At 43.6% G+C, this 144,179-nt stretch overlaps 1 long non-coding RNA gene across 1 annotated transcript; it reads left to right on the top strand.

Annotated features, from left to right (window-relative positions):
• Window positions 1–52,574: 52,574 nt before the first annotated feature.
• LOC310844113 lies at window positions 52,575–101,470 on the top strand. Its single transcript, XR_014563949.1, has 5 exons — window positions 52,575–52,833; window positions 64,925–65,021; window positions 94,900–95,133; window positions 98,383–100,125; window positions 100,748–101,470. It is a non-coding gene; the product is annotated as an uncharacterized lncRNA (long non-coding RNA).
• The last annotated feature ends 42,709 nt before the right edge of the window (window positions 101,471–144,179 follow it).

Here is a 144,179-nt window from a genome sequence, read left to right as displayed (position 1 = left end):
AGGGCTGAGTGCATGTAGCCATTTTGGGCAGCTGTGATCCTGCCAGACAGCTGCGAAAAGTGGAAATAGTGGTCCTCTCCTGAACCAGCTGATTTACTGAAAGGGAAGGAAGAAAAACTTCTTTTTAAAAAATTGTTCTGTGCACAAGTTATGCTGCTGAATCACGTGCAGAACTGTCTCACACAACTCCCCATCCAGCATAACTAGGGTTGTGCGCATCAAAGCCTGTTTCCTCAGGTATATCAGATGCCTTATGGGACTGGAAGAGATTCCTTTAATTCTACCCAATGGAAGAGTGCCCTTTTCCTGAAGAGAAATCCAGAGGGGGGAAATGTTGACGCAGTACTGTTGTCACAGATCAAAGGAGAGGAGAAATATACTGGCTAAATATAATGACACGCCCACAGATGACCTTCCTCTTTACGGATAGCCATGAACAAAAAACTCTCGCAGACAAAACTCTGCAAAAGTCGACCGATACATCATTATAAAGTGAAAACACCCGGAAACTCCAGATGGTGTGGTGTGGGTTTTTTGTTTTTTGTTTAAAAAAATAATCCTCCGTGTTTGTAGCAGATGTAAATCCAGATAGCACTGCTACTGCCTCATGTTTAGAAATTGGAAATTCAGGTTTTAAATCCCAGTCCGGCTCAAATTATACAAATACTGGAGGTATGTGGTGTGTGAGGGAGGGGAGGGGGCGGAAGTCCCCCGAACTGTCGGCGTGCATCCAATTATGTGCAATATTAAGTGCTTTGATAATAGCCGTTTTAAGACAACAATGTTGGCAGCCTTGCAAAAGGACAGAGAGGAGAAGAGGACAAACGAGGTCTGACACGGAGATTGCCGGATGAATGTGACTTGAAATGAAATTTCAGCTTTAACGCGGTTGGAAGCCGACCCTTTGACCTCCTTTTCCCCGGTGCCGCACCACCACACCCACAGGCCTCCATTTCATCTTCCGCCCTAGACAGTCCCCAGGATACCACGGCTTCAGAACTCCCTCCCATTAGCTGCAGGAATCCAGGATATCCATGGCAACCAGTCTCGATTCTAACCCCAGGGAGGAGACAGCGGAATTGAAAAGCCCCAGCCTGCTTTTGCCTCTCCAACTCAGTAAATTGACAGTCTAGTTGTTGCCTCGGCTCCATTAGATTACGATGTACATTTCTATCTTTCTTTGTTCCTTTCTTTCCAGCCTCTGCAGCTCTCCCTCTTTCTCTCGCTGCCAGTGGGCGAGGCCTTTTCTCGAGGCAACTTGCTTACAGAGCTCTCTTGGCTTTAAGGTGGGTTTTTTTTGGGGGGGGGTTGAGGCAGGGTGGGGTTTTTTTGCTCCCTATTCCCAGAGCGCACTGAACAAATTAGTAAAAAGGTTCTGCCAGGTCCCTCTGAATACGCCAAGTCTGTCATAGGGCTGATCTCATAAACCAGACTGCTAGGATAATAAATAGGTTTTTATGATGCAGTTAAAATGAAAGATCAAATAACTGCGATCATTACAAAAGTGATTGTTTATGGCACAGATATTAAGATGAGATGCCTTCTCCCTCCTAGCTAATGCTATATGGACGCAGCTAATTTGTGCACTACAAACTTCTGGAATTTCAGTTTGGGAAAGTTAGGTGGTCTGTTAACACATCAGTCGCCTAACGATATTTTAGTAGGAACTTTTCTCAAGATTGTACTTTGCAGGTTATGTACACCTCAGAGCATTTAAGAGTGGTTTAAGCCAACATTACAATGGGTGTAGAAAACAGCAACTTGTAGGCATTGCCCATAGACTATAAAAACAGTGTCAACTGTCTCTTGTCTGTCATTCAAAGTAACGTTCACATATGCAGGTAGTTTAAATTAGTGATTTAAACGGACTCCAGTTCAATACCTGGGGATCTAATCCCACAAGGATATATCTATGTAATCCTCTTAATACATTACCTTCAGAAATAAGTAGGGTTCTTTTGATCAAACTTGCAACTATCTTGCCTTTGAAAGATAGCAGGGTGCACTCTGTAAAGAGTTTATTATTATTTTATCTACCAGTATCCCTCCGGAACATAATACAGACATGGTAGAAACTGATAGCAAAGTTCATATGGCAAAACCGGCAAGAATACCAACAATGTTTAAATGCTAGTTTGATGGAAAAACCAACCTTTGCAATGATCACAGGCTGTGTTATTATGCATCCAGAATAGCCAAGGTTACAGTGCTGGCAGAGGAAGGGGGTGTGGTGGGTCTCATCCCTGAGGGAGGGCTGACATTGCCGCCCCGCCCCCCCTGGGACGCTTGCCGTTCGCCCCGCCCCCAGGTGCCGGAGCAGCTAGCTCTGCCTCTGGGTTACAAAGAGCTTTATTTCAGATTTAAAAGGCTCCACTTCCATGCCCACGAAGGAGGGAACTTATTCCGGCAGGCAACAAGGCAGGGCCTTTTCCATGATGGCCCCATAGTTGTCCAGGATTGGTGTTATATACTCAAATCGTCTTGTCCCAGTGAGTAACCTGGCTGCTGCATTCTGCACCAGCTGAAGTATCCAAACATCTTCAGAGGCAGCACCATGTAGGACACATTGCAATAACCTAGAGATTACCATAGATGACAGAAGTTAGGCTATCCCTGTCCACATAGAGGTGCAGCTGATGGAAGGCACTCCACACCACAGGCCACCTGAGCTTCAAGCGACAGCAAAAGATCCAGGAGTATCCCCATGCTATGAACCTGCTCCTTCAGAGGAAGTATTATCCCATCAAGAGCTAGCAGCCTCCCAACCATCCGGTCCAGGGAACCACCCACTAACAGTGTCTCAGTCTTATCTGAACTGAGCTTCAGTTTATTGGCTCTCATCTGGTCCATAACCAATATAATGGTCCAACACACCCACTGCCTCACCTGCAGATGTAAAGAAGCAGAGCAGTCTCTCATCAGCATATTGCTGACAACACACTCCAAAACTGCAGCAATGGAGAATAAGAAGGTGAAGTTTATTGCCAGGCAATAAGGACCCAGTTTGGAATCTCTTCCAAAAGGAACTGGGACCCCGATTGAAAGACTGGGTCTTTCTACCTGAGCAGATCACAGCAAATCATAGATCATGAGACAACCATGAGGCAGTCATGATATTGTCAGCGAAAATTAGCCAATTAGCAAGCTTCTTGCCATGCTACCAGCTCCTGGTCAAGCACTGGTCAAGCACAGAGTTCTAGTTCTGCTTTCCGATGCTTGCAGTGACGCTCTCTAACCTCTCCCCTAGTTATGACAGGACAGGGAGCTTGGAGATTTTGTGGTTTTGCTCTTCCTGTTCTGTGGATTAATTTAGCCTGTATCTGAGGGGATTTTGTACCAGAATCTCTGATTCACGTCTTCCCCTTGTCCAGGGTACACGGATGTTTGCAGGGGAAAGGTCGGCTCCTAATTTTGCTGTTTCAAGCAGTATGCAGTTAGCTAAGGCACAGCTTCCATTTGATTCAAAAATGGATTATAAAATACCGTAAGCCCTGATTATGTGTGAGCATATATGAATATATTGATTTACGATAACTGATTATATGGATAGCATAGGGGTAGCCCTTCTTCCTTGCCTCAATCCCACTCAGTGGTTTAATGTAATGTTAAACAGCATGGGCGATAACATTGAACCCTGAGGAACCTCACACTGAAGGCTTCACAAGGTCAAAGAGCACTCTCCAAGCATCACCCTCCGGAAATGACCTTCTAAGTGGACTACCATCCTCAAATATTTCATCTGGAGAAGAACCTCCATATTTGCTTTCACCAAGTTCAAAACAAGCTCAGTTACCCTGGGCTTGACTTCTCATGAAATTCCCTTGCAATTTTTCACGTGAGGAGAACCCCACATGGGCATTCCAGCAGAATCTTGTCTCCTGTGGCTCTTAAAAATGACCAAATGATGGTTCTTCAGAAACCCGCAGGCTATCAACTCGCATGAATAAGCAAAGGCATTGCTTCCAAACAAGACATCAGTTCATGTTTAATTTTAACCATAACTTGGTTTTCTGCCACCTGCGCAAGAAAGGTAGAGCTCTGATAAAATGAATGCTCACATGCATAATTAAGCAGCAGTACAATATGACATAGCTTACTAATTTGTTGAACAAGACTCAGCATAGTTATAAAAAAGGGAATATCGAATGAGCAAAATCATAGCTCACTAGATGACAGAAGGAAGGCAGACCTGACACTATTCTTTGAGTATTATAACACTGTCCTGGAAGAAATTGCATACAAATTAGGCTTTTAGTAATTCCAGAGCTTGAAAACAAAAGGCAGAGGCTGCTCAATTCTGCAGCAAAAATGGCCTGTTTAAATATGTATGTCGCAGAAACTGAAAACTGAGGCAAAACAAATAAATCGGAGCATTGTTTAAACCCTTGGAAATGGATTGCAATAAGGAGAGGAAATGGATTCCTCTCCTTATTGCCTTGCAGCCTGGGTGGGGCATCTGTTCTGGGCTGGGTCCTGCAGCTAAGAGATCTTTGGCAGCCATTTATCTCTGTGTCAGCCACCCGTGTCATTGGCTCTGGGAAGGATGGAAAAGGGACTTCTGTTACTAGGCAACATACTGGCTTTCATCGTGCAATGATGGCCAGTTGCACTAGGGAAAGAACAGAAGAAATTACTCCCACAAACCCTGCTAAGGGATTGGCCACTTCAGGACTTCGGTGAGGCTGTCGTTCTGTGTGGTAAATGTCTCTCTGGTAAGGGCCTATATTGCACGTTGCAACCGGAATGCCGGGGTGACTTATGCCTGGCGCTGTGCTGGTCGTAAGGGCAAGGGAGGGAGCAACGAAAAACCACCCGTTATGTAAGAGGTTAGGGAAATGGTGGAGGTCTGAACTAAATTCCCCCATCCTAAAACAGGCAAATTGCTTTTCCACGCTCACTCGTTCCCTCTGGGCTCGAGGGAAAATGTTCATAAGACACAACAGCAAAGGCCCATTGCTACAACCATCTCAGCCCACAGAAGTTGTGGGGAGAAATGTCAGTTGCTTAGGTTATTGATGGCGTGCTACAAGTCACTATTAATTGGCTGGATCTTATGCATGCCAGAAGCTTTTCACAGCTACCTTGTCATTGGCTAACCTGACCTAGGGCTCATTTCAGGCATGATGCAGTGTGTTGCTCAAAACCCCTATGCTGCAAAGGTCCTTTTGCCCTGTGTACTGCAGTGCTTGCACCACAATCTGGATGCAGCTGAGACCCAAAGGTGCTAGCTTGCAAATGCTGTATTGGGGGAGGAACCTTTTAAAAGAGACACTGAACTAGGGGTGAAAGGTGTGGGACATATTATACAAATGACAGATTGGGAGAGGCTATGCAAAATAGATCTGAAATTTACGGCATGTTCTTTATTGAAAGAAAATTATATGAAAATGATGTACCAGTTGGCATTTGACTCCGGTAAAACTAGCAAAAATGTATGGAACAAGTACCAATATATGCTGGAAATGTAAAGAAAAAGAAGGTACTTTTATCATATGTGGTGAATCTGTAACATAACCAAAAAATTATGGGAAATGATTTATACTGAATTGAAAAAAATGTTCAAAATAACTTTTGTTAAAAAGCCAGAAGCTTTTTTATTAGGCATTATAGGCAATGCTTTTCCCCCCTAAAAAAAATGTTTAGGGGTACCCACATTTTCCTACTCATATTGAAATACTGCCCCTCAATGAGGCCAAACTTTCACAAAATGTTTAGGGGTATGCGTACCCCTGTGTCCCCCCAGAAAAAAAGCACTGATTATAGGGACTGAGATACCAAAGGACCAGAGAAAACTGTTTATGTATGCTACAACAGCTGCCTGGATGTTACTAACCCAGAGATGGAAGGAAGAGACAGCTCTGACCAGAGAAGACTGGCAAACCAAGTTGATGGACTATGCCCAAACAGCAAAACTATCTGGGAAGCTCAGGAATCAAGACAACAATAAATTTAAAGAATGGGAAATGTTTATAATGTATATACAAAATCATTGTAAACAGGTCAAAACATTGGCAGGATAATAAATACAGTGGTACCTCGCAAGACGAAATTAATCCGTTCCGTGATTTTCTTCGTCTAGCGGTTTTTTCGTCTTGTGAAGCAAGCCCATTGACAGCTTAGCGGATTAGCGCTATTAGTGGTCTAGCGGCTTTTAGCGATCAGCTGAGAAGCGGCTTATCAGCGGAACAGCTGATAAGCGGCTTAGCGCTTAGGGAAAGGGCGGAAAAAAGCAGAAAAAAACCGCGGGAACTCGCAAGATTTTTTCGTCTTGCGAAGCAACCCCATAGAGAAATTCGTTTAGCGAAGCGCCTCCAAAAACGGAAAACCCTTTCGTCTAGCGGGTTTTTTGTCTTGCGAGGCGTTCGTCTTGCGGGGCACCACTGTACACTTGTAATGTAACAACTTATAGATAATTTAGGAAGATGAAAAAAATGGAAAAGTATTGATATGCAGTTGAAAATAGAATCAAAAGGACCCCTGGAATGGATGGGGGGAAGTCAGGAGATTCAGAGTAATCTCGATATCTTGAATTGCTTTATGTTCTATGTTTATATATTTGAAAATTGATTAAAAAATTATTTTAAAAAGAGACACTGAAGTGGGAGGGGTGAAGGGAAGCAAACCTTTCTAATGACTGTAATAAAACTAAATGAGAGATTCCTGTCTGTGGGTCTTGAGTTCCCTGAGCGAGAGACGATCCAACGGAAGGAGGGGAACAAGGGGGACAAGAGAATCTTCCTCAGGACACAGCAACATTTTACGCTTCTGCGTGACCATCAGGTGACAACTTTTCAACAACTCTAGTCTATGTAATCAGCATGCTCATTCCAACACCATTGTGGATACTTGAAAATTACACGTGTGGCTTCATAATGGAGGTTGCAGGGGTTTCCACTCTTACCTCATACCTTGGTTTTCATGAACTTAAGATCACTGGAGCCTGATGTAGCTTTTCTTATGTAAGGCTTTATTTACGCTGTACATACACATTTAGGGTTGAGCGTAAGACAGATCGTTCACAGCTTTAGTGCTCTGTTCCCCCATCAGGTTTCTTGAACTGCGCTATAAGATTCTCCTAGAGAGCAATTCTGTGTGTTTCTTCTCTCAGCCTGGCAGCTTAGCTCAAACAATAATCCTCTGCCTGCCTGGCCTATTCACGGTGGTAGCAGCTGAGCCAACAACCACCAGTTAAGACAGAAAAATGTCCAGGTCCGGCCCTATCATTAGAAAAAGTGAGGCAGCTGCATCAGATGGCAGTGACAAAAGGATGGGGAGAAGCAGGGAGCGAGGTTTGGTGTGTGTCATTTGTCGCCAGCCTGCTGCTCTCAGGTAAAACGAAGGACCCTATGTTTCCAGCATTGAAGGAAAACTTCCTTTGCCAGCCTGCTCAGCTTTCTTAGGAGCTATCTTAGGACCTAGGCCTAGGACCCTTGTACCTACAGGACTGCCTCTCCTGGTATGCCCCGCAGAGGTCTCACCTCAACACGTGCCCTCTTTAAGGGAGGACCCAATATACAATACAATAAAAGCCTCTCTAAAACAGTTGTTGTTTAGTCGTTTAGTCGTGTCCGACTCTTCATGACTCCATGGACCAGAGCATGCCAGGCACTCCTGTCTTCCACGGCCTCCCGCAGTTTGGTCAAACTCATGCTGGTAGCTTTGAGAACACTGTCCAACCATCTCGTCCTCTGTCATTCCCTTCTCCTTCATCTTTCCCAACATCAGGGTCTTTTCCAGGGAGTCGTCTCTTCTCATGAGGTGGCCAAAGTATTGGAGCCTCAACTTCACGAGCACTCAGGGCTGATTTCTTTAAGAATGGATACGTTTGATCTTTTTGCAGTCCATGGGACTCTCAAGAGTCTCCTCCAGCACCATAATTCAAAAGCATCAATTCTTTTGCGATCAGCCTTCTTTATGGTCCAGCTCTCACTTCCATACATCACTACTGGGAAAACCATGGCTTTAACTATACGGACCTTTGTTGGCAAGGTGATGTCTCTGCTTTTGAAGATGAGATATCTAAAACAGTTAGATATCTCAAAATAGTTAAAAACAATTGCATCTATATAAGCAATTACAAAGATATATAAACCGTTTATATCAACAACTGCACATACATAAAATCAATTCACTTGTTCCCCAACATGCCTTGTTTTGGAAAGAGTGGATTGGAGAGCATCACCTTTACATGTGAACTGAATCAAATTTCCTCCCTCATCCCGAGGGAGAAGAGGGTTTTCCACTCCACAGCAAAGTCAGTATTTATGTATGGAGCCTCATGCGTCGCTGCACTTTACCACACCACACCCTAATGAAACAGGCAAACCTCTCCACATTTTCTATAGTATATGGTAAGCTGGTTGTCTAAATTCACATGGCAAATAAATAGCAATTGATTTAGCTTGGTGCAAAGATACAATTAAATCTTACTTCCTCCATATTAAAACAGTGAATGGAGAAGAATGCCCCTAAATTGTCACTATATTAGCAAGGTAGTATATCTACCAGTGTGTGTAATAAAGTGTGCAATCCTAAGTGTGCTTACTTGGGAATAAGTCCCATTAAATTTCAAGTGGTGGCTACTTCTGAGCAAAATGCACAGGGCTGGGCTGTAAGTGGCTGGGTGACCAGGTCTCTCCACACAGAAATTGCTCTGATCTAACTAAATCAGTTCTGTAATTGATTCCTGTCTTAATTTGGTGTAAGCCACCAATGCAGGCACACAGGGTTTAGAATAATTTTGTTAAACTGACACAAGCTATACTTAATCTGATTTAGCAGTTGACTGTATCTCACTTGAAGAAATTAATTTCATTAAATTGGGACAGTTTCTATGAGTAGGCAAGTCTTAAGTAAAAGTGCAACCGTATGGTTCCGTTTGCCCAGTACTTTCTTTTTAAACTTCACTTTCTCAGTGCTTTACCCTCTTTCTTGTGAGAGTATTATTATTTTGTATTAGATGGGAAAAGGTTGGCCTGTTTTTCAATAGTAAAAATATAAACAAGAAGTTTAATAGTATGAAATCTTATATAGGATTTCCCTCTGTCTTTCACTTCCTTCTGATAAGACTGTGCAAAAGGCAATGTATTATGGATGAAAGTAGAACAGAGTTTCTTGGACAAAATTCTCAGTCTTCAAGAAACAAGTTGCAGTGTCTCTGTGTGTTTAACACCAGGCCTTATTTTCACATCTTTTTTTTGGGGGGGGGGGTGTTACCATCTAACCACTTTAATTCACACCCCATTCTAAAGGATTCTTCTTTGTGTCCTGTTAATGTGATATCCATTCAGTCTGGCATAATACCACATTTGGCAAACAGCCGGTTTGCGGCAGCCCTCTTCCTAGAGCACCGGGCAGTTAGTTTTTATTAATCATCTAAAAGTATATGCTGTGTAGTAGAATCAGGCTCGCCTCATCATTTCACCTGTTGCCACCACTCAAGCTCGAATGGATGAACCTGTCTATTGCACTGTTGTATTAAAAATGATAGGTCTATAAACGCTGCAGTAAACATTGAAAAGCCGCCTCTTTATTTCCCGATCAACTTCGGTGTAGGCAAGGATTATGGGAGCTTACTGTGCTGCCAGGAGGCCCCAAGCGATAATGGAATAGACTTTGCCTGCCAGAAACGCAGTTGACACCGCACCAAATTATTTCATTTTCTGACGAAATCTAGATTTGGGCTCAGTTCAAGCAAGAAGAGACCAACAGTATCCCCCAGGTATGCGTCTCTCAGAAGGCGGCCAACGCGGGACGACACATTTGCCACTACCATATTATGCTTGAGTCCCCTGTGAACATCTTTTTATAGTTTTAACCGTTATGTGAGGTGGCAGGAAGAAAACGACACGGCAGCCTTTCATTTTAAGATTCCAAAGCAGCAAAGCTCGGAGAAAATAGAGATATTACAATTCTAATGCCTGGGATTAGTTTACCTCAGCAGAAAATCTATTACAATAATAACTTTTCGATGAAATGCAATTGACTTTTTCTTTGCCTTAAAGTCCTGCAATATTTCAATGGCAAGATTTCAGTTATCTATTACACCACTCCAAGGTTTTCTCTTATCAGCTGGACTCTGTGTTCCCGCTGATAACCAAGAGGTATACACATGCTTAGCGATAGCAACTAACCCGGAATTGTAAAGAGTTATTTGTAAAAGCTCCTTCTCTCTGTGTGTATGTGTGTTTGTTTTTAATTTTTTTAATCTGCAGATGACATTAACAATAAGAATATTCCATCAATCCTAATTTAAGTGTATGAAGCAATATAAGCACTTCATATGTCCAGACAGTTATCTAAACCAAGACTGACGATTATGTGCTAAAATATAGAAAAGGCAGTGAGATGTTCAGACCACTGAGTCATGGATGGTGGGTATCTGTCCTTCCAGCAAGGCCAAGAGTGAGGCCTTGTCATCTGGGGAGCCTAGGACCTCATACACAATGCCCAGGCTTGTGCCCTGGGGAGGTCGTATCATAGAATCATAGAAATAATAGAATCATAGAGTTGGAAGAGACCACAAGGGCCATCGAGTCCAACCCCCTGCCAAGCAGGAAACACCATCAGAGCACTCCTGACATATGGTTGTCAAGCCTCTGCTTAAAGACCTCCAAAGAAGGAGACTCCACCACACTCCTTGGCAGCAAATTCCACTGTCGAACAGCTCTTACTGTCAGGAAGTTCTTCCTAATGTTTAGGTGGAATCTTTTTTCTTGTAGTTTGGATCCATTGCTCCATGTCCGCTTCTCTGGAGCAGCAGAAAACAACCTTTCTCCCTCCTCTATGTGACATCCTTTTATATATTTGAACATGGCTATCATATCACCCCTTAACCTCCTCTTCTCCAGGCTAAACATGCCCAGCTCCCTTAGCCGTTCCTCATAAGGCATCGTTTCCAGGCCTTTGACCATTTTGGTTGCCCTCCTCTGGGCACGTTCCAGTTTGTCAGTGTCCTTCTTGAACTGTGGTGCCCAGAACTGGACACAGTACTCCAGGTGAGGTCTGACCAGAGCAGAATACAGTGGCACTATTACTTCCCTTGATCTAGATGCTATACTCCTATTGATGCAGCCCAGAATTGCATTGGCTTTTTTAGCTGCCGCGTATCAGTGCTGCTAATGCTGCAGTTTTACCTCACAGAGGCCCACTCCGTGGTCTCTCAAGACAAATACCAACAACAACAAAGAAATGCAATATAGGTCTCTCTTGCCACCAAAAGGGCCAACAGAATCCACTTTTGCTGTTCATTTGTTGGTCCCCACACCACAGGACTGCAATCTAAGAGTCCATGAACATCCACAAATAGCAAGGATTTATCCGAAACACAGTTAATGCAAGCAATAATTTACAACCAGGAGGAGGACACCACTGGGTGCCAGGTGTAGGTCAGCAATAAATCACACTGCTTCAGTGAAAACTCTTTATTCAAGGAAACAAGGTTGACTCACGAGGCCAGGGCTAGTGAGCACAGCAACTCTTCCTGGTAGAAATTCCCCTATGAGGCGGTTGTGGAGACTGAAGCTCCCACAGCTCCCTAAGGCTCCTCCTCCCCGGTTTCTTCCCAAGGAATCTGAGGCTGCATTGTTCTGTCCTTGCTCCACCCACTTCATATCTCTTCTGGTCCTGGGAGACCAGGGGAGAGGGGAGCGGGTTGCAGAAGGAGGGGGAGACCTCCTGGCTTCTTCAGCAGCCTGCATGATCTCTGCCCCTTGCCCATCCTCCTCTCCAGCCTCCTCTTCTGCCTCTAGTTCTGGAATGCTCTCTGGCACAGCCTCTTTCTGCTCACTAAACCCTGTTGCCTCTTCAGCTCCTCCTCTGAGTCTGCTCTGTCTTATCCATCGGACCACTCATCACCGTCCCATCACCAATCCCCTGACTCTGAGCATCTTTTTGGTGGGTTCCATTGGTGCCCAGCATTGTCACTAGCGTCTATTTGAACTAGCCAATCGGTTCGTATAGAGGTGTTGCAGAGTCCCAAGATACCAGGAACATCCATTTTTTGTTCAATCAATCTCAATTTTAAATCTAAAGAAACACTACAAACAGACTGAGCTGAATGGAACTCTCTGTCCTACTACATTCCAAAAAATGTTTATAAGCGACTAATACAGGGTTAGCTTTCTGCAAATAACTAATTATGTCCTGCAGCAGAGATACTGAGGCCCTCAAAGCTGACACTAAATAGAAAACAGATCTTAAAAAGGTTCTGCAGTTGAAGATACTGCCATTCAACACTAGCAGGTAAGTGGTATTGAAGCCACGAGATTGAAAATGATGAGAGTTCTCCATCCCATCCTATTAACTGATCCAATGTATAAATCCCACTATCAACCCGCTTCTTCCATAAAAAAAAAGGACTGCATCTCTATTTTCAAATCTGGATTACCTCATAAAGTTATCTTAGCATGAGCATATGGGTCGAAGTGTACCTGACAAGGCACTATAAGCCACAGATCCCTCATGACTGAAATCACAAGTGGAAATTTCCCCAACGACATCCATTTGTAGAGAGGTGCCGAATACGTCATCTCCAAGACTACGCAGGCAGGATTATTTGCAAAAAAAGGCAGACTTGCCAATCAATTCTGTGTGCTAAAAGGCATGGCCTATGATATAGTCAGAGATCTGTAAAATTAAACCCTCTTTCCAATACTGACAACTGCATCTTTTAAAGTAAAAAAACACACCAAAGTTTAGAGCAGGCATAGGCAAACCCGGCTCTCCAGATGTTTTGGAACTACCATTCCCATCATCCCTGACACTGGTCCTGTTAGCTAGGGATGATGGGAGTTGTAGTCCCAAAACATCTGGAGGGCAGAGTTTGCCTATGCCTGGTTTAGAGGTTCTGCCAAAAAACTTCCAAAATGCTGCATTAAATCTTTGAAAACACACAGGAAATATATAAAGGAATACCACAAGCGCATAAATTATATGTGGAAAGATATTTCTCTTATGTGTATTGTTGGCATCCATCTGTCTTGAAAAAGCATGGAGTGCGTCTCCGGGTGTGAAGTCAAACCGCTGCATTAGCGGCACCAAAGTAACCACCCCGAGGCGCAAGCCTGGCTAGTGTGTATGGAGGTCCTGGGCTGCTCAGATGGAAAGACCCCCCTCTCAGCTTCAATGATTTGGCCTAAAGGAAAGCAGAGCAGTATGTTTGGCACCAGCTTGGCCGCAGGAGTTGCTGGAAGGAGGCAGACAACAGGCCATCCAACCATCTTAGGGACTCCACTGTGAATTTGTGCAGGGTTTATTCCTTAGCCCAGGCATAGACAAACTCAGCCCTCCAGATGTTTTGGGACTACAACGCCCATCATCCCTAGCTAACAGGACCAGTGGTCAGGGATGATGGGAATTGTAGTCCCAAAACATCTAGAGAGCAGAGTTTGCCTATGCCTGCCGTAGCCTTTTCTTTTCTCAAAGATGTTCTGCAAGGCAGTGGAGGTTAAGAATCAGACTTTTTCTTCTCCCAGATGGCCTATGTACCGTTCAGGTTGATGAATCACATTTGCCCCTCACTTCCCTCTACACCACATGCAGAAACCTTCTTAATTGCTGAACCCACGATTGGTCTTGTCCCCTCAATCTGCCACAGCCTGTCTTTTCATGCAGGGGAAGTCCCTAACTCACAGAGCTTTTGAGACCCATCAGCTACCCTCACCTGGTTTAGCCAGCCAGTTGAAGCCGTCTCCTGGTGTGTGGCCACTGTCGCATGCAGAGTTTCCAGGAGTCACAGGTGAGCATTGAGTGAAGGGTGGGGACCAAAGGTGGACAAACTACCCCAGAAGGAGCACAACATGTCTCCCACAAGAGGTACTGCCATAGTCCTGTGCTGCACACCCACGAGCACAGCCCAGTGGAGTGAGAGGCCAGCCAACCAGTAGAGTTACAGAGGGGTACTTGCTTCGAAACAGAGTCCATAAGCAAAACCAGGTCCAGTCCTAAGGTTGGGTGTATAGCAGTTCACGTGGTCAGATGGTCCAGGGGTCAGGGAATCTGCTGGTCTTGGGGTCAAGGGCACAGACAAGCAGGAAGGTCAGGCCAGGAGCTACAAGTGTTGCCAGCATCTGACTGCTGCTGGAAGCTCTGCTTAGGAAGGCTGGAGCCAGCTGGTTCTCATCAGTGCCTTCTCCTCTGTGTAACTGAAGGCTGATCAGCTCCAGGTGGAGTCACTCTACCTTCTCCCCCTTCAGGCTGCTGTTCAGCAGGTGAAGCTGACTCCTGGCCCATGACAGGTACTACTCTTCCCCTAACACTCCATGTGTCTTAACTTTGCCCCCACTACTAAGGGTTCTGTTTGCCCCACTCCTTTCCCCTGGGAAAACCCTATCTTAACCACTGAATTGGAGGAAACGTCAGCTGGGTTTTCTGCAGATTGACGTTTGCTCAGATTCAGTGCTAAAGAGCGGGTTTTCCTGGGGAAAATGGCAAGGCAAACAGAGAACCACTCAGACCTGTACTTTCAAGGCACAGAACAAGTTGAAGTGAGACAGAGCCCTTTCTGTTAGGAATGCCCATCTTTCTGAATCAATAGATACCTCTGTCACCAGTCTATTTAAGTTCAATTTAATCATTTGAGAAATGTGTCTAGAAACCAAAACACCTAAATATGTTCTAGCCTCTGGACTCCAACCAAACTGCCAATTAGACAACTTTACACTGCTCATTGGCATTAATTCAGGGTTTAACTAGAAATTGGACACGGGTGGTGTTGTGGGTTAAACCACAGAGCCTAGGACTTGCCAATCAGAAGGTCGGTGGTTCAAATCCCCGCGACAGGGTGAGCTCCTGTTGCTCGGTCCCTGCTCCTGCCAACCTAGCAGTTTGAAAGCACATCAAAGTGCAAGTAGATAAATAGGTACCGCTCCAGCAGGAAGGTAAATGGTGTTTCTGTGCACTGCTCTGGTTCGCCAGAAGTGGCTTAGTCATGCTGGCCACATGACCCGGAAGCTGTATGCCAGCTCCCTTGGCCAATAAAGCGAGATGAGCACCGCAACCCCAGAGTCAGCCACGACTGGACCTAATGGTCTTTATCTAACTAGAAATTGCACCAAAATTATAGCCAAAATTCAACAAAAATTTTCATCCATTTTATTAATTCTAATAGAAACAATTAGGGCCTACAAATAATAAATCCTCTGTGCATGTGGCTATTTCAAATTCCACCTGTTTATGTACGAACCCATGATTCTCTGTAATCTGCCTAATTGCACAAATCAATGGCACCAAACATAAATAATAAAAAACAGAGGAGAAGGAGGCCTCTCTCTCGTAATTGTCATAGAGATATATGTAAAAACTGTGTGCTTGCTGATGATCCTATTTATAAACGGTAGTGTGGCATGCCTGCAAAATTTGTGGCATCCCAAGGTGAACTTAGCTTCACCAGCCACAATTTTTTGCCTACTAGGTCAGCAGTTTCCCACCTATTTAGTCTGTTCCTTCCCACAGTTGTGGTCTGGGGAACAAACAGATTCTGTGAGGTAGCAGTGCAGTGCACACCAGATGATGTCAGTAAGAAACACCTTCCTTCACCTTCACCTATCTGAAGAAGTGTGCATGCACACGAAAGCTCATACCAAGAACTAACTTAGTTGGTCTTTAAGGTGCTACTGGAAGGAATTTTTTTTGTTTTGACTATGGCAGACCAACACGGCTACCTATCTGTAACTTCCCTCTTTGAAAGTGTCATTTGCCCTTTAAAAGCAAGTTCTGTCCTCTCTCTTTTTAATTTCATCCCCTCCACCCAAATACTATAACAACAGATAAACAGAAAAATGCATGAACATTCATGTTTCACCCTTAACAGTAAAAAAAGACAAGCAGCCCTCATGCAGATAGATGCCTGAGGCAGCATTTGTTTTGCTAATATGTAGATCTGTCGTTTATTGGTTTGCTTTTGTTCTTCTTCTATTATGCATTTTGTGTTCTCAAACTGTACTTTTATCTCGTGAGCTGCTCTGCGATCTTTGGATGAAATGTGGTATACAAAACAAACAAGCAAACAAATTTAAGTTACAAAGCAGATTCAACCTGTAGCTCAGAGACACACGCTGTCCTCCTTTTTTCTATTATGTCCTCCATCCTAAATAAACCAGGCCGTCACTGGAAGCAAATGAATCTTCCGACTAAGGCTATCCCCCTTCAGCGATCTCTGGGTAGTTTTGAATAATAAAAACGGATAGGTGAAGGCAAAAACATGTTACCTTTATGTCCAGAAAGCCATCAGGCATGAAATGGAGAATCACCATTACCCAAATGGCTATATGCTGTAGTCAAAATATCCTGTGCAGAGCCACCAATTTTCAAAGTAAACATCAAACGAAATTATACTACAGTTTAATTTCAAATGATGCCCTATATGTTTTCGACATTTATTGCAGATATTTTTGCGACCCCCTTTGACCGTAATGGATTTCACTAATAATTTTTACGGAAAGCCTCGATTTGCTTGATTTGTGATGGCAAAAGACTATTATTATCGGGAACCTTAGCCCCTCAGTCGCAGCTGAAGCTCTGATCAGGTCTAATATTTAGCTGTGTCTGGGAAGGCTGGGGAAATGAATGAGCTGGGAATATGAATGAGCAGAGATTCAAAAAAGATCCCAGGTCCCTGGCTACCTAGGTGCATAGACATTTCAACTGTTCCCCAGACGAGCATTAAAATATTGTGTACTCATACCAGCAATTTGATGCTGGCTGCCCATGTCATGCATTTTCCCATAGCTGTTAATGTATTCCATCATTGTGTCTTAGATTTTTGAGTCTGTACACTTGTAAACTCAGCTTCTCCTCTGAGCCACTTCCTTCACGCAGGCAGGAAAAGGCTTCTGGAAAGGGCGCATAAGTTGCTTTGCTCTACAGACTTACCTGCCAATAAGTCCCATGGAATTTTTTTTTAAAATAGTTTTTATTGGTTTTTACATTTTTATTTTAATCACAATGACATCATCTCAAATATAAAGCAAACCCAAGTACCCTTCTCTCCCCCCCCCCCCGCAACTTCCCTCAACCTCCTCTTCTGGTTTTGTTCCATAATAATTTCCCTGCTTTTTGGTTATACCTTAATACTGTATTCTCTAAATTAGGTCCTTTCTTTATTCTGTTTGATAATTATAAGTGTTTAGTCAAATCCTGCTAGTGAGTTCATTTCTTTGCAATATTTCTGTAAGCACATCGTAAATGGTTCCCACTTCTTTTTGAAGTCTTTATTGTCTTTATCTCTCAATCTCTCAGTCCGTTTAGCCATTTTGGCGTAGTCCATAAGTTTATCTTGCCATTCTTCTTTAGTTGGTATCTCGTCACTTTTCCATTTTGGGACCAGCAAGTATCCTAGCCGCCGTTGTAGCATACATGAATATTTTCTTCTTCTCTGTTGGCAGCTCTTGGCCTATAATGCCTAGTAAAAAGGCTTCTGGACTTTTGACAAAAGTTATCTTAAACACCATTTTCATTTCATTATATATCATTTCCCAATATTTCTTAATTGCTTTACAATCCCACCACATATGTACCCTCTTTTTGTTTATACTTCCAACATTTTTTAGAGCCTGTTCTATACATTTTTGCCATTTTCACAGGCGTAATATACCATCTATACATCATTGTCATATCATTCTCTGTTAACAATATATAATCCGTAAACTTTAAATTAAATTTCCATAATTTTTCCCAATCTTCCATTTGTTTGTTGTGTCCCAGGTCTTGTGCCCACTTTATCATCACACTTTTGACTTCCTCATCTTTAGTTTCTTACTCTAATACGGTGGAACCTCGAGTTGCAGACATAATCCATTCCAAGGCACATCCGCAACTCAAAGTGTTCATATCCAGAAGCGCCGTGTCTGTGCCCGCGCCCAGCACGATTTAGCACTTCTGCACATGCGCAAGTGGCGAAACCTGGAAGTAACTTTTCTGGTACTTTCAGGTTGCTGCGGGACGCAACTTGAAAAGACATAACCTGAAGCGGATGCAACATGAGGTATTACTGTAGAGGAGCCATTCATAGGACGGCATTTTTAAGTTTCAGAAACTTGTAACCAGGAATGGATCAATATGCCAGTTTTGTTTCTTTCATCTGCTTCTGCTTCCACCACCCCCTCATGAAAATTCGCTAGCATTTTAGTATGAATTTCTTCTGATGTGCACAATTTCCTCTAATAAAATGCACTATTGCAAAGCAATTTCCCCTAATTTAATGCATGCTTGTATGCTATTTTCAACAAAATATGCACTTATATGCATTCATTACCCCAATATATGCATTTTGTATATATTATTTGACTGGAGGACTGCATTGCAAAACTCAGAGAAGTGTGAATTTCGAAGGATGGATATGTTTTTGTTTGCATTTTGTTTGGTAAAGTGAGTTATGTAAATTCACTTTTAAATGAGAACTGAGTTGACATTCTCACCCACCCTTATTCTAGTCTGTTCTCAGGGAATATAATCCTGGTTCATATCCAACACTTTCCATGAGACCATATTTGGCTTTTTAAAGTACTTTAATAATGTTTTTAAATACGACTGAAGGTATCTTGGCATGGTAAGATGCTCTTTTAGCATGAATGTACATGGAACATTCCTACAAATGAAATGTCACAATTTTTTTGTTCTTTTCTAGTTGTGTTCTAATCAGTCCTATGTGCATGCTTTTCAAACTTTAGTAGAAAAAAACACCAAATAATTTATTTGGCAATGAATCTTTTCCTGGTTGTTATGGAAATATTCTATTTGCAACTGCTCTGCAACGGCATGCATATAAGTGAAACTCAGAATGCTTGCTGAGAAAACAACAATGGTTTGTTTAAAGAAATAACAATGATTTTCAAATGCTAGCCTCTTCTGACACCACATAGCATGACGGCCCAGATGTCTGTCTGGAATACCACACAGCCTAGAGGAAAGCAGCAAGAGAGAGGGAGAAATTGCAGTTGAAAAGTAGTAAGTGGAGAAACATTCCCATGCTACCATATTTTGCCTCCAGATTGCCTAAAAGGTGACCCCTGGCCATTAGGTCCAGTCGTGACTGACTCTGGGGTTGTGGTGCTCATCTCGATTTGTTGGCCAAGGGAGCCGGCATACAGCTTCTGGGTCATGACAAAGCCACTTCTGGTGAACGAGAGCAGCGCACAGAAACACCGTTTACCTTCCCGCTGGAGTGGTACCTATTTATCTACTTGCACTTTGATGTGCTTTCGAACTGCTAGGTTGGCAGTAGCAGGGACCAAGCAACGGGAGCTCACCCCGTCACGGGGATTCAAACCGCCGACCTTCTGATTGGCAAGTCCTAGGCTCTGTGGTTTAACCCACAGTGCCACCCGCATCCCCCAGGTTGCCTACCTCTTTAGAAAAGGCGGATGTGAGATCCTTCACTGGCCTGATGCCAACCTGATACATTGTTGGTAGGGTATACATTGATGACAGAGTGGGAATATACCTGGGTCTTCTTGGAACAACTGTTAGGGGCTGGACTGAGGAGGAATGGTGGGGACCGCCACCCCTTCCTGCACCTTCCCAAGAGGAGGAGGACAGTATAGATTTAGAACAGTGGTTTGCCAAAGGGCATAGTTCAGAGGCCGCAGAGAAGAGGAGCTGGGAAATATTGGAAGAGCAGCAGGAAGAAGAAGCACCAGGGGAGAGACAGCTAACAGACTCAGTGTCTCTTGAAAGCATTCCTGACCCCCCCCCCCCGCTCCGTGCCTTGAGAGTAATAGAAAACTCAAAGGCAGAAAGCACAGATCAGCCGGCGCAGGGGTGACCTAGAATAGGAGGGACTGAGGGGGGTGGGACTTTACTTGGAACAATGCCATTATCGAAGAGAGACCTCATTTCTTTGTCTCTCTCTGTGAATATTGAATAAACTACTTGGTAAGAACTCTTCTTGTTTTTTCTGCTTCTTGGCATGCCACCATGGGAAGGATGGGATTCCCTGAAGCCTTGGCAACAACCCTGCAATGTACATTGTGCCTGCAGAGAAAGTAAAACCTAACCTAACTCACTCTTGAGAGTCCCATGGACTGCAAGAAGATCAAACCTATCCATTCTTAGGGAAATCAGCCCTGAGTGCTCACTGGAAGGACAGATCCTGAAGCTGAGACTCCAATACTTTGGCCACTCTCTGGAAAAGACCCTGATGTTGGGAAAGATTGAGGGCACAAGGAGAAGGGGATGACAGAGGATGAGATGGTTGGACAGTGTTCTCAAAGCTACTAACATGAGTTGGACCAAACTGTGGGAGGTAGTAGAAGACAGGAGTGCCTGGCGTGCTCTGGTCCATGGGGTCATGAAGAGTAGGACACGACTAAATGACTAAACAACAGCAACAACTCACCTTCAGGGGTTCTGCACAACTGGGTCACCCCACTTTGAAATTCTCCAATATGCAATTCTTGCAGGAAGTTGGTCTGATGGTGGGTTTGGGACCAAATACCGTATTTTTCGCTCTATAAGATGCACCAGACCACAAGACGCACCTAGTTTTTGGAGGAGGAAAACAAGAAAAAAAATATTCTGAATCTCAGAGGCCAGAACAACAAGAGTGATCTCTGCGCAGTGAAAGCAGCAATCCCTCTTGCTGTTCTGGCTTCTGGAATAGCTGTGCAGCCTGCATTCGCTCCATAAGACGCACACACATTTCCCCTTACTTTTTAGGAGGGAAAAAGTGAGTCTTATAGAGCAAAAAATACGGTATATGGCTCCGCTTTGGAGATGCTGTTTGGCAAAAGCCATATATATATAGTGCTGTTCTTCATTTCTTTTTTCAAGTTATATATCTGCCATATATTTAAATGGACTTCAATACATTTTTCTTAGGGAACTGAAACAGGTTGAGGGAGAGAAGATTCTTCCTAGTTGCAACAGAAGCTCCACATTGTCATTGAGAAACCTGACATACTTAATGATTTCCCGCCAAACGTTATTTGGGATTTCAGAACGCAACAGGTTCACAATACAGTGAAACATAAAAAGTACCATATAAAATAAACGGCACCCTGTTGCCTTATAACTGTGTGTCCTGTAACCACTATAAAACGCCACTGTGATAAATCTTTAGATGTGGGGGTCAATAAAGCAATAGTACTTTACTGTGAAAACTGATCATTGAATGTAACAACTGATTCATTACACCATTAACATGTCCTCAGCTTTGTCTTAAAGGCAGTTTACTAAGCGAGTGCTCGTTAACTTCTGTAATGAATAGTTTCTTGGAGGGGAGAAAAGATATAAAATAGTCTCTCTGAATTTATCAACAACAGTGAGGGAAGTTTTCAGAACGCTGACGGCACAATTCTCCACTTGTCTACATGAATAAGTGAATTCCTTGGGGCTTACTCCCAAGTAGGAAGGTGTAGGATTGCTGCCTGAACCTTGTGACAAGAATGTGACGATATTAAGAGATGTTTAATCATGGCAGTGTTTCAAGACTTTGGATGGAGTGATAACAAACGGAACTGGGCACTGGAAAAAGCATTCTAGATTGTAATAAATTTTAGAGGACAGGTTCCTTTTTCATGTTCTCAAGAAAATGTATTTGCGTCTCTGTTTTATCCTGCTGTTCCTCCAAGGAGCCAGGGGGAAGTGGTTTCTTCCACCTCCTCTTTTACCCTTACAACAACCCAGTGAGGTAGGTCAGGCTGAGCAGACGTGACTGCCTCAAGGCCCCTAAGCAAGTTTTTCATTTTGTGGTTGGGTGGGGGCTTCAAACTTACTTGCCTTAATCCATATTTAAAGGATGGAGAGGCAACATGCATGCAGGGAAGCATGGAGCTACTAGAAAGGCCGAAGTATAAACTAAATTCAGCGAGCCTGAGTTTGTGCTGCTATTTATTTATTTAATTTTATTTATACCCCACCCTCCCCGGTCAAGACCAGGCTCAGGACGGCTAACATCAGGTATAAAAACAATTGATTAAAATACAACTTAAAAAGAAGATTAAAATACTACTTAAAATGCAGCCTCATTTCAGTGGAAGCCCAGATAAAAAAACTGTTTGGGGGGAGAAAACGTCAAATCTTCACCAAAGCCAACTATCCAGACTAGTCCTACATGGGCCAGAAAAGCCAGGGAAGTCCCCAAATAGGGGTTCCATCACAGAAGGAAAAGGAAAGAAGGGGAGAGGATCAGGCTGGTTCCAAGCCAAAGGCCAGGCAGAACAACTCTGTCTTACAGGCCCTGCGGAAAGAAATCAGATCCTGCAGGGCCCTGGTCTCATGAGACAGAGCGTTCCACCAGGCCGGGGCCAGTGTTGAAAAGGCCCTGGCTCTGGTGATACTTTATTCTCTCTGCATTTTCAACTCAGTGATCCTTGCATTCATTGAGGCCAGAAAGGCTAGTTTGCATAGGCTAAACCAGGAATGTCATGTTTGGCACACTTCTGGAGAACCGCTAAAGCTGTATTTCCCCTTCGGTATCCGAAATATTGACTAAATTCTACCATTTATTAATTTATAACACTAACAGTTATGGATGCCGTTGCACCTCTAAACTCCGTTACACCAGATCTGTAGCAATATTATTCATTCATTCATGAATCGCTGTTCCTCTTTAAACAATAAACACATAGTCCATCAGAGAATATGTGACGTTTTCATACAGCACTGTGGTTTTCATTCCCTCAACATCTTTTAAATCCTTTAATCCTTTAAATAAAGAACATATCCCAATTTTACAGCACCGAGCTTCTGGGAACCTGCAGGAATAAAAGATTTTGAATTTCTGTGGTAAAAGGATTATTCTGCATAAACTATTGCTTCGTAGGCATTACTGCAGATTCTAAATTCAAATGCCAGGAGGAAAAACAGCAGACTCTGATTGGGTAGAAGACTGAATGGACAGAAGTTAGCTTCATGGATTTTTTTTAAAAAAATGATTCGGATATTTTCAGATCTGATTTACATATAACTCAGTTTGCAACAATCTGGCCAAATTAGCACTTAGAAGCAAATGTATATTGTCCATGTGACTAAATTCAGACCCTGCAGAAGACAATCATTCCAATGAGTTTGCTTAAGATACACATGTGAATCATAATGATTTACCCCAATTTCTTCCATGCTGAAAGATGTAATATGGTTACTATGTTTTACTGACCCAGTTTCCTTCAGTGGCCATTGTTATTGTCTCTACAGCACTTGGTTGAGGAATATGGATGTTAATTTCTTTGATCTGTGCAGCAACATTCTTATGAATGAGGCCATTACTACAGATAGGAAAACTGAGTCTGAAGACATTATTTGCCCTCCAGGACCATCTAGTAAGCCTATTACTGAAACACCAATCAAAGCTACAACCACAGGGATATTCGCACTTTAAAATGACTCTATATGTAAAATGATATATCTGGCCTTTGGAAATATATGTAATTGATATGTGAGACATTGCAAAGAACATGTCAACATCCAAATATACACTAAGTTGCAATGTAGAAAAACCAGGCAAAAAATTGAATTTGTCTCTGGATTATGTCCAGCGTTTGAAATATACAGTAATTTAAATTTGGGCTAAGCCGGGAATGGGCTGAAGGACATATTCTGAAAATCTTCATCAGAACTAGAAAAACTTCTTCTTCAACAATTTTCCAAGTGCTGGAAATGTATCCCTTTACTTTCGACTGGGATGGTCACCCATCCCATGTGACTTACTCTGTTTCTAAATTGGCTTAACCTCCTTTGCATTTTGTGATGTCAGAAGCCAAATAATAATAATAATAATAATAATAATAATAATAATAATAATAAAATCTGAATGGTGGCAAAGCACCACAAGAAATGAAACAGCTATTTTGTGAATTCCTGCTCTTAATTATGTAATGATCATGGTCTGTCCTTTTCTTCATTTCAGCGATCTCTGACTTCACCATCTACAATGCAGCCGCCACAACCGCTGTGTGTACATACTTGAAACACAAGATAACACCGTATATCTGATGAAGTGAACCGCAGGCCACAAATGCTTATGCTGTAATAAATGTGCTAGCCTCTCAAGAGGCTGCTCTCTGTTCATAAAATAGCAACATGACTACACCCACAGAAGGTAAACAACTCTGGATTTACCTTTCTGTCCCCATAGCTTTAATTGTTATGTGTTGCTATGGAATTTAAAGCTGTCAAATCTCTTGTCAATCCAGGTGGCAAATTCCATTTCTCGAGAAATATCCTTGCTCTGTAGAAGAAAATCATCAGACTCACTGTGATTCTTGCGACAATAACTCTTGCAGCTCCCCTTGCTGCCGTCGCAGTCATTGAGCCCGTAGACTGACGCTGATTTATGTTACTAAAGTCTCCCAAGATGGTGGTGATGAGTGTCATTAAATCCTTATTTATAGGCCGCCTTTTAGGTGATGTCCCTCACAACGGGGCTTGCGTAAGAAAAAACAACACGAAAGAAACCAGAATAAAATCTTTCAATACATGGGTCAGTGTCAGGGCTGGTTCAGCTGCAGGTCAGCACAGAGACTTAGAGACGAGCAGTAAAGTTAATTCTTTATTCAAGGAAACAGAATACACAGAGAGAAACCTACGGGCAAGTCTAGATCGCAGTAAAGCAGTTGCCACAAGTGCCTCCCACTTCCACCTACGTTTCCTCCTTGGCTGGATGTTTTCCCAGCAGCCTTAAACTCCACTGGGTAAAGGGTCTCTGTGCTCTTTGTTCTGCTACATGAAAGGCTCTCTGTGCCCTTGGAGGAAAAGGAGGAGGGGAGTTGAATATAGTAGGACCAGCAGGTTCCTGTGAAGTTACTATATCCCCTGTCCCCTCCTCAGCAGCTGCTGGTCCTGTATCTGCAGTGCTTTCTGCCTCTGGTTCCTCTTTCTCACTCAAGCCTGTTGCTTGTTCGGCATCCATCCATTCTGCTCCCCCTTCATCCTCGGACCTGTATCCCACCAACACTCCCCTGGCTCTGATCCTTCCTCCTCTGAGATTTCCCTAGGGATTCTCTGGCTGCAGTTTTCCACCACTCCTTGTCCAGCCAGTCCCTGGCAGCCAGCTATTATTGTGTTTTTTTAATGAATAAAACAGTGCCCCGGAATATACTAGGAGTACTGTGACATTCTCAAAACAGTTCCACCAATAATTTAAAACATGCAGCATTGAGAGACCTTGTTTAAGAAAAGGCAGCTTGAAATAAATAGGTTTTGAAAACGTGCTTCAGGTTGGAACTTTGCTCCTTGAGAAACAAGTTCCATAACTTGGGGGCCACTGAGAAGACCCCTGTCTTTTGCTCCTGCCAGTCAAATCAGCCTTAGAGGCAGGACTGTGAGCAGGGCCTTTGATGCTGATCTGAATTAACAGGTAGGCTTATATTGGTATAGATGGCGCTTCAGGTTGTAGTCTCCCATTCTCTCACCAAATGATTGTGTTTCCTTAAGTGTGCACAATGATTTTATATTACTTTCTGGATCAACACCAACAGCTTATTCCCTTATAGCCCAAGCCTATATGTGAAAATTCAAACATTCGGTTTTCCCGTTGCACAGTGACTTGCTTGAGATTAGGACGGGACTATGCAAGATTTGTTAATTATAATTGGTTTAATTCACACTGAAAATGGGAATGCCTGTGTACTGGTGAAAGGGTTTAACAGGAACACTAAAGCTTTAGAAAAGCAAGACGAGCTGCCTCTGAACTTTAACTAGTTGATAATTAACAGATTGTTGTTCTCTACTAGATAACATGGGGGGAGGGTTGAACTGCAAATTTGTGGTTTTGAAGGGCATTGTTTTTAGTCCTTTGTCTCAAGACTCCATGGGGTGAAAATCTAAATGAAGCTCTCAAGGAAAACAGCTCCAGGTGAAATGGAAGCCGGTTAAAGAGAGAGAGACCTTTGCTTACAGTATAGGTCTGTTGGATGACTTTTTGTAAGATGCTGGACTACACAATCTATTGTATGGATTTTAAAAAATGTATTTTTGATGTTTCTGTGTTATTTTTGAGGAGTTCTGTAAGTAAACTTTGAATAATATTTTTATGGGTCTGGACAATGATTTCTTCCACAAGGAGGCAGTTCTTATGCTTTCAGCCACTTCAAACTGCTCAATATTAATATCTGCAATAAGATCTTGACCATAGCTGTCAACTTTCAGATTTGAAAATAAGAGATCAGCAGCCTCACCTGTCCCAGGGACAGTCTACAGGATATCTAACAAACAGGGATAGCAGTGGGAAACAGCACTGGAATAAGGGAATTTCCTGCAAAAAAAGGGAAGGTTGACAGCTATGAACTTGACCAGCTTTGCTACTCCTTGTTCTTCTGTGTACCTGTTCTGGATTATACATAAATTGGTGCCGGCCAGGTTTAAATGGTCCAGATATTTGAGAACTTAGCATACACAAGTCTCTAGATGCCGCATGCAAAAGAAAAAGAAGAGGCAAGAGCAACAGACTCCCAAAACTGCCCTGGAAGAGTGTTTCTCCCATTTCTTGAGCATAGGACCGTTTTCTGTATTCTGGGACATTTACCTCCCCACAAGCCATCTATTTTGTGGCTGTGTCAAGATTCTTGCAGTGCACACAGAAGCCTGATGGTTTGCTGTTGCGTGTGAAAATCCGTCGATCAAACCAAATAGGTTATTACAAATTATTTTAGTATAGATAACACACCTTTTCTATATCTCTATAAATCCTAACTCTCTCACTCTCATTATCTTGTCTTAATGAGACCTGCACAAACATGCAAATTCTTGGAGACATATTGCTCCTCACAGATCCCTTTTGCTGCTGTGTCCGCTATGCTGAAAGTAAGACAAGGTTTGGCTTAGCGTGTCTTTGTCTAATCCCTTTTTAAAGTCATCTAAGTGACTTGTAATTGACAGTATCATATGGCAGTGAGTTTCAGAAGCTAGATACCAGTTATGCGACTGTTTGTAACAGTATGAGCTAAGAAGGGAAGTAATTAATTAATATTATTATTTACTTAATTGGAATTACGACAGCAAAGTGTTTTTCCTGTTATACAGTTGTGTCATTCCACACACCCCTTTGTTTCATTCTAGCAGATTCTTAAATCAATGACAAGTCTCCTCAGAGACATGGGGAAAATATCCAGCAAAATGACATTTTCCATATGGATGCAATATTTGTAACCAAAAACACAATTCTTATGGGTTTTGTCAAACTTCTTGCTCGCCTCACCCTCACAGACTTTTGTTATCAGCCAATAAATCTGTCTTTGAAAAACTGCTACATTTGGATGTTATTGGATGAATTGTTAGGAATAAAAAAAAAGGGGGTGGGGGGAAACTGGAATTGTTGGGGCTTCCATCTTCCATCTCCTCTTTCCTGCCTGTAGCAAGCATATATATATATCTTATGCAGTGGTCCAGGGATTCTTGCTACATGATATAATAATTGGGACATGTCCCACTGCTATGCATAAGTGAAAAGATTACGGTACATCATTTTGTATAGCCTAATTGCTATCCAGTAGGCACAGGTGGCGCAGTGGGTTAAACCACAAAGCCTAGGACCTGCCGATCAGAAGGTAGGCGGTTCAAATCCCCACGACGGGGTGAGCTCTCGTTGCTCGGTCCCTGCTCCTGCCAACCTAGCAGTTCGAAAGCACGTCAAAGTACAAGTAGATAAATAGGTACTGCTCCGGCGGGAAGGTACACAGTGTTTCCGTGCACAGCTCTGGTTCACCAGAAGTGGCTCAGTCATGCTGGCCACATGACCCGGAAGCTGTACGCTGGCTCCCTCGGCCAATAAAGCGAGATGAGCGTCGCAACCCCAGAATCATCCACAACTTTACCTAATGGCACGGTTAGTATAAGTTTCTAGAAGGGCTGTGAACACCCCTTGATCCGACACTTCGAAGTGGCCTTTATGTGACCCAGGATGAACCAACCTGGATCTGGACCCTGAAGCAATTTGGGGGCCCTGCACAGTCATGTGCTTGGGAGAGGGGAGGAGATATGCATCTCTTCTGCCTCCCCACCATATCTTTAATTGGGGTTTAAACCCCTAATTAAACATGAAATCAGAAGGGGAACACACATCTCGTTCTTCCCTCCTGGGTGGGGAGATGCACACAGGCTGCCTACATGTGTCAGGGGCTGGACTGAGTAGGAATGGTGGAAATTGCCACCCCCTCTTTCTGCACCTTCCCAAGAAGAGGAGGACAGTATAGATTTAGAACAGTGGTTGGCAGAAAGCCATAGTTCAGAGGCTGCAGAGGGGAGAAGCTGGGAAATAATAATAATAATAATAATAATAATAATAATAATAATAATAATAATAATTTATTAATACCCCACCCATCTGGCTGGGTTTCCCCAGCCACTCTGGGCGGATCCCAATCGAATATTAAAAATACAATACAACATTAAACATTAAAAACTTCCCAAAACAGGGCTGCCTTCAGATGTCTTTTAAAAGTAGGATAGTTGCTTATTTCCTTGACATCTGATGGGAGGTCGTTCCACAGGGTAGGTGCCACTATCGAGAAGGCCCTCAGTATGGCTCCCTGTAGCTTCACTTCTCTGTGAGGGAACCACCAGAAGGCCCTCGGCACTGGACCTCAGTGTCCAGGCAGAACAACGGGGATGGAGACGCTCCTTCAGGTATACTGGGCTGAGGCCGTTTTGGGCTTTAAAGGTCAGCACCAACAATATTGGGAGAGCAGCAGGAAGAAGCAGCACCGGGGAGAGACAGCTAACAGACTCCATGTCTCTTGAAAGCATTCCTGACCCCCCCCTCCCAGAACAAGGCATGCATTGAGAGTAATAGAACAGAAAACTCAGAGGCAGAAAGCACGCGCAGGGGTGACGTAGAAAAGGAGGGACTGAAGGGGTGGAACTTTACTTGGAGCAACGCCATTATCTCAGATTCCTTCGTCTCTTGCTGTGCATATTGAATAAACTACTTGGTAAGAACTCTTCTTGTTTTTTCTGCTTCTTGGCATTCCACTGTGGGAGGGATAGGATTCTTTGAAGCCTTGACAGCATGTCTCCTTCTCCCCTCCTCTCCTTGTTGTCAGAGTGGCCCCCACCGCGTGGTCTCGATTTGACCCAAGGCGATCTGTGGCTGCCTCAGCTCAATTCAGTCGACTCATGGGGCAACCCAAATTGGCTTGGCTGGATCCAGTGCACAGTTCTAGAGCATAGAACACAGGTTATACCAACATGTAGCGTGGGGGGGGGGGTTTGGTGGCTGAGGGCCGGCAACCCCCTGGGAGCCACATATCAAAGTACATGTGGCCAAGGTGAAAAATTAGGTGTGTTCAATATGGAAATGGAACATGGCTCAAGTAGAAATTTAATACTACCAGTATTGTTTCCCATCAGAATCCAATCAATTGTAATTGTTACAATCAAATCTCATCAGGTTATGCTTTCTCCTTCAAGAACAAGCTCCCTCAAATTCATTTCTACACCTTCAGATGACATAAATTTGTGTTGCTTCTTCTGCTCAAAGATTTCATTCAATCAGGAATTCAATCAACTTCCAAGCCAATCGTGTTATGCTATCTGTTTCCCGCTGAAACAGGTCCCTCAAAATCCACCCCATTAACTTTCCAGGTTGAGATTTAAATCTCTGTCCCCCATCGCCATTCATTTAATTTACTTTTTTCCTCTCCCCGCGGAGTCGCCCCCTTGCTTTTCAGCCTCTTCCCTTGCATCAGCTGCGTCTCGAGTGCCCCTAGATCGAGAGGCAATTGGCTCACCAATGCTTTCATTATTAAACATTGCAGTATTGGTGCTGCCTGCTTTTATTGCTGAGTTTAAAATGGATGGCGCTGGCTGCAGTGCATATCCCTGTGCAATGCTCTCAGCTATCCCTGGGACGATTCATTGATTATCGTTAGTCTTCGGCTGCTGACAGCATCACAGCCACCCACTGAGTAGCACTATTAATAGAGCGACTGGAAAGTGTCGCTCTGACAACGCAGAAGGAGCATCAACAAATAAGGAGCCATTTTTTTTGGGGGGGGGGAGCTACAGAGGTGCAAATTGTCCAATACCCACTGGTGGGTAGTTGAACAAATATCAAATGCCACAGAAGAGACCCGGTAGAAGAAACTACGCTGTACAACCTCTTATTTTTGTGGAAATGGAGAGCCACAAAACTATGAGTGGTCTTCCTCCCAGGCATGGTCTGAAGGTTCATGATCTGGGCTCTTTCTGAAACTATGCAGCCTTGGGTCTCTTCAGCGTCTGGATGAGAGAATACCTGGAAACCCTGTACATGCCTTCTTGAATTCCACGGAAGAAAGGTATTACATAAGTGACTTATACTTTAAATAAATGTGTTTTAGTGGAAATAACATGAAGAGATCCTCATGCTTATTGACCCCTGCTGTATGCCTTCAGTAGACACTCGCATCCAAGTAAATAATGGTTCTATATATTTATCAAAAAGTGCTGTCCAAACTGGTGGGAGCAGGCAAAAACAGTGGTACCTTGGGTTAAGTACTTAATTTGTTCTGGAGGTCCGTTCTTAACCTGAAACTGTTCTTAACCTGAAGCACCACTTTAGCTAATGGGGCCTCCCGCTATTGCCGTGCCACCGGAGCACGATTTCTGTTCTCATCCTGAAGCAAAGTTCTTAACCCGGGGTACAATTTCTGGGTTAGCAGAGCCTGTAACCTGAAGCGTATGTAACCTGAAGCATATGTAACCCGAGGTACCACTGTAGTTGGTCCTAGGGTTGCCATACGTCCGGAAGTTCCTGGATACACCCGACCCAGAATATCGCAGGAAAATCCGGATGCATGGCAACCCATGTCGGCAGTATCGTTTTTGTCGATTTCCCTGAAAAATAGCTCAAAAAGTGGCGATTTTGCCAGAAAAGTTCAACAACTTTGCACCCCACAAAAGCTCCAGATTTACACTTTTTGAAATATGGCAACCTTATCTGGTCCAGCCTTGAGCCGGTTCAGCGATCAGACCCACAGTGAGGCTGACTTGGGATTCTGTGGCAGAGTAGCCCTTCGTCCAAACCTGATGTCAGAAGATTCCACTTTGGGGCCTTCCAAAGGCTACTACGAGCAGATCAGCCTCCATCCAATCCAACCATGGTGGTGGAATTTCAGGACTTGTCCCCTGTGTGACGGCAAAATTTGGTGCCCCAGCCTCTCGCACTCCATTCTAAAGCTTAGTTGCAGCATCCCCAAGGCTTCGTGCCCCTTGCAGGTGAACCAGTTGCGATCCCCTAAATCTGCCTCAGCCAATCCCCAATTCAACGCCACCCCCCAGGCTGGCTCAAAGCAGGTATGTCCCTTCCTCAGGATCATGCCCACTGAACTAAGTGGGAGTTGCTTTTGAGAATAATAATAATAATAATAATAATAATAATAATAATAATAATAATTCCCCAGCCACTCTGGGCGGCTTCCAACAAAATATTAAAATACAATAGTCCATCAAACATTAAAAGCTTCCCTAAACAGGGCTGCCTTCAGGTGTATTCTAAAAGTCTGGTAGTTGTTTTTCTCTTTGACATCGGGGGGGGGGGGTTTCCACAGGGCGGGTGCCACTACCGAGAAGGCCCTCTGCCTGGTTCCCTGTAGCTTCACTTCTCACAGTGAGGGAACCACCAGAAGGCCCTCTGCACTGGACCTCAGTGTCCGGGCAGAACGATGGGGGTGGAGACACTCCTTCAGGTATACTTAGCTGAGACCGTTTAGGGCTTTAAAGGTCAGCACAAACACTCTGAATTGTGCTCAGAAATGTATTGGGAGCAAATGTAGGTCTTTCAAGCAGCCGCTCCCAGTCACCAGTCTAGCTGCCGCATTCTGGATTAGTTGTAGTTTCCGGGTCACCTTCAAAGGTAGCCCTACATACAGCGCATTGCAGTAGTCCAAGCGAGAGATAACTAGAGCATGCACCACTCTGGTGAGACAGTCTGCGGGCAGGTAGGGTCTTAGCCTGCGTACCAGGTGGAGCTGATAAACAGCCGCCCTGGACACAGATTTGACCTGCGCCTCCATGGACAGCTGTGAGTCCAGAATGACTCCCAGGCTGCGCACCTGGTCCTTCAGGGGCACAGTTACCCCATTCAGGACCAGGGAGTCCTCCACACCTGCCCACCTCCTGTTCCCCAAAACCAGTACTTCTGTCTTGTCAGGATTCAACCTCAATCTGTTAGCCGCCATCCATCCTCCAACCACCTCCAGACACTAAGCATACATACTTGGATTGATCTACATGTCAAGCACCCCAAGTGTGTGTGTGTGTGTGTGTGTGTGTGTGTGTGTGTATGCATGCTAGTTAAGGAAGTTTCCCAAGTCAAAGTTCAGCTAAGTCTTCCACTTCCCAAAGCTGGATAATCCCTTTATTCTTAACTGCTGTAGAAAAAGTTTAACTAAAGACCATTTGTCCAACCCATTGATCTGTAGAATTTATATAATCTCATCTCTACCTACCCAGCTACCTACAGATAGGTTTTGATTTTCCTCCTTTAGGCCTTTAATGCGCATCCATAGGTGTTTTTCTAATAATACTTCCGACAAACAAGGCATGCAAATAAGTCTCTGGTTCTCTCTCTCTCTCTCTCTCTCTCTCTCTCTCTCTCTCTCTCTCTCTCTCTCCTCCTTCTGCTCTTTCTCAGTCACACTAAACCAAATCACTATTACATCAGCAAAACCTGTGCTTACACCTTGAGTTTCCTCTGTGCTATGCACTGGGGACTCATGAATCCTGTAAAGGCCAGGAAGGGATAACAGGTGTTCCTTGGCTTTTCGCAGAAATATAAATTTCTTTATAGGCTGCCTATGTTTTACACTTCCTGGAATCCTCTCTTTGGGAGCCATGGACACAGCTGGCCGAAGCCCAAAGGTTCTCAAAATATGGCGCTGGCCTTTTTGTGGAAATTGCCAGGGGACGCATGACTCCTCTCACCTTCCAGGAAGCAGAGACTCAGACGCAGCTTCCGTCAAGTTGTGCGAGAGCTGAAGCAAGACAGAGGTGACTTAACGGCCATGATGTGCCACCTCAGTAGCTCAAATCAATAATCAAGCCTGACCTGGAACTTTTTTAAATTTTGGTGTAATGTGGATAAAAGTATTTGATTCCAGATCTGGGGGCGTGGGGGGTGTTAGGGGAGGGGTAGTACCTCTGGTGGGTCATGCTCCTTCTGGGGTTGCTTGTCCACCTTTGACCCCATCCTGTATTCAGCACTCACCTGTGGCTCCTAGAAGCTGTCAGCACTCAAGAATGAGTTTGACTGGCCGGCTAAACCAGGTGAGGTTAGCCAATGGGTCTCAACCCCTCAGTGAATTAGGGACTTCCCCTGCATACAAAGACAGGATTGATCTGATCAGGCTCATAATAATAATAATAATAATAATAATAATAATAATAATAATAATACCCCACCCACCTGGCTGGATTTCCCCAGCCACTCTGGGTGGCTCCCAACAGAAGAAGAAGAAGAAGAAGAGGAGGAGGAAGAGGAGGAGATAAAACATCAAACATTAAAAACTTCCCTAAACAGGCTGCCTTCAGATGGTTCTAAAAGTCAGATAGTTGTTTATTTCCTTGACATCTGGTGGGCGCCACCACCGAGAACCTAGTTCCCTATAACCTCACTTCTCGCAGGGAGGGAACCACCAGAAGATCCTAAGAGCTGGACCTCAGTGTCTGGGCTGAATGATGGAGGTGGAGACACTCCGTCAGGTATACTGGGCCGAGGCACCAACACTTTGAATTGTGCTCGGAAACGTACTGGGAGCCAATGTACCAAGACCGGTGTTATATGGTCTCAGCGGCCGCTCCCAGTTACCAGTCTAGCTGCCACACTGGATTAGTTATAGTTTCTGGGTCACCTTCAAAGGTAACCCCACATAGAGTGTGTTGCAATAGTCCAAAGGTCAAGAGAAGGCAGTTTCTGCACATCCTGTATAGGGAAGTGAGGGGCTCATCAAGGAGAAGGAAGATTCTGATCCTAAACTTCCACTGTCTTGCAGAACACCTTTGGGAGAAGAGAGGGCTAAGGAATAAATCCTACACAAAACTGGAGTGGAGTCCCTAAGACGGTTGGATGGGGCATTGTACGCCTCCCTCTGGAAACTCCTGCAGCCAAGCTGGAGCCAAATGTCTTGCTCTGCTTTCCTTTGGACCACATCAGCGAGGCCGAGGTGGGGGTCTTCTTGTCTGGGCAGCCCAGGACCTCCATACACACTGCCCAGGCTTGCGCCCCAGGGAGGTCACTTTGGTGCTGCTAACCCAGCAGTTTGGCTTCACCCCCAGAGGCACACTCCATTGCTGGATGCCAACAGCCAACATCAATCCCAGATCGGGTATGTACACAAAAGAAATGAACTGAAGCTGTGCTGATGTGAACAGCTAGTAGGGAAAGATCAATGAAACACACAGAATAAAACAACAACTCAGAGTACATGGGATTCAAAAGGTTTCCTGTTGTCCTTCCATTTGAGTGTCCTGCTATTTTCCTAAAGTTTACTATTTCCCAGTCAATGCAGCTTCTAAAGAAATGGAATTTTGCACAACACTAATCTGCTCTTAGGACGCAAGTGGCACTGTGGGTTAAAGCCTCAGCACCTAGGACTTGCCGATCGAAAGGTCGGCGGTTCGAATCCCTGCGGCGGGGTGCGCTCCCGCTGCTCGGTCCCAGTGCCTGCCAACCTAGCAGTTCGAAAGCACCTCCGGGTGCAAGTAGATAAATAGGGACCGCTTACCAGCGGGAAGGTAAACGGTGTTTCCGTGTGCGGCTCTGGCTCGCCAGAGCAGCGATGTCACGCTGGCCACGTGACCCGGAAGTGTCTCCGGACAGCGCTGGCCCCTGGCCTCTTAAGTGAGATGGGCGCACAACCCCAGAGTCTGTCAAGACTGGCCCGTACGGGCAGGGGTACCTTTACCTTTACCTAATCTGCTCTGATCTCTCCACCAGTACTTGTCCCTACTCTAATGCTATAAACCTGTTTGTGGCTCAAAAACATTTTCACACAAATCAGGGATGTTAAGAGATGCAGGATGTAACCTTATGCCCACTTACCTGGGACTTACTGCTGAGTATGCGTGCATAGGAATTTGTTATGACAAGATTTTTAATGTAAAATTAAAATCACCACCACTATTTTTGAAAAAACAAAAATTACTTGTGGTTTGAATTAGATCTGCATTGTGCAACATGGGGAGAGGCGATAATCCTGCAAAGAGCTGATTTCATTCATTGCTCAGATGCAACTCCCCTCTTTTGTAATTGGGTTCTTCTTGTAAACGGAATGACAGAGAGCATGTTATCTCTTTGGATTATTGGCTTGGGGGTAGAGTGGGAGAGGTAACAATAAAGGAGACTATTCCCCCCCCCTTTTTTTAAGTCTGCCAACCACAAAATGAAAACACCAGTGTGATTATTCTTACTCACCTGGTGAAATTTCTGAATCGGACTCCCCAACCCCACCTCTGCGTGTTTTGCAACCTGAGCTAAATTGCAATCATTTCCCACCTTTGGCCTCTTCTACTGCATTTTACTTGGAGATCTCTTGCTGGAGCTACTTCTAAATTCCTCGCTCTCTCCAAATCCGCAGAGCAGTTTTTCCTTATCCCTTTCTTCGGAAAGGCCTTCCCTCCTTCATAAAAATAAAAATGTCCTTCTACTTAGGCTGAAAATCGCTAGTCTGTATTTCTAAAGCAAAGTTCCAGCTCTTCAGTAATTTATTACAGCACAACACCGAGAAACTTCAGCCCTGTACAGCAGTGGCGTAGCGTGGGGGGTGCAGGGGGGGCCGGCCACACCGGGCGCAACATCTGGGGGTTAGGGTTAGTGGGCTCAAATCCACGGGTTAGGGGGCGCAAATCCACGGGTTAGGGGGTGCAAATTACTTGCCTTGCCTCGGGTGCTGACAAGCCACACTACGCCACTGCTGTACAGATAACTGAAAGCAGAGTACACAGAAGTGGCAAGAGGGGAGAGCGGACCCCAATTTCCCTTGATCTCCATGCATAGTTCATGCCTTCTGCACTGCTCGGTCTGTGTGAGGAAGAGCAATGCCAGTAGCGGGAATAGATTCTATGGCCAACCTGCAAACTTTCACCCTTATCAGAACTGCCTAGGACGACACACTGATTTCCCTTGTTTTTAGGGAGGAATTGCAGCATTCGTGACATCAGCATTCACCTGGCCTGGGTGGACGGACTCCAACTGCAAAAGCTGAGATTGCAGAACATGATATTGGGCTGGGGTGTTCTTGGGAGGGGTTTTTTTTTTTTTTTTTGGAGGGTGGTATCACTGTTGTTGCTGTTGGTCTTCTGTAGCTTTATTTTAGATCCTGTTATAAGAAAAACGGCTCCCTTTCCCTTATGGGGTATTCCAGAGTCAGTATAGAGTCCTTAAATGGGTTCCCTATCGGTAGGAGAAAATAACAGAGGCCAACTAGAGTATATTGAGAAGCAAAGTGGTTCGTAAGCTTGATCTTTATTAAAGGAACTGTTGCAACAGGGTCCCCACTCACCACACGCAGGAGGGAGGAGAACCCTGAACAATGGTGCGAAGGCCTTATATAGACTTTGAAACTGCCCACCCTGTAGCCTCCCCCCCAAAAAATCAGACATACATCACAGAAGGAGGCGGTCTACAGCAGAAATCCTGTCTGCCAGGATACCTGATAATGGTCACCAATTGCAATAGCTGGGCAGTCTGGCCATTCTTTTGTGATGGTTAACACTTTATTTCCTGAATGCAGATCACAGGCTCACCCTAATCATACACAAATACACCCTTAAGACAGGATTTGTAAGCAAAAAGAAGGCTTTCCCCATTTGCCTCCCTTACTGCAGAGGAATATTTGAGGTCATTGGGAGAGTCGAAATGGCTTCAGGATTGCTCTCCCATACAATTTCAGACACATGGTTCTTATACTTAGGTATGTGTGCATTTATGAATATTTATTCTATATTTGAGACCTTAAAATTCTTATAACAATCCTGTTGTGCTTTATGTGAAATTGTTGTTTGGTTGTTTTTTAAAAAAATGTTTTATTTATTTTTATGACTACTTTTCTTATGTCGTAGTTATGTATTTTTTTCATGTCATAAGCTACCTTCAGCCTGGTTTGAACTGCGGAAAGGCAGCATAGAAATAAAATGATGCATGCATGCATTTAATCGGCTATGTCTGAGGAAGTTGCTACCCTTCCCACAGAAATAACATCATATGCCTGGTAACAAGCCCCTTTGTCCCAGTCACTGCACTGAGGAAAGGAACTGGCGAGACTCTCAGCCCGAGTGTTTTCGTGACATTAGCAGCCAACAGACCAATCCTCTCCTGCTGCCTACAAGTCAAGAAATTTCTGAGCTCATTTGGGTACACTGCTGGTTCCAAAGGTTGCCTAGAAACCAGCCAGGGAGAAGGAAACAGGTAAAACAGCACCCACGGAAAAGACAGAGAGATGGGCAAAGAGACTCTGAAGAGTGCTGGGAGCAGCTGCTGCTTTCTGAATTAACAAATTGGTTTCCATTCACCCTGCCACACCTTTTTTTTTTTTTGGCGTTATTTCTTGTCTTCCTCCTCCTTTTGGCATGGCAGTCATCTAGTGGTTTAGCCCTAAATAGATTCCCACCCTGCAATAAATCTTTAAGAGTTTCCCCTGGCTGGAGAGTTGATGAGTGATCTCTTGGCCTCTCAGCCATGAACCTCTTTTGCCTCGCATGTTTCTTCCCCAATTAATTCCTTTCCTTATGCTTCAGGAACAAGGCCAGGCTGAAGATTTGGCTGTTCTTCACAAGCTGGTCAGAGACTTGGCAGGCAGGCTTACATATTTCCTTTCATCATGCTTCTACTGCTAAAACTGAATTTTATCTTTCCATTAAATGGCACACGAGAGAGAGCTTTCTGGTAACCTTTATCTAGAAACCTTTATCTATCTATTACACTCAGGGATGTGTCTAACTAACTGCAAATGAATCAAGTGACACCTCCCTGAACCACCTTCTGAAACTAGTTCTAAACAAGATCACGTTGACAATCTCTGAAGCACAGGGAGTAAAACTGCAGCTGCTTTAAATAGGACAGATGGCGTACTTAGGGATGGGCGAAATCTGCCAGGTTGGGTTTCTCACAGTTTCTCAGTTTTTGTTTTTTCCCCCAATCGGAAGGAAACGGATGTTTGCTTCCAGACTCATTTACAGGCAGAGCCTGGCTCTAGTTTCTGATGAGTCCTTGGGGAGACATGAGGGCTGCTCTTGAAAATACGATGGCTTCTCACTGCCGCTCCCCACCTACTTTCTTTTGGAGTGATAAATGGACTTACATGAGCTGGCAACAGGCCCCCTCACTACCCTTTGGGAGATGACCACCATTTCCATACCCTGGCCTGTAAGAAATAATGTGGTTTTGATGTAGCAAGAATGTGAGGCACCTGCATCTCCACATCAGTTTGTGGGTTTTTTAAAGCATGCTCGAAAATTCATTAGTATTTTGTGTGAATTCTTCCTAAAATACACATTTTACATGCGATTTTGCCTAATAAATTATTATTATTAATAATAATATGCACATTTTTGCAAAACATATTTTCCCTAATACACACACTACATCGATGTAGGTATAGAAGAAGAAGAGTTTGGATTTGATATCCCGCTTTATAACTACCTGAAGGAGTCTCAAAGCGGCTAACATTCTCCTTTCCCTTCCTCCCCCACAACAAACACTCTGTGAAGTGAGTGGGGCTGAGAGACTTCAAAGAAGTGTGACTATTCTAAGGTCACCCAGCAGCTGCATGTGGAGGAGCAGGGAAGCGAACCCGGTTCACCAGATTACGAGTCTACCGCTCTTAACCACTACACCACACTGGCTCTCGTGTAGATACATAGGCTGATATTTCCTAACATAAGGTGTTGCTTTCACTAATTTATGGACATTTTACCTTATTATCTTCATACACATAACAACATTCAAATCTGGAAGGATGGCTGTGTTTTAGTTCATTAATAATAATAATAATTTATTTATACCCCACCCATCTGGCTGGGTTTCCCCAGCCACTCTGGGTGGCTCCCAACAGAATATTAAAAACACAATAAAACATCAAACCTTAAAAACTTCCCTAAACAGGGCTGCCTTCAGATGTCTTCTCATAGTCAGATAGTTGTTTATTTCCTTGACATCTGATGGGAGGGTGTTCCACAGGGCAGGCACTACTACTGAGAAGGTCCTCTGCCTGGTTCTCTGTAACTTCGCTTCTCACAGTAAGGGAACCGCCAGAAGGCCCTCGGCGCTGGACCTCAGTATCCGAGCAGAATGATGGAGGTGGAGACACTACTTCAGTATACAGGAGCGAGGCTGTTTAGGGCTTTAAAGGTCAGCACCAACACTTTGAATTGTGCTTGGAAATGTACTGGGAGCCATTGTAGTTCTTTTAGGACTGGTTTTATATTATTCCAAAGGTGCAAATGAGGTAGGTTTGCCTTTCAATGTAAATTGAGTTGGATGTCCCTAGCCATGTTCTGAATGCTTAAATTGCTTCATGGTAATATCATAGCCCTGTTCAGATGGCATAGTGCATACAGAAAATGAGGCTGGGGTTCAGAATTGGTCCTCCTGGCCCTGAACTCTGCATCTATTAGAGCTTGTGAACAGACTCCACACATGGACACACTGTATGTGCAACCAAGGACCCTGCAAAAAAGAGTGCCCCTGATCATCTGCACATGCCAACACATATTCTGTTTCTGCATGTGTAGAAACTCTTCACTATGGCAACTGAATACCTATTAAAGGTAAAGGTAAAGGTACCCCTGCCCGTACGGGCCAGTCTTGACAGACTCTGGGGTTGTGCGCCCATCTCACTCAAGAGGCCAGGGGCCAGCGCTGTCCGGAGACACTTCCGGGTCACGTGGCCAGCGTGACATCGCTGCTCTGGCGAGCCAGAGCCGCACACGGAAACGCCGTTTACCTTCCCGCTGGTAAGCGGTCCCTATTTATCTACTTGCACCCGGGGGTGCTTTCAAACTGCTAGGTTGGCAGGCGCTGGGACCGAGCAGCGGGAGCGCACCCCGCCGCAGGGATTCGAACCGCCGACCTTTCGATCGGCAAGTCCTAGGCGCTGAGGCTTTAACCCACAGCGCCACTTACCAACAGGCATAATTCTGACCCCACATGTGCTCCCTGTACATAACATCTTCCATGAACAGGGCTTATTAAATAAATCTTTGCAATTGTTTCCATTTTGTAGAAAAAAACTGGATGTACATTTCCAAAATATAAGATAAAAAACAAAATAAATATATAAAACCTACATACAGCAACAGTGTTTTGTGTTGTGTAGGCTTCTATGATGTAAGTAATGGGCTCCACCTGCTAGTCTGTGCCATAAAATATCACTGGTTTGCACATTTCCGTATATTGGGTGCCTACATTCTACATGTACAAATGGCTTTAGATACCTATTAGGTCCATAAATTACCATATAGTAGATATTCAACACAAAAAACAGCGACAATTTGTTGTTGACAAAGGACAGCCGGACATATAAAGGGCCTCATTACCTTCAGTAGCTTAGGGCCTCATCAAACCTAAATCTGGCCCTGGGGGGGGGGGGCGAGATATTGGGCTTTTGGTAAGCCCAGTGGGGTCGTATCCAGTGGGGTCCTTCATGCTGACTGAAGTACAGTAGTACCTCTGGATACGCACACCTCTCATTGTGTATCCTTTGGGTTATGCACGCGGCAAACCCGGCAGTATTTTTCCGGGTTTCGCTGTGCGCGCATGCGCAGAAGCACTCTACTGCACTGCACACATGAGCAGAAGCGGCATCTCCGGTTGTGAATTCCTCAGGATCTGACTTGAACTCTGGAATGGGTCCCATGTGCAACCGGACCCAGCAGAGCCTTGCACCGCCACAATGAGGAGGGACCTGCTGTAGCCCCCGCAAATCAGCTTCCACCCTGTATGGAAGGGTCCCCTAACTCTGAAAAATATTTGGGGCGCATGCAGAGGACTGGGCAGGGAGGATTGGCAAAAATAGCCTATTTCCCCATTCCACTAACGGAAGACTGCTGGATCAGACAGGCTTCTATCAGTGCAAAATAAATTTTCAGATACCACCTCATGTGTCCTTAGTTTTAATCCAGGTCTTCTCTCATATACCCCTCCATTTTACTAATCGCCCAACCATATTGGATGTCTTCTTGTTGCAAATGCCAGAATATATATTGTCACATTTTTTTCTCAGAATGCTGTGAATTTTGTCACTTGCCCTTTGTCTCTGTACTACAGATGAAATCTAACAGGTGCTGAGAACGCAAGCAATGCAGGGATTATGAGTGATATTCTCATTTGAGAAAGTAATTATTTCATCTGATTATGCATTGCATTGTATTCATGATCAGAACACCAGAAATTATTCAATTGTTTTAATGCTTCAGCAAATAATTCAGGTTATCCATTTCTTTCCCATTCTAGCAGTCGGGGGATTTTTAAAAAAATATTTTCATCTTCTTTTGGATACAGTGGTAGAAGTTCTGGAAGAACTTCTGGTAGAAGTTCTGAAAAGAGGATACATAGGTTGAATCTGCTAGGCTGACCTGTGCCAGAGTGTGAAATACATGATCATTACCAAAAGTGAATGGCTGCTCAAGGTGTGCGAAAGAATTAAATTTGTAAAGATGACATCATGCCAGCTACCTATCCACAGTTATTGGCTTGCAAGTTTGGTACTTGTCTGCTCAGCAGTCCCATTTGATTCAATGGGGCTTACACCATGGTAAATGGATATAGGATTGCAGTCTGCAGCAGAATATTCTAAGCAGAATATTTAAAATTGATTTAAAATATACTGACTGGTTTCAGTTATGTGGCAAGGAATCTATTGGTTCTTTGGTATAGTAAATAAATATAGCGAGTGGATAAATGCAGGAAATCTCTCTTTGTTTCTCCCCACCTGGTTTTGGGATCTGCCTCATGCTAAGGCTTCACCTGCCCTATATATTTAAACCAATATCACACCACTTTAAACAGCCATGGCTTCCCCCAAAGCACTCTGGCAACTCTAGTTTGTTAAGAGTGCTGATAATTGTTAGGAGATCCCCTATTCCCTTTGCAGAGTTCCCTGGGAAAAGGAACGGACTGTCAAACGAGAGGAACATGCTCAAAGACAGACTCAGACTTCCCAAGGTTTGGGTTCAGCCTGTTCACAGTCCCTACTCTCTATATTTCACACGGCAGACGGTCACACAAAAGGCCTCTGCTAAAGACATTAGCTTACAGGTAAATTCACATGGGTGGAGGTGATAAGACAGGGTCCTCAGTTGTAGGGGAAATTCTACTGCTCACATCCCTCACGCAGCATGAGGAAGGTTGGGGACTGAACATCCCCCTGTCCTCCAGCTCTGGATTCAGCTCCTGGTCCAGGTGTGAGCTCCCGCTGGCTATCATGCAGAAAAAATTGGGAAAGAGAGAGCAAATAATGGTGTTGAAATAAACAGATGTGATGGCATGGCTGACCAACATACAGGAAGCAAGGTGATGTCAACACTCCTGATTGGCTGAGGTTGAGTGAGGAGAAGGGAATGGGGAGGAGTTGCCAGCCAGCAAAGACGGAGGTGTTTGTCAATTTCATTTTTTCCTCAGTTTTTCATTTGTTTCCAATCTTAAGCTGACCTCTGCCCATTTCCAGATCAGTTTGTGGTTTTAAAAAATCATGAAAATCCATATACTTTCATGTGCATTTCTTGACATACACGTGTTCACATGCAACTTTTCTATATATGCGCAACTTTGCAAGCAATGTTACCCAGCGCAATGGATTCTGCACATTATTTTCACCAATATACTCTTCCCTAATACGGGCTTTTCAAAATCCATTTTTTAAAAAGATATAGAACTGCATTGCAAATTTGAGAGGAGTGCAAATTTTGAAGGATAGCCTCATTTCAGTTCACATACACTCATTTGGGAAGATGTAATTGCATGGAAATGTGAACCCAACAATTCCTTTTCACCCCGTTGGCCAGTCCTCCTCCCTTCACTCAGGATGGGAGGTAGGTGGGGTTGGGGGGAGGAAGCAGGAGGAATAAGTGGGGTGGAGGGTGGGAGGAATATTTGGCAAATGCAGCCTGGCTGCAGAATTCAGTGGGCCGAATCTGGCCGTTGGACCAAGAGTTATCTATCCATACCCTATTGCCAAAATTATTATCTCATATATACTGTATGCTGCCAGTGGAAACTCCTTAACAGTTAGACATATAGCTGCTGCTTTCTAATGTGACAGAAAAGCATAAAATAGTGTGCTTTTGTGCACTGGGAAATTGCTTTCTGGAATTTTTCTTATGAGGTGATAGTGGGTGACATAATAATTCTGGGAGATTAAGTACTACTGAAGTTGGACATTGAGTTTATTAAATCTATTCTATCATTGTATTATTTGAAGTTTAGTTTGTTTAATGTCAAAGCTTTGGAGCGATTATTGACTTCTTCTTTTTTCAAAAGAACAGGATTCACATGCAAAACCGGATATGGATGCAAATATTTTCATTTTGATGATTTAAATCTGAAGAGTTTGGAAACCATTAATGTCAAGAGTAGGTAAGTCAGGAAGGGTTCAGCTGAAATGACCATGGGCCGAATAGAATTACACTAGCGGCAATATTTGTTTTAGAGAGGACATAATGGGGCGTATGCAATAGGGGACAATTGCTCCTTTGAAATCAAGGTCAGGCAACTAATGATAGATAAATGCCTGAAAGGTGGGAAAGGATTTTTTGGGACACTGTTACGTATCTGCAGACTGCATTGCACTGTCATCTGGTTTGGGTGGGTTGATCTGTACGATGCACTATAAGAAGATTATCACTTGCCCACCCCTGTGTATAGCCAGGGCAGATTCTGGCAGCTCAGGGCTTGGAGTCGAATGTGGCAGGTGAGGATACAGCATCAGGGTGGAACCTGGGCAGAATCTGATGGGGTGAATGGCAGAGCCAGTGTGGGGACTTTGTGAGATACTAGGTGGAGCCTAGATGCTTGCTAGAGGTGGAGTGAAGAGTAGCCCAAAGATCTTTGCTGGGCTCGCTCTGAGTTTTACTGTTATCTCAGACCCCAATACTGATTACCTGCCGGAACATGGTGTTACGGATTGGACTAGAAAAGTACAGTGGTACCTCGGGTTACATACACTTCAGGTTACATATGCTTCAGGTTACATACGCTTCAGGTTACAGACTCCACTAACCCAGAAATATTACCTCAGGTTAAGAACTTTGCTTCAGGATGAGAACAGAAATCGTGCTACGGCGGTGCAGCGGCAGCAGGAGGCCCCATTAGCTAAAGTGGTACCTCAGGTTAAGAACAGTTTCAGGTTAAGAACAGACCTCCAGAACGAATTAAGTACTTAACCCAAGATACCACTGTAATGACTAATCACCAAAAAATCTTATCCCACCAATTAGCTCCATCCAAGCTATGACTCTGTGTTGCATAAGGCTGCAATCTTTGGCACATTTACCTGTGAGTAAACTGCTTTGAACTCGATGGGACTTACTTCTGAGTAGACATCTAGAGGCACAAGCGGTGAGCATGGTCTGAGGAGATGCTTGGTCTTGGGGCTAATAATACCGAAGGACAAACCAGAACTTCAACCCTCACTTACCACTTGCCAAAGTCCTTCTCAGCTGTTCAAAATCATGTTCCTGACGACAATTCAAGTCAGGCTGAGATCGTTTTAGTTTACCGATTTCCATCATTTTGTGCACTGAGTCTAAAGCAAGAAAGGAGAAAACTCCCTAGAATCACAAGTGAAGGAAACACATCATTGTTTTTGCAGATTACTCTAAATCAGCTTGTTGCCTGCACTTGGAAATAACAAACCTGAACTGGCTGCCAACAGTTTGCAGAGAACTATGGAAGAGATTTTATGGCTGCTGAAAGTTGAAGGCCACTAAATCCCATGTGTGAATTTCTTTTTTCTTTTTAACTGGGAATCCCCTTCAAAGCGATGAAGTCATCCTGACACAGGCATGAGTTTCCAACCACCTGCTTCCTATCAATGAAGTTACAAAATCATTTTATCTGCTATATTAGAATATTCTTGTTTATAGATTCGAGTTTAATTTAAGGCAGTTCGTAATCTTTCAAAATTAGCTACCATCTAATTAGATAATGAGCCATGGGCAAATCTGTCATCGGCTTCGGCATCCCAATATTTACTCTTTATTTAATGATAAACTGTTTTGGGGCATTTGCTATTTTCTCAGAAGTGTATGTGTGTGTGTATTCACATATCTGAGCATGTGAATGGTCAAACTTCACCGGGGTGGGGGCATACATGCATATAAGCCTTGGCTCTGAGCAGGAGGGGACATGGGTGGCGCTGTGGGTTAAACTACAGAGCCTAGGACTTGCCAATCAGAAGGTCGGCGGTTCGAATCCCCACGATGGGGTGAGCTCCCATTGCTCGGTCCCTGCTCCTGCCAACCTAGCAGTTCAAAAGCACGTCAAAGTGCAAGTAGATAAATAGGTACCGCTCCGGCAGGAAGGTAAACGGCGTTTCCATGCGCTGCTCTGGTTCGCCAGAAGCGGCTTAGTCTTGCTGGCCACATGACCCGGAAGCTGTACGCCGGCTCCCTTGGCCGATAAAGCGAGATGAGCGCCGCAACCCCAGAGTCATGACTGGACCTAATGGTCAGGGGTCCCTTTACCTTTACCTGAGCAGGAGAACTCCCCTTCAGACTTTTGTAGGTTTAGTGCAAAGGTCCAAAGGGGGCTTTTACAGGCATTCTGTCAGATGCTCTCTGAAACCTCTCTGCAACTGGGAATCCAAATGGGGCAGGGAGAAGATCTTTTAACACACTTAAAACCCTTCAGACCTTTGTGTGAATGTGACCTGCACGAATGCACAAAGGTCTGAAGAAGAGCCAACCTGCCCAGGGACTTTGGGGTGGGGTCTTGCGTGAACTGCACACTCCTCCCCTCATTCTCAGCGTGTTCAGGTAAATAGCAGAATGCACCTGAGGCAGTGTGTTTCTGGAAGGAGAGGGAATTAGATGAAGAAGGATGAACTGATATAGCATTGGGGAGGCAGAAGTCAAAACCGGGCCCTGTCCGGAACGTCTGTTTACCAAGCCTGGTTGTCTATGTAGAAAAGCTTTTGAATGGAATGTCGACTGTTTTCTTGTCTCCACATAGTAGCTGTTCTGCCTTGAGTGGCAATGGTATTTCTAATTAGTTTTCAAACCTGTCCTTTTCTGTTACTTTGTTTTAAGCTGTCCTAGGGTAAACATATGGATGTAGTCATTGGCTATTCAAACCAGCTATCCTAAAGGGCTTCTACTGAGTAATTCTTCTACAGGAAAGCAGCTACAGCTGTTTAACTCTGCCGCAAGGTGAAATGATGCTTGTCCAGAATGCTGGAAGAGCAGTCACTGCAGTAAACAGATAAAATGGAAAGACGAAATAGATGAGACAGGTGTTGAATAGCAAGGAGACAGATTAGCCCGGGCTCGACGGGCAAAAGCACGTCAGAGCACAGAATCCTAAACTAAGAGTGATCCTTATTTCTGCTTTCCGTATGACAGCAAGGGGCTGCATCTCTGCAGGGAAACCCAATCTGACAATTAGCATCAGGATTCAAATGGGGCTGGTTTAATTGCAGTCCAGTGGCAGAGCTGGGAGAGCCAGGGTTGTGAGAGTGTCAGGCTAGAACCTGTGGCACCCGGCTTCAAATCCCCACTCAGCCATGACATTTAATGGATGACCTTGAGCCAACCACTCCTTCTCAGCCTTACCTACCTCACAGGGTCGTGGTGGGGATTAGACGAGGAGGGAGAGAATGATGTACTCTACCAGGCATAGGCAAACTCGGCCCTCCAGATGTTTTGGGACTACAACTCCCATCATCCCTAGCTAGCAGGATCAGTGGTCAGGGATGGTGGGAGTTGTAGTCCCCAAACATCTGGAGGACCGAGTTTGCCTATGCCTGTACTCTACCTTCAACTCCTTCGGAGGTGGGATATAAATGCAATTTAAAAATGAAGAACCACAAGCTAAGTGTGATTTTGACAAACACTATTTCTCAGCTTCAGTTCCCAGCTGTCCATTGGGCAAACTAGAAGGCTGAGAGCAGATGAGGGTGGGGATACTCACCTGTCCTCTGGCCAGAGTGTTGCTTTTGTTTACATCACTGTTTGGCCTCCTCGTAAGCAACGGCACAATCAACTACAGTTCAGGTGAGCAACGCTGCTCCACCATGCCACCTGCTACTGAGTGAAGAACTATAAATTAAGAGGCCTGAATACATTTTAAATAGCACCATTATTTACTATTTAGTTGTTCAATTTATCACCCACCCTTTGCCATAAGGCTTCAGGATGGGTTACAACAATTTAAAATACAATGTAAAACAAACCACATTCTCAAGAATAGGGTGGGTCTCCAAAATATGTCAGGTGTCACAGGCCAGGATGAAGAGCTGGATCTTCAGGCTATTCCACACTTCCGTTCTGAGCACTTTTGCCTTTGCCCCGCCACTTCTCCCCAGAAAACTCACTCTTTAGTGCTAAATCGGAACAAACAACAATCCCTGGGAAACTCAATTGTTGTTGGTTCCAACTCAGCACTAAAGATCAGGTTTCCCTGCATGGAAGCAGCAATGCCAACGGAGGTGTGAGGATAATCTCTTCAGCATACAATGAGAAGTGATAATGAAGATGTCAGATCCCTGCTAGGAGGGAAGTCTACAGCTTAGGGGCTGCCAGAGAGCATGCTGTCTCCTGGGCCACCATCCCTTGAACTTCCGAAGGCGTTGGAACTGCCAAGAAAGCCCTCTCTGTTTATCTTAAGACCCAAAAGGCTCTGTAGGGAAGGAGGTGGTCTCTCATATGTTTGGGGCCTAAGTTGTTTAGTGCTTTAACCACCTAATGTAAGCACCTGGAATATGATTGTTTTAAGAGCTTGATTTTGACTGAAAGTTGATAATGGGAAGTTGATGGAGCGATAACTCAGATTGGGGATGACTAATCACATCTTCCTTGCAGCACATACAAAAATGGACTTCGTTTTTTGACCAATTTAGAATGGAAAATGTAGCCTCCCCTTATATGCATTCATTGTTTGTCAAACTGATTTTTTCCCCCAACTCAGGGATTATCTCTAAATGGTATTTAAAAACTGAGGAGGCAGAAAAATGATATTTTTCCCATTCCAGTTGGGAGAGAGGTTTTGATTTGATGTTCAGCTGGATTAAAAGCGATCAGGAAAGTGTGTGCGCTGCAGAGGCCATTCAAATGGTCAGTGGGAATCTAATTCAGGACTGGTGGTTTTTTTGCTGCCTGTTTTTAGGAGTCTACTTAGACATTGTAAGTAGATAGATTCCAAAGGCAGCAAGGTTCTCAATTGTTCATTCATTGAAAAGAACCTGAAGTCTGTAGCACTGCTGCTGGACTTTTGCCTGCTCATGAAGAGATTAATAGCCTATTCCCTGGAAAAAAATTCTGGTTCATTCATTGGCTGATACTGTGACTTTTAAGCCACTGCATAATGGAGGCTGCCAGAAAAAAACACACAGTGCCAAACATTTTAAAATAATGACTAAACCGGAGGTATCTGTACTTTTGCCTGCGTCCTGTACACTCGAATGAGAGAATGAACTGTTCATATGAAATTATTCACTGTGAATTATGTGCTCCATTCTGCACTTAAATACATCTGCCAGGATCACCAAACAGGGCTGGATGACTAAAGTAATGAAGTGACCAAGATAATAGAAACTGCCTGCTGTTTCAACTCTGCCCCAAAAGACGCGTCAGCTGATTATTTGCAGATGTTCTTTCTCCAGCTTGATGGCAAAGCTGTGCCTGTAAAGTCTTTTGAACTTGACTTTTTGTTCCTGGATTTGTTTTCTAATTGGCCAAGCATCCCGTGATCTGAAGTCACAACCTATACCAATTACAATATTTATTCATCTATTTTGCTCCAAGAAAAGGGAACTTAGAGCAACATTTATACACTTGTCGTGTCAGTTGGGAAGCCCTAGGAAATGGTGGAAGCCCCTCCCTTTGCTCAGATGGAGGAATGTGAGCTATGTTGACATAACTGGGTGCTGCCACACACACACAGAGTTCCCCTGCAAGCAGGGCCGTCTTAAGCATATCCGGCGCTGTGGTGCAAAGCTCCCTCCAGCAGGCCCCGCCCCCCATTTCCCAGCGTTGTCGACCATTTTTTAAGGGAGGATGATGCTGCCGGCGGGGCTGGAGGAAGCGGGCAGTGGTTGGAGGGGGTGGCTTCTCTGGTGGGGAAGAGGTGGAGGCTGGACGTGGTGCCTCCCAGCTCAGCTGGCCTCTTCGTGCCACAGTGGCCATGGCAAACAGAAGCTCCGGGAGCAGCGCTGCTTCAGCGAGGCAGGCGAGGGTGGCAAGTTGATGCCAGGAGGCTCTACGTACAGCCTCTGCTTCTTCCCTGGCGCCTCCCAGAACTTGGTGCCCTGGCACCCCGTGCCACTAGCCTCTATGGGTAAGACATCCCTACCTGCAAGCCCCAAGAAGGAGGCATGGTTGGAAAAACTGAAGTTTAGGCACTGATGGAGCCCTCTCTCCTCCACACTGGGACAATGTGCTGCAGGTTCTTCATGTGGGTCAAAACAGCCCACTCTCCAACAGGAACAGGACCCCACATCAGCCCAGGAAAATGGCAAAATTTACTGCAGGGAGACAGGAGGAAAATACACTCTAATCGGAGGGTCTTTTTCTTTCCAGAGAAGACAAAAAAAGTGTGCTATTGGAGAGATTTTGCTAACTTTAGTCTTTATGATAATATGAGTCTTGTTCAAGAAATTGTTTTTACTGTTTTTGGAAGCACACAGATGGGATCTGAATAAGCTGGTCTGACAATGAAGTCGGATAATGCTCTGCAGAAGGAAATCTGTTGTACATTACATTAAAGAGAGAAAGAAATTGGAGAAGTGACATAATGAAGTTAGATTTATTTCTTCAGCTGTTGAATTTGGAGATGATCCTGCAGAACTCTCAGGTTCATGCTTTTGCTGAGCTGTTAAGCATAAAGCTGTAATCCAAAGCATATTTACTAGGAACTGAGGATGCTATTCTGTACACACATATATGGGAGTAAGTCCCATGCGAAGGAGGAAATCTGCTTATCATCAGACTGTTGATTCTGTATGTTGGCTACTTGGCTGGCTAAAGCGAACAACAATCATTTGGTCAATTCAGCCTTGGTCAGACTAAGCTCAAGACCAAAGTCCTTTTTAAATAAAATAAAAGGGCTGAAGAATAAAAAAAAAACACTCTAGAAATAAATGCCCTTGAGGTAATGAGAACACTTCTCCACTATGAACGCTAAGGATTTGGCTATCAATGGGCAGTATAAATTAGAAAGAAACTTCTTCTCCTTCTTTCTTCTTTGGTGATCCGTAAGATTGTCTTTCATGAACCCAGTTTTAACAGTAAGTCCATAAGTGACTGTGGAGGCCAGTTCTGGATCCACACGTCCTTCCACAGTGGGGACATAGGTTTCTGGGCAGGAGTTGATCATGGTGAGGGTTGTTTTTTTTTAATAAAATATTTATTAAAGTTTTTGGAAATACAACAAGAAAAGTAAAAACAAAAACAAAAAAAGATGAAATACAAAGGGGGGAAAAGGAAAAATCAAAAAGAACATAAAACAGAGAATTGAAATCCATTAAGCAAAAAAGAAAAATCCATAAAAAATACAACAAATTTTCCCATTACTGATCTTTCATTAACTTATTTCCCTGACCTCCTCACACCTCCCTTTTTTGTATTCTAAGTCAATTATCCATTTCAGCAAATCCTTTCCCTCTTTTCAAATTTTTGTCCTGTAAATTTATCTTGAAATTAATATAACTTTACTTTCTCTCCTTTCACCAATTAATAGTCTATTTTTCCTAAATCTTTGTAACATTTCTGCTAAAATCACATAAATTAATTCCAACATCATTCTAACATTCATTAATCTTGCAGTGTTTCTGTAAATAGTCTTTAAATTTCTTCCAATCTTCCTCCACCGACTCTTCTCCCTGGTCTCGGATTCTGCCAGTTGATCACAGTGAGCGTTTGCCAAGTGTGCCTTCCTCTTAGCATGTTTCTCTCTTTATTCCTGAGTTTTAGCATCTTCAAAGCCCATGTTCTCCAATTGGAGCACTTGAGGGCCAGCGTTTCCCAGTTGTCGGTGTTTATACTACATTTTTAAAAAATTTGCCTTGAGAGAGTTTTTAAACCTCTTTTGTTGACCACCAGCATTACGCTATCGATTTTTAAGTTTGGAATAGAGTAGTTGCTTTGGAAGATGATAATTGGGCATCCGAACAACATGGCCAGTCCAATGAAGTTGATGTTGAAGAATCATTGCTTCGGCACTGGTGATCTTTGCTTCTTCCAAGAAACGAATAGTGTGGTGTAGTGTCGGACTAGGACCTGGGAGTCCAGGGTTCGAATCCCCACTCAACCATGAAGCTCACTGGGTGGGCTTGCACCAGTCACTCACTTACCTAACCTACCTCACAGGACTGTGGTGGGAATAACATGGAGAGGTAGAGACCTGTGTATTCCACCTTACGCTCCTTGGAGAAAGAAGTGGGATATAAATGTAATAACGAACTAACTAATTAACTAAACATTCTCCTTTCTCAAACGTCTCCATTCTTTGAAAAGGAACTTTTCTAGGGGATCTTTGGAAGCACATCAGAGGTAAGTGAGATTGGAATCTCACAAGAACTTTGTAGAGGAAAAGGAAAGGAATGATGTGACCGTTGTTGCTGAGGACACACAAGCTTTTTTTCATTTGTTTACTGATGTTGATTGCACAAATTGGTTTGTACTCTGCAATCCAAATCACCACTACTATCATTGTTGGCTAGATGCAGTCAAGTGCTTATTTATTTAAGAACATTTTAAACCAACCCTTCACTAACTAGCAATCTCAGGGTGGAGTGCCACAAAGCAAATAGGAAATAAAATAAAAATAACAATTACATGAAGATCAGATCAAAGGCCAGTTTGTTGTGTGTGTTTTTAACAACTCGAACAACAAACATAGCAAAAAGCAAATTGCCTGAGCAAATAAATATGCTTTCAGCTGACAAGGAAAACTCCACAGTCAGAGTCAGCTGTATATATCCGAGGGGCAGACATTCCAGAGGGAGGCTGCGACTGCATGAGAGGTCCCTCTTGTAGATTGCCACAAAAGGGATCTCATGATCTGAACTCGGAGGCAGGTTGGTTTGGAGGAAGATGCTCCTAGGAAGTATTTGTTTAGGGCTTTTAAAGTAATCATTTGAAGGGGCATACCTAGAGGTTAGCCAGGTGGGCCTCTGTCGAGGGTGCAGGTCCAGAAGGTCACAAAAACCATGCCTCTCTGAAGTGTAGGTGGGCTCAGCCATGACCCAAGACCAGATTTCAGCTCAAAAAGGATTTATTGTAACCATCAAGTTACAATATTGTTGCCATCAAGAGGGATGGCAAACAGAGACACTCAGCCCAGGCAACACACCTCCCCGCCTGTGATAGGTCGCCTTATGCTGTAACTGGCGAATCACAATGCTGGCCCTGTCACAGCAGGGATTGGCTGCCTGCCATCTGCCAGCAAATGTCATTGGAGGGTTTAAGAATCCTGTCTTTTGTGATGCAGGTGAAGCTCCTGAGCTCCAGGTGGCAGCAATGGCTAGGCTTGCAGTCTCCACTCTGGCTCACAGGGGCTAGGAGCCCACGCATTTGTGGCCACCCCCAGGCCGCTCCTCCGTTGCTCTGGGTGGCTGGATGAAGTCCCGGGCAGTTTGGTGGAGGAATCTGGCCACTGGCATGGGCCGTTGCAGCAGCCTTGCAGGGCTCCCTCTCCAGTTTGGTGGTTTGATTAGAAGTCTGACCGGAGCGCCCAGCATGACTCAGAGGGAAGAAAGGCAGAGAGAGCAGGTGAGAGTTGCAGCAGGAGGGAAAAGGGAGGGAGGCAGAGAAGTAGAAGGAAAAGGGGCAGAGCAGATTCAGTCCCCACGGGGATGGAGGAAATTGCTGGAGGAGCACAGAAAAGCAAACTTTCTGCATTTCTGGTCCCTGGTCTTTCCCAGCTTTGGAGGTACCGATACATCAGTGCCAGATTTACGTATAGGCTAAACAAGCTATAGATTGGGCCCCACTCTCTTTGGGCCTCCAAAAAAATTTAAAGGAAAAAACCCCACTGGATGTACATTTCCAAAATATAAGATAAAAAACAAATAAAATAAAACCAGTGTTGTGTGTTGTGTAGGCCCCTATGATGTTTTCCCATAGAATCATAGATGCTAAGGATTTGCAAGGATACTTATCTCTCATACCTATGTCTGCAGTCAAGAAGCAAAGTTACAGGGCCTTCTCAGTAGTGGTGGCCAGCTCCCTAAAATATCACTGGTTCGCTCCTTTCTATGTATAGAGTGCCTATATTCTGCATGGACTGGTTATTTTGTTATGTGCAAATGGCTTTAGATACCTATTAGGTCCATAAATTACCATATAGCATATATTCAACACAAAAAACAGTGACCTTTTGTTGTTGACAAAGGACAGCTGGACATGTAAAGGGCCCCATTGCCTTCAGTAGCTTAGGGCCTTGTCAAACCTAAATCCGGCCCTGGTGCCGGTACAGCTGTTTGACAAGGGTGCAAGGGAACCCAGGTGCACTTCTGACAAGCCCCTTGAATTTGACCCAGTAGCATATCGCCAGGCAGTGCAATGCCTTCATGACCTCTGTGAAATGATGTTGACAAGTTGCAAAACTCAACAAACAAGCAGCAGCATGCGGTCCATTTTTGAAGGCAGCCCCGTAAAGATCCCATTACAGTAGTCCAACCACGTGTTGTTTGAGGTTGCAGAAATACAAACTTGAGGAAGCATAATGTCATTGTGGTGACATAACATTTATTCTCTGTGACAATAATGGGAATCCTACAGAGAGTGTTTTTATATTTTTGTAAAATGGAGACGTCTGAATTGCATTAAGGTAAAGGTAAAGGGACCCCTGACCATTAGGTCCAGTCGTGGCCGACTCTGGGGTTGCAGCGCTCATCTCGCTTTATTGGCTGAGGGAGCCAGCATGCAGCTTCCGGGTCATGTGGCCAGCATGACTAAGCCGCTTCTGGCGAACCAGAGCTGCGCACGGAAACACAGTTTACCTTCCTGCTGGAGCGGTACCTATTTATCTACTTGCACTTTGATGTGCTTTTGAACTGCTAGGTTGGCAGGAGCAGGGACCGAGCAACGGGAGCTCACCCCGTCGCGGGGATTCGAACCGCCGACCTTCTGATTGGCAAGTCCTAGGCTCAGTGGTTTATAGCTGCATTAGACAATTGGTAACTTGAAAGGGCCTTCATTCGGCATTTTGTGGTCCTTCTAAAACACCAAACGAAACATTTTAGCCCAAGTGGAAGTAAACAAAATCATATGCAGCACAATTGAACCAATACGGAGCATCTTTAAATTCCACTGTGCAAGAAATGCTTGCCATTCGCTGGATCTTGCCCATGTTTATTGCTGTTCATCATGATTCTATTTAAATTTGGAAATTAAATAAAAAACACCACAGTGAAACACTAGAAGAAAATTTTCTCTTTATTCCCTTCTTCGCCGTTCTGCCTCCTTCTCTTCCAAGGAAACAAGATTAATGGCATTTTTACTGGAATCGGTCTATTACAAGATGATTACATTTAGATTAAGGAATGGTAGATTTATAGAGAACTCAAATATATTGAAGATGGAGAGCTCATTTAAAGGGCTGGGAAGAATTTATGGGTTGTAAATACAGATGCTTTTTATATATATAAAGAATGCTTGTAGTTTGTCAGTAAATGCAAGTTAGAATACAACCACTATTCTAAGCTAAGTTATTCTTCAAATGATCAGGTCTCTTATTCCACATTTGGTTGGGATTGGCAGTGTGCCCCTTCCAATCCACTTTGTCACTTGTTATGGGACAACCTTTTTCGCTGTATGCCTTTACAACGTGGGTGTAAAGTCTGGGTGTTACTGGGCTAAAACTTCCATCCTCCCTGACCGTCGACCATGGTGCAGAGAGGAATGGGGCGCTGATGGGAGTTGAAGTCCAAGAACACTGGAGGGTCCCAGGTCAGCTACCACTGTTTTATAGAACCAGCTAGTTTCTCTTGCTGCTTGCTTTGGTAGTTGAAGCAACCCTTTTGCTGCATTAAAATTGGAAGCACAGATCACTCCCGCACTGTAAAAATAATAATAAAGAATGAATACTGGTTCCTGGTGTGGACAAGGGCTGCTGACATCAGCAAGGGCAGTGATGTTGTGCACTTGCATGTTGTGGACGGAGACACTTCCTGCCTCCACCACCACCTCCCTGCTAGATTACCAGGCCGTGGATCCCAACAGTTCTCCTGAGCTAAGTGCACTTCTCAGCCATGCCCCATCTGAAGAGTGCAGTTGCTGAGCAGGGACCTAGATAGGGTGAGGTGGTACCTGAGGAACCCTTGGTTGAAAGTTGTTTCTATTCACAAAATGATGAATAGAAACTATTCATCTATTCACAAAATGATTCAACTATTCACAAAATGATCAAAGTTTTGTGGCACCTTAAACATATAGGACATGGGTTTTGGTGGGAATGTTCAGGGAGGCAGGAAAATATTTTTTTTTATTACTATCCTTCCTAATTTGCGCTAGCAAGTTCTATAACTTAGCAGAGTTTTACATTCCCCTTTTAAAGGCACAGTAGATATAGCTGGTTGCAGGCTTGTTTAAGCCTCTCAATATTAGAATCCTGGTAAGTTCCCTTATACCCCTCTTAAAAGAATAATCACGCCACAATCTTGTGTAAAGTATATAAAAGAAGTTTACTCACATTATCAGTTCACAGTTGGATCCCTGAAGGCAGACTTAATTACAAAGTATATACATGTGGATCTATCCCATATGGAGATAATCCCAGTGTCCACTGTTGGCTAAGAGCCAACAGAGCAATTCCAGCTAAAAGCTGGTCCAAGGAGGGAGGAAATCAAAGAGACAGAGATGGCTGCGTGCCTTGTCCTTTTTGTTACCTGGACAGGTAAGGCCATGCCCACCTCTAGTCACATGCAAGGAAGGATGCTCCAGTCCAGGAGGAAACAGGAAGTTTTGACTGGCTGGACCAACATCCCCTTGCATGTCCACTCTAGGAAAACAAGGAATGTTGTATTTGACTGTTCCCAGTGGATTACATCCCACAGTTTTCTCAGTAGTGACGCCACAATTCTGGAACCGTGGCCAGGGAGACCATTGTCAGTAGATATGGATATTTATGGATATTAGATATGGATATTAGATATGGATATTTAAATCCACAACCTAGGCATGCAACTCACTGGGCATTAGGCCTCTCTCTCGCTTTCTCCATGAGACCAAGTTTAGGAACTTGCCAGAATATGAAAACATGGTTATGAAGTGGACTCTAACTTATAATAAATTTGTTATTCTTTAAGGTGCCACAATACCCTGTTGCTTTATTCTGTATTATTATTGAATATATTAGTCACCATCCAATACAAACCAATATTCCAGGTGAGGCAATAATACGATTTAAAACTAAGGTTGCAATCCTATGCCCATTTACCTAAAACTAAGCCTTATTGAAGTAATGGGACTTACTTTTGAGTAGATGTGCACAGGATTGCACTGTAAGAGTTTAAAACACTAAAGAGCTTGCAGAGGCAACCCTGCACCCAGCTAGCAATATGCATAGCAGGGGTAGCCCTTAGTTGAATCGGAATAAAATTATTTTGCTTCTTTGTATTTGACATTATGAAGCTGTCCTCCATCATTTTCTTCAAGCATCTGCAGCTGTGCTCCCTAGATATATTTATCCATTTGAGTTCACCTTGAGCTTATCATATGCACATCACCATAAAATGATTGGGTTCAGTTAACAAGATGCTTTCTTGGGTATTAATAAAACAAAATGAAGGACTACAAATCTAAATCATCTTGGCCCAGAATCTCATGCCCTGGTGCCCAAAGACCTTACGCTGATCCTCATCATTCCTGGATATAATAATCACAAACAGCAGCACCATATAAAGATATAATTGAATGAGTTGTTAATGTGTGGGATGTGGAAAGCCCTGTTAGGAAAATTATGAGGTTGCTTTTGCTCTGTGACTCTTAGGAGCATTTCACAAATAAAAAGATCAAATCCGTTTAAAATAAAATAAAAAAATAAAATTGAGGCCATCACAGAAGGACTCTGTAGTCTGAGAAATACAAGTAGATATCAAGGCAAATGGCAAACATTAAAGCCTATGGAACAGATGTCACTCTTTTTTAATTAAATTTCTTAAACTTTCATTTGAAAACAGCATCGTTTTATTGTACTGAGTAGAAGGACTGAAGAACATAAGTTAACTGTCTGCTATAATTATTATATGTACCTGTCTCCTACTGAATATATCTATATATCTTTATCTATGCTGATAACACTCTTCTTCAATTTTTAAAAAATGTACCTTTCTATATCAAGTATAAAGCATAAATATATCTCCTATGAAATATATCTGTATCTATGCTGATGACACTCTTTTTTAACTATGAAGCATTAATCACTTAGCACAATAAAAATGACTTTAAAAGTTTATTTGCTCATACTAATCACTGGTACAATTCTTTTTAAAATTGTTAGATCATCAAAATAAAAGTGAGCTTTGTTAAAGTTCCAGTAGTATGAAATCTCTAAAAATAATCCACATCTATGTGTACTTTATCCAGTTCAATATATGCCAATTGTAGACTGCAAAAAAATGTTTCCAGAATTTTTAAAAAAACTATTTATATTTATAATATATAAATATTATATTTTTACAGATGGATGCATCTGGCTAGGTTTGCCCAGCCACAGTTGTGAAAGGATGGAGAGTTACTTTTTACACTAAGCCAGAACAGGAAAAATTAGGAATCATTAATGTGTATATTTCACATCAACAAATCAACCATATGCCACTGACATGTCTTTTAGTTAAACATTTCTCTTTATACATTTTATGGCTTAGGGCCCTTGTATCTATGGGACCGTCTCTCCTGGTATGCTCTGTAGAGGACCTTAAGGTCCGTGAATAATCATAGTTTAGAGGTCCCGGGCCATAAGGAAGTCAGACTATCCTCCACCAGGGACAGGGCCTTTTCAGTGGTGGCTCCGACCTGGTGGAATGATCTGTCCCATGAGACCAGGGCCCTGCAGGATTTAACCTCCTTCTGTAGGGTCTGTAAGACAGAGCTATTCCGCCTGTCCTTCAATTTGAATTAGCCTGATCCTCTATTCCCTTTCCATCTTTCCTCTTCTATGAAGAAACCCTTTCTGGGACCCCACATTTAAATTCTTCCCTGGCCTCCTTGTTGGCCCAAGTAGGACCAATTCAGTCGGCTAACCCTGGGGATTATCTAATTGATTTTTGAATTTTGAATTTTATTGTTATTCATGTTTTTATACTGTATTTTATGCTGCTTTTATAATTAAGTGTTTTAAATTTGTTGTTAGCCACACTGAGCCCAGTTTTTGAACCAGGAAGAGGGGGAATAAAAATTTATTATTATTATTATTATTATTATTATTATTATTATTATTATTATTATATTTTTGCATATCTCACCTTGAGAACATCTGATGAGAAAGCAACTGAGATTTGGTTTATATATATATATAAATAATAAATAAATAAATATTAAAAGATAGGCTAGAATATGGCCTCAGGTTGGGGTAGAGCCCTTCAGATGCTGTTCAACTCTGAGCATCCTCAGCCTGAAGGGCCAATAATGGATGATAGGAAATTAGTCCAACATTATCTGTAGGAAGCCACAGTGGCTATGCTTCCCTCAGATCATACAGGATTATAATCTGAAAATGCTATTACTATAAATTGAAATGAAAAATTGGGAGTCTGCTCATTTTTTGTAATGTATATGTTGCTTTTACCGAAATTGCAGAGCTATATTAATTCATTCCAATTGGAAAATAACTCAGGATAGGTATGGATTTGAGCAGAGACAGATTATGAATTGCCAAATCATTATTTCTTCCTTCCTTTCGGCTGCCACCACAAATGACAGCGGCAGCCATGTTGGCAGCCTGGCAGCCATTTTGCATCCATTCTGTGGCATTGTCCGGGGGGGGGGGGGAGGTTGCTGCCAAACAAACAAAAATGGTTTAAAATATCCAGGGGTTAAAATCTACATAGTAGACTTCTACCCCCTGAGGAGTTTGAAAAATAAAAATCTCAGAAATCTTCTCAGGGGGAAAAAGCAGAAACTATTTTACAGCTAATTCCATTGCCTGAACCTAATCTCCAATGAGAACTAAGCCTGGTCTACTTCTGTTTTCTTGTTTTAGCAGCCAGCTGAGTTACTTGATCTCATCAGCTTGAAGTGGACCTTTATTGATCACCAGAAAAATAGAATATCTATGAAGGGGGAAGATTTTTAAGTCCTGAAATGTAGTCCAATCCATTTAACTGAGAGGCACTTAGACCTGCTTCATAAGAAACCTTTCTGCACTCAGATACATAATGTGGGAGGTGTCAGTAACGCAAAGTGCATGTCCATATATTTTTCAGTGCTCTCCTCTGTAAAATGCACATCTTCTTGACACACTTGCAGGCCCAGGCTGTGCACACCCCCCCCAGATGTGTTACCAAAAAATGACACCACACCATTGAATGGGATCAAATCAGGCTACAACTTTTATTGACTACAGATGAAGAAGTTTGGCATAGGCCAGGCTTCATCAGCCTCGGCCCGCCAGATGTTTTTGGCCTACACCTCCCATGATCCCTAGCTATCCGGACCAGTGGTCAGGGATGCTGGGAATTGAGGTCTCAAACATCTGGAGGGCCGAGGTTGAGGAAGCCTGGCATAGGCAACAGGTAACTGTTATGTACTGAAATATACTCGGAGTCGAGAATGGAATTCATGTTCTTTATTCAGCTCATAGTGGTGAGGAGGAATGGAAGTTCCCCCAAAGTATCTGCTTTATATACATTATTTACACAATGGGCTGCATGTGATTGGCTAATTCCAGGATTCTCTTGTAGGCCAATCAGGTTGTGGATTCACTTCCATTAGGAGCTGGATTGGGTGGCTCCTGCGGACCAATCAGACTGCTGCATTTTGGATCCTATTGTTCTAGGACCAATCAGACTGCTGCATTTTGGATCCTATTCAACTCAGTACATAACACCCCTCCTCTCTAAGTTCCAGTCCTGCCCGGGAGGTCGCATTCATAGTCCTCAAGGTATGCTGGCCGCCTACATGTGCATTGCGGCCTGGGGTATTCCCTGGTCTGGGGTTCGGGTTCTGGCTCGAATAGGATATTGAGTAGGATATTGAATAGGATCCAAATTGCAGCAGTCTGATTGGTCCGCAGGAGCCACCCAATCCAACTCCAGGTGGAAGTGAATCCGCATCCTGATTGGGTGAATCCCGGAACTAGCCAATCACGTGGGGCCCATTGTGTAAATAAAGTATATAAAGCAGACATTTCGGGGGAACTTCCATTCCTCACTACTATGAGCTGAATAAAGAACATGAAATCCACACTCGAATCCGAGTATATTTCAGTAACCATTTATTTCTGGCCCGCCTGCTGGAAATGACATCAGGGTCAAACTGGCAGTGGGGATTCCTATGGCTTACATCAAATAGGGGGATCTCCACGAGGATCGGTGCCTTTAAGAGCACTGAGGCCCAAGCCACTGTCTGGGCATATGGACAGAAACAAGCCCTTCACGGATCCCTTTAATGGGATACCCTATTACTGGAGATGTAGGCGAGGGTACACCCCCCCCAAACAAAGACTCTGATTACCTGGGTGTTGGGGGCTGGTGTGGGCTGTTTGGATCCCCTGGGAGAGGACCTGAGGGAAGCCTGATTGTTCCCCCAGGCCCACCCCCGACGAGCACTACCATCTCCACCAGCCTGCCACTGGCCATTTTGGCAGGCTGGCATGGAGCTGGAGTTCATGCTCCGGCAAGACTAATTGCCAGCATTCCAGCTTTGCATTGCCAGGGGGGAGACACTGGCCGCAGGATGTGGGTGGCGCTGTGGTCTAAACCACTGAGCCTCTTGGGCTTGCCAATCAGAAGGTTGGCGGTTCGAATCTGCACGACAGGGTGAGGATATCCTATGCAAGGCAGAATGGATTGGGTGAGGTTGAAAATAAAACCACCACATAAAAATCCATCCCAGGGCTCGGTCGCCCCTTCCAGACACATCGTCTGAACTCTCATTGCAGGGCTGTAATGACTCTCTGCCACATGGGGCAACTGTCCAATGGTGCAGTTAGATAATTTTACCCTCTGTCTTACCTGGGGGACTCTTTAGATGGCAATATGTATTACTTCGAATTGTGGTAAGCCAAACCCGCTGCATTCTGGAGGGGCCTCCTATTCAAGGCAGGGTGAATTGGCCACTTCTTTGGATTCCCAGGTAAGGATGTTGGGGTAGGGCAATACAGCAACATGTCCCCGTGTTGCCTCTGGTGGCAAAACAGGTCAGAATGCTTCTGCTACAACTCATTTTGCTGTGTGGGGCTCAGGACCTTAGTTCCAAAGTCCTACCCTGACAACACCACTGGAACTGTCCCCAATATGGTGCTTGACCTGATGTGATCTGAAAGTGTCATCTGTGGTGATTCATTCACACTTACACATCAGAGGCGCTGGTGGCGCTGTGGTCTAAACCATCGAGCCTCCTGGGCTTGCTGATCAGAAGGTCAGTGGTTCAAATCCCCGCGATGGAGTGAGCTCCCGTTGCTTTGTCCCAGCTCCTGCCAGCCTAGCAGTTTGAAAGCACGCCAGTGTGATTAGATAAATAGGTACTGCTGTGGCGGGAAGGTAAACGACATTTCCATGTGCTCTGGTTTCCTTCATGGTATTCCATTGCGCCAGAAGCAGTTTAGTCCTGCTGGCCATGACCCGGAAAGCTGTCTGTGGACAAATGCCGGCTACCTCGGCCTGAAAGCGAGATGAGCGCCACAGCCCCATAGTCGCCTTTGACTGGGCTTAACCATCCAGGGGTCCTTTACCTTTCTACCTTTTTTACCGGCCGCCCCACAAAGCCGCCCTACCTAAAGAAGGGGTAAGCAGACTTGCTGCTCTCATGTGTTCTAAAGGGACAAGCAATAGAAAAGGAATGCACCAGCACTTTTTATCTAAAAGAACTGCATGCATACGTTGTGTTGGTCATCACACTCACTTACAAAAATACTGAGAATTAAGCGGACTCTATACCCAATAGCACTAGCCCAGCTAATATAGAAGAGTAGTAGTAAAGGGTAAAGGGACCCCGACCATTAGGTCCAGTTGTGGCTTACTCTGGGGTTGCAGCACTCATCTCGCTTTATTGGCCGAGGGAGCCGGTGTACAGTTTCCGGGTCATGTGGCCAGCATGACTAAGCCGCTTCTGGCGAACCAGAGCAGTGCATGGAAACGCCGTTCACCTTACCGCTGGAGTGGTACCTATTTATCTACAGTGGTACCTGTGGTTACGTATTTAATTCGTTCCGGAGGTCTGTTCTTAACCTGAAACTGTTCTTAACCTGAAGCACCACTTTAGCTAATGGGGCTTCCTGCTGCTGCCGTGCCGCCAGAGCCCGATTTCTGTTCTCATCCTGAAGCAAAGTTCTTAACCTGAAGCACTATTTCTGGGTTAGCGGAGTATGTAACCTGATGCGTATGTAACCTGATGCGTATGTAACCCGAGGTACCACTGTACTTGCACTTTGACGTGCTTTTGAACTGCTAGGTTGACAGGAGCAGGGACCGAGCAACGGGAGCTCACCCCGTCACGGGGATTCGAACCGCCAACCTTCTGATCGGCAAGTCCTAGGCTCTGTGGTTTAACCCACAGCACCACCCGCGTCCCAATATAAAAGAGTAGTAGTAGATAAGAATAATTACCCTCTAGAGGTTGTTCCTTTGGATGTGATTAGCAAGAGCAGATCCAACATTCTGGCTTTTCTTAAGTGGAAAACTGCTCAGCAAACACAGAAAACATGTGCAGAGTGGGTCTGCACCACTCTCACTGCATCTGCAGAGTGCTGTTGAAATGCGCACAATGTCAATGCATTTTGGATTACTCACCTGTCTCCCCAAACTGGCTGCCTGCATCTTTAATGCAGAATGGATGCCCATCTACGTCAAAAATGATGTTTCTCTCCAGCATGAGCAAGGAATGAGATACCAATCCTTCTGCTTCTGTGAGCGGGTTCATTCCTTAACCTTTACTCAGAAACATGCCCATCACTGTAAACATTTCAAGATGAGAAATAAGAGTGTTGCTAGCTAACCTTAGCAGAATGTTGAATTACTGGGATGCAGTTAGATGGTTCCTCGGGGTTTCGCTCCCCCTCCAAGCTGACTTTCCCATCCACTTTTGTTAGATATCATGATCTCGGGGCGTCTAAACCTGAACAACCAGCAAGGAACTGGCAGCATTTACAAAATGGTTATGATGTGTGCACGTTCAGCCCAGTCTGAAATAAGTTAACTCAGAATAGCAGCCGCTCTTTGCTGTTATAGCTGACTTTCTTCTAGGGTAAGAAAATAAAGCAGAGGGAAAGACAAGTTTCTTACTAAATCTTGACACCTTGATTGCAAATGGAAAATTAGCCATTTCCCACCCCCGGCATTTTAACATTTCGAAAGGTTTTCTTGGCAAAGCTTGTTGCCAACACAACAGGAGATATGAAGGGGAAATATTAACTGACCTTGATAACCGAACACCTTGGGGTGGGGATTGACTGGCCATTCAAGTGTATAAAACTGTACTGTACAAGAGAAGAAAGCTAGTAAGGCAGAAAAAATGGCTGCAAAAGGAACTATTTGGAATACATATATTTTCTAAAGTAAAGTATTGTTTATGAGTGAGCTTTGGTATGTAGCTATGTAGAGATTTGGTAATTTGGAGGATGGGAGAAATTTGCCCCGTTAACATTCATAGATATCACCTTGGCAAAGATGATTTCCTGGAGAATTAATGGCTGAGTGGTATTAATGGCCCTGCGCAATGCCTCAGGCCACCAACTGCCAGCCAGCATTTAATCTGCAGGAAATGCATTGTGCTTTGACTGCTGCTCAGAATGAGTATTCAGCCTGTTGTTCTGGAATATCTCTCCCTCCCTCTCTCTTTTAAGGGATAAAAGGACCTAGAATTCAGAGTCACACCCCCACCACTCCCACCCATAATTTTGCAATCAGACTCAAAAGAGCAGTGAAAATGCACATTCTATGATCCGAATGAATTATTCCAATTATAGACACATGTATGCTTGTTTGCATTGCCTTTTTTCCTTCAAATTACCAAATGGCAGGCAGTTTTATGGGTGAAATAGAGAACATGGAGCGGGTGTGTGTGTGAGAGAGGGATATAGAATATGAAAGTGTATGAGAGCTACACCCCACAAGTACTATATAAAAAGGAAAGTAATCTAGATTAGATGTTACAGTCTACTGATCATTGAGAGCCCCACTTAGAATGCAGCCCCCCCCCCCGGTGTTGACTGGGGGAGATTAGGATGCTGTGCAGACCCCCCTCTCTTGTCCGCCTCTGTGGGCAGAGAGATGCGCCACTGATGCAGGACCAACGTTTGGTGGCCCCAAGCTGCAGCTTGACAGTGTCAAAAAGTCATAGCTCTCAACCTTCCCTTTTTTTGCGGGAAATTCATTTATTTGAGTGCCGTTTCCCGCTGCTTCCTGCTGCTATCCCAGATTGTTAGATATCCCTTAGACTGTCCCCGGGACAGGTGAGGCTGCTGATCCCTTATTTTCAAATCTGAAAGTTGACAGCTATGAAAAGTGTGCCAGCAGTAAATCACACCGTTCAAAGTTGGAGTTAACTCTTTATTAGCAAAAACATGATCTTCACAGATTTGGCAGAATATCATGCCTAAGGAGCACAGCAGTTCACCCACAGCAGTCTTAACCCATCAATCAGTTGCTGAAACTGAAAGTCTCTGCCTCCTCAAAGGTATCTTAATTCCCCTCCTCTCCAGGGCTTTCCCCAAGCAATCAGAGACTGTTCCACCCATTTCGGCCCTCTTCTGGTTCAGGAAGACAAGAGGAGCTTGTTTGCTGTGACTTCTGGAAACGGTGAGTAAAAGATTCACTTGTTTGCAAAGCTAAGTGTCTATGATTTATTCTATACTAAGTATTTTTGCAGGAAACATTTGTTTAAATTTAGATGAGGGCACATGTAAATCTAACCAAGTTTTAATGTGCTTGGAGCAATCACCATTGTGCTTAACTCTGTTACCGGAGCGTAGGAATCTCTCTTCCAAACCTCTCTCTCCAACAATAACAGCATCAGGAACAATTCTCAACAAGAGAAATTGCTGAATTATAACTCATTACCAAACTAAAAACCTGGTCTGAATAGAGATATTGGATTCATGTCCTATTATACATGCTAAAGCTAATTTTGGTCATCTATCCGTGCGCTGCTTTGGTTCGCCAGAAGTGGCTCAGTCATGCTGGCCACATGACCTGGAAGCTGTATGCCGGCTCCCTTGGCCAATAACATGAGATGAGCGCTGCAACCCCAGAGTCATCCATGACTGGACCTAACGGTCAGGGGCCCTTTACCTTTTTATCCCTTTAAAAATCCCTTGCCCTTCCCTGTGGAACCAACTGCCATCATTAACAGTCATCAACACTTATAAGGTTGTAGCAACCTCTGCTTCAGAGTATCTGAAGAAGTGTGTATACATACGAAAGCTCATACCTAGAAAGCTTATACTTAGTTGGTCTTTAAGGTGCTACTGGAACATCTTTCAATAAATTAAAAAAATATATCTTTCACCATTGTTATTTATTACGACAGACCAATATGGCTGCCTACCTGAATATGTAATTCTCAACAGGGAAATGGTGCAAGGAGGAAAAGAGTTAAGCACTCCTCCACACCCCTGTCTCATAATCTCAATCTGGATTAGGGTCCCTATGGGACTGATTTGTGAAAGAGGCAGTAGTTGTAAGTCTGTGGTTTTCAAAGCATGTGTTTAATGTGTATATTAATAATATACACATAATATACACAAATAATATTATTATTTGTATAATAATATACAAATAAGGTGAATTTTGTCTTATTGCTGACAGCTGTTGTGGTTTTAGCACTCTAAATCATCAATTTAACCTCTAAGAACGACTATCAGTGCCACTTTTAAACAGTTGCCTCTGTGATTTCTAAGGGGAAACCTTATGTATGATCTGCCTTAGATTTGGCCAACCCCTTTCTTAATTAAGTTTACATTGAAAATATGTTTTCTATTGTCAACTGACCTTTTAAATGCTAATGGCAAATGTAACCTCTGAAGTGTTATTGCAATCTTACGACTGCACTATTAATGCCATCTTTGTGTTGTCAGATTTACGTTGATACCGTGAGATAACTTTCTCTTGATTCATGAAAACCTAAATTTCATTTATCAGATTTTATCTGATGCTTTGGTAATTGTGATACAAGTTACCATTATTCTTGCAAACAGCCTGTTTACAATTTATTCTCAATCAATATAATAACTTGTATGCTTCTGGTATTCTGTGAAATGGGTTAACCTTCACAATTGGACATGAGAGAAAGGGGCTTGGCATCAGCCTGGGCAGTATGGTCTATTCTACCAAGTGAAAGCATTCAAGGGAGCAATCCAATGGCAAGTGGGGATTAGACTGGATCCCAAACTCATTCAGCTTGGTCATGTGACCTGGCAAACTGGCATAGAATATTTTTAAATGCTTCTTTCCCCTCTGCTAGGATAAAATATGTACTCTACTGGTGTCATCGTAGTGTTGTAAGCCAAAAATGGTTTATCTTCTGAGTTTACGCCAATAAAACTCAGAGACAAGAGGAGTTAGGAGTCCATTGTTGTTTATTGCAAAGCAATAGATTACAGTCGAATCTTTACGGAAAACTGCAACCCACCCAAGGGTCAGGGCGGTGGTATTTATAACATTTCAAACAAAGGATTTGAATTTTCACCAGTCATGTACATCATTACCCCATTTCATGTTTAATACACATGCGCAATTAGTGTTGCAAACTAAACTTTGATTCTCACCGTGATCAAACTAACATTGTGTTAGTGTGCATGTTGGGAACCTGTGTTACGTGTAGCCCTTTGCAACATGTATCAACTTATGTTCTAGCTTATGAGCTGTATCTCCGTGATTTATGTCTTAGCTGTCCTTCTGTCCCAGTGGGGGACGGCATCTTGCAAAATCATTAGTTTCTTAAAGCAACAGGTTACCATAACTTCTCTGTTGGGGGCATATTCAAGGATTTATAGGGGTTCACATTATCACATTCATTGTGGCCCTTTGGACCACTACCACATAAGGAAGAGTTGAGACATCAATGTAGCTATTTATTTATTTTTAACTAATAAGTGTATACAGTAGGGATGGAGAATGTATGGTCTGCCCAGTTGGGCCCTCTAGTGACACAATCTGGGGTGGCACCACAGCCACCAATAAATCTTTGCACTTGACATGGGAGCCCTGCGTTGTGTGGCGAGTTCCCGTCCCCTCCCCCAGTGGAAATAAAGACACATGACACAGATATTTGAGGTTAATGGGCTAAATATGGCCACAACTTTATTGGTTACAGGTGATGAGTGGTATTGGCTTAGGCATTGGTCCTAACCAACTATCCGGCTTCAGCCCATCTGCTTGAAGTCCGGCAAGGGTTAACCACTAGTAGGGGGGGTCCTGCTGATGCACATCAACTAGGAATTCCCCCGGGATCACCGCTCGGGGGTGTGCCTTAGGCCCTCACCTCCATAGGCTTCGGACAGGGCCACGCCCCCCGGAATCCTTTATCGGACTACCCTTCAATATGCGGGGCAGGTGATGGCACTTCCTCCCCTCTTCCATCTACAAAACAATACCAATACCAATGCCTAACCGCCAATACCAAGAAAGTTGTGGCGATTTGCTTTGAGGTAGGAGAAAACCAAGTGGCTGGTGCCAATTTGCCAAGTGGGAAAATTCCTACCAGGCCCCTTAACGGCGACCAACCGAGGTCCATAGCAAGGTCAAAGACGGAAAAACCTTAAAGGGCGGGAAGGTGGGAAACCGGAGCAGCTGCAGGCGGCAAAGAGGGAGATCCCTGCGTTAAATGGAGCAGGCCACACCCCGCAGGCCAGCCGATGACGCGATCGGGATTCCCTCAATCGCACGGGGGCCGAGAGCCAGCCCCCGCGCGCATGGTGGGAGGGTGAAGCCCGCAACCCCACCTCCTTTCTACGTCGGAAGTGGCTTTAGCAACACTAAACACTGGGCACTGTGGAAAATACAACATTGGGCCAACAGCTTCCTGGCCTAGGGCACTGGCATCACCAGGCAAGCCCATCTGGAAGGAGGGTCCGAATCTTTCATATATTTCCAACAATGCTCAGCATCCTGCAAAGCCAGGGGTTTCAAGTGGGGCTAGTGGCAGTGCCAGGGAGGTGAGGTGGCAACCCAACCCAGGCCTAGTCAGGGGACAGGTGGAACCAGTGGGGCTCTTTCCTAGCAGTACGTTGAGCCTGCTTACGCCTTTTGCTGGTCATGGCAATCTCATAAGTTGCACAACTCTCCCCCCAACACACACCAAAATCTTTTTTTTCAAATAATAATTTTTATTAATTTTAAAATATTAATTATAATACATACCACAAAACTTCATCATTTATACAATCTTTTTTTGGACTTCCCTCAGCACCTCTGATGATCCACCGTTTTAACCACTTCTTATGCATTTCTTAAATTCTTATTACCTTTAATTGTCTTAACTATAATTCCAATAACACTCCTCACAAAACGTCTTGCAAACCTATGAACATAGTCTGGTCATCACAAATACTTTTCAAATAATCTGTAAACTTACTCCAGTCTTCTGTGAATTTCTGGTCCTGCCGATTTCGGATCTTTCCTGTTAGTTTATCCAATTCTGCATAGTCTATTAATTTCATCCTCCATTCTTCTTTCGTCGGTAATTCTTCTTGCTTCCATTTTTGGGCCAATAATATTCTTGCTGCCGTTGTTGCATATAAGAACAGCTTACATTCCTTTCTATTTATATCACCTCCTACAATGCCCAATAAGAATGCTTCTGGTTTCTTTATAAATGTATATTTCAACATTTTTTTCATCTCATTATATATCATCTCCCAGAAGCTTTTCACTTTTTTTCATTCCCACCACATATGATAAAATGTTCCTTCTTTTTCTTTACATTTCCAACATTTATTACTAACTTTATACATTTTAGCTAATTTGATGGGTGTAATATACCATCTATACATCATTTTCATCACATTTTATTTTAAGGCTTTGCATGAACACACACACCAAAATCTGGAAGTGGGAAGATTTAAATTTTTGTCTGTGGGAACAGAATCGCCTAGGACTTGAGCCAACCCGTGTTGTTCTGGAGCTCTGCAACATCTTTAAGAAATGGTTTTGAGGGAATGCAGTGCACCTGTCTCTGAGGAAGAATAATCCTTAAATTGAGATGGTTCATAAAATCATAGAATTTTAGAGTTGGGAGGGACCCAAGGATCATCTAGTCCAACCCCCTGAGATGCAGGAATCTAAGCTAAAGCATCCATGACGGATGGTCACCCATCCTCTGCTTACAAACCTCCAAGGAAGGAGAGTCCATCATCTCTTGTGGGAGTCTGTTCTACTGTCAAACAGCTCTTACTGTCAGAAAGTTTTTCTGTATGTTTAGTTGGAATCTCCTTTCTTGTAACTTGAAGCCATTGGTTCGAGTCCTGCCCTCCACAGGAGGAGAAAACAAGCATGTTCCCTCTGAAAGAAAGAGGGGGGGGGGACTCACTTTGTACGATTCACAAACACAGAACAGAACAAAGCTCTCATCCACAGTGCAGTTAAATGAGGCTGTGGAAGCCTAGGTTATTTCCTACAATTTTTAATGTGAATAAGTTTCGCTATCATTTTCTGTAATGCAACATCTGTTTTTCCCTATTACATTTTTATGTGACATTTGTGGGAGCTACATGGCTTAATAAGATAAATGGCTTATTTTCTAAGTGCTTGAACTCAAACAAGAGCACACTCAAAAATATCTCAAAGAAGAAAGCTCTCTATTTCCCTGGAGATTATTACTGTATGATTATGGCAAATACATTCCAATGAATTTTACAATTGATGTTGATTTTATCGCATGCTGGGTGTAATCAAGATAGCAATTTCTGTCCTTGGCTTAGAGAGCTTTGGCCACAGAAACATAACCGGGGGAAATCAGGACGTAGGTGACCACTTGTCTTGAATGGTACAGGAAAAACATTGTTAAGGCAGCAGAGACTTCATGCGCAACACTGTACCATCCCAAGACATTTTGGCGCTTGAGGCAAAACAGTAAATGACTCCCCTTTCCAATACAAAGTGCATAGTACCCAAGGCTTAGGGTTGCCATATTTCAAAAAGTAAAAAACAGGAAGATCCCCAAATTGTTGAGCTGCTTTTTTTTTTTTTTTTTTAAGGAAATCACCAAAACCGGTTCTTCCACAATTGCCTTTCTCTGGGAATAAATACCCAATATAGTCAATATTCCCCTTCCATGATGGCCCAAACCAGGGCGCTTTTTTCCAGCCAGAACTTGTCAGAACACAGTTCCAGCACCTCTTTTTTCTATTTATAGAAAAATAAAAAGGCAAAAAGGTAAAGGACCCCTGACAGTTAAGTCCAGTCATGAACGACTCTTGGGTTGCAGCGCTCATCTTGCTTTACTGGCCGAGGGAGCCGATGTTTGTCCACAGACAGTTTTTCTGGGTCATGTGGCCAGCATGACTAAGCCGCTTCTGGCAAAACCAGAGCAGCGCACGGAAATGCCGTTTACTTTCCCGCCGGAGTGGTACCTATTTATCTACTTGCACTTTGATGTGCTTTCGAACTGCTAGGTTGGCAGGAGCTGGGACCGAGCAACGGGAGCTCACCCCATCACGGGGATTCAAACTGCTGACCGTCTGATCAGCAAGCCCAAGGCTCAGTGGTTTACACCACAGCGCCACCCACTTCCTATTATAGAACAATAATCCTGCCCAAACCCAACCGCCTGAGGTGGCTCTCCACACTGCCTCATATACAACTCACCTGTTGTATCAGAGTCAGACTAACCAGTTGGTAGTTTTCCAGATGTTCCTTTTCTCCCCTTCAACTTTTCCCTTTTATGAAAATGGCCGTTCCCCAGCCCTGTTGATGTGATGGTGTCATAATGCCACACCGACATCAGCATGCATGCAGATCTGTCTGCTGCCCAAACACAATTCAGAAGAAGGGCAACACTTCCTAGGCGAACACTCTTGAAATAATTAGTAAATAAATAATCAGAGAGGTTAGGGTGACCTCTTTGGAAGTCAAAAACGAGAACATTAAACACAGCAAATTGTTTCACAGTTGAAACAGTGATGTTTGCTTTTTTAAATAGGTACTGTATATTTAATGTGTAAAGACTGGGTTTAATTTTTTTATAAAATGCAGATGTGGGAATCCACATTCTTAGCTTGTTTTGGAGATATTAGCTCGTATTAATGTATTATACTTGATAGTCCATACACACTCACGGTCTCCCGTTTATGATGCAGTAAAATTTTACAAACCTCTGTGACAGCAGCATTTGGCACAGATGAATTTGACAAAGCAATGATGAGCTCAATAAGATGACAGAATAGAGGATACATAAAGATTCACTCTCCAGGTGGATAATTTCCTGGCAGTGCATGTCTGGGGAGTAAGCAGGGACATATAACTTTACAATTGGGCTTTGGACCTCAGGAAATGCCTCTCTCATTATACATTCCTCATTTATTACTGGGGGAAAATCCTGTAGTAATTTTGGATGTCTTTTATGTATACACAGCCACTCTCTTTAAAACATTGGCTTGAATTTCAAAAAGAGAAACAGGTGACTGGAATTTTATGGTCAGCTATTGGAGGCCAATTGGTTTCATGTGACAATTGTTTGACCTGGGGGGAACGCTCATTGGGGTTTGTTTCACAAAAGATAAAACAGAGCTCCAGCCTAGTTATGCTTCACTCTTTGTGAATAACTTTAAAACACCTATCCTCTGGTATCCCTGGAAGATGGCATTACATTATCTTGTCGCAATCCTTTTCAGGGTCCATTAATTTCCAGGTGCAAGCTGGAATAATGTAGAATAATATCATCATTCCATTCCATTTATACCATACGTGGAAGAGCAAAGCTGATGCACGTAGAAATTTGTACCTGCCACTGACAGAAATGAAGGCTGAGCCGACACCACAAACTCCCTCAGGCGCAGCGTTGTGGCTGTTACCCAGCCCCCCCCCCCCCCCGGATTATTTAGCAGCTATCTCTTTGCAATGTTGTTTGCATGTTGCCTGTTGTGGGTGGGGTGGGAAACAATGAAGTCAGCCACCCACCATGGCGCAAAAAGAACCCATAGATTAAGGTGGACTAATAAAACACTCTAATTAATGTGAATTATGTCTTTGGGGAAATGGAGGCTCACGTGGATGGAAAAATAATTAAGGAAGACGGTGGATACTTGCACCTACAATTATGACAGAAGAGAAAAGGAAGACCTCAGCAAGATCTCAGAGAAACAGTAATGAATTAGGAAGCAACTGCCGCAGTGAAAATATGCAGGGGAGAAGAACGTGTGGTTCTAAGCTTGATATTTTTGCAGCACTTTAAACCCATTGATTATATTGATACTCTGGGATCTACGTTTAATGGAAGGCTTGATCTTAGGTTAACACTCTGGCTGGCAGTTGCATACCACATCGGGAGGGTGTGATGTTGTTTTGCTACCTCTTCTTTGATGCTGGTAGATTGCAGAAGCAGAGAAACATGCCTGAGAGGTATTCCCACAGAGGGAGGGAGGGAACTGAAAAACTACAGTGGCTCTTTGCAGAGCTTGTGTCTGAGGTACCAGCTTTTCAGAAACTGCTGCATTACCAGCCTCGTGTGGCAGCTCATGATGAATATGTGCAGCACAATCCTAGGCTTGCAGGGTTTCCGTGCTGCTTTTCAACTTGCATCCCCAAAGCAGTGTGAACCAATTTTGTGAACCCATCGAAAAGCAAAAACTGAAGCAAGAGCACAGGAGCAGGGCTGTGCTGCTGTTCCTGACCCACAATTGCACGCCTCCCTCTCTACCTGGAGGTATTAGTTGCATGAGTTGTGGTTGTCTGCAGGGAGAAAGCCTCTGTGTGTGGATACCTGAGAGGGTAGGAAACCACCCGTGCTGCCTTGAGCTCACTGGGGGGAAAGCAGGATATAAAAGTACCGTAATAAAAGCATGAATAAATAAACAACAAAGTTGCGCAGAAACCATCCAAGTCAGAATGAATGCAAATGGCAGGCTGATACTTGTGGTCTTATTTTCAGCCAAAATTTGCTCAAGCCTTTTGAAACAATTTAAATCTATTATAAGACAATATAGGAATTTAAGGAATATATGGGAGATGAGTAGCTCAGTATTTTCTTGGGAGGGGAAAAACTTTCTTAGACATGGACCATAAGAGCAGCTCACCAGTTCACCTTGGTAAAGGTAAAGGGACCCCTGACCATTAGGTCCAGTCGTGGTCGACTCTGGGGTTGCGGCACTCATCTCGCTTTATCGGCTGAGGGAACCGGTGTACAGCTTCCGGGTCATGTGGCCAGCATGACTAAGCCTCTTCTGGCAAACCAGAGCAGCGCATGGAAATGCTGTTTACCTTCCCGCTGGAGCGGTACCTACCGTATTTTTCGCTCTATAACACGCACCCGACCATAACACGCACGCAGTTTTTAGAGGAGGAAAACAAGAAAAAAAATATTCTAAACGAAACAGTGGATGTATGATTTTTGTGGTTCATGCTATGGCCACAGACATGTGATCTGACAGTGAGTATGGTGTAGCCCAATGCAAAAATCCTGAGGATCCATGTGGATCCATGCTTTGTAACCACGTTTTTGCACCACTGCGGCCCTAGGCAACAGTGGGTGTGTGATTTTTTTTGGTGCAAGATGTAGCCATGGACATGGTATGTGATCTGATGGTGAATTTGGGATGACCCAGTGCAAAAATCCTGAGGATCCATGTGGATCCGTGCTTTGTAACCACGCTTTAAGTGGGGGGGGGGAAGGAAAAGCACTCAAAGGACACGCGTGGGGTGTGTGGAGAAGGATGCTGCTAATGATGCAGGAGAGGGGTTTAAGGGGAGAAGGCTCCTCTCCTCTCCCGCTTTGCTCCTTTAAAGCAAGCAGGCTCTGCTTTTCTCCCTCCTCCCCACTCATCCCCGGCTTAGCGAGCTGAAAAACTTTGCTGCTATTTAGTGAGCTGAGTGGGGAGGTGAGAGGGACAGAGAGCCTGCTTGCTTTAAAGGAACCAACCGGACAGGAGCCTCTTACACTCGTGTAAGCGGCTCCTCTCCTCTCCCGCTTTGCTCCTTTAAAGAAGCAGGCTCTCTTTCCCTCTCTCCCCACTCAGCGGCTCTTCTCCCGCTTTGCTTTGCGAGCCACGGAGGAGGGAAGGAAGGGGAACCATGGATCCCCTGCTCACGACTGCAGCAGATCCCCCCCCCCGCCACCCGTAGGCATTCCCTCCATAACACGCACACACATTTCCCCTTACTTTCTAGGAGGAAAAAAGTGAGTGTTATGGTGCAAAAAATACGGTATTTATCTACTTACACTTCGTGCTTTCGAACTGCTAGGTTGGCAGGAGCAGGGACCGAGCAATGGGAGCTCACCCCGTCGCGGGGATTTGAACTGCCGACCTTCTGATCGGCAAGCCCTAGGCTCAGTGGTTTAACCCACAGCGCCACCCGCGTCTCAGTTCACCTTGAGTCACTAGCAATAATTGTATTGGGAACAAGTGCATGTAATTGCAATGCTGGATATTCCCTCTGTGTCAGCCACTCAGTACCAGCTATCATTATGCTGCAAATATTCATTGCATCTGGAGTCAATCTGGATCTGTGATTTGGAAAGTTCTTCTCTTTGGAAATAAAACCGTGCAGTTCAGTTTGCCCAACGTTACCCATTGAGTTAAATGCATCTGATTTTCACAATTGTGGAAGTTTTACTTTGTCGCCACAGTGCTTTGGCATTTCAGTAGTCCAGCATGTGATCCCGACTCCCAGTTGTTTAAGAGTATTAGCCACAAAGTGATTTTTCCACTTAAATCAGGTTGTTGAAACATAGAAAGCTGACCAGGGATGTGAAAGGAGTGGAAGCCTGACTACTCCTGTTGTGACTCTCTGATTTTAAATGTTTATTGACCCCAACTATCCCTTTCTGCATGTATGCATCCCATAATGTACAAAACTAACATTCGTCATTCTCCTTAATTTGTGATTTGGCTGGCTCTTGGAAATCTTGTTTTAATGAAGGGAAGGTCATGCATCTGAAGTGGTAAATGTCCTATATGTTATAAACAATGCAGCCTAAGCAATGAAGGGGGAACTAGTGATTTCCATGACAAGAGAACTATCTTTGAGAAGGCAGTTCCACCTCAGCTGAGTTGCTTTGGAAATAGGCCAGAGCAAACTGCTTTGCCTCCATTTTGAGGGAAAACCCCCCCGAGGACTGTCCTATAATTAGCACTGTACACGGAAGGTTCAGCCGCAGCCCCTGCAAAGCCTGTCACTGAGCCCGGGGGGGATCAGTCAAAAATGTTCAGTCAAAAGCAATGCTCAGATGAGAATTTCAGGAAGCAGCAGAGCTCTTTCCTCCAGTGACCAGGCATCATAGTGATGGCCTGTTACCCAAACCAGAACAAGTTGCAGAGACGTTCATAAGATCCAGTGGGCTGTCGTAAGGAGGGGCGTGCGCAGGAGGTGAGAGTATAGTCCCACTTTGGTCATGATATGGAATGCCTGTGGTAGGATTGCCAGATTGCAACAGGGGAACCTATGTTTTAACTTTTGATGCTGTGATAATGTAGTACAGTTCTCTTCCCGCTAAGTCCAGCGTTTGCCTGTCTTTGCATCCCAGGCCACCTCTACGGCAGAGTCACTTCACAAAGAACAAGGTAAAGGTAAAGGGTCCCTGGACAGTTAAGTCCAGTCAAAGGCAACTATGAGGTTGCGGCGCTCATCTCGCTTTCAGGCCGAGGGAGCCGGCGTTTGTCCACAGAACAGTTTTCTGGGTCATGTGGCCAGCAGGACTAAACCACTTCTGGAGCAATGGGACACCGTGACAGAAACCAGAGCGCACGGAAATGCCATTTACCTTCCCGCCACAGGGGTACCTATTTATCTTCTCGCACTGGCGTGCTTTCAAACTGCTAGGTTGGCAGGAGCTGGGACAGAGCAATGGGAGCTCACTCCATCACAGGGATTCAAACCACTGACCTTCTGATTGGCAAGCCCAAGAGGGTAAGTGGTTTAGACCACAGCACCACCTGTGTCCCTACAGAGAACAACATAACACAGCGTACAGTGGTACCTTGGTTCTCAAAAACCTTGGTTCCCAAACGTGAAAACCCGGAAGTAAGTTTTCTGGTTTTTGAAGTCTGGAATGTATTAATCTGTTTTGCATTACTTTCTATGGGAAAGCGCACCTTAGTTTTGGAACGGACTTCCGGAATGGATTAAGTTTGAGAACCAAGGTACCATTGTATTATAATTATAATTATTTATTATTATTTTTATACTGCCCTTCATCTGAGGCTCATAGGGTGCTTTGCAGTGTAAAACACAAAAATACATAACCTAATAACAAACAAAACAGTACCCCAACATACACGCTATTTAAAAGGCCATAGATTGTTTAATTAGCCGAAGACCTTGATGAAGAGGGACGTTTTTGCCTGGTGTCTAAAGACATGTAACGAAGTCGCCAGGCAAGCCTCCCTGGGGAGAGCATTCCACAAGTGGGGAGACACCACAGAGAAGGCCCGTTCTCATGTTGTCACCATATGGACCTCTCATGAAGAAGGGCCCCAGACGCAGAGATGGCTAGATGGACTGAGAAAATCAGAAATCAGGAGGATCAAACCTTCAAAAGAGAATGGGACAAATGTACAGTGGTACCTCGCAAGACGAAATTAATCTGTTCCGTGAGGCTCTTCGTATAGTGTTTTTTTTGTCTTGCGAAGCAAGCCCATTGACAGCTTAGCAGATTAGCGCTATTAGTGGTTTAGCGGCTTTTAGCGGCTTATCAGCTTAGCGGATCAGCAGATAAGCGGCTTCGCTGCTTAGAAAAAGGGGGGGAGGGGGAAAAACCCGCAGGAACTCGCAAGACATTTGCGAAGCAAGCCCATAGGGAAATTCGTTTTGCGAAGCGCCTCCAAAACGGAAAACCCTTTCGTCTAGCGGGTTTTCTGTCTTGCAAAGCGTTCGTCTTGCGGGGCACCACTGTAGATTGTACAGTGGTACCTCAGGTTAAGTACTTAATTCGTTCTGGAGGTCCATACTTAATCTGAAACTGTTCTTAACCTGAAGCACCAGCTAATGGGGCCTCCTGCTGCCGCCACGCTGCCGGAGCACGATTTCTGTTCTCATCCTGAAGCAAAGTTCTTAACCTGAAGCACTATTTCTGGGTTAGCGGAGTCTGTAGCCTGAAGTTTATGTAACCTGAAGCGTATGTAACCCGAGGTACCACTGTATTTGCGTGACCAGGCAGCGACAGACCCAGACCCAAGGATCATAAGGAAGGAATAAAGACGTTATATGGAATTAAAATTAGACCACAACTTTATTAAACTTCCGAATGTAGGAAGACCTTGGCTTAGGCCTTGGGTTTGTATCACTCCCAGCCCCCCAGCTGGGGGGAACTGGGGCTCATCAGGATAAATGGGATATGGGGGTGCTCTGCGAGACTTAAGTGTAGCAGGCAGCCCAGTCCATATCCCCGCACGCAGGGTAGTTCACTGATGACCTTTCAGTGTATGGCCAGTGACACCCATTATATATCTTGTTTAAGAGGGGGGCCCTGGAATCGCCGCCGCAGGGGGGGGTGAGTCACCACCCCCACCTCCAATATAGGGAAGAAAAGGCTAAAGGATTCCACCCAAGCCCATAACCGCCAAAGTTGCGATGAATTGCTGTGGGGAAGACAAAACCTGCCAATGCAGGAAAATTTCTTCCTGGTCCTTCAACAGCAACCAGTCAAAGACCATAGCAGAGCCCACTAAACAGGAAGAAAAAGTTAACCTGCAAACAAGAAACATTAAACTAAGGGAGGGTAGGGAGGGTGAATCTCCAGAGCCGACTGCCTGGCTATTGTCGGCTCCACCCCCTATTTATAAATGGGACTAGCCCCACCTCTCAGCAAGAAACGTGACTGCTGAGGCTGGGTGTGAACCTCCAAAAATTAACATTGAGAGGCAAGCCAGCCCTGTTTGCCAGTAAGCTCCCTGAGAACTGTAGCACCACGCGCGATCCCGCAAAGGGCACCCACAATGTAAAGTGGGAGTGCTCATTAAAAGAACACTGTAAACACTTGAATTCTTTGGCAGGCTTCAAATAACTCTTGTAATATTATAAAGACTTTGGATATTTTGGAGGACTATAATTCAGATGAACTATAATATGCAGATGATTAAGATATTTAAAGGTCCCACGGAGGGGAGAAGTCCTAAGATTCGGAAGAATCTTGTTTTATTTCAAAATTTTATTGTGTGATTTATTTTGTAAAACCAATAAAAAATATTTCAAAAAAACAAAAAACCCAAATATCACCCTCAACATGAATTTACAGAGTGGTCTTAACTTAAGCAAGAAATTGGTTCAGTATCAGACGTCTCCAAACCTCTGCCAGACTGTAAAATGGAGATAATCAGTCCTTTTTTTCTGGGGGGACGCAGACACAGGGGTACACATACCCCTCAACATTTTGTGAATCTTTGTACTTTTGTCCATTTACTGTATTTATTTTCCCCCAATTTGAACTATAAAATGGTGATTTTCTTGAGTCAAAATAAGAGTACTGATAAACAATTTTTAAAGAAAAGAAGCGCTGGAGATAATACTTGCCTGTTCCCAGAGTTCTTATAAAACTTTTCATTTTTAGAAAAGGGATGCTGATCCACCAGCACTACTGTAATTCAAAGCGGTGTTCAAACCCAATGGAAAAAACTAAATATTTGGGGGGGGGGTTGTCTATTTGTTTATTTCAAATCTTGCTTGCTCATTCCTTCGGAACGGGCAGCTTGGAGTATTTATTTCTACATTTTGTACCCAATCTTTGCATAAGCTTACATCTAACAAAAAAGTTTCCTTTAAAAGTGCCTAAATGATACTGGTATTCGAAAGCAGTTGCTATTAAGTAGTGGGTGGACATAGCAGACGACACAGAGATTTCTCCAAGTAGTTCTTTATAAGTAAGCTGGAACTGAACCAAACAGCAAACAGCTCAGCCAGCCTGCTTTTATAGGCAGCTGGCTGTCAACATCGTGACAACAACAACCCAGGGTTTCCCACCTAAATTAACTGACGTGGACCTGAGTGAAAACTATAAACCCTGGTGGCCAGGGTGAGAACTTCAACACATAAAAGTTGCCAAATGTTCCAAATGACCAGTACCCTGGAGTTATGATTTGTGTTGTTCTGAGCATTGCTGCATTCTAACTGCCTCAGAACTCCAAGGAGCAGTTGCTAAGGTGACCAGCTCAGACCAGCTTCAGTCTTCTCAGGTCTTCTCAGGTCTTCTCTGAGGTCAGAGAAAGCCCTTGCGTACCAGAGACTGGTTGAAGAACCAATTTCACCATGCCTTCAGTTGCCAGCCTTCCCAGTACCAAAGCTAAAATTCCACTCCAGGCACATTATGGCTCCTTTCCTGTTCGGCTGCTGTGCAGGGTATCCTGTTTTCAACTTAGTGCCTTTGTCCTGGCTCTTATCGGCTGCATTATGAGCATCTGCTCCACAGCCAATATCGAATGGAGAGTGTGGCAGGTTGAGAACATCATGGGCAGCAACAAACCTGGCATTGTGGGGATTGGGATCTGGGGCGCCTGTTCCGTGAGTAGAATTACAGTGAAGAAAATAAACATTATATGCACAGCGTTAAACGATGAGGAGTCCCTACCCGCTGAAATAACCGCTGCCCAGGACTTGATGCCATTAGCCATCGTTGCAAATGCGGTGGCCTTTTTTTGTATGGCCTTTGCGCTCTATAACATCTTCAAGCCTGGAAAACACGACAATTTCATCTTTACCTTCTTTTCCATTGGAGCAATTATGGACTTTGCAGCGGGAACATTTGTACTGATTTCCATTTCGTGGAATCTGTATTCTGTCCTCGCAAACGAAGGAATGAAACTTCCCCAAGTTTTGGGAGTGCCTCTCGTTCCAAAAGACCAACGTGCTGGGTTTTCTATCTATATGGGGTTTCTTGCTGCAGCTTCACAGCTCTTAAGTGGAACGCTGGTCCTTGGAGAAAAATATTTCTGGAAAATCAGTCAAAAAGACACCTCCAGGGGAAAATTTGTAACCGATCCGGAAAATGTTAAAGAAAATGAAAGCCCAGAGCTAAGGGTGAAGTGCAGGCAGTATTACTCTACTGTGAAACTTGAGTGTGAAGATCAACTCACGATTCTGCGGAGATATCAAAGGCATATGCAAACAGAGACCCATAAGGAATGTGGCTAAGGAATGGTTCCAGTCCTGGAACTGGCTTTTTTAAAATGGTAGCCTGGAACATTCTGTATATTTATTATCAAATTTGTTGGTTATATCTTTTCTTACGCATTTTCTGTTTCATTTTCTGTTTTTAACTGAATGCTTCTGTATCCCACCCTAGGATGGTTACAACATACAACAGGCTTCCTCAACCTCGGCCCTCCAGATGTTTTGGGACTACAACTCCCACCATCCCTGACCACTGGTCCTGTTAGCTATGGGTGATGGGAGTTGTAGTCCCAAAACATCTGGAGGGCCGAGTTTGCCTATGCCTGACATATAGGGTGAACTATAGATAGGGAAAATAAATGAAAAGTATCAAACTGTTCTATTTAGATATTGATTTTATGCTATATCTCTTTTAGCAGTAAAAAGAATACTATCTCATTGCAAAAAAAGGGGGGCCTCAGATGATGATCGCAGGGTCCGCGTTGGTTCATATCGGGAGAGGCAGTCTTTGAGGTTATTGCGGTCTTGAGCATGTCCACAAAATATGTATAGTTCAGTTTTATTAGCTGGCATGCATTGTACTTTTCTGCTGCTACATGCTGCAAGACTATTTATATTCCATAAGCTTACTATAGTCTGAGGTGTAACAGAGTTTGGAACAGACTCACAACAAAACAAGTACATTAGGAGCAAACTCTGCCTGCCTGCCTAATGATTACTTGGCCTTTTGCCACGCTACCTATGGAGGCGATGTCTTCAGATCTTGGACGCTGAGCAAGCATTTATGGAAGATCACATTTTGCTGGCCGCTTGTCTTGGGATTAGTCACCATTTGGATGGGCCGACTCCAAGGAAAGTGGAGGTGCTGGAGGATATGGTATTGGTGAGTCATTAAATGCCAATTTGCTCTTGCTTGAGTCATAGCTGGGCCTCTGCTGTGACATCTTTTAGAAAGATGCTCTGCGCCCGAGAGTGTTTCTGTTTTCCCCACATTTCGGCTGATTCATAGCACTGCAGTCTTTGCCAAGGTCCACCTAATCACTCTTTGCAGCCGTACTTCATTAAAGAGCGTCGGGGTCAAAATGCTAAACCGTACATATTTGCTACACATCACTTCGGAGCTAAATTCGTAGCAGGCTCAATTCATGCATGTGCTCCAATATGCTGTCTGTAATGCTTCAGATGGCAGAGAAACCAGAACAGATCTTAAAGGATGTGCAGATTTATATGGGTGATATGGCTATATAAGGCTTTCAGTGCCTGAAACATCACTTTGAATTGAAGTGGGGAACAAACTGGTAACTGGCCAGTGTAGGGAATGATACCCTGGTGCTATATGTTCCAGTCTGCCTGCTTCAGTTAACACCCTGGCAGCTGTGTTCCGAACCAACTGTAGTTTTCAAACAGTCTTCAAACTTCAAAATTCAATAAGGCAGGCCATATTGCAGTGTTCTTATTTGGCAGTTGCCACATCTGGCTCCTTGAGGGAAGGGCATGGTTGGCACACCAGCTGAAAGCACTCCTGGTCATTCTAAATGTAGGAGTCATCCCCTAAATAAAATGGATTTTTTTGGGGTGAGATGGGGTGTTGTAGCAGTTTCTTAAAGCAATAAGCTATCATTTTTGAGGCCCTTTCTTAGCAATTTCTTAAAGCGATAGGCCAGGTATCCCCAAACTCGGCCCTCCAGATATTTTGGGACTACAATTCCCACCATCCCTGACCCCTGGTCCTGTAAGCTATGGATGATGGGAGTTGTAGTCCCAAAACATCTGGAGGGACAAGTTTGGGGATGCCTGTGATAGGCTATGATTTTTGAGGCCCTTGGGGTCCCCACACAGTGTAACACCATTCAAAACAGGTTACATATTTGAAGATTTCCTAAACATCAGCCACCAGCACCTTTTCCATTCCTTGATTAAGCTTTCGTTTGTTCACCCTCGTCCTCATCCAATACTATACTGACATCAGTATTTCAGGAATGAAAAACACAAAAGACATCTGGGTGTCAATCACATACGGATGACATGCCTCAGCCCATAGACCGATATCTGGGCAAGTCTTCTGAGACGGCAAGCAACCAATCCTTTCTTTCCTCTGTCTCTATTTGTCCTCTTTGCCGCGCAGGCTGCGAATGCCTATTTTTAGATGATATCTAAACATTTCACATGTAATAGTTATTGCAAAGCAGCTGTGAGTACATTTTCATGAAAACACCTGAAGGCCAAGCCAGACACTGTTTTCCTCTCCCCAAGGGAGGATTTTAAATCTTATTCAGTTAATTTAAAACAACACTTGAACAGTAAAAAATGGTTTGCTCAGCCTTGCACAGTAAAAACACTGATTTACGACCACAGCGACTTTAGTGATAGCTTTATTATATTAAATTATTTATTGCTGGGGATTCAAACAAATGAATACTAAATACAAAACCAATAATAGACCCCCCCTTTCCCTCCCCGCTCTCTTTTAAAAGTGGTTTCATTCCTTCTTCCTTCAGTGTTCTTCACCAAAGTGAATCTATGACACTACATTGGCTATTACTGATGCTGTAGAGTGTTCTACTAATTTCTTCTAGACAGGAATTCCTTTAATGATGCTTTCACGTGTCCTGCATCAGTTGTGTGGCTAACTTTTCTGGCAAGTATGCCATAAGGCAAGGTCCACACTGTGTTGAATTATAATTCAACTGCTAACAACAAATTTAAAACACGTAATTGATGCAACAAAAAACAGCATAAAATACAGTATAAAACGTGAATAACAATAAATTCAGAATTCAAAAATCAATTTGGGGGGAAACCCATCCAATAAACATTAGATGACCACCAGGGCTAGCTGGCTAAATTAGTCCTATTTGGGCCAGCGAAGAGACTAGGGGAGAATTAGCTGTGGGATCCCAGAGCGGTTAATCTTCATAAAAAGGGGAGGGGGAGGGGAGGAAGGGGAATAAAAGATCACGTTAAGTTCAAATTGAAAGCCAGGTGGAATAGCTCTGTCTTACAGGCCCTGCAGAAAGAAGTTACCGGTAAATCCTGCAGGGCCCTAGTCTCATGGGACAGAGCATTCCACCAGGTTGGAGCCATCACTGAAAAGGCCCTGGCCCTGGTGGAGGATAGTCTGACTTCCTTAGGGCCCGGGACCTCTAAACTATGGTTATTCATGGACCTTGAGATCCTCTGCGGGGCTTGGAAGACACAAGATTTACCCACCTGGGAAGAATGGCTGATGAAGTTGATGGACTATATGGAACTGGCGGAAATGACTGGCAGAATCCGAGACCAGGGAGAAGAGTCGGTGGAAGAAGACTGGAAAAAGTTTAAAGACTATTTACAGAAATACTGTAAAATTAATGAATGTTAGAAAAAGGTTGGAATGAAGTTATATGGCTTTAGTAGAAATGTTATAAGGAACTAAGTACAAATAGACTATTAGTGTATTAAAGGGAAAAATAAGGTTAGAATATGTTAAGATAATTACAGGACAGAAAACAGTGGAAGATGGAAAGGAATTGCTGAAACAATTTACAGAAGTGGAATACAAAAAGGGAGGTGTGAGGAGGTTGTTGAAACAAGTGAATGAAAGATAAGATATTGAAATTGTTTGATGTGTCTTAAATTGTTTTTGTTTTGTTTTGTTAGTTTAATGTGTTAGCGTTAGTGTTATGTAGTGTTTTTGTTTTTGTATTGTATTGTCTTGTTTAATTTTTTTTTTCTTTTGTAGTGTTTAAATTGTTGGGAAACTAATAAATATCATTTTTTTAAAAAAAGATCCTCTGCGGGGCATACCAGTAGCTCCTTTTGCCAGGTATTTCCTGTAATACACTGAATATGGGAAATAACAAACCAGAGTATAGGTGGTATTCTATGCCACAGCCTAATCCAGTCCTCAGGACTCATAGCTACTTTCTCGGTGCACTACAGTCTTTTGTTGTTCATGCCACTTTTTTGAAACCATGACGCAGGCTGCCCATATCCTATGGTTACAACTCAGAGCAACACAGTTCCAGATTGCCATCTGATATTTGGAACAGGGAACTTGGAGGCAGAGCCAGACCAAACATTTGAAACACAGTCAAAGCACATGACTTGCCTCAAGGAACCACGGGAACTGTAATTTTCCCCTCAGAGAACTACAGTTTCCAGCACCATTAACAAACCACAGTTGTCAGGATTCCCTATGAGAATTCATTTTATTTAAAAGTGTATGATGTGGATTTGCCCTTTGCCATCAATACACAAAAGGAGCATATATCCTCTGCTTCAGTTCTCCCACACCCTGTGCTCTTGTTTTGTACAGAAATCAGTCATTTGGACCTACATATGAATGTCCCTTGTCCCAAACCTTGCTTCTTAACCATTATTTCACTTCTGAATGTGTTTTGTCTATTGGGTATTCGGTGTGGGCACTACAGAAGCTCAGTCAAGCAGATAAACTCACCACAGGAAACAGCTATTTAGCAGTTATCTTTACCAACACACACTCTTTATGCACACATTATTTATAGGTGTCACAAGAAATCTTCACTCTCTGAGCCCAGAGAGGGTTCTTTGCTACAAAACCCTTGCTGTGCCAAAATCCACAAGTCAAGTTATGAGTTCAGTTGCTTGTAAAGCTCAGCAACCCTTCACAAAGTCTTCAGTCTTCCACAGTTCCAATTCCTCCACAGTTCCAATTTTCCACGCCACTCCAAACTCTCTGCACTATGCCACACTAAATGCTGTAACCAGAGACACTGATGCTTGCAGCTGCATTGAAAATGAGTCATCTCTGTTGACTCATGGAGAATTAACCATTTTTTTCACTTAACTTTGCTTTGTAGGGATCAAACTAGATTGTCACCACTAGTCTGTACTGCAGACATCTGTGGATGGCTGCCGTGTGCTTCCACAAGCTCAGACTAATCAATAGTAGTAGTTCTTTGCATGAAGAACAGTCCTATGCAGTGATATCCCTGCTTTTCACAAGAATACAGTATACTCCAAGTTTGGACTGCATGTCTGAAACTATATTTGGTATTTTGCACCCAAGTGCAATCTGCCTGTGCTCTCCTTGTTGCTGCACGGAACAATGCACAAATCAGACCTTTGGATTTAGTAAGTAAAGCTTTTAAACTTAATTAACAGTATGTACTCTGTTCATTGGTAGATGGATAGAAAGAGGGGGGCAAGGATTTTAAGGCAGACTAAACAGGATATGCAAAAAGGTTTAACAACCTATATCCCGTGCTATACTGCTGTTCAGGGAAGTTTTTAACATGTGATTTTACTGTATTTTTGGTTTTTATGGAAGCCGCCCAGAGTGGCTGGGGAGGCCCAGCCAGATGGGCGGGGTATAAATAATAAATTATTATTATTATTATTATTATTATTATTATTATTATTATTATTAACTCTGAGACTGTTTTTAACTCTGTTGGGGGCTCTCTACTACTGGGGAGTGTGCAGAGCCCCACGTTTTGAATTGAGAAGCCCAGCCAATTCTTTTGTTAATTACCCGCATGTGGGCCATATATACTTTCTACGTCTGCATATGAACCCACCCTGAACTGCTATTTCCAGTTTTCCAAAGCTACTTCCCTTCTCCTTCTCCCCGCAACTCCCCTGGCCTTGAGCACTGGAAATAAATTAAAGATTTGCTCATGGAAGGGTATACAAGATGGCCAGAAAATTATTTCATATTGATTTTTGTATGAAATTGAATTATTGTTGAGTTAAGAGGAATTCAGGTAAAGTTAGCTATGTTTTCCATACAGCTGGTTGTTCCTGCAGTCTGTCCTCTGTATTTTCTGGAAGCCTGTTTCAAGATTACATTTAGTGACTAGACACCATAGCCTGAATTCTCAATAAGGAGAAATTGGACACCGCACAGGTACCCACTGATAGGCTAGGTTGAGCGATGAGAAAAGAAATGGAGCCATCCAATTTGAATAATCCAATTTAAATCCCAGGGTGCTGCACAAATCATTACACATTATTTAGAAAGCAAAACAAACTGATGGAGAGATGATGGCTAACAAAGCAGAAATTAATCCAAAATAATATATGTGAGTGCTGGGGAAATGTCAGTCAAATGGAAGCCCAAGACAATTTTGATTAAAACCAGGAGAAAGAAATGAGTTAACTGTGCTCCGAGTTGATAATAAGCAACGTTAGAAGGCATATTGTAGTCGGTGACAGTTATACATGAGAAGAATGACACTGATACAGAAATAATTGGAGAAATTAGTTGCCTGACATCCATGAGAAAGCATTGCTTCCAATAATGTTAAATATGCAATCAATCAACTGGAGCACGGACATTATCATGGGAAGGTTGAAAAAGAACACTGTAAGTGATAAGTTCTTACTAATGACCTATAGAAACTATAGGCTATTGAAGCCATTTGTATTCTATGACTTAATGTGGACAAGAAAAATACCAGCAAGAGCTCCCCCTAGCAAACAATTACAACAACAATGTCCAATAAAATCTAGTATCCCCAAAGGAATGACATTGTGGTGACTCAGCAAATACTGATTCAGGCGCAGTAAACCATAGGCGCTTGGGGAAAAAAATACACAGTACATTGCACGGGAACCTCTTCTAGGGAGTTAACATTAAGAAATGCTCATCAAGCAGGCCACACGCTGGATCTGATCTTTGAGGCTGGCATAGATGTGATCATGCTCCCTGCTGTGGAAGTGCCATGGTCTGATCACTACGCTCTGAAAGCCACAATAGACTTCCCGCTCCTCCCCAGCTCGGGTGGCGAACCTATTTGGGCTCGTCCGCAAAAACTGATGGATCCTGATAGATTCCGACAAGCCTTGCGGAACCCTGCTCCTCCTGGCGACTCATTAGATGACCTTGTTGAGGACTGGAATAACCGTCTCTTGGCAGTCACTGATGAGATCGCGCCTAAGCGCCCTCTGCGACCCCGTCGAAACCGGGCCCCTTGGTTTACTGAGGAGCTCCGGAAAATGAAGCGGGATCTCAGACGGCTAGAGCGAGTATGGCGACGGACTCGTGACGGAGCCTCAAGAACATCTTATAGGATGCTTATGAAAGCCTATGAGATGGCTATGAAAGCTGCTAAGAAATCTTACTTTGCAGCTTCCATTGCATCCGCTAGCTCTCACCCGGCACAACTTTTTAAAATAATTAGGTCAATAACGTCCTTAGGAGGACAACCAAATTTAAGCACAAATTCGACCCACAGCTGTGAGGCATTCACGAGTTTTTTTGCGGAGAAAGTCCTGTTGCTCCGCCGTGACCTCCCTGCCAATTTAGATACAGTGACTGAACTGGAGGCCCCTCGACGGACTTCAGGTCCAGTGTTGGACCATTTCGATCGGATACTCCCTACTGATGTGGATAGATTCCTCCAAGTTGGTAGGCCCACCACCTGCCTCCTTGATCCGTGCCCGTCTTGGCTGATTAGGGAGTGTCCAGATGTTGCGCGGACCCCCCTGGTTGAAATTATCAATTTGTCCCTTGACACGGGGATATTCCCAGGGGAACTGAAGGAAGCAGTGGTGTGTCCACTCTTAAAAAAAACTTCATTAGATCCCTTAGACCTATCCAATTACCGCCCAGTTTCAAATCTTCCATACCTGGGTAAGGTAATTGAGAGAGCGGTTGCTGAACAGCTTGGTAGGTTTCTGGAGGAAACATCGGCATTAGATCCATTTCAGTCCGGTTTCCGTCCTGGTTTTGGGATGGAGACGGCTCTGGTTGCCCTAACAGATGATCTCCGTAGACAACTGGATCGAGGTGGGTCAGGACTGCTGATCCTTTTAGATTTGTCAGCAGCCTTTGACATGGTCGATCATGATCTTCTGAACCACCGCCTCGCAGACGTGGGGATACAGGGCATAGCCCGTAACTGGTGGCACTAGGGAGGGAAATGTCGTCGCGCCACTCCTTGGTGTGTGGAGTGCCGCAGGGCGCAATTCTCTCCCCAATGCTTTTTAACATCTTTATGCGCCCCCTTGCCCAGATTATCCAGAGCTTTGGGCTGGGCTGTCACCAATATGCTGATGACACTCAGCTCTATCTGCTGATGGATGGCCACACTGACTCAGCCCCGAACACACTGACCAGATGCTTGGAAGCTGTGGCTGGATGGTTTGTGGGAGCCAATTGAAACTAAATCCTTCAAAGACAGAGGTCCTATGGCTAGGTCGGGATGGCATGGGGATGAGGGACCAACTCCCTTCTCTTGCGGGGGCCCAATTAGTGCCATTGCCTTCCGTTAAGAGTTTAGGTGTAATCCTTGACGCCTCCCTTTCCATGGAGGCGCAAGTAACAGCAACAGCCAAGGCGACATTTTTCCACCTTCGCCACATCAAGCAGTTGGTCCCTTACCTTTCCCGCCCCGACCTGGCCACAGTGATCCATGCGACGGTCATCTCCAGGCTTGACTACTGTAATTCGCTCTATGCGGGGCTGCCCTTGAAGCTGTCCCAGAAACTCCAGCAGGTACAGAATGCTGGAGCGAGGCTCCTCACGGGGTCTCTGCCATGGGAGCATATTCACCCAGTGCTTTTCAAGCTGCACTGGCTCCCGGTGGAGTACAGGGTCAGATTTAAGGTGCTGCTTTTGACCTTTAAAGCCCTTCACGGCCTAGGACCCTCGTACCTACGGGACCGCCTCTCCCGGTATGCCCCACGGAGAGCCTCAAGGTCCATAAATAACAACACCCTAGTGATCTCAGGCCCTAAGGAAGTTAGATTGGCTTCAACCAGAGCCAGGGCCTTTTCAACTCTGGCTCCAGCCTGGTGGAACGCTCTGCCTCATGAGACCAGGGCCCTGCAGGATCTGATTTCTTTCCGCAGGGCCTGTAAGACAGAGTTGTTCCGCCTGGCCTTTGGCTTGGAGCCAATTTGATTCCCTCCCCCTCTTTTCCCCCCTTTTTTTCCTTCTCCTCCTGCGATGAGGCTACATTTTAATATTTTAATGTTCCATTATTTTAATGTTGTATTTTATTTTTGTTTTTAAGTTGTAATCATTCATCTTGTTTTTATTATTGCTTGTAAGCCGCTCTGAGCCCGGCCTTGGCTGGGGAGGGCGGGGTATAAATAAAAAATTATTATTATTATTATTATTATTATTATTATTATTATTATTATTATAAAGGATCGACAAACAGCAGTTCTCTTGTCCCAACAACTGCACATTCTACCACTTAGAAGGTGTCTGGGCAGCTGGCCCATTTAATAAAGACTTTGGTCAAGAAGGATCCTAAATGTATATATTGATGGGCTTGATTTCCCTGCTAAGTATGTTTCTGAAAGGTGATAATCACAGACCTCAACAATTAGCAAGTCAGTTGATCTTTGAATACTCAGTATATAAATTAGGGGCCTTCCAGGTATTTATGTTGATACTCATCCAAACCATCCTCATCAGCTACCATTTAATTGCAGGCAAGGGCCAGGAGGTTTGTTTGAAATGCACTGGATTGTGGCCAACAGTTTGATATCAGGCAAACATTAGTAAAGGTTGTCTATTGATAGCAATTGTGATGGGATAATGAGCTGCTTGTGCGTAAAGCTTGATCCCTCCGGGTTTTGGCTGGTCAGCCAACCTAAGTCTCTAACGGAGCCCCCAAAGCATGACTCCGTCAGTCGCTGGTAGAATCCGACAGTGGGCGTCTACGGAACTTACTCCAACATAAAAGCTGTTTGACGGACATGCGCCTCCTGGACTCTCTGCGTGACAGCTTCCGGCGAGGGCTGGGGGTTCCTAAAGGGGGTCTTGTTACCTCCTCACTGTTCTCACTGGAAGTATGCCAGAGCCTCCCCTCCAACTCCCTTTCCTTTTGAGCTCCTGCTCTCCCCCTACTGGTTCCCTCTTCTGCTGCAGAGTCTCTCCTATTCTCTTGGAGCCTTTCTACCACCTGTTCTTCCGATGGCAGTTCCCTGACAGCAATGATGGGAGATGTATTCATGCAGCTATCTTGGGCTCATTTTTGGTGTAGTGGTCAGTCAGAGGTAGTTCTTACCATATTCACTAAATGTGTTGCTTTTCTTAAGTGGCCTACTGATAGAAAACCCTACAAAGTTTGTTTCTTTGAAACTGAGCATAAGGAGAGGTCCTCTTTATCAGCACATTCTGTGCCCAGATGAAGATCTATGAAGATATATTTAGAGGGAGGGACTCTTTCCTTTCCTTCATCGCTATTCTAACTACTGGACCAAACAGGGAATCCTAGGTCTATTAAGGCCATATGCCAGAGGGAATGGAGTCTACACCTTCTCCTTTTCATATCACCTTTTCATTGCAACAGAACTGTTACTCATACGGCACCTTATGGGTCCTGAATGGGGAAACTGTGCCCCTGAAGGACCAGGTGCACACTCTGGGAGTCATTTTGGACTCGCAGCTGTCCATGGAGGCGCAGGTCAATTCTGTATCCAGGGCAGCTGTCTACCAGCTCCATCTGGTATGCAGGATGAGACCCTACCTGCCCATTGACTGTCTCGCCAGAGTGGTGCATGCTCTGGTTATCTCCCGCTTGGACTGCTGCAATGTGCTCTATGCGAGGCTACCTTTGAAGGTGACCTGGAAACTACAGCTAATCCAGAATGCAGCAGCTAGACTGGTGACGGGGGGCAGCCGCTGAGACCACATAACACTGGTCCTAAAAGATCTACATTGGCTCCCAGTACGTTCCCGAGCACAATTCAAAGTGTTGGTGTTGACCTTTAAAGCCCCAAACGGCCTGAAGGAGCGTTTCCACCCCCATCGTTTTCCCCGGACACTGAGGTCCAGTGCTGAGGGCTTTCTGGCAGTTCCCTCACTGTGAGAAGCAAAGCTACAGGGAACCAGGCAGAGGGCCTTCTCGGTAGTGGCGCCTGCCCTGTGGAACGCCCTCCCATAAGATGTCAAAGAGATAAACAACTACCTGACTTTTAGAAGACATCTGAAGGTAGCCCTGTTCAGGGAAGTTTTTAATGTGTGACATTTTAATGTATTTTTAATTTTTGTTGGAAGCTGCCCAGAGTGGCTGGGGAAGCCCAGCCAGATGGTTGGGGTACAGATAATAAATTATTCTTATAAATTACTGGTATTCTTATTGTGTAAACCAGAAGTGGCTAACTTGTGGCCTTCCACTTGGTATGTTGGGCTGCCCTTGAAGATGACTTGGAAACTTCATCTGGTCCAAAATGCAGCAGCCTGATTACTGGCTGAGAATGTGTATAAGATGTGTTGTAAAATGCCTGCACTGGTTTATGTCTGGGCTCAATCCAAGGTACTCACATTAGTGCTTAAAGTCCTGAAGGACTTAGGTCCCAAATATCTGAAAGACTGCCTCTATCCTCTATTAAGCCTTTGGGACATTAAAACCCACATGGTAGTTCCATGACCTCAGAGGTTCTGGCAGCCTGCGAGAGGGCCTTCTCTGTAGCAGCCCCTAAGGTTGTTTGATAAAATGGCACCATATTTAGCAAGAAGGTTTCTGTAGTAGATTTGGTGCGTAGCATTTGTCCTTCCCATTATTTTCTTTTCTTCCAGCTATTTTCACCTCATGTAAGGAAGAAGCATACAGACTGTTAAAGGTTGTTTTACATCTTGGTATTGTTTTATGCTTTTACTTTTTTAAAAATAATAATAATTGGAATGATTTTTTTAAGGAACTGTCAGTAGGATTTCGATGCTGGTGTCCCATAGATGGCTTTGAATGTCTCTCAGCTTTGATGACTTCATGTTTTGCAAAAGGGATAGAAATATTTTTATTCTTTGCCTTACTAGCTGCGAGGGCTTTTAGTGCAGTGCTCTGGGTAATTGTGTGTGTCTGAAATATTTATATGTTAGCCCATTGATCTCCGACAGCCCGTTTTGTAATACCTTTCATCATGTGACTGTTGGCTATGAGGAACACCTGCTGAGCTTTGCAGTGCTTTGCACTGGCATATAAGGGTTCCTTCCTATACTAACATGTCAATATTAGCTACTGATACGGAAAGGGGGGGGCATGTCTTCTTTACCTTCTTCTTCGCTACAATATATCCATTTATTCCAATTGTCAATGTCAAAAGGGACTAAAATCTATAAAATTCATAGAAAATCAACGTGCCAGTTTGCTCAATTTCTCTAGGACTCCATCACACCTCCCCTGTCCAGCATAATCCCTCAAGCAAGGTGTTAAGACCCTAATCCTGTCAAATCGCTCTGATCAGCCTTTCCTCCAGGCAATGTCAGGTGGCAGACTATGCATATTTGAGACCATTGTTTTCTCATCCCCAGGAAGTGTTTATTTGTACATATCTCCAGCTCTGCATATTCCCCCCTCCCTCCTCCATATGTTAATCTGTGTAACCCAACCTCCCTTTAATATATTCATGATGTAATCTGTGTAACCAAACCTCTCTTTAATGTATTCATGACGTGTTTTGCACTGTATTCTGGGAGATGGAGGGAGTTTCAAAAACTCATGTCACCCCTTTCTCACTGTTCAATCTCGCCTTGAACCTGTTGCGCAATAAACTTGGATCTTCTGCAGTTTGCTCCTGTCTACGGCTGAGCTCATTTTCCTCCGCAGGGACCCACGGACCTAGTCCGATGAGCTGGGTGGCAGAGCAGCCTCGCACCCAGATTTTAGCCGTAACACTACTGAACAGCTAGAACAATTTCTGTTCAGAGAAATTGCTAGTTCCGCTCTGTGTTTGGCAAAGTGCTAAAAAACAACAACAAAAAACCACATGTGGGGAAGTTAAATGGATGGAACTGGTGCAATCGAGGGGTGGGGGAAGAGGTTAAGGGACCACTTTGCTGGTGCCAAAACTACTATATTAGACCATAAAAGAATGTTAGACATTAATTCCCCAATCAAGTTAAGGGGACTGATAGATATTAAAAGGCTTCTGTACAGACGCTTCTTCCTGGACTGGGAAAAATGAGCATTAGTTTGATGCTCATCCAACAGCTCGTTCAATTTAAAATGTTGTCTGCCTGCAGCACATTGCTTTGAATGGGCCACACCCTTTGGTATGTGTTTGAACGCCTCATTCTTGTGCAAGTAGGTGCACATTAATACAGTCATATCTTGGGTTACAGGGACGCAGGTGGCGCTGTGGGTTAAACCACAGAGCCTAGGACTTGCCAATCAGAAGGTCGGTGGTTCGAATCCCCGCGATGGGGTGAGCTCCCATTGCTCAGTCCCTGCTCCTGCCAACGTAGCAGTTCGAAAGCACGTCAAAGTGCAAGTAGATAAACAGGTAGCACTTCGGCGGGAATGTAAACGGCATTTCCGTGCGCTGCTCTGGTTCGCCAGAAGTGGCTTAGTCCTGCTGGCCACATGACCCGGAAGCTGTACGCTGGCTCCCTTGGCCAATAAAGGGAGATGAGCACCGCAACCCCAGAGTTGGCCATGACTGGACCTAATGGTCAGGGGTCCCTTTACCTTTACCTTGGGTTACAGACGCTTCAGATTGCGTTTTTTTGGGGTTACAGACCCACCGAAACCTGGAAGTACCGGAACGGGTTACTTCCAGGTTTCGGCAGTCACACATGCGCAGAAGCACTAAATTGCGCTTTGCGCATGTGCGCCGAATCGCAACCCGCACGTGCGCAGATGCGCCGCTGCGGGTTGCAAACACTGTGGGTTGTGAACATGCATCCCGCATGGATCACGTTCGCAACCCGAGTGTCCACCATACACTCATGCAACTAGAGCTGGATCAGTGCCTCAGAGCTTCAGGTTTCTGACCAAACGGTGAGGTTTACAACAAAATGGACATTTATCACCGTCTATTTAACATTGCCCTCGGCGCAGAACGAAACCTTCAGTTCAGGATGCCAAACCAGTTATTGCATCTTGGCTTAATTCACTTGATTCACTCACTCCATAAAATAGACTTCTTGCATTTGGCAGACTAAACAAGAAGTGATGAGGCACTTAGAGAAATTACGTTTCTACATTATTTCGTAATAAGATGTTAATGATATAAAAATCATACCAGTCATGCAGTTTTGGTCCATGGGAAACCACATGGATGAGCGTGAGGCTTGGAGATGCCAGAGACCAGCCTCCTCTGACTGACATGTTAATGTATCGATGGCTCCCTGCGTGAGTATAAAAACTTTTATGACATTATATACAGCTTTTATTAATTCTTCAGCACTAGGTAACTCAGAGCCCAACAGTGTTATCTAAAATGACAAATTAGAGATCTTGGCTCATCGTGCACTTTTTAATTTCATGCTTGTCTTCTGCAAAATCTTCCGCTATATATTTTACTTGCACAAAGCATAGATGCGGCACAAAGCTTTGCAGAAGCTTTGCAGAAGCAACTATGGGAGACTGGAAACTAGATAATCCTCTGATCCAGTCTAACAGGACTCTTGCGTTCTCCTATTCTTTTGGTTCAGAACTCCTGTAATACTAGCAATCTCTTTGCTTTTGCTGATGTACATCTTTGTCCATCTCCACTTCAGGAGACATCCAGGAGAATTGTGAGAATTGGCTGTGTAGTAATGAGCAGCTGGGTCTGCGAAGGTACCTTAGTTGCATACCCTCCAACATTTCTCCAGCAAAAACAGGGACATCCTGTTCTACATCAGGAAGCTTCTCCTGCTTCTGATCTCTTGCAAACATAGACATCATATACACATCTACATCTTTGTGGTGATGCTGATAGAAACTGAGAATGATCAGGAACATACAAGACAGTAAGTCCCATTGAACTCAGTGGAACATAGTTCTGAGTAAAAATGCTTAGGATTGCAGTGTAAGTCTTTACCCAATTACAGTGGTGCCCTGCAAGACGAATGCCTCGCAAGACGGAAAACCCGCTAGACAAAAGGGTTTTCCGTTTTGGAGGCGCTTCACAAAACGAATTTCCCTATGGGCTTGCTTCGCAAGGCGAAATGTCTTGCAAGTTCCTGCGGGTTTTCCCCCCTTCCCCCCTTTTCCTAAGCCCTAAGCCACTTATCAGCTGATCCGCTAAAAGCCGCTAAACCGCTAATAGCGCTAATCCGCTAAGCTGTCAATGGGCTTGCTTCGCAAGACGAAAAAACCGCTATACAAAGAGCCTCACGGAACGTATTAATTTCGTCTTGCGGGGCACCACTGTACCTGGGAGTAAGCTCTGTTGAACACAGTGGGACTTACTTATGAGTAGACAATGTAAGGCCCCATTTACAGTAAAGGAATAAGCATTCCCCGTGTTTCCGGAGAAATGGCTGGCTGCTGAAGCCTTGCAATAATTTTTTTTTGTCAAGTGGATTGTTGACATTTTCCTTCAAAATTATAAGAAGGACTTTGCTTCACTGTTTCCTTCACTTGGTACAGGTATTTTGTTTTCAGTATGAACAGGGATCTGTTGTTTTTTTTTACATTCTCTTAGATGTGGGAGGAGGAAAAAGGAAAATCAGGACATTCCCTGGAAAATTGGGACACTTAGAGGGCATGTACAGTGGTACCTCGGGTTAAGTACTTAATTCGTTCCGGAGGTCTGTTCTTAACCTGAAACTGTTCTTAACCTGGAGCACCACTTTAGCTAATGGGGCCTCCCGCTGCTGCCGGAGCATGATTTCTGTTCTCATCCTGAAGCAAATTCTTAACCCGAGGTAATATTTCTGGGTTAGTGGAGTCTGTTTCTGAAGCGTATGCAACCTGAAGTGTATGTAACCCGAGGTACCACTGTAGTTGCATATACACATTCATGCCATACTCCTGTGTCCAGAATGACACAGAAGTGTGTTTTGACAAGCAAACAGGCACAGAAGTGTCAATGAAAGGACAGCAACCAAGGTTGCTGAAGAGGCCAGAGATCATCTTTCCTACAAGGCCTACTGCTCAGGAAGCCTAGAGACTCTTGGGGTGGCATATTGTTTAGGCATCAAAGTTTCATTTTAACTGCAGAAAGGTGGCATACAAATAAATGATGAAGAAGAACGATCACCATAGTGAATGGAATGCAATTGTTGTGGCTTCCATGGACACGTGGCAAAATTCTGTATACCAAATCTGTGGTTGGTACAGGATTGCCCACCATATCTCATTTGATCCTGGCTTTCATGTATCCATTTTAACATTAAATGGGATATACCGTATTTTTTGCTCTATAAGACTCACTTTTTCCCTCCTAAAAAGTAAGGGGAAATGTGTGACTGTCTTATGGAGTAAATGCAGGCTGCGCAGCTATACCAGAAGCCAGAACAGGAAGAGGGATCGCTGCTTTCACTGCGCAGAGATCACTCTTGCTGTTCTGGCTTCTGAGATTCAGAATATTTTTTTTCTTGTTTTCCTCCTCCAAAAACTAGGTGTGTCTTGCGGTCTGGTGCGTCTTATAGAGCGAAAAATACGGTATGTATTGTTCTGAATGCCGGGGGGGGGGGATGCTGTGCTTCAGTTATTGCTTTTTGTACCTCTTGAACTTCTGCAGTCTTCTTATCGCTGTGACGCATAGGTAGAGTCTATTCCAGACAGCAAGATAATTTTGTGTCAGAAAGGCCCACTTGGCCATGTCTGTTTTCTGGTACCCCGACTCAGTGTGCAAGCCCATCCCTATGCATGTGCACACAATATGTTGTATGCAAGAGGAGCAAAGGGGCATACATTATTCAAATATTGCGGTTAACACAATATAGCTTAGGAACGCAGGACACTACAGGAATTCGGTGTAGATACGTAGAATGCAATGTGTATGCCCTTTTTAAACACATGATATTGAAAGTGTGGAGATATGCTGTACCACATATTTACACGCCCTATTTGGAAAAAGTGTAGACAAGTACAGGATCAGGCGATTCTGTTTTCAGAGGGGAAATTAGTTTATAAATTAAACTCTTAGTTACTAATGTAAAGCTAAGTGTTTCCCAAAATGCTAACTGAAATCATAGTATGTCTGCATCCACCCAAACACCATAAACTAATCAATGATCTGTAGTTGGCTGATGATGATGATGATGAGGATAAGAAGAATAGAACTTTCTTTATGTATGCCACAACAGCAGCAAGAATACTTATTGCAAAGTACTGGAAGACACAAGATTTACCCACCCAGGAAGAATGGCAAATGAAGGTGATGGACTATATGGAACTGGCGGAAATGACTGACAGAATCCGAGACCAGGGAGAAGAGTTGGTGGAAGAAGATTGGAAGAAATTTAAAGTTTATTTACAGAAACATTGTAAAATTAAAGAATTTTAGAAGCATGTTGGAATGAAATTATGTGGTTTTAGCAGAAATGATATAAAGGATTAAGTAAAAATGGATAGTTAATTGGTGAAAGAAGAGAGTGTAAAATTACAGTATGTTAAGATAAATTATTAGGATAAAAACAAAGATGGAAAGGTTTTGCTGAAATATCTAATTGAACTAGAATACAAAAAAAGGAGGTGTGAGAAGGTCAAGGAAACAAGCAAATGAAAAATAAGTTATGGGAAGGTTTGATTTGTTTTTCTTTTCTTAATTGTTTGTATTTTTCTGGTTTGTTTTTTTTTTGCTTGTCTGTATTTATGGTGATGTATTGTCTTGTTTTTTCTTGCTTAATTTAGTGTTTTCTTTTTGTAATCTTTAAAACTGGAATAAATATTATTTTTTTTAAAAAAGATGATGATGATGATGATGATGATGATAATCCTATTAACTCTGAGAGGGAATTTTGTGTATGTGTATGTGTATGTGCATAAGAAGGCTGCTTGCTATATACATCCACGTACCTATTTTAGTCATTAACTGGTGACATTTAAAAAAAACAACCAACAACATTGAGCAAGATAGGATTGGCAGGAGAAAATGTTGTCAAGGCAATGTTGTCATCAGCCTGGAGAAATCATTTCACGACGACGGCAAAATGGCTGTGAAATAATCCTTATAATGCATATGCTCTGTGTAACCAAAGTAAATGCGGTCAACCGCCATGCATCAGGATGTGTTTTGAGATACACATTTCACTTGGTGTGCCCTGTAGCTAATGAACATCTGAGAAGGTGAGTCACCTCATCCATCACCTCCTCCATCTCCAGGCCCTGAAGCTCTAAATCAAGCTGATGCTGAACACAGTATAGCAGGACTGACAAGGCCTACACAGAGACAAGCTCCTTCTGATGTCGGAGGATGAATGAGGTGAAATAATTGGGCAAATACGCCTGGTACAACACCTCCTGTGTGCTGGGATTGCACATGCGCCTACCTCACAACCTGGTTCTGCATCTGAAAGTAGAACATCGTTTACTGAATGTAACCAAATACCAAAAACATTGAGCATTTGCAAAGAATATTCTATAACACACCATCAGGGAATTTTACAGAAGAGCATAAACAAAAAGGCCAAATTTATGTTTGATGGAATAAAATGCTAACACTTTCTTGATGCTGTCACTGGATGTGTTTCCTAATTACTTTCATCAGCATTTTTTTTTTTTTAGCAAGAAACACAATTCTCTGATTTGATACAACTTGATTCATCAGATAGTTTTACAGACAGCAAGTGATTAACCAGAATGATATGATGACCTTGATGCATATAATTTTTTATACCAGATTTCTCCAGTCATACCAAAGTTGTGCTTGATTTTTCTGAGATCAGAAGCATAGTTGATTAAAAAAACAACAACCCATAGGCCAGGTTAAAATATGCTAACTATAGTAAGCAATTAACAAATCTTCATCAGAACTGTTTTGGCTTCATTTTCAGGGCTTCTCTGTTGCACTCTGTGCTCTCTAGATCTAACTGCCTTTGATGTTAACAGTGACTGGCATTGTTATAACCAATTCTTATGCTATCTCCACATTCAATAAATTGGGTTCTTTTATCCTAGTAGATCTGATCCGCGATTTAGCCAAATTGCCACCCACTTGTTTTGCCTTGCTTTCATTGTTGCTTAAGACAGATCCAAAGTGATTACTTGGTGTTTAATTCCATTTGTGTTTAATACCATTTTGTGCTTTGGTCTATGGGGTCATGAAGAGTCGGACACGACTAAACGACTAAACAACAACAACCATTTTGTTATCCACTGTCTCTAATTTCCCACTATCTTGCCTAAGCGGATACGTTTTACTTTGGCCTCCTGGTGGTTTAAAAGCTTTCCATCATTTATTTTTCTTGGTGCCACTGTTTTTTTTTTTTTTTTACTTTCTACAGTAGACCTTTGGATCAATCACTGTAAATGATTTGTATTTACTGCTGGTGTTCCTCTCTTCTTTTTAGAGACAATTCAAGACATAACCTAGTGTACTTAAGCCTATTGATATCAATGATGTATTTAAATCTCTCTTAGACTGTGGCCCTTTAGTAGATCTACACTTTTGCCTCACATTCTGCTGCTCTGAGTTCTTAAAATTTAGAGAAGTATTTAGTTCCTAAGCAGATCACTAATTTGAGCTGCACAGACTCAAAAGGGATAAATAGGGTGATGTATTGCAGATGTTCTGCATTTAATCATAGTTAGTTGGTTATAATTTTTGTACCAAAGTTGGCACTAAACATGGCTAGCTTTGATTCACAACTCCAGAGGCGATTTTAGTGTAGCATGGCCAGTTTGGCTGCAGGGGGTGCCACAACAATGGTGTTGAATGGAGCATGAGAGGCAGGGGGTACTGAATTTTAGCATCACACAGGGCACCGCTGAAATTTGAGAGCCCAAATTCTGCCACTGACAAGTCCCTTTCAACCTAAGTCAAAGGCAAGTAAAGCAAATGGCTTTAGTAGGTGTGCTGGGCCCGGGGGTAACCCGTGAAACGCAGTCCAGGACTGGTCCAGAATCCGAAGTTTCCGCTGAGAGACAGTGCAACAGGGCCAAGGCAGGACACAAGGCAGGAAACCAGGCAAGGACAGATACAGGATCTCACACAGGATCTATCATACAGCAAGGTTGCTCCCGCAACCTGGGGCAGGGTCTGACAGCCTTTTATCTTTGTCGGGGTAGTGGCCGGTCCTGATCCCCCGGCGACTTACTTCCCTGTTTCGCCCGAAGGTGAGCACTCCTCCTGCGAGTACTCAGGTCTCTCCTCTCAGACCTTAGTCTCTGCACCTTGGGAGACGTCAGTGGGTTACTAAACCTCAGCCTCCCCTGACCAAACCAGTAGAGGAGCAGCTGTAAGTGATGGCCCACCTGAAGGCAATGAGGTAATCCCCACATCTGGAGCCAGGGCAGGCTCAGGCCCCTGACTCGGCCCAGCTGGTGTTTGTTGCAGGGGAACCTGTGCAGCCTGGGACTCTTCAGGATCAGGCCCCAGACTTGGTTCAGATGATGCCTGAGGCAAAGGATCTGGTGCAGACTGAGTCTCCTCTGGTTCTGAGTCCGAGCCCGAGTCCCAGGCCATCACAGTAGGAGAGAGAAGAGGATGCTTCATTCTGCATCCTCAAAGCAGTAAGCTACAGCCTTCAAAGTCTGCATTTAAAGCATCTCTCTTGTCATGAGCCACCTCCACAAATACCCTCCATGGACATTAATGGAGCCCTGAACTCCACAGTGAACTCAGGCACTCCGTAATCCTGAGAAATGGGCATGGGTGTCCATCATGAAGTTCAGTTCCTTGTTCTAACACAGGAGTCGGCAAACTTTTTCAGCAGGGGGCCGGTCCACTGTTCCTTAGACCTTGTGGGGGGCCGGACTGTATTTTGAAAAAAATAACAATGAATGAATTGCTATGCCCCACAAATAACCCAGAGATGCAATTTAAATAAAAGCACACATTCTACTTGTGTAAAAACACCAGGCAAGCCCCACAAATAACCCAGAGATGCATTTTAAATAAAAGGGCACACGCTTTGTAAAACACGCTGTAAAAACACGCTGATTCCCAGACCATCCGTGGGCCAGATTTAGAAGGCGATTGGGCTGGATCCAGCCCCCAGGACTCAGTTTGCCTACCCATGTTTTAAGACATGAGGTTAGAAGTGGATCGATCAGCTGCAGTTTGAGCTAACTAGGGTTAGCATTAACAGTGGTGCAGACATAATAATGCATCTTAGCTCTGAAAAGGGATTGGAGGAGATATTTATGCATGAAAGGGGAGGGGAGAAGAAGGGGAAAGGCCTAACCAATGATGATTGCGAGGTCAAAAATATTACAGCTGTAATCCTCCTGGGGGGGAAAAGTGTTAGAGAGCCACGTTACGGAAAAATAATGAATAATGAACCAAAGTTAAGCACCTTTTAGTCCTATTTGATCTAACTGGAAGTGATTGACAAATTTGCTCAACTCTGTCATTGAAATCAATGAGACTGAAAAGTATATATCTTTGATAAGGTTCATTGTATTATGTGCACCTGACTGTTTTGCTCTTTTCTGCTATATTTCAAGATGACCAAAACTGTTTCTTCAGCACAGACCTAGCTAGAGCGTGAAACATATTTCAGTAGCTTAAGGAGCCACCAGCCATCAAAAGCTATTAACTGGAACCCTGTTGTCAACCATTAAGAATACAGAAATCTAGTGGGCAAGTGTGTCATTTGTAATAGCACAGGCTTAAAATAAGTATTGAATAGGAAGAGAGCGAGAGAACTTCAGATAGAATGCAAGTTCTTGGGTTTTTTTTATATTTTTTTTGCATAAGAAGTACAAATAAATAGTATTTCTCCACAAGTTATAGCTTTGGCTAAAGGGCCTGCTATATTAAATGGCAGATAAAGTTTTCTGATACGACTTTAAACTTTCCCATCTCTGATACTGATCTCATTTATCAACCCTACAATAAAATGTCTTCCAAAGTCAATTAACTTCTCCTGTTAGACCAGCCTACTATCTAGTATGACAGACGTTAAAGAGAATTACGGATTCTGAAATAAACTATCTGATTTAGTTACAGATAGGTAGCCGTGTTGGTCTGCCATAGTCAAAACAAAAACATTTCCTTCCAGTAGCACCTTAAAGACCAACTAAGTTAGTTCTTGGTATGAGCTTTCGTGTGCATGCACACTTCTTCAGATACACAGATCTGATTTAGAACTAAGACACTAAATATTTGGCTCCACATCCTAAAATCCGGTTAATAAAAGAACCAGGTTTATGATGATAGTCCTTTAGAATGGAAGGATCCCTTTCAGTTCTATCCTCTTGGAAATTGTTCCACTTTGCCAAGCCATTGGGAAAGCTTCAGGAGGGACTGGTGGGTGGAAGACTCCAGAAGGGGGTTATGATATGAACCACAAATTGCCAATCCTTGAATTATTTGACATGCCAGAGAACTGTGGCTTAATCTGCTTCATCATGACAATTGGTTTGAGTGGTTTTTAATGAAAATATATTTCGAAATAGCTCATCTTTCAGGCAAATCATTTCAAGGCTGATATCGGAGTCACTTCCTTTGCGCGAAATCTCATTGTCATTAGCACAACAGATACTTAAAGCTTGAGCTGGGATTTAATTCTGTAACGGGAGAGTTCTAGGATGATGTGACACTCGTCTTATGTATTTTTTATTGTAACATTTAATTGCACATTAAATATGTATCAAATTTGACAAAGACAAAGTGAACCTCAGAGAATAAACAACTCAACTTAATTCTGTTGCTTTGCAAAAGAAATGAGCCCAGCACATTCCTTTCCTTGCCTCTTGGCGAGCAAACAAAGCAGGGGTGAGAACCTTTGGCCCTGCTCCTTCAATCGCTGCTGTTGTCACCTTCCAATTTGTGAAAGGTTACTGTGTGAAGCTGGGAGCCATTTGTAGACCTGTCTCGGCCTCCAGGGTTTTCCAGGGTTCCAAAACAGCTTTGCAGGCCTGTTGTGGTATTGCTAACATGTGTGTGAATGTCAAAAAGCGCTACGTAAATTATGAGTATTATTTTACTATCAAGTATATGCATAAAAGGGACGCGGGCGGCGCTGTGGGTTAAACCACAGAGCCTAGGACTTGCCGATCAGAAGGTCGGCAGTTTGAATCTGCACGACGGGGTGAGCTCCTGTTGCTCGGTCCCTGCTCCTGCCAACCTAGCAGTTCGAAAGCACGTCAAAGTGCAAGTAGATAAATAGGTACCGCTCCAGTGGGAAGGTAAACAGCGTTTCTATGCACTGCTCTGGTTCACCAGAAGCAGCTTAGTCCTGCTGGCCACATGACCTGGAAGCTGTACGCTGGCTCCCTCGGCCAATAAAGTGAGATGAGCGCCGCAACCCCAGAGTCGGTCACGACTGGACCTAATGGTCAGGGGTCCCTTTACCCTTTACCTGTTGAAATTAGCAGGCCCCAGAAGCACTTGATATTGGCTCCATTGTGCCCAGTAATAAACACACACACACACACACACACACACAAATATTGTGGTAGGATTGCTGCTATTTGTAGTAAAGTATATAGTGAGACAAATCTGCTTTTGCCAGTCATTTATATTACTGTATATTATATTGTTCATGAAATGACCCAGTTCTGCTGAAAGTGATACATGAATGAGAAACATTTATGAGTCAAGGGTCCAAGAGTGTCTCGAGTCATTACGATTTTCCATGTTTTCTGTGGAAATCAAAGACCTCACTTCTCTCTTTTGAAGCAGCTGCTGTTGGTTTATGGAGCAGTCAATATACTTGGAGATTTTTCTTTCTTTTTTACTGTAAACATTGATTGCTGTACAAAGGAATTATAGACATTGTGGAAAGCCTCCCATAACCTAAGAACTACTCGGCTGTCACTGTGCCACAATGTCTGGGATGTTAAGTTTCCTTGATAACAATTTAAGGTGACTTTCAATATTGAAAGAGATCCCGCAACTTCTCAGAGAAACTTGGAAATCATTCTATAGAATGTTTTGCATGTCCTTTCCAAAACATGTGCCCACTTGTTAATTTGTGGGAACAATCTAAATTCATGAGGAGGAATCCTAGTGTTACTGCCAGGGCTCCTAGCTGGCCACTGCATTGAAAACCGGATGATAGATAGGATGGGCCCTTGGTCTATGGTAATCCAGTTCTTGTGTGAGGGGAATTGTCTGAGCTCACTTGTGCAAAGGGCTTCCTTTCCCTCTCTTTCCCTTGTGTGTCCCTGGGGTGGGGTGGGGTGGACCCAGAACAGGGTGCAATCTGACTAACCACCCTTTCTTTCTCTTTTGATTACCCTTTGGAAGGTGCATTCTTAGCCTTCTTTTTCTATTGATGTTGAATTTATTCTTTCACTGCATGCACAGTTATAAAAGAAAATGTTATGAAAATGATGTACCGATGGTATGTAACACCTGTGAAGTTAGCAAAAATGTATAAGATAAGTAACAAATGTTGGAAATGTAAAGAAAAAGAAGGTACCTTTTTCATATGTGGTGGGAATGTAAGAAGGTAAAATGCTTTTGGGAAATGATTTATAATGAATTGAAGAAAATGTTGAAATATACATTTGTTAAGAAACCTGAAGCATTTTTACTAGGCATTACAGGTAATGAGATAAATAAGAAAGAAAAGAAGTTATTTTTATATGCAGTGACAGCAGCAAGAATATTGATGGCCCAGAAATGGAAACAGGAGGAATTACCTACGATAGAAGAATGGAGAACTAAAATGATGGATTATGCAGAACTGGACAGAATGACAGGAAGGATCCGGAATCTACGAGATCAAAGATTTACAGAAGATTGGGAAAAGTTTATCCAATATATGCGAAAACTGAGTGATAATAAAATTACGTTTGTAAGCTTTAAGGAAGCTCTGTGAGGGGAAAGGGTTAAAAGGGCAGAAATGTGTAAAAAGTAACAATAGGAAGGAATGGCAGACAAATTGAGGGAAATCAAAAAAGAGAAGTAAGATGTAATTAAGATGTATGGAATGTATAAATTTGTTTTTGTATTTGAAATCTAATAAAAATATAATATTAAAAAAAAGATGTTGAATTTATTCAGTTATATTCTGTAAGTGTAAAAAGAAAAGAAAGACAGCATTCTGAAATACGGCATTGAATCCAGACTTAGTATTGCTTAAAGTAGACCCAAGTGACTCTAAGCATGACTAAGTCTGGATCCAACCCATAATTTTAAAAAGTTTTTCTTTTTAAGGCAGGCAACGAGCAGATAAACCAGGGCTGTCTTAATCATAGGTGCTAGGGGGTGCAGGGCACCCGGGCGCTGGGTTTTCAGGGGCACCAGGCCGAGATTCTGGGGCCTGAGAGTTGAAGTCTGGGAAGAGCCTGCCCATCGGTGGGAGTGCCACAGCGGGCTCTTCTGCTGTGGGCGGCTCTGCGCCACAAGTTCAGAGGCCAGTGAGCCAGCTCCACCCTCCTGCGCGCCTAGGATTGGCGTAGGGCCATGGGAAGGCCCATCCACATCTCTGGGCAACCTGGGGGGGTGGGGGTGGGGGTTCTGGAAGGATCTTTGCACCCTGGTGCCGCATATGCTTAAGATGGCCCTGAGGTAAATATTCATGTACCACTTTAAAAAACGATGCAATTTGGTAACAAACTTTTCTTATCCCAGCTGATTGGTGAGATGCTTGGGTTTTCTTAAGTACTGTACATCTGTCTGCTGCAGTACTTCAGAAAAGGAGCTCCATTAACTTGGTTTCCTTTCACTCTGCTTACTAGGGACCATTTATATTTTCTGCCACATTGGCAGACTCCCGTGTACTTTATAGCCAGAGATTGGCAGACGGCACTTTTGGCTCTATTCACTTTTAACTTCATTGCATTTAGGGAGGTCCTTCATTTGTTTCGATCTGCTGGACTTCATCTCTTCCTGGATGCTTTCCACCTGGAATCTGATTTTGTTCACCTCTTGTTTAATTATTTGTCAGTTTAATTTGGCACTCAGATCAGCCACAGCAGATTCTGCAAGTTTCTGCAGTCCCTTGGCACCCACCTGATAGGTGGCAGAGAGGATGGATGACTGACCAAAGTTAATTCATGCATATATGTGTATCTGGCATTCAAATTAGGAAGGAAGGTTCACACCATCGCCCTGCTCTTTCTCTCTATCAGATCTCATTTTAAATTAAATCTTTGTCCATACTTAAGTTCTTATAACTGTTGTGCTGCTGTTTTTCTGAAAAAAGGCTCACTGTTTGGGAGGGTGAGCAGGGGCCTGTTTCCTGCCCCCACCTCTATTGCCATTCTCATATTGGGAGCTGAACATCTGCAGCAGGGAGTTTTTTCTCCCCTTGGGGGTTCCATATGTGATCCTGATATTCCAGGGTTCTAAATTATGAAGGGATCTTGCACAAATAAAACAAGTGTGCAACCCTCAAGACCAGGGCTGGATTTAGGTTTGATGAGGCCCTAAGCTACTGAAGGTAATGGGGCCCTTTTTATGTCCAGCTGTCCTTTGTCAACAACAAATTGCCGCTGTTTTTGTGTTGAATATAAGCTATATGGTAATTTATGGACATAATAGGTATCTAAAGCCATTTGCTGCTTTGTTGTATGTAGGTTTTATTTTATTTGTTTTTATCTTATATTTTGGAAATGTACATCAAGTTTTCTTCCTTTAAATTTTTTGGGGGGCCCCCAAGAGAGTGGGGCCCTCAGCAATAGCTTGTTTAGCTTATATACGTAAGTCCCACACTGCTCAAGACCCCTTGCAGTCAATTGAGAGGCATGCATATTCCTTTAGTCTGGGACACCATAGATTTATTGTGGCATAAGCTTTTGTTGGCTGGAACCCATTTTGGTGCAGGAATAGGTGAATTCCTTTTTTTTTTTTAAAAAAAAAAAGAGTTAACTGATGCTATTTTTTTTAAAAAAACCAAGCAAACAAATTATAAGAAACAGGGACAAATCATAAAATGATACACTGTGAACGGGAAGCTTATGTCAGGTTTTGGGCCTCCAAACGTTGGGGCATGGATTACTTTGATTATTATTATCAAATTATTTGTTTATTTAAATTTGTATACCACCCTTCCTCCTCACATCTCAGGGTGGTTGGCAACATAAAAATACAAGACAGAAAACACAAACTACATAATGAAAACAAGAACAAGAGCAAAATAAACCAATAATCCCACCTACCACAAATGCATTTAAAAGGGTGTCAGGTGTCAATCAGCCAAAGGTCTGGTTGAAGAGGAACATTTTCACCTGTGCCTGAAAGTGTATAATGAAGGTGCCAGCCGAACCACCTGGGGAGAACATTTCACAAATGAGAAGCCACTACAGAAAAGGCCTGTTCATGAGCTGAAGGGCCTCAGATGATGATCACACGGTCTGGGGAGGTTCCTATGGATAGAGGAGGTGTTACAGTCCTGGCTGAGGCTAGTGGAAGTGATCCAAAATGTATGGAGGGCACCAGGTTGGGGAAGCCTATGCTTACACTTTCAGGAGAATGGGAATGGGGACGTGATGGACAATAAATTGCCCATGAATGGGTACCCAATCCTGGGGAGGATTATTTGTGCATTCAGATGAATTCACAAAGAATCTCCCTTCAGACCTTCTCCCCCAATGTGGAAAGACGGGATAAATTCAGCATATGTGATGCGTGCACACAGATTCAGACAGTAATGCCCAATGATATCAGTGCAATCCTATGCATGTTTCTCTGAATGGAAGTCCTCCTGTGTTCAGTTGGTTTTACGTCTAGGTAAGTGTGCAAATTTTCCTGCTTTTCATGTCGAGTGATTCCCTTCACATTCCGTTTTATGGAAAGAGAGAGAAATCTGTCAATGGGGTATCACAGCAAAGTCTGACAGTGTAAGTCTGTAACACAGAGACTGAATAAAGCAAATTAAATGAACCTGGGAACTGTTAACCCACAGAAGGTGATGAACAACAAAGAGTCATGATACCTGAGGCCTTGGTTTTGACTTATGTCTACATAGATAGTGTTGCCATGACGACTCTTTGGCTTTTCTTCGGGGGGGGGGGCAGAAAGCTAGGGGAACTCCACATTTCTCATGAGTGTGTGGAAACAATAGGACAACACACTATATTCTGTAATAGTCTTAGAAATTGCACCCTTTTGAATTGCGTCCCAGTATGTGTTTCTTAAAATGACATAGCTAAATAACATTAAAATGGAGACAAAATGTTTAGTTATTTCTCCTTTGTTCCTGAGTCGTAGAGAAAACGTATCTAGGCCGTTGTTCATTCTGAAGGACTTCAGGACTGTGAGCACATAAAGATGTCATCCATCACCCACACCCGTAACACAATCTTCACCTTTGTATTGCTTTTGTGTGTGCAGCTTGGCAATGCAATTTATGGGACCTGGCAGACATGGATACAGAAACAGTTGCGTGAAGGATAGGTAAAGGTAAAGGTACCCCTGCCCGTATGGGCCAGTTGTGTCCGACTCTAGGGTCGCGCGCCCATCTCACTTAAGAGGCCGGGGGCCAGCACTGTCCGAAGACATTTCCGGGTCACGTGGCCAGCGTGACGAAGCTTCTCTGGCAAGCCGGCACCAGCGCAGCACACGGAAACGCCGTTTACCTTCCCGCTATAAAGCGGTCCCTATTTATCTACTTGCACTTAGGGGTGCTTTCGAACTGCTAGGTGGGCAGGAGCTGGGACCGAACGACGGGAGCTCACCCCGCCGCGGGGATTCGAACCGCCGACCATACGATCGGCAAGTCTTAGGAGCTGAGGTTTTACCCACAGCGCCACCCGCGTCCCTTTTGTGTGAAGGATACTCCATGCTAATAATGGGAAATGTGCTCCACACAATTACCAGGAAGTGGGGGCCACTGCTGTCGTTGCTGCTATCAAGCACATCACTGACCCCATCACTAGATGTCCACGCAGTGACCACTGACACACATGCATAAGCTCCGTCAGATTAGATATCCATGCCACTGCATGGACATCAAGGGGGTGGAGACTACAGTGTGCTCAACACTGATTGGGCGAGCAATATGACCTCACTTCCTGGTATTCACATGCAGGTTTCTGGAAGTGTAGAATCTAAGGTATATTGTCAAACTACCTGCTTATTTAAGAGCAGTTTCCAGGGTTCTTATTATTGACAGGGTTTTTTGCTTACAATGGCACATAGATCTTGAATATACGGTCATACCTTGGAAGTCAAATGGAATCCATTCTGGAAGTCCATTCGACTTCCGAAATATTCGAAAACCAAAGTGCGGCTTCTGATTGGCTGCAGGAAGCCCCGGAAGCCCCGTCGGACATTCGGCTTCCAAATATAGTTCACAAACCGGAACAGTCACTTCCGGTTTTGTGACGTTTGGGAGCCAAAACATTTGAGAACTAAGCCGTTCAACTTCCAAGGTGCGACTGTAATTGGAACTGAATTTACATATAATTTTGCTGGACTTCTGTCAAGGTTGTTGTTGTTTAGTCGTGTCCGACTCTTCATGACCCTATGAACCAGAGCACGCCAATATTTATTAATAAACCACTTCTTTGGGCAACTTATGTAAGCCAATAATATAAACGTTTCTTGTGCCATTTTCTAAATGGAGAATTTAGTTTTAGAAACAACAAAAAGTTTTAAAGGACTTTTTAATGGACTTCACTGAACACCTTGAAGGTAGCTTTTCCAACAGAAAAGACTGGCCTTTTGTGTTTATTGGAGACTAATATCCCAGTGGCAGAGAGACTGAAGCTGCAATACTTATCTGAGAATGAAGCCCACTAAACCTAGTGTGACTTACTTCCAAGTAAACATGCACGGGAGTGCCCTGTAAAGCCTGTGCTAAATTGGGCTTTAAACCACTTAACTTTGGCTGAAGTGTGTGCCCAAAATTTTGAGACTTCATTATCTAGTGATCAAGGTTTGGCAGTATAAAGAACTATGCCTACAGCTTGTTTAAAAGCAAAATACAATGGTACCTCGGGTTACAGACGCTTCAGGTTACATACTCCACTAACCCAGAAATAGTACCTCAGGTTAAGAACTTTGCTTCAGGATGAGAACAGAAATCGCACAACGGCAGCAGGAGGCCCCAGTAGCTAAAGTGGTACCTCAGGTTAAGAACAGTTTCAGGTTAAGAATGGACCTCCAGAATGAATTAAGTTCTTAATCCGAGGTAGCACTGTATAAGATTCCAGCTTCATCAGCCCATCTATCTGTGGTTCAGCTGAAAAGTAGGAGACTGTATATGTTGTATTTTACAGTGTCTCCTGTATGAGTAATTTGGGCATCAAAATTTTGGAGAAATATTTATTCGTATAGGTGATGATTAGTTAGCAGCGTGGGGAGTGCAACTTGCCAGCTGATAATATATTATGCATAGGATGTCATTATTCGACATTAATGAAAGATAATGGCTTCAAAAATTTAGAAGCTGAGATAGCATTTGCCTGCAGGAGTGATCATTTGTTTTGAAATATCATTTGTCTGGAATTGCATGGGTATAATTGTTATTTTGGTTTTTATAATCGTGGAATGGCTTATGTGCTATGTGCAGCGAAGACAAGATCCGGCATCATGCGCTAGCAGATGCACCAGAACTTCACCTTCCCTTCCTTTACGCTGCAGCCCCCATGCCCCCAATCTTCCAGGGATGACTTTTTGGGGGGTGTACTAGAGCCTTTTTACTGTCCTTACGCTTCTCTAATTTGTATTCAGGTCCGGAGCCCTCTTGAGTATGCAATGCAATTCGTGTTCCCTTTTGAACATTGCATTTAATCCAACCAAGATATGTTGTTTAATTTGCACTACTTGAAATCAATAAGAGAGGTATTCTACTGGAGCACTTGAACTTTTTGGGTGCCAGGCAAAGGAGTTCAGCAATAGCTTTTGAATTCTGTTCAGATGCTACAAGTTGCTTTTCAACAGCTGATCTAGTTCAGGTCACTGAAAGGTCTCTCCATTGTTAGTGAGCCAAATGCTTAGAAAGAAATTCCAGCTGGTGTTTTATTCTCATACTTCATGAGCCAATTCTCTCCACCATTGCCCACCAAGATGATTCTCTTCGGTATCTCTATCATATGCAATAGTTCAAATAAAGGAGTTCCATTATAAACACCATTGCACATAAAAGCTCTTAGCAGCTATATTAAATTCATTTCTTCCCATTTAAGCTATTTGAATGTGGCAGGCTCCTGGCTTTCTTTCCCTCTCCAGATCATCAGTGCAAATGAGAGCAGAGTTCATTCATTCCAAAATTCCATATCCCAATGGATCCATAAATGTCTAAGACAGCCATCCTGCACATGCTGACCTGGGAATAAGTCTCATTGAACCCAATGAGACTTACTTCTAAGTAGACATGCATAGGATTGCCCTGTAAAATGCATAAACTTTAAAATGACCAGATGGAAGGAAGGATAGAATTCCCATATAATTGAGAAAGATTTTGGCTGAATGGCCAGATGTAAAGAAGTATCAAATTCCAATATATTTAACAGTTAAGGGATGTGGGCAGCTGAAAAATGTGATGCAGGATTGGAAAGAAATGTACATACTGGAATACTTTATTTTGTGCACAGCTAATATTGTGGACTGCCCATACATGTGGTGTTCTGCTTTCATTTCTTAAAAATAATCTGGTGGTTGTGTAAATATCTACGTAAACAGAACAACCGAAATGATGTACAAGTACCACGAAATCACTGATTTTCACCTATACATCTCCATTTTCATCTTCTGGGAAAACAGAAGATTCAGGAGTATCTCCAAAAGTTACAAATGTAGAGGTGATTATAAAGAAATACTTATAGTTCATCTTTATAGAAACACAACAAATATATAGAAGTAAATGTCCCTTCTCTTGGCTGAGCATGTTTCCTACTTGCAAGGAGTTGTATTATGAGTGTTCAAGCATACACTCACACTCACTTTAGTTTGGTAAAAAGGTAAAGGGACCCCTGACCATTAGGTCCATTCGTGACCGACTCTGGGGTTGCGGCGCTCATCTCGCTTTACTGGCCGAGGGAGTCGGCGTACAGCTTCCAGGTCATGTGGCCAGCATGACTAAGCCACTTCTGGCGAACCAGAGCAGCGTACGGAAACACCGTTTACCTTCCCCCCAGACCGGTACCTATTTATCTACTTGCACTTTGACATGCTTTTGAACTGCTAGGTTGGCAGGAGCAGGGACTGAGCAACGGGAGCTCACCCCATCACGGGGATTCAAACCGCCAACCTTCTGTTCGGCAAGCCCTAGGCTCTGTGGTTTAACCCACAGTGCCACCCGCGTCCCATACTTTAGTTTGGAGTGCCACACAAAATTTTTTACACACGTATGTGTGAACTAGGCCTTGACCCTTGCTGATGGAGGAGACAACCTGACTTCTCATTCTTTCTCCTGTGTGCATGCCCATCAGCACATCTTTCATGCTTGGTGTTGCTTGCAGTTTCACTTCTAGCAGAAGCCATGCAAAGACACCTTAAATTATAATGTTGGAGGGAAGCGGAACTCAGGCATATGCCTTTAGCAGTCTCTGCGTTACACTTTTTAATAGTATGGACCGGCCTGTGACAACTGAGTGGAGTTCATATTTCATGGAGGAAGGAGAAGATACTGTTCTAAGTCCAAAAGGAGCCATAAGTAGTGTGTGACCCTTGTGCATGAAACACACTGAAATGTGTGTGTTTTGATACACATGTATCAAAAGCAGGGGTGGAGGAAGGGGGGTGCAGTGGGTGTGGTCCACCCTGGGTGTCACCAACACAAAATGCGGGTGGCAGTCACCATGGGGCCTGCATTGCGCCCAAGCAACGCATCTCTCCTGGGAGTGACGCGGTGGCTTGAGTGCCCACAGGATCCACTCTGCCCCAAACGGTCTGCCTGCTGCCTCCCCCCCACCCCCAGCTTTAGGGCGGCTGAGTGGGAGGAGTGTGCATGCACACGAAAGCTCATACCAAGAACTGACTTAGTTGGTCTTTAAGGTGCTACTGGAAGGAATTTTTTTTGTTTTGAGTGGGAGGAGGCAGGCAGACTCCGGCGGCCCTGCAGTGCGCCCTGTCCCATGCACCTGAGCGGCTTCCTCCACTACTGATCAAAAGATCCCAAAGAGAATACAGTGGACGCTTGGGTTGTGAACGTGATCTATGCGGGATACACATTCGCAATCCGCAGTGCCGCGTCTGCACATGCACGGGTCGTGATTCAGCATTTCTGTGCATGCACAAAGCACAATTTAGTGCTTCTGCGCATGTGTGACTGCCTAAGCCCGGAAGTAACCCGTTCCGGTACTTCTGGGTTTCGGCAGTCCGCAACCCGAAAAAACGCAACATGAAGCGGCAGTAACCCGAGGTATGACTGTACAAAAATCAAGACATCACAGAAGGGTTGTGAATCTGAATGTCACGAAATTGATGTATGTGTATAATAATGTACACATCTAATCCAAATATATTGAGAACTTTTTTTGCTTTTAAACTGTATTTATTTCTATCATGCATTTTGTTTATTGTACATCGCTTTGGAAACATTTAGCTGGGAAGTGGTTTATAAATTAATCAATCAATAAGTTAATAAAAGCACAATGTAAATAGCAGAAATAGGTAACAATGCCACCAACCAATAAATTATAATATACGATAGCATTGGCAGCAATAACCTTCAAGAAGTACAATACTATTAGGACAACCACCCTCAATAACAATCAATGCTACTAAATAACAGGAACAGCAAAAAAAAAATTCCCTTTTTGCCCCACATGTGCTTTGGTGATGTGGGATAGCTCAGTTGGTACAGCATGAGACTCTTAATCTCAGGGTTGTGGCTTCGAGCCCCACATTGGGCGAAAGAGTCATGCATTGCAGAGGGGTTGACTAGAATTCAGTGTTTCCCAACCTTGGGCCTCCAGCTGTTTTTGGACTACAACTCCCATCATCCCTAGCTAGCAAGACCAGTGGTCAGGGATGATGGGAATTGTAGTTCAAAAACAGCTGGAGGCCCAAGGTTGGGAAACACTGGACTAGATGATCTTTGTGGTCCCTTCCAACTCTGTGATTCTGTCCCACTCAGGATGACTCCAGAACATTGAGAGGCCGTTTAGGAGGCTGTAGCAGGAGGATGCAAGTAATAGACTACATGGAATTGGCAGAAATGACTGGCAGAATCCGAGACCTGGGAGAAGAAGCGGTGGAAGAGGACTGGAAGAAATTTAAGGACTATCTGCAGAAATACTGCAAAGTTTATGAATGCTAAAATGATGTTGGATATAAAAATAATATGGCATTAGTGATACAGTGTTAAAAAGTATGCAAAAATGTAATAGAAAAAGGGTGAAAGACTAAAGTCATATTATGTCAAAAGTAAATAATATGCTAAAGGTGTTTAAACATAAGGAGGAAAGATCGGAGACATAATAGACATAATTGATTTTAATAATAGACATAATTGATTTTAATAATTAGAAATGAGTTTTTAAAGAGGGTAAGGATTTGCTGTATCTGATTGGACAAAGAGGAACACAAAAAAGGGAGGCGTGAGGAGGTCAAGAAAGAAAGTTTTGTAATCATGAATTTAAAAATTGGAGTTTTTATTTTTAATCTTTTCTTTTTTTGATGGATGGATTTTTCTTTTTTCTGTACTTTGCTCTTTTCATCTGTTCTATGTGTATTTGTGATTGTTTTCGTTGTTCTGTATTTTTGTGATGTTTCTTCTTTTTTTGTATATATTTTTTTAAAAAAGGAGGCTGTAGCAGGAGGCAGCAGCAAAACCTCCTTCCATTTACAGATCTCATGTTCAAGGCCAATTTTTAAAACTGTTTTTCTTGAAAAGGAAATTGCCAAATATCTCTGTGCAAATATACACAAGAATCTTAGGGAAACTGTCGTCTGTTTTATCTGGTACCAACTTCCATGTTAAATGGAGTTGTAATTGCAGTGGAGGTAGGGGTAGACATGAACTGCACACACATAGTATTTTTTCCTGGACAAATCAGGCTGCTGTGGCAGACATGTTCCAAAAGGAAAATGCTTATACCTCATGGTTTTCTTTTCTTTTCTTTCTCCTGTGATGGACAGATGGTCAGGGCTGGGGGCTTGTATTTTCTCTTCCCATGCAGTAAGTCAAGTCCCTTTCGACTCCTAACACCCAGCTGTTCCAGCTGTTCTTCTACAGCAATAACCATAGCCATTTGATATTGTCCTGTGTTCAAGCCTACTTCAGTTTTGGTTCCTGAAAAGACTATTTCTCTGCTGAACAAAGTGGTTTCTACACTTCTCACTCCTAATTTGTAAGCTTCAATCTTCACATGTTCTCCAGCTTAGTCCATTCTTGGTTCCCTCTTCTCCAGTTGCTTGTGGACTCCATTGGTGTTGTAATGGTTCTAGGGGTTGCTCGTGCATAAGTCGTCGCCACACCTGGCTGAGTTACCTGGGTGAACCCTTTCTGTCCGGACAGCCACTCATCCGTGGCTGTCTCAATCGCTGGCAGAATCCGTCAGTGGGCGTTTCTTGAACTTCTTCCAGCAAAGAAGCTCTTTGACGCCAAGTCTCCGCCTACTCTCCCTGCGTGGAAGTCTTCTGCGCAGGGAGGGTGTGGGCAGCGGAGGACCCGTGCTCTCCCCGCTGGTCTCACCGATTCCCCCATCTGCCCCCCTTCTCCACTGGTGCTACGCTGATTTCCTTCCCCCGCAGATGGGCTGCCTCTCTCCCTCCTGGGACGCTCTCCGGAATCCCTCTGGAGCCCTCCCTCCTCCTATGGCTCCGATGGCAGTTCCCTGACAGGTATCAAAGCACATTTTTTGGGGGGAGGGGGAGTTCAGTTCTGAGGTCTCAGAAAGTGCCCTCCATATTCCAACACAAATCCGAGAGAGTGAGCTGGCTGTGCAAAAGGGCACTACATTTGATCTCAGGTGAAGAGCGAAAATGATGTATCTCTGGAGACCTTCAGCCTTTTCAAGAGCCTGTGAGGCATTGAGAGATTTAATTTAAGGCTTTTGTATACAGTGGTACCTCAGGTTACATACGCTTCAGGTTACATATGCTTCAGGTTACAGACTCCGCTAACCCAGAAATTGTGCTTCAGGTTAAGAACTTTGCTTCAGGATGAGAACAGAAATCGTGCTCCGGCGGCATGGCGGCAGCAGGAGGCCACATTAGCTAAAGTGGTGCTTCAGGTTAAGAACAGTTTCAGGTTAAGAACAGTCCTCCGGAACGAATTAAGTACTTAACCTGAGGTACCACTGTACTGTTTTCTAGGTATACAGCCTCCTAAAGTGGTTTACAAAATAATTTTGTAGGGGAAGTGAGGCTAATAATAAAAAAATGCACACTTTATTAAACATGAAGCATGTAAATAAGAAAGCAGGAAACTAAACAACCTGAAAATCCCAGGTGAATAAAATAAAGCCTTCAACTGGTGATGAAAATGTTTTTCTTCTCCATGTTTGCTGTCTTAAATGCCCTCCAACAGTCTCAAATTTCAGCAGTGTCCTCTGCAATGCCAAAATTTGCCCCCTCAACCTTTTGCTATCCATTCTATATAAAAGTTGTGGTGTCTCCTGCAGCACCCAGAGGTGGAGAAAGGTCGGAGCGGTGGGTGCGGTCCACCCCGGGTGCCATCCCTGAGGGGGGTGACATTGCCGTGCCGCCCCCAACGCTCGTCACGGGCACCACCCACCCAGAACGCTGCGGCTGGCACCCCCGGGACGTGCGCGGTGGCCGGCACACCCCCTGGAATGTTCGCCCAACCCCCCTGGGATGTGTGCCCCACCCCTGGGACGCCTGCCCTGCCTCCTGGGATGCCAGCTCCACCCCCAAGGGCGGCTAGCCCCGCCCCTGGGTGCATGCCACTCCAGGTGCCATAGCAGCTAGCTCCGCCTCTGGTAGCACCTGCAAGGCTCTGCACCCGGTGTGACTGAAAGGGCTGCGCTCCCCTAAATCTGCCTCTGACTCCCTCAATATTTCAGTTCCCTTGAGTGGCACCACTGCCAATGGCAGCTCCGGGCCCTAAAGAAGCCAGACTATCCTCCACAGGGCCAGGGCTTTTTCAGTGACGACTCCAACCTGGTAGAATGCCCTGTCCCACGAGACCAGGGCCCTGCAGGACTTGATCTCCTTCCGCAGGGCCTGTAAGACAGAGCTATTCCGCCTGGCCTTCCATTTGAATTAACTTTATCCTCCATTCCCTTTTCCCTTTTCTATGAAGAAACCCTACTGGGACCCCACATTTAAACTCTTCCCTGGTCTCCTTGCTGGCCCTAGTAGGAGCAACTTGACCAGTTAGTCCTGGTGATCATTGGATGTTTACTGATTGGGGTTCTCCCCTCCAAAAATGACCCCTGAGTTTTTGAATTTTATTGATGCTGCATTATGTTGTATTTTCTGCATTTTTTCTGCTGTTTTAAAAACAGCATTTTAATCAGTGTTTTACAGTGGTGCCCCGCAAGACGAATGCCTCGCAAAACGAAAAACGCGCAAGACGAAAGGGTTTTTCGGTTTTTGCGTCGCTTCGCTAGACGAATTTCCCTATGGGCTTGCTTCGCAAGTTGAAACGTCTTGCGAGTTCTTGCGAGTTTTTTTCCCTTTTTCTTAATGCCGCTAAGCCTTTAATAGCCGCTAAGCCGTTAATAGCCGCTAAGCCGCTAATAGCCGTGCTTCACAAGACGAAAAAACCGCAAGACGAAGAGACTCGCAGAACGGATTAATTTCATCTTGCGAGGCACCACTGTATATTTAATCAGTGTTTCATATTTGCTGTTAGCCGCCCTGAGCCTAGTTTTTAAACCGGTAAGGGCAGGGTATAAATAATTGTTTTAAATTATTTTTTAAAATAATAATTTTTAAAATTATTATTATTAGTGGCAGCTGTGAGGGGAGGGAGCATCCCATTGCCTCTCCATGATTTCTCTGTGGCCGCTGCTGCTGGATTCCTCCCTTGGGCAGCTCATAGCAGCTGCTGGACACCAGGCGAGGAGGAGAGGCTGCTGCTGCTGCTGAGGCCCATCCTCTTGTGATGTTCTAGCTCTGAGGTGCAAGCAGAGGACAGAGCAGGAAGAAAGAGGAAGCAGAGTGGAGCATAAGGAGTCTTGATTTAAAGATAAAAAATGCTTTGTGCATCCAGCAGGAAAAAACCCCCGCTATAAATAAGTCATAAATTAAATTGTTATATCAAAAGAAAAGAAAAACACTATGTAAAATCGCATAGAAAAGTTTTGTGCTCTACATCGCCATCTGGGGTTGCAAGTTTATAAAACATTTAAAATGCCTTTTCCTCCCCCTAATGTAGCTGACTTCCATGTCTAATCTTGAGCCTTTCTAAGATTTATTTATTTGTTTTTCTTCTTGTAAATCTTCCAAAGAATAGAATACAATTAGGATTGGGAAGTTTTCTCAGGACAGTCGAGGGTGGGTGTGCTTTGTCCCATTGGTGTGGTTGTGGTGGAAATGCTCTGCCAGCACAATTCCTCAGTAGCTGCAGTCCAGGGTAGCAGTGGCGTAGCGTGGGTTATCAGCACCCGGGGCAAGGCAAGTAATTTGCGCCCCCTAACCCATGGATTTGTGCCCCCTAACCCATGGATTTGCGCCCCCTAACTTGTGGATTTCCCTAACCCCCAGATGTTGCGCCCGGTGCGGCCGGCCCCCCCTGCACCCCTCACGCTACGCCACTGCAGGGTAGCCACCTTTGCCTAATGGTAGAGACAACCCTGCTCCATGGGATAGGGAACTGCGCTGGTAGATGTCTTCTGCATAAATGGACCATCAATTCAGTCCACCAGAGGGGCTATATTTCAGCTCCGTTGTCCTGACTATACTTTCGTCCCTAAGCAAAGTTCCCAGTCGGGTGGCCCAGGACTGACAGAACTCAGCCTGTTGTCATGTTAATAAGTGGTTATTTATTGGCTTCCTTGATGATTCTCTACAAAACATGCATAGGGGGACGGAAAACATTTATTGACTGATCAGCCTGATTAATCATCTAACACATTTCTCACAAATTAAAGATGGCAATCTATCACAAGCTGTGTAAAACACAGTTGTATTCAACTATTTTTTTATTACTTTGTCTAATCATTAACCGGGTTATTGAAGTCCCTTTCCCCCCAATCGGTTACCTGACAGTCCCAATTTACAAATTACTTTTTTAAAATTGAGTTTTGTGGAAATACAAACAAGACTCGACATAACAAACAAATCTACAGAAAACAAAGAAACAAAGCAAAGAACAGAAACAATAAGGGAAAAAACATGGACAAAAATGAAGTGAAATTAACTATACAATACTATCCCAAAACATCAGTTCTCAAACAGAGTACTTTCCCTTTTGGAATAGATCTCGATTCATTCTATCTGTCTGATACAGTTTCCCCCTGTATTTCAATTCATGTCCTCATCTTGGTATAAGGAAACATTTTTTTCTATTTACAGATTTATTTTAGGCACAACCAAATTTGCTTGTTGAACCTTATCTCATTAGATAACTGTTAAAGCATTCCCACTCCTTTTGGGCTATATCAATTGGTTTATTCCTTAATAATTTGGTATTTTTGCGAGTTCCAAGTACTCGCTTAACTTTAATTCCCATTCTACTCTAGTAGGGATCTTTTCACTTTTCCAGTACTTGGCTACTAGTACCCTAGCTGCCATCGCTGCGTATAGAAATAATCTTTCTCTTTCTCTAGGTAAATTGTTAGTTAAAATCCCAAGAAGGAATGCTTCTGGTTTATAAATTACTTTTAAGACAATAAAAGTGTCTACCATGGTGTCTACCATGTCAGTACAGTGGTACCTCTGGTTACAGACACTTCAGGTTACAGACTCCACTAACCCAGAAATATTACCTCGGGTTAAGAACTTTGCTTCAGGTTGAGAACAGAAATTGTGCTCCGGCGGTGCGGTGGCAGTGGGAAGCCCCATTAGCTAAAGTGGTGCTTCAGGTTAAGAACAGTTTCAGGTTAAGAACAGACCTCCAGAACGAATTAAGTTCTTAACCCGAGGTACCACTGTACTAGGAAATAGACAACCATGGGTGCAGAAGTATGAATTTACAGTGGTACCTCGGGTTACATACACTTCAGATTACAGACTCTGCTAACCCAGAAATAGTGCTTCAGGTTAAGAACTTTGCTTCAGGATGAGAACAGAAATCGTGCTCCGGCGGTGCGGTGGCAGCAGGAGGCCCCATTAGCTAAAGTGGTGCTTCAGGTTAAGAACAGTTTCAGGTTAAGAACGGACCTCCGGAACAAATTAATACTGTGCCCGAGGTACCACTGTATATATGAAGTATCTTCAAATAGGAATAGAGGGTTTCTGGAAGTTATGGGAAGGAGATCTAGATAGGAGCTTTGGTGATGTGGACTGAGAAAGGATATAGACTAAATTTCTATTAAAAACTATTTGTGCCAGGATCCATGAAAGCTACTTGTCTGATAGCATTGGACACCATCCAAGCTGTCTTGAATAAATAAATAAATGCCTCTCTCCCATGTGCTGAAGCGGCTGCAACACCAGGGTGACCTTCTTCCACATTATATACTGCTCTTGTTCAGTTTGTCTCGGTAAAGTATTATCATTTCCTTTTCTCTCTGGACTCCCATCTGCTTTATTCCAGTCACTCTGCTAAGCACGCGGCCACTTATATAGTGCCAAAAATAGAGGAAATGCCGCAACAATAGCAAAAGCCACAGAGTTTCAAAAAATCTGCATATGATAATTTATATGTGTACGGTGCTAATGTAAAAATAAAAGACATCTCCCCTTAGTGGGGAAGCTGGTGACCAGGTGGCGTGCAAGCCTGCTCAGTCTTATGTCTACCTGTTAACCTCCTGCCTTCCTTTCTTATGGTTCTTGCTCTTTATTGTTTGTCAGCCGCTTTGGGATTCATGTGAATGAAAAGCGGCAAAGAAATGCAACCAACTGACCATTCTTTATCTTTAAATCAGATGGATTTTCAAACAGGACTTCTTAAAATAAAGGAATGCCCGCTGTGAAGTAGAACCCACAGTCATCCTAGGCCTTGCTTTCTTCTCCACACGATTACAGTTTCAGGGAGAGAGGAATGCTCCCCAGTAAAGGCTCTGAGAGGCAGACTAAGGAGTAGACAAGAAAATTTAGGAATGTAGGCACCTAAATGACCAAGGCTGTTGATCTAATTGTTGTCCATGCGCTGAGGTCTGCCTTGGAACCATTTTTAGGCAGGCTTGGTCAGGCCGGATCACTGGGATGTCTAAGTGGATGGAGCAGTGCTGTTATTTGAGAGGATTGTTGTTTAGTCGTTTAGTCGTGTCCGACTCTTCGTGACCCCATGGACCAGAGCACGCCAGGCACTCCTGTCTTCTACTGCCTCCCGCAGTTTGGTCAAACTCATGTTGGTAGCTTCAAGAACACTGTCCAACCATCTCTTCCTCTGTCGTCCCCTTCTCCTTGTGCCTCCATCTTTCCCAACATCAGGGTCTTTTCCAGGGAGTCTTCTCTTCTCATGAGGTGGCCAAAGTATTGGTGCCTCAGCTTCAGGATCTGTCCTTCCAGTCAGCACTCAGGGCTGATTTTCTTCAGAATGGATCGGTTTGATCTTCTTGCAGTCCATGGGACTCTCAAGAGTCTCCTCCAGCACCATAATTCAAAAGCATCAATTCTTTGACGATCAGCCTTCTTTATGGTCCAGCTCTCACTTCCATACATCACTACTGGGAAAACCATAGCTTTAACTATATGGGCCTTTGTTGGCAAGGTCATTTTAGCCTGTGTAGTCGAGTTCCTGAGCACCAGGGGCAGCAGCACACAGAACTGGTTCGAGTCCTGGCTGCTCCCGACATAGCCTTGTTTTTCTGCAAGAGACAAAGGAGGTTTGAAGAACCATACTCTTGCCATTGTCTTGCAGATGAATGCAGCTCTTTAAGTTGCATGTATTCCTCCGAGGTTCAAACGCCAGGTGATGAGATCTTTGAACAAAGGGGCACCTGCTACGGTTACTTGGTGTTTACACTGAAACTTGAGTGGCAGGCCCTATTTCCAGAGTCCGATTACTTTCACCACCCTGGGTATTGTATAACAAGACACACCGGAGGCTCTTTGACAACCTGGCACATGCAATGGAAAAAAAGAGCAACATCCCAGCGTCATTCCAGGGGTGGGTTGCAAGCAAAGTGGAGCACAAGCTCCCTCGATGCAAAAACCCCAGAAACCTTTGGAACAGTGTCTGGCCTATGACTGAGTCTAAGCGTTTCATTTCTCTAATGAGTTATGTAAATCCACTCACTGACTTGTAAAATTATTACCGTTTCATTAACTGTGGGACGGGCGCTAACCAAAACAGCGCCAGCTTTGAGAGCATTTTTACACATGGGGTTTGAAGCGATTCTTGCTTTGATTGCTTCATAATGCGAATTTAAAATCTGCATTGGCCAGAATATTCCTTCGGGTGACCTGTCTTGTGCAGTCTTCCTCTCTTTAATAATATTTTTTTATTGGTTTTTACGCATATTTTCCAGCATATCATCCTTTTAAACATCATTTCAAAATCTTTGGCTATCACAGCCTAAGACTTACCCCAACCTCAACTGATAGTTTTCTAAAATCGTTTCTAATTATGCATTTTGTTGCTATAGTTATAGCTATAAATTCAAATCTGAATACCTATTCTTAATTCTTTTCACAAGAATTTATATATTACTCCTTACAAAACTTCTTTTAACCCTACAAGTGATATCAATTGGTTACAGTTGCTTTCCAAATATATCAAAAACTTCTTCCACTCCTTTAGGAAAGTCTGGTCCTGCTGGTTCCGAATTTTCCTGGTTAATCTCGCCATCTCAGCATAGTTCATCAATTTCTCTTGCCACTCTTCTTTGGTTGGCATTTCTTCTTGCTTCTATCTTTGGGCTAACAATATCCTTGCTGCAGTTATCACATATAAAAACAATTTTTTATCATTCATATGAATTTCTGTACCCACAATACCCAATAGAAGGGCTTTTGGTTTTTTTAACAAATGTATATTTCAACATTTTTTTTCAGTTCATTATAAATCATTTCCCAGAAGTCCTTCACTTTCTTACATTCCCACCACATATGGTAAAAAGTACCCTCCTTTTCTTTACATTTCCAACATTTGTTATCTGTTTTATATATTTTAGCTAACTTCAACTATCAGGTGTCGGGGAAACAGCTTTGCATATATGAAATTTCTAACATATCTGCTGGTGACACCGATACAATTTCAAATGCATGGCGGGTGGGTGGGTGTTGTTGTTTCTGCAGAAGCAAGCAATGAGTGACAGTTAATGTGGCACATAAGATCCAAGTGATTGTTCCGGGAGAGTGATTGTATGTGCAGTGGTACCTTGGTACTCAAACGCCTTGGTTCCCAAAGCCAAAAACCCCAAAGTAAGTGTTCCGGTTTTCGAACGTTTCTTGGAAGCTGAAAGTCTGATGATGAGGCTGTTGGCTATTGTTTCTGGGGTGCCTGCACCAATCAGAAGTTGCACCTTGGTTTTCACTATTTATTTTGCATTTTTTAGGCTCTTTCAGTTAATATTTTTGTGTGTGACTGTGTGGAACCCAGCTCAGCTACCGATTGATTGATTGATTGATTGATTGATTGATTGATTGATTGTGTGACTGCGGAAATGGATAAAAGCCCCATCCAAATAATAACTATCATCACTGCAGGTAAGAAAAAAAATAATTTAAATTTTTATCATTTACAATACTGGCTCATTTATTTCATAGTACAGTACACATGACCCGGAAAAACTGTCTGCGGACAAACGCTGGCTCCCTCGGCCTGTAAAGTGAGATGAGCGCCGCAACCCCAGAGTCGTCAGCGCCTGGACTTAACTGTCAGGGATCCTTTACTTTTTACATTGATTTTTACCTTTATTATTGCTTTCATTTTATGGATTGTCTCATTAGATAATTAAATTCATGTTAAATTGCTGTTTCTGGGGTTGTTTTTAAAAGTCTGGAACGGATTAATCTGTTTTGCATTACTTTCTATGAGAAAGTGCGCCTTGGTTTTGGAACGCTTTGGTTTTGGAACAGACTTCCGGAACCGATTAAGTTTGAGAACCAAGGTACCACTGTATTGCTAAGTCTTGAAATCCCAAATTCAGGGCTGGCGACAGAGCCCAGAGCCTAAGGTACAGTGTCTGAGTGAAGCTTTTGGGCAGGACCTTGCGGCTTCTGGTCAGTTTAAAAATGGATTAGGGCAGTGTCAGTTCAACTTCTATCTTCATCATCACCATCATTTTCATATTTGTATCCTGCTCATCTGACTGGGATGTCCCAGCCACTCTGGGCTGCTTTTGAAAAGTCTTTGGGTAAGACACCCTCCATTGTCCCCCCTCAGTTCTCCATGAGAGGAGAACCTCTGTCCTACAGCCTCATTGGGCCTGCTAGGCCCCACATTTGGTCCCTGGGGCCTTTTCAGCCAAGCCACACCCACCTGATGTCCCATTGGCCACCTGTCATGGATGCTTTAGTTGAGATTCCTGCATTGCTGGAGTTGGACTAGATGACCCACACGGGTTCCCTTCAAACTCTACGATTCTGCAATTCTGTGTCATGTTTGGGGTAGATATTGGCAGGTCTTGGTCAAACGGCAAAATCAGTTTTGAAGCACAGGGTAAGATAGCACTTTGAGAGGAGCTTTTGAAGACACAGAGACCTCTTTCAAAGCATTTCTTTCCACTGAATAGCTGAAAATCAGCTTCCTGCACACCCCTGGCTGGCTCCAGCTCAGAAAAGCAGACTATAGTTCTGAAAAGCTTTTTTCCATAATAAGTTTGTGATCTTTAGGATGGCACAGGGTTGTTTTTTTACATATAGAAATGCTGGGCATCACTCAAAAGCTGAGATGTGGTGCCTGCTTAGCTCTAGAAACCCTGACTAGAAGAAGAGGAGTCTCAAAATTATTATTTCTGGGGTAAATATGGAATGCTCACTGCAACAATACCAGACAGCATTCATGCCAAACTTTGCTATCAACACTATCAGGGAGAGTGAAACTTCCCCCTTCACAACCTTTAATGACGATTGATTTCTTCATTATTTTATCACTTTGAATCCTTTTCTAGATTCCCTTGTTGACTCAGTTGCTTTCCCAGTCTTGGAGGTTTCCCTCACTTCTTTCCAGCATGTTCCCTGCTTGTGCAATGGAACATTTAAAAAATATTATTATTATTCCCTTGCACTAAACTCGTGACTATCCAGCTTTTTAACTTACTATGCAGAGGTATAAAATATGCCTCCATGAGTCAATGGTGGCATCATAAATACACCATTATGGGATATTAATGAAACGTATTGCCATGTTACCCATCATCCTTGCATTGCAGAGGCCCCGTAAAAACAGCAATAAATCAGGTGGTTTTAACAGCCAATCTACACACTTCAACACATAAAAATGTGGCCTTCTTCAGATATATGGCCCCAGGTTCTCTGGGTCCACCAGTGTGGTGTCATGTATAATGAAAATGGCCAGGATAATGACCTTATCAAGCACTACCAAACTTCATTTATAGACTAACTCCTTGTCTCTTGAACGCATGGTAGAAATTGGAGGCATCGTAAAGACACATCTGTTCGCTGAGTAATTCCATCAACCATATGCTCCCTGAAAAGATATATGCAGGGAGAAGTTGAGAGTGGAGTTGGTGCTGCAGCTGGGCAGTCCAATGGAAAATCCTGCAGAAAATACCGGTAGTTATGGAGACACCCGACACTACCCACTCATTCAAGGCAAGTGTTTCAGTCACCCTAAATTTGGACCCTCGACAAAAATATCCAAGAACAGTGCCTCTTTGTACTAGGTCGTTGTGAACTGGAATGTCTATAGTCAGTAGGAGAGATGGATGTTGAGTACTTCCAATTTCCTTTGGAAATTGGAATTCCTTATTTCTGAGGAATTCAAAAAGGTGTGTTGCACTGAGGGAGGCAGGAGGAGTATACCCCCACCTCCTGTTAGGAAATTGAGATTTAACTGAAAAATAAAATAACCAGGCAATGGATTTCTCTTGCTGTTGGGATGGCCTTTACCTAAGGCAAGTTGGGGCATATGTGGACCTTACGAAGTTGGCACCTTTAAGGTTTGACCTTGCATGTAGTCATTGCTCAGGTGACAAGGAGAGTCCAAGAAAACTCTCCCATAAACTTTGCAACGCTACATCATTCACATAGCAAATTGTTCGACGTTTCCCCCCTAGTTTATCTGTCACAGCAGCTAAGATCCTAATAAAGCATGAAGAGATAATTGTTTCTGCATGCTTCTTCATTGCTCAACACATTTCTGCTGCTGCAATATGTAAAATGAAAAAATTGGCATGTATCATTTGGTCCTCTGTTTTGTCAAAGCTGGGTGAGGGGGGTGTCAGTAGAATGGGAAAAATTAACAAGAGGATGAGCGGCATAACGAGCATGTGGAAATGGCAGTGGAATAGTCCTGGGATGACTTTGCGTGTCGAGGTCCCCCAAGCCACCCCTAAATAATTCACAATTCACGCATAATTTTTGTTTAAGGTTTTTGGCATAATTTTGGCCACAACTTTATTAAAATACATAAATGTGAGTGGTTGCTTAGGCATTGGTTATAACTATGGTGCTGAAGGAGACTCTTGAGAGTCCCATGGACTGCAAGAAGATCAAACCGATCCATTCTGAAGGAAATCAGCCCTGAGTGCTCACTGGAAGGACAGATCGTGAAGCTGAGGCTCCAATACTTTGGCCACCTCGTGAGAAGAGAAGACTCCCTGGGAAAGACCCTGATGTTGGGAAAGATGGAGGGCACAAGGAGAAGGGGACGACAGAGGACGAGATGGTTGGACAGTGTTCTTGAAGCTACCAGCATGAGTTTGACCAGACTGCGGGAGGCAGTGGAAGACAGGAGTGCCTGGCGTGCTCTGGTCCATGGGGTCATGAAGAGTCGGCAACGACTAAACAACAACAACAACACCTGTCCCCACGCCCAGGGACAGAACTGACTTCCGGATTCCAGCGAAAGCCAGTGAGGGAAAACAATATTGGGGAGAGTATGGAGCCGGGCACCAGACCCTCATCCCGCCCCCCATGCTCCCGGGGGCTTGCGCGGCCCTCAGCCCCATTCAGGGGTACGGACGAAAGAATGGCAAGCCCCTGGATTCCTTTAATGGAATTCCCTTGCAGCAGCATTGGAGGCGCAGGCCCCTCCACCAATCAATTTTTTTACCAATGCCTAACCGCAACCTTACAAGTTGTAATGATTTGCTACACAGTAGGCAAAACCAAATGGCACCAGCCAATCTGCCAAATGGACAAAATTCATACCAGGCCCTTTCCCCAAAAGCAGGCTACCCCATGACAGGCATAGCATGGTCAACGCAATAGCCCTAGATTAGGGAGGGTGGGCACACAGCAAAAGAGCCCAGTCAGTGCTGTGTGACTTGATTTTATAAGCTTTAGTCTTTTTTTATAACCTTTAGTCTGTTCCCCTAAATGGCAACACCAAAATTTGCCCAGTAACCCAACCGGTCATCCATACTAACCCACTCAGCAACAGAGGGTTAGCCTGTTCAGACCCCACCGCAACATGTGCTCTCTATGAAGGAGAACACGCTTTGTCAAGGTATGAATAGGTATCCTAGGCTAAACTCACGCATATGTTTAAAAAAGGCAGTTAAGACTCAAAGTAAGATACCCACCTATCTCACAATGAATGGCATATGCAACAGACATAGTAGACATCCATGGTCATCTTTTAAAACAGACTGCATTGGAAGCTTCAGAAAGGAGGGGAAAGAACATGTGATCATAGGAACAAGTTTCCTGGAAATGATAAAGTTTCAACAGAATGAATGGAATAGGATGTCCCTATTTTCACTGGCAGATATGCAAATGACACAACCTTGATGGCAGAAAGTGAGGAGGAATTAAATAACCTTTTATTGAGGGTGAAAGAGGAGAGTGCAAAATATGGTCTGAAGCTCAACATCAAAAAAACTAAGATCATGGCCACTGGGCCCATCACCTCCTGGCAAACAGAAGGGGAAGAAATGGAGGCAGTGAGAGATTTTACTTTCTTGGGTTCCATGATCACTGCAGATGGTGACTGCAGTCACGAAATTAAAAGACGCCTGTTTCTTGGGAGAAAAGCAGTGACAAACCTAGACAGCATCTTAAAAAGCAGAGACATCACCTTGCCGACAAAGGTCCGTATAGTTAAAGCTATGGTTTTCCAGTAGTGATGTATGGAAGTGAGAGCTGGACCATAAAGAAGGCTGATCGCCAAAGAATTGATGCTTTTGAATTATGGTGCTGGAGGAGACTCTTGAGAGTCCCATGGACTGCAAGAAGATCAAACGTGCCCTCCATCTTTCCCAACATCAGTCCAAGGAGAAAGGGACGACAGAGGACGAGATGGTTGGATAGTGTTCACAAAGCTACCAGCATGAGTTTGACCAAACTGGGAGGCAGCGGAAGACAGAAGTGCCTGGCGTGCTCTGGTCCATGGGGTCACGAAGAGTCGGACACAACTAAATGACTAAACAACAACAAATTTTCACTGGAGAAATATTGCAGGGTATGGTAACTGAATCAAGCCTGTTCCTCTCTGCATCGCCCTGTCTGGGTTGTGTTTCTTGGTCATGCTAGCATATATGACAGCCAGCCAGAAGACTGTTACATAGCTTTCGGAACTTTTGTACATTTATCTAACTGCATTTTAACCAACATGCTTCAACCTAGGACTGGAGTATTCAAGGACAACGTGCAGTTCAATGAACTCAATCCATTTGAATGGCATAAACCCAAAGGTTGTGCTTTTTTTTGTCCCAATCCACAAATTCTGCTTTATGAAATTCAGATGGCAACTTCATTTAATTTTTATAACCCACTGAGGTGACAAGGCTGACAATGAAACAAATGAAAATGTCACAAAATTAATTGCCATGCGCTGACACATCACAAAGTACCACGTCAAACAGTGAAGCAAATGTCTGGATTTGTTTAATCTGCATTATACATGTTAATTATGTAGCCTGCAGTTGGCTGATAATGAATCACATGGAGAAGGGCACATTACTGATTGGATGACTGATGAATGTAGAACTCCAGGGGGTTTGCTAAGTTAGTGCGTTGCGGTTCTGCTTTCATTTTCACAAAGACTAATTAAATGAACTAAACAAACACGAGTAAAATCAGAATACATTCATTTAGTACAAAATGCCAGCAAAGATCAGAAAGGATACAAACACTGATTTGCATATATTATGATGAGAAGTAAGTCAAACATAACTCATATCTCTTGCTATCACTGCCTCTCAAATAGCACTATAGTAGCAGAAATATTTTTAAGTAATCCAACTGACAACAGAATAACTATTCCAGAGTTAAATTAAATACACATATATTTAATTATATTAAATTAGTCTCATCAGGACTGCAGTGGAACTCCTTCCAAGGACTGGAATTTTGTTGTTGCTGCTGCATTCGTTTTTCAAACGTTTTGAATTTGAACTTCTTTCTGTGCTTTAAGAAAGCAAAAGTATGAACAGACTGCCCTACACAAAGGTGACAACATACCCCACTGATTTAAAAGAAATGTAGTGTATTCATAATCTAGAATACTAAAATATGAGAGAGAAAAAGGCCAGTTCTGAATGTTACGAACCACATTTAAAAATTCTTGCCAAAGTGAGGGAATTTAATAAGGCACTGCAAGTTTAGGAAGTCTGGGACTTGCTGGCCTTAAGTCTGTAAATGAAGAAGAAGAATGAAGAAGATCAGAAGCAATTCCAAACCTGCCTTTCCAGATTATCGCATGTAGACTCTTGCCTTCCGTTTGGGAGGGGAAAGACAGCACCTGACTGAAAAAGAGCTGCTGGTATCTTTTATGAAGATGAAGCAGCAACTCTGTTCAGTTCCCAGAGCCTGAGGCATCCACAAAACCTGATTTTACATTTCTGCTGGAGAGGAGATATTAGCATGGAACTTTAGAAGAAGCGAATATAAATAGTAGGTAGATGCTCATGGTGAGACACTTGAAAATTGTTTCTAATGGATATTGGCTTCCTCCTAATTGACATCCACCCACACCCCGAGACATAAAATAAATAAAAATATTAATTAATTGATCCAACACTGCCACATATATTGTACAACCAACAAGTATAGTGCATTATTCATTTGCCAACACACCCAAGAAGACTCGAGACGAGAAAGCTGGGTGACAGGTTATTAAAATATAACAACTACACAATCTGCCAATCAGAATAATTGAGCCAAATTAACCAAAACCAATGAGGTCAATTGACAGGAGAATTTCGACTCTCCCATCTCCTGAGCCAGATGCCAGACACACGCTGTGATCATGCAGCAAGAGCCGATGAAAATCCTCCCCACTCACTGTGGCCTCCTTGGGTATACGGGCCTGACATGCGCACTGTGGCTCCATGGGCCCCGTAGTTCACCCTGGCAGGCCCAAACACCACTCTGGCTCCAATATTGGTCAGATGTTCTCCAAAATCCATTCATCTACCAGGAGCAAAGGCCAATTAGCCAAATTCAAATGAAACACTACTCCAGCGATAGAGACAACATCCAAAACAATGGGAAGTAGGCAAAAAAAAGTTACACAGGCCAAATGGTGTCACCCCCAAAATTCCTCAGTCCCCGCAGCTAGCAGAGTCTATGCTGCAAAAGGGGGAGAAGGTTGGTTTTTCAGTGGGAAGAGTTTGGGCTGGAGCAGGCTTAAATAGCCTGATCTCTACTTCTCTATAGGGCAAATCGCCCTCCTCTTCTTGCAGGGAAGAAGGGTTTGAGAAATGTGTACCCCAAACAGGGAAGGAACAAAATTATCTGTAATATTCAAAATTTCCTTTTGCCAGAAACCATTAACGCTTCCACTTTCCTGACTTTTAATAGTGTCCGCTTATCAAAACTCATCAGAAAGTCATTCACAACTCTAGCTCTTTTAAAGAAAGCCCACTTCTTTCAAAGTGGAGGACAGAAATCAGTTAGTCACACTATTGTGTTGCTTAGTGTTTAAAGGTAAAGGTAAAGGGACCCCTGACCATTAGGTCCAGTCGTGGCCGACTCTGGGGTTGCGGCGCTCATCTCGCTTTACTGGCCGAGCGAGCCGGCGTACAGCTTCCGGGTCATGTGGCCAGCATGACTAAGCCGCTTCTGACAAACCAGAGCAGTGCACGGAAACACCGTTTACCTTCCCACCAGAGTGGTACCTATTTATCTACTTGCACTTAGACGTGCTTTCGAACTGCTAGGTGGGCAGGAGCAGGGACCGAGCAACGGGAGCTCACCCCGTCGCGGGGATATGAACCGCCGACCTTCTGATCGGCAAGTCCTAGACTCTGTGGTTTAACCCACAGCGCCACCCCCGTCCCTTAGTGTTTACGGTTCTGTTATATGACTGACATTCTCCAGTTGTGACTTGACTAATTCAAGCATTGTGCGGGGTTGCACTAGGGTGCCTTCCAACTCGACAAATCTCTTGATTCTATGAAAGAGGAACAAACTGGAAGCTCCACGTAGCATTGCATCAAGAATAGGGATGTAGGAGAGCATCATTTCTGTGCCTCCTGGATTTCGTTGCATGCAGCACTGTTTCCATTCCGCTGCAGTTAGTCTTCCCAAAATGATGTTACTTGTTTTACTGCATGCTGTAGCAAGATTATGTAAATTACATAACAGCATGTGATACCTTCAACATGAAGTTCAAGATTCAGTGTGGTTTAGGACAGATATGTTATTAACAAGCAAGCAGCCATATATGTATAGCACCCACCAAGTGAGCTCAAGCTCCTCTAACTGAACAAGCTAACTGACAGGCTTGCTCTTCTTCGTCTTAAAGATACAGTGTTGTGTATGATCACGGGGAATGCTTGCAAAGGGGGCTGCAGAACAGGAGACAGGGTGAAGCATGGAAATGGCGGTGGTCTGCGTCAAAGAAAGTTGATAAAAGGAGGGAGGAGGATGGAGGGAAAAGGGGGTGAGGGTGATGACAATATGAGGGAGAGAGAGAGAGAGAGCGCATCTGCAGAATGGGGGTGAAGATAAAAGCAGAGGCATGGAAGTCTTTACAGGATGGTGGCTTCATGATTGGGCAGAAGGCGAAAGAGAAGTGGCTTCAGAAATGGGCTTGGAAAATATAATAATAATATTATAATAATTTATTATTTATACCTTGCCCATCTGGCTGGGTTTCCCCGGCCACTCTGGGCGACTTCCAACTGAATATTAAAACAACAAAAATATTAAAAACAATACAGCATCAGACATTAAAAACTTCCCTTCAATTGTCTTTTGAAAGTAAAATAGTTGTTTATTGCCTTGGGAGGAATAATAATAAGTGAAAAGTGAGCTTAGCAATTGCATGGGGTGAAAAGGGCCAGCTTTAGGGGTTGGTGGAGGAATGGCAGAGGGCTTGGCGAGTGCTCAAACAAGGGGTGCAGTCCCTAGCAAGGTGTGATAGCTTTCCGGTTGCAGAGCGTGATATGTATATTCTACAAGCGCATCCATACCCCCAAATATTATACTTTAGAAAGCAATGTGAGCATTGTATTAATAAACCCAGGCTTTCCTGCAAAAGCAAAAAGTATGTTTATTTCAAAAGTAATCACATTAGGATAAATATTTTAATGCTTCAACTTCAAACCGTTTACACTTGAGCAGCCCCGTTGATTCCAGTGGGGCTGGTTTCTAAAACTGCTTGTAAGAGATTTAAGGCGCTGCTGTGTCTAACTTATCCATATGCATTTAGGTAAATGTTTCCACAGAGCAAACAGCTTATGAATATGAAAGCAAATGTTTGTCTACTGAGTCAATATTTTAATAGTGGAATATTTTCCAGTGCATCCAGGATGCAAAATAAATATAGCTGCAGCCTGAAAGTTACGGGCCCTTGTTTACTCAGTTGTAAGTCCTAACATGTTAAATAGGCCTTACTCTCAAGTAACTGCATAGGATTGTAGCCTGAATCTGTGTGGGTGTTGGTTTTAATATTGTGTTAATCATGTTTAGATTTTTTTTTTTAATGGACTGCTGTGCACACATGACTTAGTGTGAGAGTCTGCTTGCCTATGGATGTGTCAGGCCGTATTAATCTTTTGCAGTTTCTTCCCCACTGATTTGCAAACTGCTTTTAAATAAAAAAAGAGAATTAAACGCCTCTTGTAGTTTTGTTTACTGGGGTTTGTGTGTGTGTTTTGTTGCTGAATCATAGTACAACTACAGTGGCACGATGTCTGAAGTTCAGCATGGACTTTACCTCAGTGGTCAGGTGCTATTATTTTTACAGCTGTTGTAATAATGCTATGCTGCTGCAATGACCACTTTACACACACACAGAGTCATAGCTGTCAACTTACAGATTTGAAAATAAGGGACCAGCATCCTCGAAAATTAGGGATCAGCAGCGAAAATAAGGGATTTTCCTAGCTTATGCAGAAATCCGGCACTAATGGAGCCATGCTGCTTTTGCTGTGACTGACTGTGTTTTGCAGGAGGTTGGACTAGATGATAATAAGGGTCTAAAACTCCGACCAAAGAAGAGTGGCAGACAAAACTGATGAACGACGTCCAGATGGCAAAGCTTACAGGCAGAATTAGAAACCAGGAAGAGGACCTCTTTAATAAAGAATGGGGAAAGTTTATAATTTAGTTGAAAAGCTATTGTAAAGAGTTACATACATTGGTAGGATTGACAGAAAACTTGTAGTAAAAAAAAGAACTATGGATGGACAAATGATTTATAAAAATAGAGTTATGAAAGGGATGCAGAGGGGGAAATCACTACATTAAGATGCTGCACTGGTTGGAGGGGATGCTAAGCAGCACGTCGGGGCTGCCGTCATCCTGGCGTGAGGAGTTCCATCGACCCTTCCCCGCCCGGGAGAGAGGGAGGGAGGGAGAGAGAGAGACTCTCACCCACGCTGCCCGCGAGCCTGGCATGAGGCGGTTGCGGTGACACAGCAGCCGCTGAAGCGCCGCCCTTCTGCGTCCCTCCCCATCCCCTCCTCTGCCTCCTCCCTCAGGCCACCTCCTCAGCCGCCTCTGCTGCTTCTGGCTTCCCCTGGCAGCGCGGCGGAAGTCTCACAAGAGAGGGGCTGCCTGCCCGCCCGCCGCCACCCATCTCCTCATGACGCGCCCCTGAGGGGGAAAAGGGAGAGACAGAGACGATGGCAGCTCGTGCGCGCTCTCTCGCGCGGCAGAGGACCCCAAGCCACTGCTTCCCTCCTGAGCCAGGCGAGCATGAAACCCGGGAAATTTAAGGGACATCATCAATAAGGGACAGCAGCGGGACACGGCGCTGGGATAAGGGAGTTTCCCGCCAAATAAGGGACGGTTGACAGCTATGCACAGAGTCCCCCACCATCAGATGGAAGGGAGTTCCCAGCTCACACCCCTCGGTTTAACCCACCCCCTTCCCCTTTGAAGAAGTTATTTAGACTTAGTCCAGCTTTTCGCTTCCCTGGGTCTCCCCGAGTCCTCTTAAGGTAGCATAGTTTGTGGCTTCCAGGCAATGGGGGTGTTAAAATGAGAAGGGACCGAAAAAGTTTTATGAAACAGGATCTAATGTTTACTATGTTCTATGTAATATGATAGAATATGTTCTATGTAAAAATGATAGAAAACCAGCCCCGAGTGAAGCAAAAGAACAAGCAGATGGTAAAACGTAATCGGTTGCCCCATCTCTAAGCACATCCCTTCGCCTCCTCTCTCCCAATTTTTGGGTGTCTCTTGAGTTTCTCCTTGTACAGACACCTCAAAGCAGTACCAGGTTTACGTATAAGTTAAACAAGCTATAGCTTAGGGCCCCACTCTCTTGCCCCCCCCCTCAAAAAAAAATTAAAGAAAAAAAAACTTTATGTAAATTTCCAAAATATAAGATAAAAAACAAATAAAATAAAACCTACATGCAGCAACAGTGTTTTGTGTTGTGTAGGCTCCTATGATGTAAGTAATGGGCCCCGCCTGCTAGCCTGCTCTCTAAAATATCACTGGTTTGCTCATTTCTATATCAGTTACTTTGATACAGTATGTTTGTTTGGATGCAGGATTTTGGAGGGATACAGTATGCTTGTTTGTGTTTGTGTTTATGGTATACAGTGGTGCCTCGGGTTAAGAACTTAATTTGTTCTGGAGGTCCGTTCTTAACCTGAAACTGTTCTTAACCTGAGGTACCACTTTAGCTAATGGGGCCTCCCGCTGCCACCGTGCGATTTCTGTTCTCATCCTGAAGCAAAGTTCTTAACCTGAGGTACTATTTCTGGATTAGCGGAGTCTGTAACTTGAAGCATCTGTAACCTGAAGCGTCTGTAACCTGAGGTACCACTGTATTTTATTATGTGCAAATGGCTTTAGATACCTATTAGGTCCATAAATTACCATATAGCGTATATTCAACAGAAAAAAACTGTGACAATTCGTTGTTGACAAAGGATAGCTGGACATATAAAGGGCCCCATCAGTAGTTTAGGGCCTCATCAAACCTAAACCCAGCCCTGCCTCCAAGTCAGCTACCAGGAGTTTGACCCCCTGCAGTTTAAAGGACCCAGGGCAACAGTTTGGATGGTCTATTCACACTGCATCACCTTCGTTGGGATGGGCATCCAAGAAAGAAATGCCATGTGAATATGTACATTCTTCACCTGCGTGCAAATGCTGGCCATCTGCCTTGCATTGCTTTCAAGAGAAAGTGCACATTGGAGCTGAGAGGCAGAGAGCATTTGCACCAGGCTGCACAAATACATGCTCAGCCACGAGGAGAGGAAATGGTGCGGTCCACATTTGTTTAACAAATTGCAAGCACAGAAGAGCGTTTTTTTAAAGCATCAGAATGTTTCCCAGGCTTATTAAGTGGCTGGTGGCTTCGCCACGGAAGTGACAGGAGTACCACTTCATTTTAAACTGAACTTATGCTGAAGTACCCTTCTTGCCCTTTGCATAGGCAGCGTTATTTGATTTCGCTCAGATATTTAATGCTTCATTGTTGCTTTGTATGAGAGCAGCGCACAATCTAATTTCTATTGATCAAAGCAGTTTACAAAACGAATCCCTGCAAGCAAATCCCACTCAGATTATCACTAGTAATTTTGAAAGTAGCACTTTTAGATTTACAAAATCCCAATTAGCAGTGCAGGCAGAATTAGAGATATTCTACTGATGTTAGTAAAAGTCTATATTTAAAAAGACTAATAACGCCCTATGTAGATGTCATGACTGAAAGCACAAATACTTGCTTTTAAACTGCAGGATTTCCCAGTGTTGCATTTATTTTTTCAAGTGTTATGTGTTTGTTTATTACTCCCCATGGAACATCTTGAAGCAATTTCACAATCAAAATGTATTCAAAGACCATTGGCATTTACTATAATTTTTTCAGCACAAGTGTAACATGATGGCGATATTCTGTCCCAGTGAGCAGTCAAACTGCAGCATTTTACTCAGGTTCTGGGCCAATCCTTTTATTTCCTTATCTACCTTGAGCAGTTTGATATGGAAGGTGGGATCTGCAATCAGGCCACTGCAGTTTTTGAACTTGGCAATTGGAGATGAGGGGTAAAAACTCTCAGAAATCCAAACCTCTTAGTATATTGAATATGGAGAGCCCTAAATTACTTGCAAAATAATTTAGCCACTATGGCATGGCCAGACAAAAGTATTATTTCCTGCAGTATGAGCTAATTGGCAGAGATAGCAGCAAATTCCTTAATGGAGGTGGTGGTGATTTTAAAAACTGGATTGCACGTGTATGTTCCTCATCAATTAATCTTAGACTATACTCCTAACTGGTCTAAAGTCTAAACCCAATTGGACCCAGCATCAGCACATGACACCTTCTGGCCACTGTCAGGTCCCCAGCAGGGGACGAACAGACAGCTGGGTCTGCCATTTTCATTACCCACAATGCCCTGGAAAGCTATATATATATATGGTATGGAATTAAAATGGCAGCTCCTAGTAGTTCTGCATCTGCCTGTTGTTCTCACCTGTCAGATGAAACACACTGGGATTTGTCCACAAAGGAGGAGCGTCACCAACATAGAAGGTACCCCACTATAATGGACTTTGCTGAAGGATCCCATATAACTACAGCCTGCTCTGGTATCTGTAGTGGGCCTTTTGAACTCATCACAACAGTAGTGGGCATTAGTAGATGACATGGTTGGGCTTACCTGACCTCTGCTTACCAGGAGGGGGAGCCAACAACAAGGTCAGCACGGTGCAAACACACCGTTAAGCCAATTTGGCACTCTCGCACCGCACCGACCTCACAACCACCTTCTCCCCTATCCTCCTCTACCTCCTGGTAAGCAGCAGGCACGCAACCAAGCATTTATGACATATTTTAACGTGCAGGGCAGTAATTGTTAAGTTGTGGGCAAACATATCAGACGACACAGTGATTCTTCAAACAGCTCTTGTTTATTCCGAGGCCAGAACAGAACTGAACTGAGGAGCTCAGTCAGCCTGCTTATATAGAGCTCCAGAACAGCGTAACTGTTGCAACTTTCTAAAACTATCCAATCACTGAACGTCACTTTCCATCCTTCATTTGCATACAAACTATCCAATCACTGAATGTCACTTTTGATCCTCCATCTGCATAACTATCTACAGTATCCCCCTGCTGGCCCAGGGTGAGAACATCAGTACATAACAGTAATCACCGTAACTCTGATGATGATCATTTATTAGACTTCTTGTACACAAGGCCTCTGAGTGACATGCAGCGTGTTTTTCACAAACAACAACAACCATAAGCATAAGTAAGCAAAAATGCATTATAATATTGTTACCCTGTTGGAAAGACAGAAGTTTCATAGATTTGGAAAATGTCCCATTTCAAACACAGATCTCAGTTGGTTGCCCAGGTTCACATGTAGAGAAAATACACCTTGTTTAAAGAGGTCAGACACAGGTCAGCCTTGAAGACTTCATGCTCTGAAAGCTGCCAAGATCTGACCCATTGAATACAGCTGAAGTATATCGATTTGCATTAGCCATATAGAAGGGCTCGCATGCCAGCAACAGGTGATGGAAGCCACAAGGGACTCAGCTACACAGTTGCAAATAAAACGTTTTAAGTTGTTTTAAGTGCATTATACAAATGTGACACCAGGTGGCGATGGTGATCTTATGGCAAATTCAATATATATTTCTAAAGCATTTTCACAGCAATTTTTTTTTATACGTGTCTAGATTCCACATTGGTTTACGCTGGCTCTTTTTTGTTGAAAAAGCATAGCAGAGGCACAATGCAATCCTAACCATGTTTACGAAACAAAACAAAATGTTGCCTTTGAATTCTCTGCTTCTGGCTGCTTTTTAAAAAATGTGATTTTACGTTCTTGTATTTTAATGGTTTTGCTGGCTTGGGCCCTTTTTTTAATTGTTTAATGCTATTTTTAGGATTCATGTTTTTGTTACTTATGCACACACCTGTGTGTACCAAATATACACACAAACATAGCGGTAACTACTCGGTGTCTAGTAACTTTTATAAATAAATAAAGTAAATAAGCTATACTGAATTTGCATTACTCTGGAGCACCGCCCCTTTAAACTCACGCCCCTTGAGAGAGCCAGTGTGGTGTAGTGGTTAAGAGTGGTAGACTCGTAATCTGGGGAACCGGGTTCGCGTCTCCGCTCCTCCACATGCAGCTGCTGGGTGACCTTGGGCCAGTCACACTTCCTTGAAGTCTCTCAGCCCCACTCACCTCACAGAGTGTTTGTTGTGGGGGAGGAAGGGAAAGGAGAATGTTAGCCGCTTTGAGACTCCTTTGGGTAGTGATAAAGTGGGATATCAAATCCAAACTCTTCTTCTTCTTCCTTGTCTTTTGTAGCAGGGCTTTTGCAATCATCAGACTCACTTTAGTACTGAACTCCTGCCAGATAAGCATTTGCCTTCCTTGGGAGCCTTAGCTGTGTGCATTTGTACTTTGGCATTGCCTGGAAGGTTATTTGCTGCCGTACTGAGCAATGCTAGGTGAAAGTCAACACCTGCCAGTTGTGGCTTCATTCCCTGTGCTTGGACAAAGAGACCAAGGGTTGAACAATCTCTGGGGTGAAGGCCTGCGCTGGGCAGAATGAGTTCTCGCCCCAGGAACGCTCCATCTGTTACAAACCACTCTTTCAGAGTGATTAGGAAGCTTGATTCCTGTTGCATTTCAACCGTTTCTTGCAAGGTACATTTCCTCCTAATGTGGATACGAAGGATTTAAAATTACTCGTCCCCCTTAAAAAAAAGCAACAACAATCCATAATTGAATTTTAACAGATTCTGTGGTGCAACCCAAACCAGTCTACAAGTAGGAGAATGAGCTCATGGTCTTGTTCATATCTGAGGCTTACTAGATGATGATGATTTATTAGACTTGTACACTACCCTTCATCTGAAGATGTGACTCTTAATTAAGGATGGGTGGTGGTGGAATTTAATCCACTGCACGTTTAATGGCAAGCCTACTTAATTAGGGTTTTCCAAAACAATATGTGAACTGAAACACGGCTATCCTTCAAAATTTGCACTTCTCTGAATTTAGCAGTGCAGTTCTCCAATCAAGCAGCACGTCCAAAAATACTACATATACTGTATTAAAGTGTGAATAAAAATGCACATATTAATGAAAATAAAATATTAACATGCATATAATGTTCAGGAAAGTCGCTTTGCAAAGCTGTGTATATTTGGGGAAATTACATACAAACAAAAATTCCAAGAAGGATCAAGTCACAATCCTAAAATATACTTGAATTTGGAGTTTAAATTTTTGATTTCAGGTATTTAAATAGATTACACTAGTATATTTTGTTTTAGATTGCATTCACATAACACTACTGTGGTACCTCTGGTTAAATACGCTTCAGGTTACATATGCTTCAGGTTATACACTCCGCTAGCCCAGAAATAGTGCTTCAGGTTAAGAATTTTGCTTCAGGATAAGAACAGAAATCGTGCTCTGGCGGCACGGCGGCAGCAGGAGGCCCCATTAGCTAAAGTGGTGCTTCAGGTTAAGAACAGTTTCAGGTTAAGAAAGGACCTCTGGAACAAATTAAGTACTTAACCCGAGGTACCACTGTACTAATATTGAATTCTCATAGCAACAACAACAAAATCTCTTTACACAAATGTTTTGCCTCTTCTAGATGAACTGTTTATTGAGCATTCATCCAATGATTTGTTTGCAGGGAAGTTAGACGATTTGTGTCAAGCAAATATTATCCCATACTTCCTTTATTGCAAATAAATAAATCAAATAAAATCTTGGAGGAAAGACGTTTGTTGCACATGAGTTTCAAACCAACTTTCATTGCACTACCTGAATTTGTGTTTGTGTAGCCTAGCTTCATGCAAGACAAAAGCAAATATAATTTTGAACATTTTGGAACAGAGGGATAGAAATGTCTGAAACCTGAAAAACACCATTTTTTTAAAAGGCAAATGTAGTCTGTCTAAGTGAACTAACTTCTAAATTAATTTTTGTCAAAATGATTGTGATGACTGCATGATCCCATGAGAGTTACATTTTTATTATTGGAGAGTAGAGCAGAACGTTAGTGTGGATGACTACAGCTGCAAATTTAGTACTTAACTGATAAGAGATTCATTATCTTGTTTGTGACATAATCTGTCTATGGATGATGGAGGGTAGAGGGAAGTAGCAGCTTCTATAGGTACCGAAAGCCGTTTGCCCTTGGTAGAATTTAGCAGTGATATTTATCCTGCCTGTACCATTCTGCCTCCAGAGTAATCTTACCTGCCTGTCTGCAAGTGTCCATCTGACGGGAGCCTGAGGCAAAACCAGGCAGTCCCTAGGTGCAGCGTGGCTAGGCAACAGCAGCAAATCACCTCCCCGCTCTCATGTACGTTCTCTCTGGCTCCCTTTCTTTTCCACACTTCAGCAGCTGTGTGTAGCATGATAAATTGGGAGGGGCATGACAGATGTAGGAAAAGCGAGGGCTAATAAGAACTTCAGCTTTCAGGGGGGCGGAAATGACTCTGATGGTGCCCATTGTGCCATGTGTGTTTTTAATGCACACAGTGGCGAAGGGGGGGGGATGGACAGTGCCAACAGAGATACGTGATTTGTTGTCCACATATAAAGTGGTTAAGGGAAGAACTGTGAATGTCTGAATCAAGTGTGTGGCTGGGTTGCAGATGTGTGTCTTGCGTTGTGCCCTGTCCTCCAGCCATCTGCTTCAATGGGTACCAGCTGCTCCTGAAAAATCAGGTTGCAGTTCTGAAAACTAATGGGTATATACAGTGGTACCTCAGGTTACATACGCTTCAGGTTACATACGCTTCTGGTTACAGACTCCGCTAACCCGGAAATAGTGCTTCAGGTTAAGAACTTTGCTTCAGGATGAGAACAGAAATCGTGCTCCGGTGGTGCGGTGGCAGTAGGAAGCCCCATTAGCTAAAGTGGTGCCTCAGGTTAAGAACAGTTTCAGGTTAAGAACAGACCTCCAGAACGAATTAAGTTCTTAACCTGAGGTACCACTGTATTAGTACATAGGGATATGGGTGGCGCTGTGGTCTAAACCACTGAGCCTCTTGGGCTTGCCGATCGGAAGATGGGCGGTTTGAATCTGTGCAATGTGGTGAGCTCCCATTGCTCTGTCCCAGCTCCTGCCTACCTAGCAGTTCAAAAGCACACCAGTGCAAGTAGATAAATAGATAACGCTGTAGTGGGAAGGTAAACGGCATTTCCTTATGCTCTGGTTTCCATCACGGTGTCCCATTGTGCCAGAAGTGGTTTAAGTCATGCTGGCCACAACCCAGAAAGCTGTCTGTGGACAAACGGCGGCTCCCTTGGCCTGAAAGCGAGATGAGTGCCACAACCTCATAGTCGCCTTTGACTGGACTTAACTGTCCAGGGGTCCTTTACCTTTATATATCAGTATGAATATTTGCAAGAGCTTTTTTTTGTTTTGGTTTGGTTTTTTGAAGCCTGAGTGCTGTGTTCCCTCGATCAGGGCCTGCATATCAGCCAGGAGAGAGAGATCGGGACATAAGTGGCTTTGGCCAAAGCGTACACAAACCACAAACATGCACAGCCCTTGGGGACCATTTTGGGGACTAAGAGATGCCCATCATTAAAGGGAGAGGCTTCTGGGCGGGTGTCAGATCTCAGAGAAAAGGACAATCTCAAAAAAGGACAGGGCAGGGACAGAAGGCACATGACATAGACTCATAAAGCTGCTTCTTTATGTATGCCACAACAGCAGCAAGAATACGTATCGCAAAATACTGGAAGACACAAGATCTACCCACTTTGGAAGAATGGCAGATGAAGGTGATGGACTACATGGAATTGGCGGAAATGACCGGCAGGATCCAAGACCAGGGAGAAGAGTCAGTGGAAGAAGATTGGAAGAAATTTAAATACTATTTACAGAGATATTGTAAAATTAATGAATTTTAGAATAATGTTGGATTGGAACTAAGTGGTTTCTAGCTGTAATGGGTTAAAAGAATACAAAAAAATGGGTTTATATAAGTAAAAATTTAAGATTGTAATAATTTAAGATTAACATTTGGGTAGCAAAAAGAGGGAAAGAAATTGTTGAATTAATAATTTGATTTGGAATACAAAAAAGGGTGGTATGAGGAGGTCCAAGAAACAAGTAAATGAAAAATAATGTGATGGAAAGAATGATTGTTTTTAACAATTTTTATTTGATATTTTCCTTTTTTTCCTTTTTTTCATTTTTTGTAATGTAAAAACCTTAATAAAAATTATTTTTTTAAAAAAAAAATAGACTCATAAAGCTGGAAGGGACCCACAGGATCATGTAGCCCAGGCATGTCCAACTCCCAAGAGACTGTGACAGTAACTGTCGTAATCTACCCAATGGCTTGACCAAAGTTATTGAGCTTTTTTGGGAGAGCTAAAGTTTGAGCTGCTGCTGCTTCCTCCTCCTCCTCCTCCTCCTCCTCCTCCTCCTCTTCTTCTTCTTCTTCTTCTTCTTCTTCGTCTTCCCCCTTTTCTATCTGGATCATAGGATCCACAAAGGACCCGTGATCGTGATTGACCAGTTGGACATGCCTGATGTGGTCCAATGCAGGAATATGCAGCACGACAAAGGGAACAGGTAGCGAGCTATCATTAAACATCACAATATGATTTTCTCGTTGGAAAGTGGCTGTGGAGTCTCAAGCTGTCTCTGGCCCGAGGTGTCCCTTGAAGGGAAAGGTGGGGATCTTTCCCAGGAGATGCCAATTTAGACTTGATCCAATGATTAGTGGAAGATGCTGGAGGATGCCTCATTGCTGCTGTCCAAGCATTAATTGATGCCGGATAAGGGTGTCTCCTTGCACTGGGTACAACAGAGTTTCCAGGGGCTAATTAGGATGGCACTTCCATGTGCCATTATGCACATCAGTTCTTGTGGGGAAATTCCCCTGAGCAGCAGCCCCTATTTGGCATAAATCACTAGAACTTTCTCTGAATACTTCACTTGAGCTTCCTCTATATAAGTGATACTTAGTTTGGACATCTTCTGACCATTTACACTAGCACCATGTTCTTTGATCAGAGTGTAGCTAAAATAAATGCATAGTCTCAGGGCATGTGCAGAGTTCCAGTTGAATTGAGCTTCTTGGTAACAAAGCAGATTTGTTTTAATTAATAACTATATCAATGTTTTCATTGATTAACAGGTTGAGACTGCTGCCTTTTTTCTTTTTCTTTTTCTTTTTTACCTGTAGGAGCATTTTTTTAATCCGGGGTGCTACAAGTTAAAGGTGTAATTTTTATTTTCTGAAGGCTGTTTTGGCTTGGGCAAATTGCCCAAATTTGAGGGTGCAAAAATGCTAAAGAGGGACTTGTGTTTGCTGAACAGCAACTGATCTTGCAGTGGCTTCAGTATCTCAAGGAAAGCACCTAAAGTATTGCATACCTCCAACGCTTTAAAGATGAAAATTGTGTACAAGGGGGTCCGTAATGTCACACCATGGGTGCTTTCCTGCAAGACTCTTCCCACTGTTTTAAGGAACTCTGCAACAGCATGCCTCCTCAAATAGGATGTGTGTGTAAACTGGCCCCAAATGTTCCACTTAGC

The sequence above is a fragment of the Podarcis gaigeae genome (assembly GCF_964106915.1).
Source record: "Podarcis gaigeae genome assembly, chromosome: 4".
In the NCBI taxonomy this organism is placed as follows: domain Eukaryota; kingdom Metazoa; phylum Chordata; class Lepidosauria; order Squamata; family Lacertidae; genus Podarcis; species Podarcis gaigeae.
Note: the sequence above shows the minus strand (reverse complement) of the source record. Positions and strands in the feature narration are given on the sequence as shown.